This window comes from Oncorhynchus nerka, linkage group LG9b (assembly GCF_034236695.1).
Source record: "Oncorhynchus nerka isolate Pitt River linkage group LG9b, Oner_Uvic_2.0, whole genome shotgun sequence".
Classification (NCBI taxonomy): domain Eukaryota; kingdom Metazoa; phylum Chordata; class Actinopteri; order Salmoniformes; family Salmonidae; genus Oncorhynchus; species Oncorhynchus nerka.
Window position 1 is genome coordinate 9567442 of NC_088424.1, and position 108848 is coordinate 9676289.

The 108848-nt window shown below is 42.5% G+C and overlaps 2 protein-coding genes across 3 annotated transcripts; one reads left to right on the forward strand and one right to left on the reverse strand.

Moving 5' to 3' along the window:
• Positions 1-919: 919 nt before the first annotated feature.
• retreg1 (reticulophagy regulator 1) lies at positions 920-77200 on the reverse strand. Of its 2 annotated transcripts, XM_029641982.2 has the most exons (9): positions 76983-77200; positions 74209-74327; positions 65083-65113; positions 11051-11177; positions 10476-10560; positions 8130-8252; positions 7963-8033; positions 4959-5082; positions 920-4765 (listed from the first exon to the last, which is right to left on the reverse strand). In XM_029641982.2, exons 1-9 carry the CDS (start codon positions 77105-77107, stop codon positions 4239-4241), a joined length of 1332 nt encoding a protein of 443 aa, XP_029497842.1. In that variant the 5' UTR covers positions 77108-77200; the 3' UTR covers positions 920-4238. The 2 variants fall into 2 exon arrangements, with proteins under 2 accessions (XP_029497842.1, XP_029497843.1); XM_029641983.2 differs by lacking the exons at positions 65083-65113; positions 74209-74327; positions 76983-77200 and adding an exon at positions 32909-33126.
• A 17401-nt stretch (positions 77201-94601) lies between these two features.
• On the forward strand, positions 94602-96311 carry rnf182 (ring finger protein 182). The gene has a single exon (XM_029643313.1). It carries the CDS (start codon positions 94848-94850, stop codon positions 95703-95705), a length of 858 nt encoding a protein of 285 aa, XP_029499173.1. The 5' UTR covers positions 94602-94847; the 3' UTR covers positions 95706-96311.
• The last annotated feature ends 12537 nt before the right edge of the window (positions 96312-108848 follow it).

Here is a 108848-nt window from a genome sequence, read left to right on the forward strand (position 1 = left end):
ATCAGACCAAAGGACAGATTTCCACCAGTCTAATGTCCATTGCTCGTGTTTCTTGGCCCAAGCTTGTCTCTTCTTCTTAATGTTGTCCTTTAGTAGTGGTTTCTTTGCAGCAATTCGACAATGAAGGCCTGATTCACGCAGTCTCTTCTGAACAGTTGATATTGAGATGTGTCTGTTACTTGAACTCTGTGAAGCATTTATTTGGGCTGCAATCTGAGGTGCAGTTAACTCTTAATTAATTTATTCTTCAGCAAAGGTAACTCTGGGCCTTTCTTTGCAGTGGTGGTCCTCATGATAGCCAGTTTCATCATTGATGGTTTTTGCAACTGCACTTGAAAAAACTTGAAAAATTCTTAACATTTTCCAGATTGACTGACCTTCATGTCTTAAAGTAATAATGGACTGTCATTTCTCTTTGCTTATTTGAGCTGTTCTTGCCATAATATGCACTTGGTCTTTTACCAAATAAGGCTATATTCTGTATACTACCCCTACCTTGTCACAACATAACTGATTAGCTCAAACACATTAAGAAGGAAAGCAATTCCACAAATTAACAAGGCACACCTGGTAATTGAAATACATTCCAGGTGACTACCTCATGAAGTTAGTTGAGAGAATACCAAGAGTGTGCAAAGAGGTCATCAAGGCAAAGGGTGGCTACTTTGAAGAACCTAAAAAAATAAATATTTTAGAAACCCTGCAATGAGTAGGTATGTCCAAACTTTTGACTGGTACTGTATATATATATATATATATATATATATATTATAGTATTTTGATATTGACTACTGCATTGTTGTGAATGGCTTGCAAGCTAAGCATTTTAGTGTACTTGACAAAAAACACAAATACAAGTTTATAGAAATGTGTGGCTTGTTCTGAGGAGAATTCACACACACAGAGAAATCACAAGGTGTTACATTTTCACACTTTATTAATAATATTCTTGATCATTTACATACAACTACATTTTGCTTATGCTTCACTTCAGACAAATAACTAACAACTCACAAGTGTGTAAGATGATCTTTCTAATGTGAAGAAACTATTGAGCAGTTTAAAGAAGACACAGTTCAGTGGATTTGTCACTGTAAGGCAATCACATACTGCCATGATTTGACATGATAGCGAACAGAATGCATAATAACTCATGGCTATTGTTAATCAATAAATGGCTTGTTTAAACTCCTGATTATATGCTATATGTTCATATTCCGTGGTGTAAAATGCATATATTTGTCTTGACAGTCATAGCATATATTTAGAAAAAGGCAGGCTATAATGATGGAGAATCAAGAATGAATGGTTATTACACGTTGTCAATCTTGTTTTTAGCACAGGGGTTTATTATTGGCATATTCAATAATCAATTAAGTGTTGCGCAATATGAAATATATTTCCCCCCCCAGGATGTACCTCCTACTCTTGTCAATCATCGGAAACACAAGCCTGGTCTGATAATTTTTATTATTTTGTTTGGATAGTCCCAGTCGGTATTAGATAGAACGCAGCAGGCCCTGCCTGCCTGTTGGCAAAAAAAACTGTGGTTACCTAGGTTACCCCATTGGCTCACAGCAACAACTTGACCTTTCTCTTGTTGTCTGCTTGTTTTAGTCAATTACAAAACTACATTTAAGAAAAGTACATCTAAAGATTCATTTTTAACATTGCCTGCTCCCGAGCATTCTCACTACTTAGAAGGTCATATTATAGGAATTCCTTCATGCCCCTTTTCATTATGGTGCTAGCAGCCACGTGAGAGTGAGTGCTAGCTAGCTACGACCGAAACATTAAGCTAGCCAATACCAAAAACGCAAGCAAATGGACTATACAGCTACAAGTAGCTACAAACAGACTATACTAATCAAGTTAAATGTCTTTATCTGTCATTAAATGTTTTCCACACATATAGCTACGCGTAGCCTACTTTGACACCGGGTCCCCACAATTTCCCACTCTCCGATGCCGAATAGCCTGAAGCCAAAGGGCTCTTCTCCCAGGCTCTATTTTCCTACATGGGAGCATTGCGAACCGTAGGTCGGGATTTTTGACCTGGTTACAGCTTTTCGGCACAACAAAAAAATCTATGACGAAGTTGGCTCTTTTACAATGGGGGTCAATAGGAAATAATGTTTGTTTTCCCCAATTTGTGGGCCTGGTCAATTCCTTATGACATATTGAGCTCAGTTAGCCCTTCAACTTTACTCAAGAAGGCGAACATTAACTTCAAACAAATTACACAGTAACAATGGCAACTTGCAGGTGCATATCCCCATCTAAACATTTTGGGGTGAATTTTCTAAATGACCTGTTTGCGATCGACAGACAACCTCAATAATGTACCGTGCAAGTTGTTATGGTGAATGTTTCATGGCCAACGAAGGAGATCTTACATTCTGTTTGCATGAAGTTTAAAACTGTCACTACTAAGTGATTATGTCCAAAGTGCCTAGTTGCATTGTCAAATAATAAGGTACAAGTACAAATAAAATGTGGAGCAACACTTTGCTTGAAGTGTAGAGAGCTATAACAGCTTTATCATACTGCTACCTGACTGACATGGATTCTGTCACAACACTGACATAACACTAGTTTGTGACAACTGATGAAACATTCACAAGCAGAATGAATCAAGTGCTATTTCAGTTCAATTACTTTGTCCTGACAAAGTCACCAGACAAGGAAACATTGACAGGAAAAAAAGTCAGTGCCCGATGAACTTATAAATGGTGTGTCACAAAATTTTCAAAGATAAATTACAACATTCTTGTGTCAGTTATATGTCAGCATCCCAGACAATGAACTTTAAAAGGATGTTCCACTCAAAATATAAGGTTGTATGTTAGATTTGAGAGGAATATCTCTTTTAGAAAAGTGTTATTGAACATCCGTTAAAGGTCAAAAGATTACCATGCATAATATCCCTCACCTATATTATGGCTTCATGAACAATATACAAAATTAGAAAAACGAAGAAAAAAAAATACAAAATATAATTTTACTATTATCTGTCATCCCATCGTTGCATGTTCCAGTTAACTACAGGATTTGTTACCTTACTTGTGCTTCAGTAAGAACCAATATGCACAAACAGTATGGGTTTGAACAATTGGTTCCATTGTTAGCACAGATGATTGTCATCGTTGTCGTAGGTCTGGTCGAATTAAGCTGTACTGTAGATTAATGGGTGATGGAGTTGAATGGGCCCAATCGGCCAGTGTATGAATCTTGAAACTAAAGAAGGTTAAACCAAGGCCTCATACCTTTTATAGGGTTTCATTATGTTATGATAAATTGTAAGGTCCCTCTGTGTGTGTGTGTTAACACCTGTTTTGAGTGTTGTGCCCTTCAGACACTATCAGAAGGTGTCTACGTTCAGACTCCTCCTATCTGGTTTTCTGAGAACACAAGGCTGCCACAGACCTGATGAAACCAGTCCCTTCTCAGAAGATGCTTACACTCGTTCACATTGTTATGACTCTATACTTGTGATTTTGGTCAAATCCACTTCTGAGATTTTACTTGCTGATAAGATGGTTCCTGCTGTCAGAGGGGAGGTTAGATTTATTAAAATGTTGTTGCTAGGGAAAGTTATGTAAGGGGGATTGGGGAGGCTATGAGTTACAGGATTTCTTAGACACTTTGCAGAACTTGGGGAGAACTATCATATACTGTACTCTGCATCAATTTCTGCCTACAATTGTATTACTAAAATGAGTATTTTAATACTTAAACAAAAAGTCTGTGTTTCCTTTCCATTACTTATGCATGTTTGATAATTATATAGACCTGATCATCTGTTGAAGAAATTAACCAACAAAACACAAATCTTGTCCTTTTGGCAGCAAATCAGAAACACCACCACATTCCATTCCATTCCTACGCATAACTTTACTACAGATTGATGATGTGAAAATCGTTAAATAAAAGTCACAATCTCACCACACCAACACAGCCCCCTGACAACTCCACATCTCCAATCTCCATATAGCATCATGCTTGCTGAACACTCCCTTACTCTCGCTCTCGAACATATCGATCATGTAATGCAGGAGTTTTCATTATTAGTACAACTGGAAAAAGAATGCAACACCATATTGTTTCGCCAAACCCCCAGTCTCTGCACCCCTATCCTCCCCACCCCCCAAACAAGGCCTCTCTCTGTCTCCATGTGCCCTCTACCCTCTAACCCCATACTAGACCTGCACCACATCCTCCTGACACCCCTGCTCTAATCAATGGCGGCCCAGGAGTTTTGAAAAGAAGCCACTGGAAGAAGACAATGATTTTTTGGTCTCTTTGGCCGCCACTGCTGCGCTCGCCCCAAGGCCCAGCTCCCCTTCCAGCTGCTCCAGCTCAGACTGGTCCAGCAGCTCAAATTCCTCCACATCGCTGTCCGATGACGACTCCTCTGCCAGGTCCAGGGGCAGCAGTGTCGTGGGGTTGGGGAACAGCAGGGACCTGGGGTGGGGGTCTGTGGGTATGGTGCTACCGATGGCGGCCTCCAGCCTCTCCTGAATGACAGCGGTGGCGGCGGCTGCAATGACATTGCCTGCCATCTTGTGGACAAACTCCATGGCCTGGGTGGAAGGGTCCCCCTGGAGCGGGGGCACGGACCCCCCCTTGGCTCTGCTGTGCTGGGGTTGGGGAGGGGGTGTGGGTAGGCCGATGCTCAGGTCATCATCGTCCTCCCCATTGGTGCCGTTGTCCAAGGAGGGGAATTCCGGGAGGCCCCCTATGAATAGTTCTTCTCTGTCTAGGTCTACAGGAAAATAAAAACAACCATGTTGTTAATGTGAATTACAGTTACTTTGTATTATAGGGTGACATTTTGAGTTGACAAAAGCGATCACACAATTGAAAATACTTGTCACGGCACTTGATCCTAAATGTTTGGAATATTGCATATGTACTCACAATGGAATACACAGACACACACACACAGTAACACTCACCATCTGAGTTCTCAGTCTGGGGCGTATGTCCCTCAGACAGGTTAAACGTTCCGTTGTCTGTCCACGTTACATCAGAGGCCTCTGTATCCGATATCGACATCTCCTTACAAACTGTGGAGTCCAACTGTTGCAAGTAACAGTAACATTATTAGGACCCTACTTTTTTGTCTGGGTAATGTTCGTAGGACATTTGTTTTTGGAAACAGAAAGTTACTTCCTGAACAGTCAAATAAGAATACATACAGTACAGTGGTTTGTCCTTTAAAAGTTGCAGCATACTGCAGCACAGCTTGCGTGGTTCCGTAGAATTCTATGGCATGTTATTTAAGTTTAACCACTGGTACCATTAATGCTAGTTCGTGCTGGTTTGACCACCAGAGGGCATCTTTGAAAAGCATTTGGTAGCCTTCAATAGTGGCTGTACTAGAGAATTTAAAACCTTTTTTTGTAAGAACATAGTATATGGGACTGATTAAGACATTTTGCTTAATTCATTTTATTAATATTATGGTGTTTCTATTCCATTTAAAACGAAAAACCCTCTGGGTTTCCGTTAGGATGAAAATATGGTGCTGTACAACGTGATGGTCGGGAGTACTTGGCTATTTAGCTAAAGAGACCGGTTTTCAATTCCCCGATGGGGAGGAAGGAGTTGGCTGTCCTTGTAAATAAGAATTAGTCCTTAACGGACTTGCTTAGTTAAATAAAGGTTACACTAAGAGCATAACATTTCTACACCATAATTGTAGTCTAACCAATACCCAAAAGGAGATTCAGTCAAAATAAAAATCTCATTGATTTATCAAGACCAGTCCCAATGCTTGTCTCAGAGCAGCGTGAAACGGTGCTAAAATAGTTGAAGGCTATTGCTTCAAATCCTATTGCTTCTAACTTCAATATGCTTTTTAAATAAACAAGACCTACACCACTTTTAACAGCATGTTACGCAACACTAGTGAGACTCATGTTGCCTACGGTAGGTCTACAATATATAGAAAAATATTACGTGACTCTCCACCAATAATTACATATAGAGGATTGGAGGATTCTAATTTAAAACCAATCTGTAGAAACGCATTTTGCATTGCGATGCGGTGATTTAGACAGCTGCGCCACTGGGGAGGCCCCATGCACAAAGTATCAAAATACAGAGAGGTGTTGGTAAAGGTATATTGTCCTGCTAATAGCCCATTATGGGCTGTTATAATACTGTACATGGTGTCAAAGTAAGGATAACCAAAACATTTATTTATTAAAAACTATCAGAAAGAATGTTAGTACTTATTTATTTTGATCCAAAGCCATGAGAGTGAGCCACTCAGCTTTATGTAGATGTCGCTATATGACCGTGCCATCAACTTGATAATATATAACGATATTTGAGGTTATTTCATTTTAAAAAATGAAATTGAGCAATTGTAATCTGAATAAAGATTGCAACCAATCACGGCCAGTTGTGACACAGCCAATGTAACTGAAGAAATACATTTGACGATAGAATTCTCCCCCTACCCTCCTTCTAGAAAAGTATATTGTCCAGTTACCTGCTAATAGCCATAATGGCGCTGTACAACGTGACTGTGTGTACTTGAAAGAGTGTTTTCCAGTAAGAAACAATTTGCTTACCTTCATTAGCCAACTTTGTTCCAATATTTCTGTAATTCCGTGACATTTATTCCCATAGAAATTCGTTATTGATCCATAACTAAATAAACATTGGCATTTTGAAAGAGTATTTTTATCATTATTTTATTAACAAAAGCATAAAGATGCCATTATTAGTTACATTGTTTTCGTTTGAACGTGCAAACTGGCACGAAGAACAGCGGGAACGTTTCCCTAGTCAGCGCCATTATTAGTGCAATGGCCCACCCCGTGCCCTCGTGCCTTGAACCTCGCGCTTTCAGTGTGCCACTCGGGAGCCATTACCAATATGACCAATATATATTGTCCTGCTAATAACAGGGTTAATAATATATCTGTGAGAATATCCAACGGGCTTTTATATAATTCTAAATTAATAATAATAGCTATGTTTAAAAATATTTTGGAGATGATTCATTTTCAAATAATGTAAAATGAGCAAGAAAAAGGCCATTCTTGAACATGGGGTGAGACATTGTTACTAATTTGTAAATAAAGCCAGTTTGTTATTTAGATTTATTTTATTTCTGTTTTTAGAGGGAGAGAAACCAAAAACCTACAGTCATCTCATGGGTCTCCCAGTCAAGGTCAGCACGGGTATTGAACCAGCATCTGTAGAGTGTCTTAGACCGTTGCGCCACTCAGGCGCTGTACAACGTGACCGGTCGTGAGTGGGATACACTACTACAGTAAGAGCAAAATAGTCATAACAAAATCAAATAAAAAACCTAGTGTAACAACAGTTTTTGAAAGTAATACTGAAGTTGTGAACAATTATCAGTTTCTATTTAGGTTTATGTCGCCCATTCATTGTCAGTTAGAGACACAGTAGGACCCAAAAGCATAATCAGTGCTCTAACTCCCCCTTTTGCTGGACTGGAGCAATGGTGGTGACGCAGGGTACCGTACTAAACCACAAATTACATCTAAGTCCCGTGGTGTAAACAAATTACAATGTGCCGCAGCATAATCGCAAAACTTTTGGTGGAGCAACCACTGTATGTACTTTTCCTTTGTACAACATTTGCTACGATGTGCCCTTTTGAACCTGGCCTGGTAAAACTGTAGTCCCTTTTCCTTGTCAGGTCACATGGTCATAACTAGGGACCAGAGTTTTTTTGTGGCTAGATCATCTGGGTCATGATCAGTAGGGCACCCCATAGCCAAATGTTTTGACATTTGTGTTCTTATTGGACATGATCTGGTAGAACCTTCCCAGTTCAAAAATGGTTCCTTCCTTCTTCCTCCCTTTACAACTAACTAACCCCACTATTGCGAAACCCAGATATAGATCATGAGCATTGAATTTCAATGATTGTCAACAAATGTCTAATTAGATTACAGCAACGGATGAACCAACCTTGGGGAAAAGGGAGGACAGATCGGCTTCAATACTCTCCCGGTCAGCTTGTGCCAGAAGGAGTCTCTTTTCTGAAACAGAAAACACAGAATAAAACATCTGTGGACCTGTTATTATTGTGTGTGCATGTGTGTGTGGGTGTGAGCGATCTTGGAGTGGTTAGTCACCATGATTCTCTCTGATTTTCTGAAGGAATCTTTCCAGTCCGAAGTCCAGCTTCTGCAGAACTGGCTTCATCCACAACCCAAAGTCATGCGCTGTCATCAGTGGCCACAGGAAGACGCCCAGCACTAATAATTGAGGGAGACCGGGGGGGGGGGGGGGGGGGATATGGGGGCGACATAGTTAACAGATGGATGAGCTAGGGCTGTTACGGAGATCGGATTACCGCCACAACGGCAGTCACGAGTCATGGTGGCAATCAAATTCCACGTGACCGCTTTATCACTGTTATTAGGCTTCTACCAGCTCTGATGCTGCTGATGGTCATTAGTAGCCTACAAAACTTGCTAACTGCCTGGTACTCAGCACTCTATTGTCCCTCTAATCATTCTGACATCAATGCAAATGTATCACAAATCTAAACAAACACTTCATAAGAGCCCATGAGCTCATGCTGCACAACATTCCTGTAGGCTATGCAATTGCGTGAGAAAACAGAGTGATGGCCTCTATTAAAAAGGGGAGTATCCCATCAGCTATCTATAGGCTAGGCCTACTTTATTTATTTCTCAACTTTCCTAATATTAAACACATTGCTTGTCTTTACAACAGGAGTACAATATTAGCCTACCTGGCTGGCATGAAAATGAACCATGGAAAAGTGTCTTCCATTCGCTATTTAAGTGCATGATAATCGTCCATTCTAAATCAAAACTAATTTCACACATTTTATTTAGTATATCTAAAGGCAAGATTAAATCAAGGATAGTCTGATGGGTGACAATATTAGCCTTTCACTTGTGAATGATATATTATCACTTGTGAATGATGCCCAGCTGGTGTGCAGTAAGGCAAAAAAAACATATGCCTTTTTTAAAACAATTTTCTAAATTATAGTCGCACACCTCATGTAGCCTAGTCCACAGGCCTATATGTTTTTATAAGGTTTGTTTCACAACTAGAGTGGCCAAATAACATCTTAGAATTATGCACATTAATCAGCTTTACAACAGGTTTAGAGCCTAACTGGCATATATGTATTACATGGATTTATTAGACTTTTTAAAATGTAGGTGTTCCAAAGGTCTGCATCAGTGGCTTGTAGGCTATGCGAGGAAGACAGGAGATGGTAAATGCATTTATGTTAATTAACGATCAATTACCATGAGGCCGGCAGTTATTTGCTTGACAATCACCGGCTGATGAAATTTCATGACCGCCACAGCCCTAGTAGGAGCCATTTACATGCATATATGTCACACGTAGCAAGTGTGTGGAACTACTGACGGCGGGAATTAAACTGGCGCAATTGGAGGCGGCGTGAGACTGACGGAAGGACAGCATTTCCAGGGATCCACAATACCATGTCAATCCTGGAAAATTCTGAAACTGTAGGGGAAACTAGGATAGGAACCTCCTTACACAACCTCTTGGCGAGGCAATTTGGAATTACCATTAAATTCTTTGAAAGAGGCTAATGTGAAAGACAAATTACAAGATTATGTTATACTGTTTATGCATTGAATAGCTTTGATGAGTACTTTCTCGTCAAATGTCTTTGTGAACTGAGAGGATCCTAAAAACCTACAGCTGGCATTCCATAGATAAGATGTGGTGGGTGTAACCGAGACAGGGATAGCCTGGGGGAGTAGAACATAATTGATAGTGTCTAATCATTCTTGCATCTGGGAAACGGCACCGGGTGCAGATGACCACAGGATAAATCCAAAGTGGTTTATGGTGCCCCCCAATCTGCATGGGAGAGTTGGAACCAGCCATGACTAAGCATTCTTAGTGTATATAAGAAACAGCATTGTCTGTAAAGGTTAGACTCTAGGTCCAATACTCAAAGGTGCTGGGTCGACCAGCCTCATTATTGCAATATTTAATGAATATTGAAAAAATATGATTGTTTGAAGAAATTACAAAGTCTCTCTTACCTGATTAGAATATTCCACCACACTAGCGTGTATCCTCCGAGGTATTTAGAGAGCTGAATATTTCGTTTTTGGAGTCATTAGTAAGCCATTGGACAAAGCACTTCACTTGCATACTTCAAGTGAATGATAAATCAGCAGTAATAAATTCATCCTTTAAAATAGTGAATCAATATCATAGGATGAAGCAAAGATACTGCATGTCAAATGTTAACCACCATAGTTCAGCAGAATTGGAGGAGGACAATTTATTGAATGTCAATTTCTTCCTAAAGCTGGGTTCACAAGTTGTAACATTCCACTATAAAGACATTTCATAATCTCAAACATCAGTTTGAATCAACACATTCTCCAGATTATTTTGTGCCTTACATATTGGCTAGTTATCCAAAGATGGTGATCCCAACAACTTACCTAAAACATATAAGATGAGAACACCTGGAATGTAGCGTCCTAAGACAGCCAAAAAGGTGCACAAACTGCAGACCAGCAAGCAAAACTAAGATGGGGAAGAAGGAAAGAGAGCAACATTTATTAGGTTGCAACCAGGGCCGGCTTCAGCTTTTTGGGGGCCCTAAGCAAGATTTGGTAAGATCTGAGTAAGAAGGACTAACAAAATCAATGTGGGTCCCCTGGAGGTTGGGGCCCTTGGGCATGTGCCCTGAGTGCCAGGTCAGTATTTGGCCATGATTACTACAAGTTTAGCTAGCTCGCTAAAAATTGTTAGCTGACATGGCTAATTGAGTGACTGTCAGTGACTGATATAACAAGACAAAAACATTGCTGCAAGGATGAGGAAAGAAGGGACTCAAGTTTTATAATTGATTTAGAACTTGACATACAATGCAGGAGTCGGGCTGCATCTAAAATAATTAAGGTAAATTGAGTTTATCATACAATCATACTTTTCCATTTGGATTAAAGGCAAATACTGAATATCCAGTCATATAAAATAATGCATCAGGCATTACAAACCACATTTGCCTCACCTTGCCTGGATTCTGCTGCTTGAAGGAGGAGGTCTCCTGCAGAAAGAGCTTGAAGCTCGTCCAGGAGTCTGTGACCTGTAGCCCAGCTCCAGATCTGCTGTCCTGGCCCGCATCAATGATCTCCCAGCTAGAGTCGGAGAGAATTAGAATTATCCATCACTGGTGACCACAAGCACAGCCTATTTTCTCCTGCTAACAATGTTGTAAAAACCATCCTGTGACTTCCCTGGTTAAATAAAGGATGAGTAAAATAACATAAAAAAAGCCAAATCTGGTATCAGGAGTTTTGTAGCATGTCAGTACCATATATTATATTTGTTGTTGGCACAGTCATAGAAATGTATCAAACCAACATCACAGAGTTGAATCAGTAGCATGTGGGTCATATGAGCACCCCTTCTAGAAACAGTTGTAAAGGGAAGGTTAGCACCCCAACATGAGAACTGTATCATACTCCATTTGGGCTATCATTAGATCATCACATGCTCTAGTATATACTATAAGGTATGGGCGGCAAGTAACTTAGTGGTTAAGAGCATTGGGCCAGTAACAAAAAGGTCACTGGTTCGAATCCCCGAGCTGACGACGTGGGGGAAAAAACAGTCAATGTGCCCCTGAGCAAGGCACTTAACCCTAATTGCTACTGTAAGTCACTTTGGATAAGAGCGTCTGCTAAATGACTAAAATGTACATGTCATCAAAGGTGACTTTATAGGCCCTACAGTCACATGCTTTACTGCTACGACATGCTAGGATATGGAGCTGGGGGCCTTGGTATCTGTCAGAATGTAAATGGTAGACAGCGCGGACTCGCAGAAACAGACAGAAACTAGGGTAACCCCCATTGGTTCCAGCTCAACATAAATAGCAGGCCAATTTGTAATATGTTTCAGGGTATTTTACAAAGCAGCTAGCATGCTAATGGATCATTTCAGGTTACAACACTGGTAACAAATGACCCTTGAAGTCTGACAGAGACATTCTCATGGTGCATAAGAGCAAAGATTGAGTTTGGTCTTTGCTCTTTTGCACCATGAAAATGCCAACCTTACACTTCAAGGGTAATTTGCAGGGTCAGTTGTTACCGTGATTTGAAAACCAGCATTGTTATTGGAAATGAGCTGTTAGCGTGCTAGCTGCTTTGTAATTCACCATGAGATGTAGTCCAAATCGGCCTTTGCTGCTATATATGTTGTTGAGCTGTAACCCTTGTAACCCTAGTTCGACCTGAAGCCATAGTTCATGTCTGATTGTATTTTTGCACAGAGTCAGAAAAACAATCTCATTAAAAATCTGGGATTATGATTTCATTTGTAACTTTTCTTCAACAATGTGTGACTAGTAATGCATTGCTCAGTTTACTTAAAGTAGCAAATCAACAGTTGAAACAATAACAGTGTTTTCCCCGCTCCTGTTTCGGTAAAAAGCTGAGGGATTGAGCTTGAGAAATGTAACCACTCTCAAATTCATAGACAGAGCTATGGATGCAAGGACTGACCATCCATATAAAATGTATAGTTTTAATGTTGAGGCTATATAGTGTTTGTTTACATTTATTTAGTTAACAGAGTAAAACAAGCAAAAAACAATGTTCTGATGGGGTACGGCAGTTGAACTAAGCTCATGAGCTTAAAGAATCAATGTGTACATATCATACATTTTTAAGTCCAAAAATGGGCTGATTACCCCTTTAAACTTCAGTCAAATAATCACCACCTTAAAACACACATTGCTGAAGAATATACACAAATTGCTGTAGTTGTTACAGGAAATGAGCCATTAACATTCTAGCTGCTCTGTAAATTAGTTTGGTTCAGTGCCTAGAGGGTTGAATACATCAAATCAAATCAAATCAAATTTTATTTGTCACATACACATGGTTAGCAGATGTTAATGCGAGTGTAGCGAAATGCTTGTGCTTCTAGTTCCGACAATGCAGTGATAACCAACAAGTAATCTAACTAACAATTCTAAAACTACTGTCTTATACACAGTGTAAGGGGATAAAGAATATGTACATAAGGATATATGAGTGAGTGATGGTACAGAGCAGCATACAGTAGATGGTATCGAGTACAGTATATACATATGAGATGAGTATGTAGACAAAGTAAACAAAGTGGCATAGTTAAAGTGGCTAGTGATACATGTATTACATAAGGATGCAGTCGATGATGTAGAGTACAGTATATACGTATGCATATGAGATGAATAATGTAGGGTAAGTAACATTATATAAGGTAGCATTGTTTAAAGTGGCTAGTGATATATTTACATCATTTCCCATCAATTCCCATTATTAAAGTGGCTGGAGTTGGGTCAGTGTCAATGACAGTGTGTTGGCAGCAGCCACTCAATGGTGGCTGTTTAACAGTCTGATAGCCTTGAGATAGAAGCTGTTTTTCAGTCTCTCAGTCCCAGCTTTGATGCACCTGTACTGACCTCGCCTTCTGGATGATAGCGGGGTGAACAGGCAGTGGTTCGGGTGGTTGATGTCCTTGATGATCTTTATGGCCTTCCTGTAACATCGGGTGGTGTAGGTGTCCTGGAGGGCAGGTAGTTTGCCCCCGGTGATGCGTTGTGCAGACCTCACTACCCTCTGGAGAGCCTTACGGTTGAGGCGGAGCAGTTGCCGTACCAGGCGGTGATACAGCCCGCCAGGATGCTCTCGATTGTGCATCTGTAGAAGTTTGTGAGTGCTTTTGGTGACAAGCCGAATTTCTTCAGCCTCCTGAGGTTGAAGAGGCGCTGCTGCGCCTTCTTCACGACGCTGTCAGTGTGAGTGGACCAATTCAGTTTGTCTGTGATGTGTATGCCGAGGAACTTAAAACTTGCTACCCTCTCCACTACTGTTCCATCGATGTGGATGGGGGGTGTTCCCTCTGCTGTTTCCTGAAGTCCACAATCATCTCCTTAGTTTTGTTGACGTTGAGTGTGAGGTTATTTTCCTGACACCACACTCCGAGGGCCCTCACCTCCTCCCTGTAGGCCGTCTCGTCGTTGTTGGTAATCAAGCCTACCACTGTTGTGTCGTCCGCAAACTTGATGATTGAGTTGGAGGCGTGCGTGGCCACGCAGTCGTGGGTGAACAGGGAGTACAGGAGAGGGCTCAGAACGCACCCTTGTGGGGCCCCCGTGTTGAGGATCAGCGGGGAGGAGATGTTGTTGCCTACCCTCACCATCAGTGAAGGTAAAGGTGAGTTTCTTTGATGTGTAACAAAATGAATAATGCTTGAGTAGAGAGAGTTGGGGAAGGGGATCAGCAGTAGAGCAAACTTATCTGTTTGTTTTTGTCGCATAAAAACATAGGGAAGTAAGTAGGGCTGTTGTGGTGACCGTATTACCGCCACACCGGTATGAAGGCAGTCAATGAAGGCAATCAAATTCCACGGTAATTAGGCTTCTCCAAGCTCTGATGATGCTGATGGTCATTAGTAACCTACAAAACTTGCTACCTGCCTGGTACTCATCAATGCAAATGTAATCAAAAATCGAATCAAACACTTAATGAGAGCCCGTGAATTCATGTTGCACAACATTTCTACAGGCGTTGCAATTGCGGGAGAAAACGAGGATCCCATCAGCTTTCTATAGGCTTGGTCTGCTATATTTATTTCTCTCAACTTTCCTCATATTAAACAAATTGCTTCTCTTTACAACAGGAGTATAGCCTGCCTGGCTGGCATGAAAATGAGCCACGCGGAAAAGCATCCTCCATTTGCTATTTAAGTGCAGAGATGACATGTATTTCCCCCCTGGCCCTGTTTCCAGACAGGTGCATGATAATGGTCCATTCTAAATCAAAACAAATTTCATACATTTATTATTTAGTATATGTAAAGACAAGATAAATAAATAACAGTCTGATGGGTGACAATATTAGCTTATCACTTGTGAATTATATATTATCACTTGTGAATTATATATTATCACTTGTGAATGATGCCCAGCATAAGAAACAATGCCTTTTTTTTACGACTTTTTCAAATCATAGCACACCTCATGTAGCCTAGCCCATAGGCCTATATGTTTTAATAAAGTGGCCAAATAACTTCTTAAAATTAAGCACATTCATCCACTTTGCAAGGGGTATAGAGCCTAACTGGCAGTGTGTGAGTTTCAAGATTTCACCATAAAAATGCACCTTCATAATAAAAGCATGTGTGATGCCGGTGGTAAGCTAATATTGTCACCCATGAGGCTATTCTTTATTTAGCTTGTCTTTACATATACTAAATAATAAAGGATTGCATTTGCGGTCACTTTTGATAATGGTGTTTTCTGCTAATGGAACATTCGCGTTTATAGCATTTTACCATGTGTGCATTGCTGCACTTATAATGTGTAGAAATAACCTAATAGTTTATCAACATTTTAAGCTAAACGTTCTGATCTGTTGTGTCAGCCACATTGCATAAAAAAAAGTTTTTTGATGCTAGTGGTTGTATTAATTTGGATCTATCGCATCCCACAACTATCCCAGACTATATTTGGAATATTTATTTCTCGCACAGAATAGAATGGGTCGACTTTTGTACTATGGGGGATTGTAGATTGACATAGGCTAGTGGTTTCGTTGTTCGTTAGGTCTACTCGTCTTGTTGGTTGACGATGTGGAATGTGGAACGTTCTTCCAGTATCTTCAATATGCACCTCAGAATTGGATAAGGATGCGCGCAAATTGCGTCCCCGATGTGTCTGTCTTCACTTGTAGCCTGTGAGAAAGACCCGATCACATGATGGAGAGCCATGTGAGTGCGAAATGCTTCGGATTGCGGAGCACACTCAGGGAGAAGGGCACAAAGCAGCACTCTGGGCCTCAAAAGGCATGGATTTTTTTTAGGGTGCATTACGGCCACAAAGGGGATGCCGCCGTGAAATTCGAGGCATTATTAAGTGCTTGTCAAATTGTGAATGAGAGACTATTGGAGTGTGTACAGCTTATGCAAAAAAAATAAGCAGGGCTCATGTATTTCAAGTGACTTTTTTCAAATCATCATTAGAGTCTCATCATGCAGCCTTACAATGTATTACAAATCAAAACATATAGCCCAATGTTTGTAGAACAACTAAAGTTGCATGAATAACTAAATTAAGCATATAGGAGGACCTATATCTTTGTTAACCGCTCAACACATAATAGCAGCACGTGCACACTCCCTCAAATTGTGGAGAACATATTTATATTTTATTCAGCTTTGTTCAATTGTATTTTTCATACTATAAAATAATGCCACGGAATTATAAGCAAAATGAACTAGTGTAGCCCACAGCCATATGGCATAGCCACATCAGGACCTAACATCAGGACAACTCAGAGTATGCTATTTTAGTATGCTATCTAACTTGTGGGATAGTACATTTTGGCATGACACTGGTATTGGCATGCACCACTGACCCTGCACTGTACATAGTCAGTATACACACTGAAGGTACTCTCTGGTGATACCACCTGCTGGTGCATAAGGACAGTGACAAAGGGACTATATCTGTGGGTCAACTTTCAACGGGGTCATTGTTGGACAGCTAGAATTGGTGGGTGTCAGACAGGGGCTTGTCAGATTAAATAACAATGGCAAAATTTAAGTTTAAAGTGTTGGCGGAGGCCACATGTCTTGTGAAAGCAGCTGTCCTGGACACCGGCAGTGTGAAATGACTTACAGTCACCATCAAGATCTGGTTGCGCCCATGGCAGATTCTCTTTTGACAGGTCGTCATTGTAAATAAGAATTTGTTCTTAATGCACTTAAGTGTAGAAATAAAAGGTGATTTTTTAAAAATAAATCATCCTTGCCACTTAACACTGCTTTGAGGCTCCCGTCTTAATTTAAAAGTGGGTCGTCTTGAACCAGATAGGGCCATAAACATAGCAAAGAGGCAATAGTGGTGTAGAGCATCAAATGCAGATAGCTTAAAGGGAAACTTTAATTAGACACATTTTATAAACTGTAAGTCACATGAATAAATGTGTTATGATCCGTATCAGAAAGCATTCACACCCCTTGACCTTTTGCACATTTTGTTGTGTTAGTCTGAATTTAAAATGGATTAAATTGTGATTTTGTTGTGTGACTTGCCTACACACAATGCCCAATGATGTCAAAGTGGAATTATGTTTTTTGAAATGTTTACAAATGTATTAAAAAAGAAAATCTGAAATGTCTTCTTACAATAAGTATTAAAGTATGTGGACACCTGCTCGTTGAACATCCCATTCCAAAATCATGGGCATTAATATGGAGTTGGTTTCCTCTTTGCTGCTTTAACAAACTCTACTATTCTGGGAAGGCTTTCCACTAGATGTTGGAACATTGCTGCTGGGACATGCTTCCGTTCAGCCGCAAGAGCATTAGTATGGTCAGGCACTGATGTTGGGCGATTAGGCCTGGTTCGCAGTAGGCGTTCCAATTCATTCCAAAGGTGTTTGCTGGGGTTGTGGTCAAGGCTCTGTGCAGGCTAGTCAAATTCTTCCACACCGATCTCGACAAACCATTTCTGTATGGACCTCACTTTGTACACGGGAGTCTTGTCATGCTGAAACAGGAAACAGCCTTCCCCAAACTGTTGCCACAAAGTTGGAAGCACAGAAACAGTGGTTCCCAACCTTTTTTGGGTTCTGTACGCCTAAAACACTTTGACTTGCCTGAAGTACACCCTCATGCGTTTTGGGTTCTGTACTCCTAAAACACTTTGACTTGCCTGAAGTACACCCTCATGCGTTTTGGGTTCTGTACTCCTAAAACACTTTGACTTGCCTGAAGTACACCCTCATGCGTTTTGGGTTCTGTACTCCTAAAACACTTTGACTTGCCTGAAGTACACCCTCATGCGTTTTGGGTTCTGTACGCCTAAATCACTTTGACTTGCCTGAACCCTCATGCGTTTTGGGTTCTGTACGCCTAAAACACTTTGACTTGCCTGAAGTACACCCTCATGCGTTTTGGGTTCTGTACGCCTAAAACACTTTGACTTGCCTGAAGTACACCCTCATGCGTTTTGGGTTCTGTACGCCTAAAACACTTTGACTTTCCTGAACCTTCATGCGTTTTGGGTTCTGTACGCCTAAAACACTTTGACTTGCCTGAAACCTCATGCGTTTTGGGTTCTGTACGCCTAAAACACTTTGACTTGCCTGAACCCTCATGCGTTTTGGGTTCTGTACGCCTAAAACACTTTGACTTGCCTGAACCCTCATGCGTTTGCAACCGGCGTGATTCCTAGATTTGATGTAAATTTGATAAAAAGGTGGTTGACGCACCCAGTCAAGTTTGGCAGACTTGGTTTCAATGTCAGGGAATTTGGAGTTGAACTCACTGTTGAGTTTAGGTAAATGGGAGCTTACTATTTGCACTATTGTCAACATCACCTGTTAAAAGAGGTGTAAAGCTTCTGAAAACAACTTCCCCGTCTTCACATTTCCTCTCCCAGAGTTTGAACTTCTTCATGAATCAACACACTTTGTCAAACATTCTTAGGATGTGTGTGTCTACCTTGCAGATTTCGCTTAACACATCAGCAAGATTGGCAAGGCAGGATCTCCAGTCTATGTCCTCAAACACAGACACAAGGGGGTGTGACTGCTCAGACAGAAAATCACTTACTTCCCCACGCAGCTCGAAAAGCCGCTAGCACTTCCCTCTGGATAGCCAACGGACATCGGTGTGAAGCCGTAGCTGCTTGTGCTCAGTCCCGCTGTCATCACAGAGCCTTTCAAACAATCAGTGATTCAGAAGCCTGGACTTGATAAAGTGAATCACTTTCACTTTGTCCTTCAAAACATCATGTAACTCAGGACTCATTCTCTTGCTAGCCAATGCCTCTCTGTGAATGATAGAGTGGGATTTACCTTCTTTAGGTGGGCATTTCATAATTTCACTCTCCCAGGCATTGATACAGCACACAGGAAAACAGGATTTCCAATCCAGATAGTGCTCTGAGAAAAAGCTGTCAATAATGTGAAACACAACCTCACCTGTAGTTCTCCCCGTTAGCTTCTTGCAGAACAGAATGTGCTCATTCATTTCCGAAATGTCTTTGTATTGCACAAACACAATCAACTGGGCTTCCCCACTGACATCAGTCGATTCGTCAAACTGCAGAGAAAATGGGCCGGAATTATTATAGTTTTTTCACCAGTTGATAAATAATATCAACACCCATTGTCATCGTCCCTACGGCACAGTGTTATATGACAATGGTACAGACTTAAGTTCATCAGCATCATAGTTTCTGTGAGGATAACCACAGCAGGCACTCTAGTGCATGGAGCAAAGGATCACGTGCACTTGGCATGAGCAGAGGATCAAACATTGAGCCAACGGGCAGGCGATCACCCAGAGGCCAGATAGACAGAGCATTGCTCACACCCCAAAAGTAAAGTAAAAAAACTAGGCCTATAAAATAACTAGAGATTTCACACCAGTGACCTCAGTAAATGTTTTTCTGCCTATTCAAATTTAATTAAATTGAATATATTTTTTTGTGGGGTAATATTTTTCCTTCACATTTTTAAAAATCTTCCTACAAACCAACTGGGGACTGCCCACGTACCCCTAGGGGTACCCGTACCCCCGGTTGGGAAACACTGGTCTAGAATGTGATTGTATGCTGTAGCGTTAAGATTTCCCTTCACTGGAACTAAAGGGCCTAACCCAAACCATGAAAAACAGTCCCAGACCAATATTCCTCCTCCACCAAACTTTACAGTTGGCACTATGCATTGGGGCAGGCAGTGTTCTCCTGGCATCCGCCAAACCAAGATTTGCCTGTCAGAATGCCAGATGGTGTCAATTAGATGGCGCCAACTGAGATGGCGCCAACAGAGATGGTCGCCTCGCTTCGAGTCCTTAGGAAATCATGTATTTAGTTGTTTTTATGTATTATTTCTTACATTGTTAGCCCAGAAAATCTTAAGTGTTATTACATACAGCCGGGAAGAACTATTGGATGTAAGAGTGACGTCAACTTACATTACGACCAGGAATACGACTTTCCCGAAACGGATCCTTTGTTCAGACCACCACCCAGGATATTGGATCTAACCCCAGAGGCCAACCCAAAACAACGTCGCCGCAGAAGGGGTAGATGGAGTGGCCTCCTGGTCAGACTTCGGAGGCGTGCACACCACTCACCACTTCTATGTATATTACTCGCTAATGTCCAGTCTCTAAACAACAAGATGGACGAAATTAGGGCAAGGGCCTTCCAGAGAGACAGAGATTGTAATTCTGTTTCACGGAAACATGGCTCTCTCGGGATATGTTGTCAGAGTCGGTACAGCCACAGGCTTTCTTCATGCGTCGCACCGATAGAAATAAACATCCCTCTGGGAAGAAGAAGGGCGAGGGTGTATGCTTCACGATTAACGACTCATGGTGTAATCATAACAACATACAGGAACTCAAGTCTTTTATTCACCTGACCTAGAATTCCTTACAATGAAATGCACATCTCCCTAGAGAATTCTCTTCGATCATCATCACAGTCGAGTATATCCCCCCAAGCAGATACCACGACGGCCCTCAAGGAACTTCACTCTATGTAAACTGGAAACCATATACCCTGAGGCTGCATTTATTGTAGCTGGGGATTTTAACAAGGCTAATTTGAGAACAAGGCTACCTAAATTCGTTCAGCACATTGACTGTAGCATGAGCGCAGGAAATACACTGCTACTCTAACTTCTGCAATGCATAAAAGGGCCTCCCCCACTCTCCCTTCAGCAAATCCGATTACGACTCCATTTTGCTCCTACAGGCAGAAGCTCAAACAGGATGTACTCGTGACTAGAACCATTCAACACTGGTCTGACCAATCGGAATCCACGCTTCAAGATTGTTTTGATCATGCCGACTGGGAAATGTTCCGGGAAGCCTCAGAGAATAACATATGCTGACTAGATGAGTGAGTTTAAAAGGAAGTGGATTGGAGAAGTTGTACCCACTGTGACCATTAAAACCTACCCTGACCAGAAACCATGGATAGATGGCGGTATTCACACAACTGAAAACACGAAGCACCGCATTCAACCATGGAAAGATGACTTGGAATATAAACAGTATAGTTATTCCCTCCCAAGTCAATCAAACAAGCAAAATGTTGGTATAGGGACAAAGTGGGGTCGCAATTCAATGGCTCAGACACGAGACGTATGTGGCAGGGTCTACAGGCAATTACGGACTACAAAAGAAAAAACAGCCACGTCACGGACACCGACGTCTTGCTTCCAGACAAACTAAAACACATTCTTTGCCCACTTTGAGGATAATACATGGCCACCGACGCAGCCTGCTACCAAGGACTGCCGGCCCACCCCTCCTTCTCCGTGGCCGACGTGAGTAAGACATTTAAATGTGTTAACCCTTGCAAGGCTGCTGGCCCAGGCGGCATCCCTAGCCACGCCCTCAGAGCATGCGCATACCAGCTGGCTGGTGTGTTTACGGACCCACTTCAGTTTGCATACCACCCCAACAGGTCCACAGACGATGCAATCGCCACCACACTGCACAATCTCATCTGGACAAGAGGAATACCTATGTAAGAATGCTGTTCATTGACTACAGCTCAGCATTTAACACCATAGTAACCTCCAAACTCATCATTAAGTTAGGGTGTCAGGAAAACAACCTCATACTCAACATCAACAAAGGAGATGATCGTGGACTTCAGAAAACAGCAGAGGGAGCACCCCCCAATCCACATCACGGGACAGTAGTGGAGAAGGTGGAAAATTTCAAGTTCCTCGGCGTACACATCACGGACAAACTGAAATGGTTCACCCACACAGGAGGTTAAATAAATTTGGCTTGTCACCTAAAACCCTCAAACATTTACAGATGCACAATTGAGATCATCCTGTCAGGCTGTATCACCGCCTGGTATGGCAACTGCACCACCCTCAACCGCAAGGCTCTCCAGGGGGTGGTGCGGTCTGCACAACGCATCACCGGGGGCAAACTACCTGCCCTCCAGGACATATTACTGCACTGTCGGAACTAGAAGCTGAAGAATTTCGCTACACTTGCATTAACTAGTTGCTCCTACCCTCTACTTTTTTGAACATTTTGTTAAAAATCGCGCAACATTTCAGCGCCCTGCTACTCATGCCAGGAATATAGTACGTTCATATGGTTAGAATGTGTGGATAGGAAACCCTCGGACGTTTTTAAAACTGGTTAAATCACGACTGTGGCTATAACATAACGTGCGTTACATCGGAAAGCGCAGGAAAACCTGATCACAGAAAATGGAAATAAATATCCTTGCGCCACTTCCAGCAATTGTTAACAGTGAGCCGAATTAGATAAGACCGAGCATTCAACTCCCACAGCATCCCCATGTTGTCTAGAGTCTTGTGAATTGAATCATCTTCGATTCTTGGTTGAACTGAAACAGGGGCACCACTTACCTCCAGTCTCCGCCCAGATCATTCTGGAAGAGCTCTCTCGTGAAATTTTTTCCAAGACGACAGCTAATGATTTTTACATCGCCTACGGATGATTTTTATCGCTTATTAACGTTTACTAATACCTAAAGTAGCATTACAAACGTATTTCGAAGTGTTTTGTGAAAGTTTATCGTCTAGTTTTTGAATTTTAAAAAATGACGTTACGTTGTGAAATCGCTGTTTTTTTCGTTTATCACACAGTCTACATATAACGATATCTTGGCTTTATATGGCCCGATTTAATCGAAATAAAGACCCAATAGTGTTTATGGGACATCTAGGAGTGCCAACAAAGAAGATGGTGAAAGGTAATGACTGTTTTCTATTTTATTGTGCGGTTTGTGTAACGCCGAAATGCTAATTATTTTGTTTACGTCCCCTGCTGTGCTTTTGTGTTGTAGTGTATTGGTGCATGCTATCAGATAATAGCTTCTCATGCTGTCGCCGAAAAGCATTTTAAAAATCTGACTTGTTGCCTGGATTCACAACGAGTGTAGCTTTAATTTTATACCCTGCATGTGTATTTTAATGAACTTTTGAGTTTTAACTAATACTATTAGCATTTAGCGTAGCGCATTTGCATTTCCAGAGCTCTAGTTGGGACGCAAGCGTCCCAAGTAGAAGCAAGAGGTTAACATCTGCTAACCATGTGTATGTGACCAATAAAATTAGATTTGATTGCTGTAGTGTGATTCATCACTCCAGAGAATGCGTTTCGAATGGGGGCGAGCTCTACACCACTACAGCCAACGCTTGGCATTGCATCTGGTGGTCTTAGGCTTTTGTGCGGCTACTTCACCATGGAAACCCATTTCATGAAGCTCCCGAAGAACAGTTCTTGTGCTGACGTTGCTTCCAGAGGCAGTTTGGAACTCGGTAGTGAGTGTTGCAACTGAGGACAGAATTTTTACGCGTTGCGTGCTTTAGCACTCGGCAGTCCCGTTCTGTGAACTTGTGTGGCCTATTACTTCCCGGCTGAGCCGTTGTTGCTCCTAGACAATTCCACTTCAGAAAAACAGCACTTACAGTTGAACGGAGCAGCTCTAGCAGGGCAACAGGTGTGGCTGAAATAGCCAAATCCTCTAATTTGAAGGTGTCCACATACTTTTGTATATAGGTATATCTCTAGCTGTCATAATAAACTGAGGATGGATCAACTACACTGTAGTTACGCCAGAATAACCTAATTGACAGAGTGAAACAAAGCTTGTACAGAATAAAAATATTCCAAAACATGCATCCTGTTTGCAACAAAGTAATACTTCAAAAAATGTGTCAAAGCAATTCACTTTTTGTCCTGCATAGTGTGTCATGTTTGCAGCAAATACAATAACTGAGTACCACTACATATTTTCAAGCATAGTGGTGGCTGCATTATGTTATGGGCATGCTGATAATTGTTCAGGACTGGGGAGTTTTAAAGGATAAAAAAAAGAAACGGAGCTAAGCACAGGCAAAATCCTAGAGGGAAACCAGGACAATAACCCAAAGCACAGGGCCAAATCTACCCCTGGAGTTGCTTACCAAGAAGACAATGAATGTTCCTGAGTGGCCCAAGTAACAGTTTTGACTTAAATCTACAGTGCATTCGGAAAGTATTCAGACCCCTTTGATTTTTTATTTTGTAACTAATGCCGTATTCTAAAATGGATTAAATTGTTATTTTTTTTCTCATCAATACCCCATCACGACCAAGCAAAAACAGGTTTAGACATTTTTGCAAATCTAATTAAGATTTAAAAAATTGAAATATTACATTTATATACATTTTCAGATCAATTACTCAGTACTTTGTTGAAGCACCTTTAGCAGCGATTACAGCCTCAAATCTTCTTGGGTATGACGCTGCAAGCTTCACAAACCTGTGTTGGGGGAGTTTCTCCCAATCTTCTCTGCAGATCCTCTCAAGCGCAGGTTGGATGGGGAGCATTGCTGCACAGGTATTTTCAGGTCTCTCCGGAGATGTTCAAGTCCGGGCTCTGGCAGGGCCACTCAGGGACATTCAGAAACTTGTCCCCGAAGCCACTCCTGCATTGTCTTGGCTGTGTTCTTAGGGTCATTGTCTTGTTGGAAGGTGAACCATAGCCCCTGCCGGAGGTCCTGAGCACATTAGCATCAAGGATTTCACTGTACCTTTCCCTTGATCCTGACTTGTCTTCTAGTGCCAGCCACTGAAAAACAACCCAAGGGGATGATGCTTCCAACGCCATGCTTCACCGTAGAGATGGTGCCAGGTTTCCTCCAGAAGTGACGCTTGGAATTCAGGCTAAATAGACCTGACTTGGTTTCATCAGACCAGATAATCTTGTTTCTCATGGTCTGAGTTCTTCAGGTGCCTTTTGACAATCTCCAAGCGGGCTGAGGAGTGGCTTCCGTCTGGCCACTTTACCATAAAGGCCTGATTGGTGGTGTGCTGCAGAGTTGGTTGTCCTTCTGGAAGGTTCTCCCATCTCCACAGAGGAACTCCGGAGCTCAGAGTGACCAGGTTACCTCCTTGACCAAGACCCTTCTCCCCCCTGATTGCTCAGTTTGGCCGGGCGTTCAGCTCTAGGAGTCTTGGTGGTTCCAAACGTCTTCCACTTAAGAATGGTGGAGGCCACTGTGTTCTTGGGCAACACACTGCTGCAGAAATAGTTTAGTACCCTTCCCCAGATCTGTGACTCGACACAATCCTGTCTCTGCGCACTACCGACAATTCCTTCAATCTCATGGCTTGGTTTTTGCTCGGACATGCACGGTCAACTGTGGGACCTTATATAGACAGGTGTGTGCCTTTCCAAATCATGTCCAATCAATTGAATTTACCACAGGTGGACTCCAATCAAGTTGTAGAAACATCTCAAGGATGATCAATGGTAACAGGATGCACCTGAGCTCAATTTCGAGTCTCAAAGCAAAAGGACTGAATAATTATTGAAATAACGTATTTCGGTTTAGTTTTTTTTGCAAAAAAAAAAAAAATTGTTTTCGCCTTGTCATTACGGAGTATTGTGTGAAGATTGATTAGGCATAAAATGTATTTAATACATTTTACAATGAGGCTGTAACTTATCAAATGTGGAAAAAGGGAAGTACTTGAAAATCTATGGCAAGACCTGGAAATGGTTGTCTAGCAATTATCAACAGCTTGTAGAATTTTGAAAAGAATCATGAGCAAATGTTGCACAATCCAGTTGTGGAAAGCTCTTAGTGACATACCCAGAAAAATGCACAGCTGTAATTGCTGCCAAAGGTGGTTGATTCTATTATGTATTGACTCAGGGGGTTGGATACTTATGTAATGAAGATACTTTGGTATATATGGTGTATGTGGAGACCCCTTCAAATTAGTGGATTCAGCTATTTCAGCCACACCCATTGCTGACAGGTGTATAACATTTATCACACACAGTCACACAGTCATGCAATCTCCATAGACAAACATTGGCAGTAGAATGGCCTAACTGAAGAGCTCAGTAACTTTCAATGTGGCACCGTCATAGGATGCCACCTTTGCAACAAGTCAGATCTTTACATTTCTGCCCTGCTAGAGCTGCCCCGGTCAACTGTAAGTGCTGTTATTGTGAAGTGGAAACGTCTAGGAGCAACAACGGCTCAGCTGTGAAGTGGTAGGCCAAATAAGCGCACAGAACGGGACCGCCGAGTGCTGAAGCGTGTAATGCGTAAGAATATTCTGTCCTCGGTTCCAACACTCACTACCGAGTTCCAAACTGCCTCTGGAAGCAATGTCAGCACAATAACTGTCCGATGGAACCTTCAAGAAATGGGTTTCTATGGCTGAGCAGTTGCACACAAGCCTAAGATCCCCATGAACAATGCCAAGAATCAGCTAGAGTGGTGTAAAGCTCGCCACCATTGGACTCTGGAGCAGTGGAAACGCATTCTGCTGAGTGATAAATCACGCTTCACTATTTGGCGGTCCGAAGGAAGAATCTGGGTTTGGTGGATGCCAGGAGAACGCTACCTGCCCCAATGCATAGTGTCAACTGTAAAGTTTGGTGGAGGAGGAATAATGGTCTGGGGCTGTTTTCCATAGTTCGGGCTAGGCCCCTTAGTTCCAGTGAAGGGAAATCTTAACATGACAGCATACAACGCTCACCCAGAGGCGGCGCTCCTAGTAGGCGGGGACCTTGATGCAGGGAAACTTAAATTTGTTTTACCAAATTTCTATCAGCATGTTAAATGTGCAACCAGAGGAAAAAGAACTCTGGACCACCTATACTCCACACACAGAGACGCATACAAATCTCTCCCTCACCCTCCATTTGGCAAATCTGACCATAATTATATCCTCCTGATTCCTGCTTACAAGCAAAAATTAAAACAGGAAGCACCAGTGACTAGATCAATAAAAAGGTTGGTCAGATGAAGCAGATGCTAAGCTACAGGACTGTTTTGCTAGCACAGACTGGAATATGTTCCGGGATTCCTCAGATGGCATTGAGGAGTAAACCACATTAGTCATTGGCTTCATCAATAAGCGCATTGATGATGTCGTCCCCACAGTGACTGTACGTACATACCCCAATCAGAAGCCATGGAATACAGGCAGCATCCGCACTGAGCTAAAGCCTAGAGAGGGACCCTAAACCTGAAAGTTTATAAGAAATCCCGCTATGCCTTCCGACGAACCATCAAACAGGCAAAGCGTCAATACAGGACTAAGATTGAGTTGTACTACACTGGCTCTGACGCTCGTAGGATGTGGCAGGGCTTGCAAACCATTACAGACTACAAAGGGAAGCACAGCCGAGAGCTGCCCAGTGAAACGAGCCCACCAGATGAGCTAAACTACTTCTATGCACACTTCAAGGCAAGTAACACTTAAACATGCATGAGAGCTTCAGCTGTTCACACTCACGCTTTCCGTAGCTGATGTGAGTAAGACCTTTAAACAGGTTAACATTAACAAGGCCGCAGGGACAAACGGATTACCAGGATGTGCACTGCGAGTATGCGCTGACCAACTGGCAAGTGTCTTCACTGACTTTGTCAACCTCTTCCTTTCGGAGTCTGTAATACCAACATGTTTTAAGCAGTCCACCATAGTCTCTGTGTCCAAGAACATTAAGGTAACCTGCCTAAATGACTACCGACCCGTAGCACTCAAGTCTGTAGCCATAAAGTTCTTTGAAAGGCCCCAAGAGATCCATAGATGATGCTGCCCTTTCCCACCTGGATAAAAGAATGCTGTTCATTGACTACAGCTCAGTGTTCAAAACCTTAGTGCCCTCAAAGCTCATCAATAAGCTAAGGACCCTGGGACTAAACACCTCCCTCTGCAACTGGATCCAGGACTTCCTGACGGGCCTCCCCCAGGTGGTAAGGGAAGGAAACAAACACATCCGCCACGCTGATCCTCAACACGGGGGCCCCTCAGGGGTGCGTGCTCAGTCCCATCCTGTACTCCCTGTTCACTCATGACTGCATGGCCAGGCACGACTCCAACACCATCATTAAGTTTGCAGATGACACAACAGTGGTAGGCCTGATCACCAACAACGATGAGACAGCCTATAGGGAGGAGGTCAGAGACCTATCCATGTGGTACCAGGACAACAACCTCTCCCTCAATGTGATCAAGACAAAGGAGATGATTGTGGACTACAGGAGAAGGAGGATGCCCCCATTCTCATCGACAGGGCTGTAGTGGAGCAGGTTGAGACGTCAAGAAGTCGTGAAGAGGGCACGACAAAGCCTATTCCCCCTCAGGAGACATGGGTCCTCAGATCCTCAAAAAGTTGGACAGGTGAATCACTGCCTGGTATGGCAACTTCTCAGCCTTTGACCGCAAGGCACTACAGAGGGTAGTGGGTAAGGCCGAATACATCACCGGGGCCAAGCTTCCTGCCATCCAGGACCTCTATACCAGGTGGTGTCAGAGGAAGGCCTTAAAAATTGTCAGACTCCAGCCACCCTAGTCATAGACTGTTCTCTCTGCTACCGCACGGCAAGCGGTACCGGAGCACCAAGTCTAGGTCCAAAAGGCTTCTTAACAGCTTCTACCCCCAAGCCATAAGACACCTGAAAAGCTAGTTAAATGGCTAGCCAGACTATTTGCACCCCCTCGTTTATGCTGCTGCTACTCTCTGTATATTATCCATGCATTGTTAGTTTAACACTACCTACAAGTACATATTACCTCAACTAACCGGTGCCCCCGCACATTGACACTGTACTGGTACCCCCTGCCTCGCTATTGTGCTTTTTAATTATTATTTTTGACTTATCTATTTATTTTTCTTAAAACTTCATTGTTGTTTAAGGGCCTGTAAGTAAGCATTTCACTGTAAGGTCTACCTACACGTGTTTTATACCTGTTGTGTACGGCGCATGTGTATTTCTCTTCCACTTTGACATTATAGTATTTCGTGTAGATCGTTGACAAAAAAATGACAATGAAATCCTTTTTAGTCCCACTTTGTAACACAACCACATTTTGAAAAAGTCAAAGGGTGTGAATACTTTCTCAAGGCACTGTATATCTGTTTGGGTTTACCAGGATTTGCATGGTGTACTCTCATGAATGGTCTCTCCATCTCTCGAGGTGTCTTTGCTCAAGGAGTAGGATAGCGGATAGGCAATAGGTACTAAAGTGCTATGACCCCAAGAACCCTAACACCGTGGCCTTAAACACTAATCGCGTTGACAGATGCGGTTACCGAACACTACCTAACTCTTTACAAATCTCCACCCCTTTAATCTGTCATTTTCTAACGACAGGAAAGTAGGTCGAGCTCTACGAGCCGCTCGTAATGAAATCCCCCATGTGACCCTGGAAAGCCTGACAACTGTATCACACTTTATTCGCTTCAAGGCAATTCCAAGGCATAGAGCAGGTGAAAGATTATAGATAAAACTACATTACCCAGCATGCCGTTCAGAAAATCTCTGTTTATCGTGGGAGCGTTTGACAGATGTTGGAGAATTGGCATCGCTGGACCTCAGCTCTCAAGGAAAAGGCTTTCAAAGTCAGCGCAACACAGGATTCCTTGGCAGGCTGAGGACATCTATTAACTGAAGTTTATTTGAGCAGTGCCCTTTCCCAGCTCGTTACCCTCTCTCCCAAACCCACCTTCCACCCCCACACAGCTGTCCCTTTCTCATTTGTTTTGGTTGCAGAGATATTTCAAATATCCACCTTAATGCACCCCTTTGCCTGCTTCCCCCTTAAGCTCCATTCTAGGGCTGGGTGGTATACCGTATTTTACTATATACCGGTATTGATGCACGGACCGGTTTGAGTTTTTACATGACCTTTTATAACGGTATTTGAATGTTTGGATTGTTAAATGTTATACGCCGTGTGTAATAGTTTTATAGTTTACTCCGCTACTTGAGTCATCTCTCGCAGCTCTCTCCATGCCGCTTTCCACACAGACCTAGCCCCGCCCCCTGTCACTTACGGAGTACATTTGATGTTCCTCAACCATGACACACTTGCGTTCAATGTTGATGACAATGATGCTGTTTTCACTTTGCTTCTTCATATAAAACAACTAATGTTCTAGCGGTCTGTAATGACACTATTAGTTTGTGTTTCTTACATCTGAAAAAAAACAGCTAGTTTGTCTTTTCTTAGCAAGTTGGGCCTAAATCGTGTTAGCCGCTAATGCTAATTGCTGGTTAGCTGGCTAGCTAGCTAGCTAATAAATGTACTAGGTCAAAGCAAATGTAGCTAGCTATCCAGCCTGATAATACCAGTGATGGTGTAGACCTAAATCAGCATGATGTCTGTGCAACAGTATCTTCTAAATCAAAGAGAAATACGCGAAGCATCATTATGTTAGCAACATGAAGTAGCTAAGATAAAGAATATAGGGTCCACTAGGAAACACTTATTAACACTTTGGTTCCTACCCTGTCACAATAACTTCTCCTGGCATTTTCCTTCATTGTCATGGCAAACAGCACTGTATTCAAAGTGCCCACTATTATATTCTAAGTATAGAATTAGAATAATCCTTCTATTTCCATGATTCCAAGTGTTTTGCTCTAAATCACAATTGCAACATTTGGTAAAAAATAAGGCCTAGATTGTTTGACCATATCGTGCAGCCCTACGTGGCAGTGTGGAAATGACCTCAAATGAGTGGAGGAAATGCCGAAATTTTTAAAAAGTATAGTGATATTATATTTTGGCCATATCGCCCAGCCCTACTCCAGACCCCTCTCACTCATCAACCAGGAAAAGAGCAACAGGCCAGGGTAGGGTATCTCCTGAACTCCACCCCCAGCCCCCCACCAAATTTACACCATGTCTGACATATACCTCTGTCAAGAAAGGTCAGATTGCTATTCCCCTCTCACATTCCAGGCACGTGCTTCCCAGGGAGACAGGTTTCCAGGGAAACCGTAACGGGCGCACATGTGACAGCGTGACGGAACGCTTGTCTGTGAGGCAATGAATCCTGATAAAGGTTTCACCATTTCCTGTAAAACTGCCCTGCTCCTTAGAACTGCTTAAGTACAGTGCCCTAGTATGGGATGTGGTCTACTGGTAAACACTTTTGTCAAGCGTTCTGATACTGGGCAAATTCCTTTTGGGAAAACACTCCTAAGGGAAACCCAAGGGAGAAAGACTGGTTCCAAGTTAACACCCAGAAGACATTGTCAAAACATTGGTAAACTCAAAGGATACAATGCGCCGCTCACGAGGCAATACCCACTGTATTACAGTATCCAGCTTTTGTACTGTAATGCAGTGATCGTATCTTCCTTGGTAGACCAAAAGGGACAGACCAAACTAAACTTATGTGGGACAGTGGTATTGACTGTCATGGGTAAACCCCTTCAGGGGAAAGTCCTAGAAAATCCTGGCACTCCATTCAACGTGGAGCAAAACATTTAAAAGACACTGGCTCAACCCTGCGTGATCTATCTGAGCCTATAAAAGCCCTTAATGTCATGTCCTTGTACCTCAGTATCTTTTTCTCCACTGCTACTAAATGACATTCGATCTATCTACCTTTGTCTGCCTTTGGTATCCTACACTTTGGTATCCAACCCAGTGAATGATGACTGGAAGATTGTAACCCTGACTATGCTAATACTGCATTATTCTACGTGATTACTGCAATCTTAATCTTGAGTCTAACAACAGTATTTCCTGAGTTAATTGACATTATGCCACACATACTCCTGATATGAAATACCTTTTGTACTTCACTCAGGCTTCTGTAAAATGAGTCCTTTCCTATCTTTAACGGCATCCAAACCTAACAGACACATTGCTCTGTTATCCCCAACTCATCTGGGAAAACCACGGGGATCATTCCATGACAACAATCCTATTGAGAGACCAGGGGAGGGGCATCCAAAGCAGTTGTTAGGCAGACATGTCATTTCAACCTATTGGTGATCTCTAAAACAACATGGGGAGCTACATGTCTGAGCCTCTAATGAGTCCAGTGACGACGCCTTAAAAATTATATTTAACAAACGGCCAAACAATGTGAGGAATGGCGGCCAAAGAATCCAGAGCATCCACATATTTCCGAGGGATATACAGAGGGAGTAAATATGTTTACCAGTCTATGTGTGGGTACAAGAGAACACTCCAGATGCAACTTATACCTTTATGCCGAAGACCCTCCGCAAGAACTTAAAAATGAAATTGGCTGCTATTCAAAACCCCAAGGCAAAGTCTTGACCAGTTCACTTAAACCTCCATTTCAAAAGAGTCATCATGCACGTCTAAACCAGAGAGCTCAAGCCCAAATTAACATTTGAGTCTTTTAGCAGACACTCTTATCCAGAGCGACTTAAGAGTAGTGAGTGGATACATTTTTGTCATATTTAATAGGTGTCCCCCGTGGGAATCAAACCCACAACCCTGGCGCTGCAAGTGCCATGCGCTACCAACTGAGCCACACAGCACCCATGTGGCTCTGTTGATATCACTGATATCGTGACATTTTATGCAATGATGTTGACACCGTTCCAAGTGAACACAAGCTGTATTCTTCCTGTTACAGAGCTTAATTCTATTTGAAATCCCCCGTGAGAAGTTTATTTGCCTAGCCGTGTTGGGTTTTGAGCGGAGAAAACTAGAGTGAATTGTATACCTCTGACTCTTAGCAATATGGATACCATTATCCTGTCGCTTAAACTTGAGGGAAAACGTAAGGCATGGCACCCAATATAATCACAACCAATTACCTAACACGAGGAGTGTAGCACCTTATCTAGAAGACTGATTTTAAAAAAAAAATCACTGACATACAGTGCCTTCAGAAAGTAGTAATATCACAACAATATGTGGAATAAGTCAAGTGGTGTCTTTCTTAAGGAACTATGAACAGAAAGCTGTAACCTTATTCAAAGCTCCTTTTGTTAGACTGTCAGTGTCTCTCACTTTCTCTTATTACACACTCAAAAGAAGTCAAAACAAAAAAGACATAGTCATGTACCTCATTCCTGCCCCACGGTCTTCAGGAGACATCTTAGGAGCTCTAGTTTGGTTCTGTCACGATATTAAGGTAGTCCGAAGAAGACGTGGTTCTGGATATAAGTACTTGTCTGTCACAGCAAAGCTCTACAAAATCGTTCAGGTCAAGTCAAGACACAGTTGACGTGCCACACAGTGCGAGACCAGCTAGTGTTTATCTTCAATGAAGCCTGAGCTTGACTATTTCAACCAGGCCCATCTAAAAATAACACAGGTCACACAGCATTCCATCAGGCAACTATCAAGAGGACAGAGAGGTTGGGGGGGGGGGGGGGGGGGGGGGGTACGAATACACCAGTGACAGGGTGGGAGCTGCCCCTCTATGTCAGTGTCACTGCCCCCCTCTGTAAAGTTGGGGGGGCACAATCTGTTTATCAGATATCTTTGAGTGTGTGTGTGTTTTTTTTGTGAGTGTGTGTGTGTGTGTATGTGTGAGGGGGGTTTCAGAAGTAGAAAGCAAGCACATGTCATTGTTGTCTTTGTCGAATGTTGACGCCATATCCGGTGTAAACTACTCAGAAGTTGCGCAAATGCTAGCTCTCCCCTGCTAACAACAGTTCAGTTACAGTCTTTATTTAGCCGTAGTGGAGTAAACATTATGTTGCAAAGTTACGCAAACATGATAATGATTGTTTAGGTAGTTTTGGCCTTTTTTTAATCATGTTAAGGATATTTTAAGTTGAGGAGCATTGATGGGGCTGAGTTCTGTGACTAACTGTAATCAGTAACGTTACCAGCAAAAAAATTGAAATCAGATTACAGATACTTTTGAACAACTAGATGACTTCTAGGATTACTGTTCAATTCAGAAAGGATGTTTGCGAAACAATCATTGACACCTTTCTGTTTTCCCAATGACATTCAAATCAGCATTGAAAAAAGGTTTAAGTTTGTTCTGCCTGAGCTAGTCTGACCACAAGTCAGTGAGCACTTTAATGACACACCCATGACACACCCAAGTGCGTTTGATGGATCACGTAAAAACGGAAAAGAGCATGAATTGGCTTTTGTAGGCCACAGTCCAAGCAATGTCTTCAAATGGTGCGGCATCCAAAGATTATCCAACTTGAATAAACGCTAAAATGGAAAGCTGTTTTAACATGTATTTATTGAATTTTTTATATCAATAAGTGCACCACCCTGACCAAGGCCTTTCTCCCCCGATTGCTCAGTTTGGCCGGGCGGCCAGCTCTAGGAAGAGTCTAGTTGGTTCCAAACCATTTAAGAATGATGGAGGCCAATGTGTTCTTGGGAACTTTCAATGCTGCAGAAATGTTTTGGTACCCTTCCCCAGATCTGTGCCTTCGACATAATCCTGTCCTCCTCTCGACCTCATGGATTGGTTTTTGCTCTGACATACACTGTCAAACGAGGGACCTTATATAGACAGGTATGTGCCTTTCTAAATCATGTCCAATCAATTGAATTTACCACAAGTGAACTCCAATCAAGTTGTAGAAACATCTCAAGGATGATCAATGGAAGCAGGCTGCACCTGAGCTCAATTTTGATTTGAGCTCAGGGTCTGAATAGTTTTTTTTATAAATTTGCAAACATTTCTAAAAACCTGTTTTCGCTTTGTCATTATGGAGTGAGGAAAACATTTATTTATTACATTTACATTTACATTTAAGTCATTTAGCAGACGCTCTTATCCAGAGCGACTTACAAATTGGTGCTTTCACCTTATGACATCCAGTGGAACAGCCACTTTACAATAGTGCATCTAGGTCTTTTAAGGGGGGAGGGGAGAAGGATTACTTTATCCTATCCTAGGTATTCCTTAAAGAGGTGGGGTTTCAGGTGTCTCCGGAAGGTGGTGATTGACTCCGCTGTCCTGGCGTCGTGAGGGAGTTTGTTCCACCATTGGGGGGCCAGAGCAGCGAACAGTTTTGACTGGGCTGAGCGGGAACTGTACTTCCTCAGTGGTAGGGAGGCGAGCAGGCCAGAGGTGGATGAACGCAGTGCCCTTGTTTGGGTGTAGGGCCTGATCAGAGCCTGGAGGTAGTGAGGTGCCGTTCCCTCACAGCTCCGTAGGCAAGCACCATGGTCTTGTAGCGGATGCGAGCTTCAACTGGAAGCCAGTGGAGAGAGCGGAGGAGCGGGGTGACGTGAGAGAACTTGGGAAGGTTGAACACCAGACGGGCTGCGGCGTTCTGGATGAGTTGTAGGGTTTAATGGCACAAGCAGGGAGCCCAGCCAACAGCGAGTTGCAGTAATCCAGACGGGAGATGACAAGTGCCTGGATTAGGACCTGCGCCGCTTCCTGTGTGAGGCAGGGTCGTACTCTGCGGATGTTGTAGAGCATGAACCTACAGGAACGGGCCACCGCCTTGATGTTATTTGAGAACGACAGGGTGTTGTCCAGGATCACGCCAAGGTTCTTAGCGCTCTGGGACGAGGACACAATGGAGTTGTCAACCGTGATGGCGAGATCATGGAACGGGCAGTCCTTCCCCGGGAGGAAGAGCAGCTCCGTCTTGCCGAGGTTCAGCTTGAGGTGATGATCCGTCATCCACACTGATATGTCTGCCAGACATGCAGAGATGCGATTCGCCACCTGGTCGTCAGAAGGGGGAAAGGAGAAGATTAATTGTGTGTCGTCTGCATAGCAATGATAGGAGAGACCATGTGAGGTTATGACAGAGCCAAGTGACTTGGTGTATAGCGAGAATAGGAGAGGGCCTAGAACAGAGCCCTGGGGGACACCAGTGGTGAGAGCACGTGGTGAGGAGACGGATTCTCGCCACGCCACCTGGTAGGAGCGACCTGTCAGGTAGGACGCAATCAAGCGTGGGCCGCGCCGGAGATGCCCAACTCGGAGAGGGTGGAGAGGAGGATCTGATGGTTCACAGTATCGAAGGCAGCCGATAGGTCTAGAAGGATGAGAGCAGAGGAGAGAGAGTTAGCTTTAGCAGTGCGGAGCGCCTCCGTGATACAGAGAAGAGCAGTCTCAGTTGAATGACTAGTCTTGAAACCTGACTGATTTGGATCAAGAAGGTCATTCTGAGAGAGATAGCGGGAGAGCTGGCCAAGGACGGCACGTTCAAGGGTTTTGGAGAGAAAAGAAAGAAGGGATACTGGTCTGTAGTTGTTGACATCGGAGGGATCGAGTGTAGGTTTTTTCAGAAGGGGTGCAACTCTCGCTCTCTTGAAGACGGGAGGGACGTAGCCAGCGGTCAGGGATGAGTTGATGAGCGAGGTGAGGTAAGGGAGAAGGTCACCGGAGATGGTCTGGAGAAGAGAGGAGGGGATAGGGTCAAGCGGGCAGGTTGTTGGGCGGCCGGCCGTCACAAGACGCGAGATGTCATCTGGAGAGAGAGGGGAGAAAGAGGTCAGAGCACAGGGTAGGGCAGTGTGAGCAGAACCAGCGGTGTCGTTTGACTTAGCAAACGAGGATCGGATGTCGTCGACCTTCTTTTCAAAATGGTTGACGAAGTCATCTGCAGAGAGGGAGGAGGGGGAGGGGGAGGAGGATTCAAGAGGGAGGAGAAGGTGGCAAAGAGCTTCCTAGGGTTAGAGGCAGATGCTTGGAATTTAGAGTGGTAGAAAGTGGCTTTAGCAGCAGAGACAGAGGAGGAAAATGTAGAGAGGAGGGAGTGAAAGGATGCCAGGTCTGCAGGGAGGCGAGTTTTCCTCCATTTCCGCTCGGCTGCCCGGAGCCCTGTTCTGTGAGCTCGCAATGAGTCGTCGAGCCACGGAGCGGGAGGGGAGGACCGAGCCGGCCTGGAGGATAGGGGACATAGAGAGTCAAAGGATGCAGAAAGGGAGGAGAGGAGGGTTGAGGAGGCAGAATCAGGAGATAGGTTGGAGAAGGTTTGAGCAGAGGGAAGAGATGATAGGATGGAAGAGGAGAGAGTAGCGGGGGAGAGAGAGCGAAGGTTGGGACGGCGCGATACCATCCGAGTAGGGGCAGTGTGGGAAGTGTTGGATGAGAGCGAGAGGGAAAAGGATACAAGGTAGTGGTCGGAGACTTGGAGGGGAGTTGCAATGAGGTTAGAATAATGCAACAAAATGTGTAAAAAGTCAATGGGTCTGAGTACTTTCCCAATGCACTGTTTATTTCCCTAAGACTTGTGTCGGTAGAAAATTATTCAAAATTATTCACAACTGTAATTGTTGAGAGAAGTTGTGGAGTATGTTGTGTAGATCGGTAGGGAAGAAATCCAATGTAATCCCTTTTTAGATAAAATTTTAAGGCAGCAAAATGTGAAGACTGTGCAAGGTGTGTGTTCCGTTCCCACTGACAGGAAGACGTGATACTTCTTTGACATTCAATGCACTTGAAGCTGATAGGTTTTCAGTGTTAATAATGATAAATATATGCTAATATATCCAGAATTAGAACTATTGACATAAAAAAAGTACATTATCGATATCAAAAATTATAATTCATGATATAGAAATTGAATTAGCTAAAGATAAATCGATAAAATATTTATTTATTAGTATTTATCTATATCAATTATTCACATGTTGATATCAAGGACTACTTTTGATATTGGAATTATTGATAACAATAATGTTTTTTTAATGTAAAGATGTGAAATATAGGGCCTCCCGGGTGGCGCAGTGGTTAAGGGTGCTGTACTGCAGCGCCAGACCGGCCGCGACCGGGAGGTCCGTGGGGCGATGCACAATTGGCCTAGCGTTGTCTGGGTTAGGGAGGGCTTGGCCGGTAGGGATATCCTTGTCTCATCGCGCACCAGCGACTCCTGTGGCGGGCTGGGCACAGTGCGCGCTAACCAAGGTTGCCAGGTGCACGGTGTTTCCTCCGTGCGGCTGGCTTCCGGGTTGGATGCGCGCTGTGTTAAGAAGCAGTGCGGCTTGATTGGGTTGTGTATCGGAGTTGTGACTTTCAACCTTCGTCTCTCCTGAGCCCGTACGGGAGTTGTAGCGATGAGACAAGATAGTAGCTACTAAAACAATTGGATACTACGAAATTGGGGAGAAAAAGGGGTAAAATAAAATAAATAAAACATGTTAATTATTCATATCGATAATGAATTGCTTTATATAAAAAATGAATTATTGATATCAATAATTCTAATATTTGATATAAAAAGAGTCCATGATATCAAAATTTGAAGAATTGATATTTGATATCCACACTTTGATATCTGCATAGCAACAGTTATTTTATTTTTATATAGTACATTGAATTATCGATGTAAAAAATGTGCTTCTCCATTTAATTCTATGGGGAATTATTGATATAAAAATGCAATGATCAAATATCAAAATATCCACTATAGAAAGCCGTTTCCATAGTGGATAACATATTTTCATATAATTTTTAATATCGATAAATACTTTTGGGATATAAAAATGTGAATGATTGATAACGAAAATGTAATTATTGATGTAAAACATTTAATTACTAATATATAAATCAAGTGTAGCCTACGGGTGGGAATCTAATTTATTATTGATATCTACATAGGTCATTGAGGTGAATCACACTGCTGCTCTCTCATTTAGCTATTTGCGCCTACAATAGATGTCATTCTATTGGTCATATAAATGTTTGTATTCTTCTAATGCCGCTTAAGGTGAAAGTAATCTAAAAGTAACTGAACGTAATCAATTTACTGAGTTTGGGTAATTCAAAAGTTACATTACTGATTACAATTTTGGACAGGTAACTAGTAACTGTTAATGGATTACATTTATATAGTAACCTACCCAACCCTGATTGTGTTGTATTGTATTTATGCCACAATTTATGCTACATTTCACCATGTTTTAACTACGAAATAAAATATATTAGACAAACATGGTAACAAAAACAATGTATAGTTTCATCCAAAGCACTTTAAGAACGTCAACAATTTATTATAGATTTTTATATCCAAATGACTTATGCAAATCCTTTGACTGTGACGAAACACTCATGACGAGTATTTTTGGTCCAATGACAGGTTTCCTTCAGAAGCACACCCCCTGCTAGTCTTCTGACCTGACTGGCTGCTTGTAGGGTTCAAAGTAACTGCTGTCATAGGATCAGTTCCTGTAACACAGAATCAAACAAACTCTCTGTTTCTCCCTCTCTCTGTCACACACACACACACTGCATGCCATATCAGATTTCACAACCATCACAGTTGTCGTGGGAACAAACAACACGTGTGTCCTATCTCAAAGCAGATTTATGATCGAAACACGAAGCGTAACAGGTGTTATGATTCAAACACATAATACTACACATCCAAGTCATATTCCTTGACAGCAACAGCTCGCTATAGATAACTTCTCATTATGACTCCGATACAGTTTTACATGTTGATTTGAATTGAAGATTTGAATTGTTGACGTAAATGGGTGATTTGAAATGTTGTGTATACACACAAAGACTGACAAAAATAGGTGTTGAGAAATGTTGCGTAAACACTATTCAATGGGTGATTTCAAATACTTGTGTGTGCAGAGAAAATTATGTATATAGGACCATTAAGAAAAATCAAATCAAATGTTATTTGTCACGTGCTTCGTAAAAAACAGGTGTAGACTCACAAAGAAATGCTTGTTTGTGTTTGTCTAAGGTAAAGCTGTGAAAGCGTGGGTATTTCTGGGAGTGGAGGTATTTTTGTCTATTTCCTCAGCACGTGCAGCCCATGGATCAGGGTATTTCTGGGAGTGGAGGTATTTCCTCAGCACGTGCAGCCCAGGGATCAGGGTATTTCTGGGAGTGGAGGTATTTCCTCAGCACGTGCAGCCCATGGACCAGGGTATTTCTGGGAGTGGAGGTATTTCCTCAGCACGTGCAGCCCATGGATCAGGGTATTTCTGGGAGTGGAGGTATTTCCTCAGCACGTGCAGCCCATGGATCAGGGTATTTCTGGGAGTGGAGGTATTTCCTCAGCACGTGCAGCCCATGGATCAGGGTATTTCTGGGAGTGGAGGTATTTCCTCAGCACGTGCAGCCCATGGATCAGGGTATTTCTGGGAGTGGAGGTATTTCCTCAGCACGTGCAGCCCATGGATCAGGGTATTTCTGGGAGTGGAGGTATTTCCTCAGCACGTGATGTGAGGTACTGGACTGGCGTGATTACACGTGGTCTGCTCGTCTGAGGCCGATTGGACTTACTGCCAAATTCTCGAAAATGCTGTTGGCTTATGGTAGAGAAATTAACATTAAATTCTTTGGCAACAGCTCTGGTGGACATTCCTGCAGTCAACATGTCAATTGCTTGCTCCCTCAAAACATGAGACATCTGTGGCATTGTGTTGTGTGATAAAATTGCACATTTTAGAGTGGCCTTTTATTGTCCCCAGCACAAGGTGCACCTGTATAATGATCATGCTGTTTAATAAGCTTCTTGATATGCCACACCTGCCAGGTGGATCGATTATCTTGGCAAATGAGAAATGCTCACTAAGAGGGATGTAACACATTTTTTTGCTGATGTTTTGGTCACTTTTGAATGCTGGCGGTGCTTTCACTCTAGTGGTAGCATGAGACGGAGTCTACAACCCACACAAGTGGCTCAGGTAGTGCAGCTCATCCAGGATGGCACATCAATGCAAGTTGTGGCAAGAAGGTTTGCTGTGTCTGTCAGCGTAGTGTCCAGAGCATGGAGGCGCTACCAGGAGACAGGCCAGTACATCAGGAGACGTGGAGGAGGCCGTAGGAGGGCAACAACCCAGCAGCAGGACCGCTACCTCCACCTTTGTGCAAGGAGAAGCAGGAGGAGCACTGCCAGAGCCCTGCAAAATGACATCCAGCAGGCCACAAATGTGCATGTGTCTGCTCAAACGGTCAGAAACAGACTCCATGAGGGTGGTATGAGGGCCCGACGTCAACAGGTGGGGGTTGTGCTTACAGCCCAATACCGTGCAGGACGTTTGGCATTGCCAGAGAACACCAAGATTGGCAAATTCGCCACTGGCGCCCTGTGCTCTTCACAGATGAAAGCAGGTTCATACTGAGCACATGTGACAGACGTGACAGAGTCTGGAGACGCCGTGGAGAACGTTCTGCTGCCTGCAACATCCTCCAGTATGACTGCTTTGGCGGTGGGTCAGTCATGGTGTGGGGTGGCATTTCTTTGGGGGGCCGCACAGCCCTCCATGTGCTCGCCAGAGGTAGCCTGACTGCCATTAGGTACCGAGATGAGATCCTCAGACCCCTTGTGAGACCATATGCTGGTGCGGTTGGCCCTGGGTTCCTCCTAATGCAATACAATGCTAGACCTCATGTGGCTGGAGTGTGTCGGCAGTTCCTGCAAGAGGAAGGCATTGAGGCTATGGACCGCCCGTTCCCCAGACCTGAATCCAATTGAGCACATCTGGGACATCATGTCTCACTCCATCCACCAACGCCACGTTGCACGACAGACTGTCCAGGAGTTGGCGGATGCTTTAATCCAGGTCTGGGAGGAGATCCCTCAGGAGACCATCCGCCACCTCATCAGGAGCATGCCCAGGCGTTGTAGGGAGGTCATACAGGCACGTGGATGCCACACACACTACTGAGCCTCATTTTGACTTGTTTTAAGGACATTACATCAAAGTTGGATCAGCCTGTAGTGTGGTTTTCCACTTTAATTTTTAGTGTGACTCCAAATCCAGACCTCCATGGGTTGATAAATTTGATTTCCATTGATAATTTTTGTGTGATTTTGTTGTCAGCACATTCAACTATGTAAAGAAAAAAGTATTTAATACGAATATTTCATTCATTCAGATCTAGGATGTGTTATTTTATTGTTCCCTTTATTTTTTTGAGCAGTGTATTTTTTTCAGTATACTGTAAGTAGTTTCCAATACATAGGGAAAAAGCATACAACACACACACACACATACCCCTCTTAATTGTCCATGTTTCCTATCCATGTAAATTCCATCAATTCAATTCAAATTCCATGTCAATGTTGTAATTCAGAGTTAATTAAATTCTTCTCAATTCCTATGTTAGTTCACTTTTTTTTTTTCATGTGGATAATTCAATATTATCCCTAACAATTCCACAAATTCCAATTCCCATTTTCAATTCGTTATGGCTATCGGGCTGATCATATGAGTGTTCAGACAGCCCAGCTATACATAACTTCAAGTTGAAATGACTTACAACAAATCCTGAAGTTTATTTTGATACTAAACCCATTATGATATGAATTGAATTGAATTCCAAATATATGTATTTTTTTACAATTCCAATATTAATTCCAGTTCAATAACTAGAAGATTGTTGCAAATCGAATTGAATTCCACGTAAAATATGCACTTCATAAGTGAATTCAAGAATTTTGTTTGAATTTAGGGTTGTGAACAAGTGTTGCTCAATTGGTAGAGAACAGTGCTTGCAACGCTAGGGTTGTCGATTCAATTCCCATGGGAGACCAATATGAAAACATATGCACTCACTACTGTATGTCGCTCTGGATAGTGTCTACAAAATGATTGGAATTGATTCCAACCCTGATTGTCATTTAACACTTTTTTTTATTTTTTATTTTCATTTAACTAGGCAAGTCAGTTAAGAACAAATTCTGATTTACAATGACGGCCTACCAAGATGCAAAAGGCCTACTGCTGGGTGGACGGGGGCTGGGATAAAACGGCCTACCAAGATGCAAAAGGCCTACTGCTGGGTGGACGGGGGCTGGGATAAAACGTTTAAATGTAGGACAAAACACACATTAATTAACATTCTATGAGTATTATGTAACTTTGATAGATACTGTATCAGTTGAAAAAAGTATAAATATGACTGTTTTGGGTTCATGGCTGCTGTGCATGCCGGTGTGTTGAGGAATGCTGTCGTTCTGAAGTCAGGGCAGCTGTCAAAATGACGACACAGGCCAGAGATTACGCAACCCTGAGATTACGCAACCCTGAGATTACGCAACCCTGATGCATGGGCTGCACGCGCTGAGGAAATACCTCCACTCCCAGAAATACCCTGGTCCATGGGCTGCACGTGCTGAGGAAATACCTCCACTCCCAGAAATACCCTGATCCCTGGGCTGCACGTGCTGAGGAAATACCTCCACTCCCAGAAATACCCTGATCCCTGGGCTGCACGTGCTGAGGAAATACCTCCACTCCCAGAAATACCCTGATCCCTGGGCTGCACGTGCTGAGGAAATACCTCCACTCCCAGAAATACCCTGGTCCATGGGCTGCACGTGCTGAGGAAATACCTCCACTCCCAGAAATACCCTGATCCCTGGGCTGCACGTGCTGAGGAAATACCTCCACTCCCAGAAATACCCTGATCCCTGGGCTGCACGGCTTCTTCACCTGCTGAGAAGAGCCACCCGGACAGCTGATGAAACTGTGAGTGTACACAACCAAATAATTTCTGCACAAACTGTCAGTAACTGTGTCAGGGAAGCTCATCTGCATTCTCGTCGTCCTCACCAGGATCTTGACCTGACTGCAGTTCGGCATTGTAACCGACTTCAGTGGGCAAATTATCACCTTCAATGGCCATTGGCACGCTGGAGAAGTGTGTTCTTCACAGATTAATCCCAGTTTCAACGGTACTGGACAGATGGCCGACAGCATGTATGGCTTCGTATGGGCGAGCGGCTTGCTGATGTCAATGTTGTGAACAGAGTTCCCATGGTGGCGGTGGGGTTATCGTATTGGCAGGCATAAGCTATGGACACGAACACAATTGCATTTTATCGATGGCAATTTGAATGCACAGACAAACTGTGCCGAGATCCTAAGACCCATTGTAGTGCCATTCATCCACCGCCATCACCTTATGTGTCAGCATGATAATGCATGGCCCAATGTCGTAAGGGTCTGTACACAATTCTGGAAGGTGAAAAAGTCCCAGTTCTTCCATGGCCTGCATACCCAGACATGTCATCCATTGATCATATTTGGGATGTTCTGGATCGACGTATACCACAGCGTGTTCCAGTTCCCACCAATGTTCAGCAACTTTGCACAGCCATTGAAGAGCAGTGGGATAACATTCCACACGCCACAATCAACAGCCTGGTCAACTCTATGCAAAGGAGATGTGTTGCACTGCATGAGGCAAATGATGGTCACACCAGATACTGACTGGCTTTCTAATCCACGCCACTACCTTTAAAAAAGATATATTTTATTTGATATGTGACCAACAGATGTGTATTCCCCGTCATGGGAAATCCATAGATTAAGGCCTAATGAATTTATTTCAATTGACTGATTTCCTTATATGAACAGTAACTCTGTAAAATCTTTCAAATGGTTGCATGTTGCGTTTATATTTCTGTTCACTGAACATAGAATTACTATTGTATTTTAGTGAGCCCATTTGGATGAGACATACAAAAAAAATGATAGGAACCTATCATTCTATGAAGTACTATGGGCTATTTTAGTGCCTTTTTCCCATGCTCCCTCAAGTCTCCAATATCTTAGTACCTGGAAGTCCTTGAGCATAGAGTCTTGTGATCAATATAGATAAAGCTGATTGGCAGCAACTATTTGGATGGAGGAGGGAAGTAAGCGGGGCTACTGATAAACAGCACCTTGCTACAAAGTAGTTGGTGGTGTAAAAACGTGTAATAAGAGCTGCCCCAGAACCAGTATTGTGTTCTGTGTCCTACTGGTTGATGTTAGGTACAGCTGATTCTAGAGGAAACCTTAAGAGACTACTTGGACCACTTTAGTAGAAGTTTTAAATTAGGAGATGAAGAGGGTTAAACCAAGGCCTCATACCATTTAAAGGGTTAATCAATTGTGTTATGATAAACTGTAAGGTCTCCTCTCAGGAGACCTGTGTGTGTGTGTGTGGTAACACCTGTTTTGAGTGTTGTCCCCTTCAGACACTATCAGAAGGATGAAACCGCCTAAGCTCATACTCCTCCTGTCTGGGCCCCAATGTGAATAAGACTGTTTCCCTGAGAACACAAGGCTGCCGCAGGCCTGATGAAAACAGCCACCTGTCAGAAAATGCTTAGACTCGTTCACCTTATGACTATACTGATGAAAGGTCAAGTTTCGGTCAAACCCACTTCTGAGCTTTTAATCGCTGATAAGATGGTTGATGCTGTCAGGAGGAAGTTAGATTTATTAAAATGTTGTTACCAGGAAAGCTCACTCAAGGAGGACTGGGAGAGGCTATATGAGTTACAGGATGTCTTAGACATTTTGCAGAACCTGGGGAGAGCTATTATATAACTTCTGCCTACAATTGATTTACTAAAGGAGTATTTTAATACTTAAACAAATAATCTGTGTTTCCTTTCCATTACCAATGTATGTTTGATAATTATATAGACCTGATCATCTGTTGAAGAAATTGACCAACAGAGATTTAGTCATAGGGGTCTAAACAGTATTGCTTCCATCCCTGGTCTTGAACCAAGAACTTTCTGAACACATTAACACATGTCACCTATGAAGAAGCATTAGCAGTCACGTCACAAAATATGCAACCTTTGCACAGCAAGGGAAACAACTACTTCAAGGTCTCAGAGCACGTGACGTCACTGAAATGTCAATTCTTGTTGCGAAATAGGAAGTCAATTCTAGATTTAATTTTGGATTGGAGATGTTTAATGTGACTCTGGAAGGAGAGTTTACAGTCTAACCAGACACCTAGGTATTTGTAATTGTCCACATATTCTAAGTCAGAACCGTCCAGTGTAGTGATGCTGGACGGGCGGGCAGGTGCGGGCAGCGATCGGTTGAAGAGCATGCATTTAGTTTTACTTGCATTTAAGAGCAGTTGGAGGCCACGGAAGGAGAGTTGTTTGGCATTGAAGCTCATCTGGAGGTTAGTTAACACAGTGTCCAACGAAGGGCCAGTGGTATACAGAATGGTGTCGTCTGCGTAGAGGTGGATCAAAGAATCACCAGCAGCGAGTGCGACATCATTGTTATATACAGAGAAAAGAATCGGCCTGAGAATTTAACCCTGTGGCACCCCAATAGAGACTGCCAGAGGTCAGGACAACAGGCCCTCCGATTTGACATACTGAACTCTATCAGAGAAGTAGTTGGTGAACCAAGTGTGGCAATCATTTGAGAAACCAAGGCTGTCGAGTCTGCCAATAAGAATGTTGTGATTGACAGAGTCGAAAGCCTTAGCCAGGTCGATGAATACGGCTGCACAGTAGTCTCTTATCGATGGCGGTTATGATATCGTTTAGGACCTTGAGCGTGGCTGATGTGCACCCATGACCAGGTCTGAAACCAGATTGCATAGCGGAGAAGGTACGGTGAGATTCGAAATGGCCGGTAATCTGTTTGTTAACTTGGCTTTCAAAGACCTTAGAACGGCAGGGTAGGATAGATTTAGGTCTGTAGCAGTTTGCGTCTAGAGTGTCTCTCCCTTTGAAGAGGGGGATGACTGCAGCAGCTTTCCAATCTATGGGAATCTCAGATGATACGAAAGAGAGGTTGAACAGGCTAGTAATAGGGGTTGCAATAATTTCGGCAGATAATTTTAGAAAGAGAGGGTCCAGATTGTCTAGCCCGGCTGATTTGTAGGGGTCCAGATTTTGCAGCTCTTTCAGAACATCAGCTATCTGGATTTGGGTGAAGGAGAAGGGGGGGGGGACGATTGGGCGAGTTGCTGTGGGGAGCGCAGGGCTGTTGTCCGGGGTAGGGGTAGCCAGGTGGAAAGCATGGCCAGCCGTAGAAAAATGCTTATTGAAATTTGCAATTATTGTGGATTTATCGGTAGTGCCAGTGTTTCCTAGCCTCAGTGCAGTGGGCAGCTGGGAGAAGGTGCTCTTATTCTCCATGGACTTTACAGTGTCCCAGAACATTTTTGAGTTTGTGCTACAGGATGCAAATTGCTGTTTGAAAAAGCTTGCCTTAGTTTTCCTAACTGTCTGGGTATATTGGTTCCTAACTTCCCTGAAAAGTTGCATATCACGGTGGCAATTCGATGCTAATGCAGAACGCCACAGGATGTGTTTGTGCTGGTCAAGGGCAGACAGGTCTGGAGTGAACCAAGGGCTATATCTATTCCTGTTTCTAAATGTTTTGAATGAAGCATGCCTATTTAAGATGGTGAGGAAGGCACTTTTAAAGAATAACCAGGCATCCTCTACTGACGGGATGAGGTCATTGTCATTCCAGGATACGCCAGCCAGGTCGATTAGAAAGGCCTGTTCGCTGAAGTGTTTTTTTTCACCAGAGGAACAGAGGAGAAGGAGGATAAAGGTACGGCTAAAGACTATAAGAACTGGCCGTGTAGCAATTTCCGAAACAGAGAGTAAAGGGAGCAGGTTTCTGGGCACGATAGCATAGATTCAAGGCATAATGTACAGACAAAGGTATGGTAGGAAGAGAGTACATTGGAGGTAAACCTAGGCATTGAGTAATGATGAGAGAGATATAGTCTCTAGAAACGTTTAAACCAGGTGATGTCATCGCATATGTGGGAGGTGGAACAACATGTTTGGTTAAGGCATATTGAGCATGGCTAGAGGCTCTACAGTGAAATAAGACAGTAATCACTTTTGCTTTGGCAAAGTGGGTGGGGTTATATCCTTCCTGTTTGGCCCTGTCCAGGGGTGTCCTCGGATGGGGCCACAGTGTCTCCTGACCCCTCCTGTCTCAGCCTCTAGTATTTATGCTGCAGTAGTTTATGTGTCGGGGGGCTAGGATCAGTTTGTTATATCTGGAGTACTTCTGTGTGAATTTAAGTGTGCTCTCTCTAATTCTCTCTTTCTCTCTTTCTTTCTCTCTCTCCGAGGACCTGAGCCCTAGGACCATGCCTCAGGACTACCTGACATGATGACTCCTTGCTGTCCCCAGTCCACCTGGCCGTGCTGCTGCTCCAGTTTCAACTGTTCTGCCTTATTATTATTGGACTGGTCATTTATGAACATTTGAACATTTTGGCCATGTTCTGTTATAATCTCCACCCGGCACAGCCAGAAGAGGACTGGCCACCCCACATAGCCTGGTTCCTCTCTAGGTTTCTTCCTAGGTTTTGGCCTTTCTAGGGAGTTTTTCCTAGCCACCGTGCTTCTACACCTGCATTGCTTGCTGTTTGGGGTTTTAGGCTGGGTTTCTATACAGCATTTTGAGATATCAGCTGATGTACGAAGGGCTATGTAAATACATTTGATTTGATTTGATTTAATCACTAACCAAGACAGTAATAGACAAGGCATATGGATATTAGGGAGAGGCATGCGTAGCCAAGTGATCGTATGGATCCAGTGAGTGGTTGGGCTGGCTGGGGACACGGCGATTCAGACAGTTAGCAGGCCGGGACTAGCAAACTAGCATAAGGGCCTTCGAGAGGATGTAGCGATGGGGAAAAGTCTGTTTTACCTATTACTTACCTATTGCAGATTCAGTCTTCCCAGCCTGGTGCAGGTCTACAATTTTGTTTCTGGTGTCCTTTGACAGCTCTTTGGTCTTGGCCATAGTGGAGTTTGGAGTGTGACTGTTTGAGGTTGTGGACAGGTGTCTTTTATACTGAGTTTTTTTTTATACTGAGGTAACGAGTGGAGGACAGAGGAGCCTCTTAAAGAAGAAGTTACAGGTCTGTGAGAGCCAGACATCTTGCTTATTTGTAGGTGACCAAATACTTATTTTCCACCATAATTTGCAAATAAATTCATTAAAAATCTTACAATGTGATTTTCTGGATTTTCTTTCTCATTTTGTCTGTCATAGTTGAAGTGTACCTATGATGAAAATTACAGGCCTCTCTCATCTTTTTAAATGGGAGAACTTGCACAATTGGTGGCTGACTAAATACTTTTTTGCCCCACTGTATGTGTGTGTATGTATATATATATATGTGTATGTGTGTATATATGTGTGTGTATAAATATATATGTGTGTGTGTGTATATATATATGTGTGTGTGTGTATATATATATGTGTGTGTGTGTATATATATATATATGTATATATATATATATACACATATGCATGTGTGTATATATATATATGTGTGTGTGTGTATATACATATATATATATATATATATATATATATATATACACACACGCATATATATATATATATATACACACATGCATATATATATATATATATATATATATATATATATATACACACACACACACACACACACACACACACACACACACACACACACACACACATATATATATAAATACACATGCATATATATATACACACACGCATATATATATACACCCATAATAATATGTGTGTGAATGTATTTTGTGGCATACGGCAGGTCAGCCACGAGGGGGAGACTCGTCGAGGACTGGTGACAGACGGAGTATACATCACGAGGCGATGGCTCCATCTGCTGGACGTGCCAGGTCTTGACGGACTCTCCGGCCAGGACTAATTGGGGCTGATTGGGAGTTTGTGAGTAATCAATGGCTGATTGCTCACTAGCTGTACAAGTCCCATTCTGGCAGCACACAGGGGAGAGAGTTGGGGAAGAAAAGACTCCCGTATAGTTGGGGACGGTTGCAGAGGTAACAGGAGTGAGTTCAGTTTTGATCCCCACAGGATACAGCAAGACCCGGAGCCAAGAAGACTAGTTGAGTATCTGGGGGCATCAGCATTTGTCGGTTCGATTACAGGCTCAAAATGGCCATCTGTTTCCCTGGATAGAGCTCTACCGTGGTGACTTGACCCACTACTACTATCCTGTAGTGCCTTTAAAAAATACATTTCAACTCACATTGATGTGTTTTTACAGATCAACTGCACCCCTGATGTGTCTCACTCTACTGTGTGGGATTCGTTAAAAGCATATCTAAGGGGCCAAAATATTTCATACACAGCCTATGACAACAAACAGTGCACCAAACACTTATCAGAGATGTGGACAACAGATATGCCTCTTCTCCGACTCCTGAACTCTAGAAAGAGAGACTGCTTCACCAATCGGAATTTGACCATTTTTCTCCAAACAAACAGAGCATCTCTCTTGATGCTGAAAAGGCTTTCGACCGGGTTGAGTGGGAATATCTATTTACAGTACTAGAGAGATTTGGGTTTAGTCATTCCTTTCCTGGATAAAGATTTTGTACTCTTCCCAAGTGGCTTCTGTTTGCACCAACAATGTTACCTCCAGCTACTTCCCTCTCCACAGGGGGGTCAGGCAGGGTTGCTGTTTATCCCCTTTAATATGGCTATTGAACCTCTTGCTATCGCCCTGCGGGTGGAGGAGAGTATATTAAGGGGCAACATAACTCACAAGGTGTCCTTATATGCAGACAGTCCTCTTTTATACATCTCTAACCCTGTGGAGTCTACACCCTATCTCTTGGACTTGCTACAAGGTTTTGGGACATTCTCTGGTTATAAGTTAATTAAACAAAACAAAAAGTGTCCTTCACATTTCCACTTGAGCCTACTAAGTGTCCTCCAGTCGAGAGGTGCTTAGATCTTAACCCTTATCTGAAGGGCACAACCTCCAGATTATACGACATAATACAGAACATTAATCCGCCTTCCTTTGCAAATACAAAATCTGCATGGGAGCAAGACATGGGTGTTGAGCTACCCGATGACATATGGCAACAAAGCGTATCCACTGTTGGATTCGGGGTTAAACTTGGAACATTGTTATACTCAGAGGTATAGGAACATTAGTTGCAAAAGGGACATGAGGGGTGGCATAATGAAGCTTGGGTGCAGGGAACACAATTGCATGTGACAGTACTGATAAGGGGAGAAACCGTTGAAGGCTCATATCACTTAGTTCCCTGCAAGAATGATGCAATGTTTAGCGATAAGGAGGAGACTCCACCCAAAGTGGGGTATGAATACCACCACGGGGGAAGCCATGTCTGTGTCTGAATTACAGCTGTATCGACCCTTTGGGAAGAATTCAACTTGGTTCAGCTACTCTAGTGCCTGTGAGTTATTTACTCAAAATTAGAACCTAATAGGCTGACCACGCCGCTCGTGTGCGCGAGCGTTGCAAAATAAATGTAGAAATCTATGTTATTCAATTATTGCGCCAACGAGCGTTTGCATTGCCAAGGGCTAAAATAGAAATCAATTCTATTTCTGATGCAGATCGCGCTGCAAGTCCTGCCTCTCCCAGCTCCTCATTGGTTTATAGAAGCAGATACCCACGTTCCATCTCCTCATTGGTTATACCCACGTGGGTGACAAAGACAAACAAGGTCAGTGGCGGTAATGCACCTAATTTGTGAAAGTTGCCAATAGCAATATAAAATCGAGAAGAAAAAGCCTGGAAGGAAGAGAGATGACTAAACGATTTGGTTGACTGTTTTATGTGTGGATTAATTGGCAGAGTAGAGGACCTTGTGCATTTCAGGTAAAAGCAACAGCAAGCTAGCTAAATAGGACAAATTAGCTAGCAAGTGCAAGGTAACTAGCTACATTGCCACAAATGTTTAATGCTTTTTGACCAGTCCCCAAATTAATATAATTGGTTCAGTTTGTTTTGAAATTTTAACCTGCGTGTCGTGATCGCGTATGGTGTGGGGGGACAAAATAAATGTATGCACAATGGCACAAAATGGCGCACGCGCGCAGCCGGTTTGTATTCCATGTAACACCACACATCAACATTTTGCATAAGGCATGGGTTTTTTCAGTTTAAGGTTTTGCACCATCCTCATTACTCAAATGACAGATTGGCAAAAATATACCCAAATGTTGACCCCAAGTGTTTGAGATGCCACCAGAGTCCAGCGACTGTGGGACACATGTTTTGGTCATGCCAATCTTTGAGTGGCCTCTGGGACCCCATTTTCGAGGCATTCTCACATATGTGTAATACAACTGTTAGCCCCAACCCGGTCACTGCCATTTTTGGAGTACTTCCCCTAGACGAGAATGCTACCATGCATCAGGAAAATGCTAAATAATTTTTATTGAACTTTTTTTTTCTCCATTGTTTTTGTTTCTATGACTGTGTTTTTGTTTGTTTCTTTCGTAGGGGTGGGTGGTTTGGAGGGAGGGTGGGAGGGAGGGAGGGAGGGACAGAGAGAGGGAGGAAATGGACAGATGGATGGGTGGGTGGGAGAATGAGGGGTTGGGGGTTGTACTGTTTTTTTTACATCTGAAAATCTAAAATAGCGTTTTTTTTAAACCCTCTAATGATCATTCTTGAAATGGACTTTTTAAATCAAGACTAGGGCAAATCTGAGACTATTTTAAACCATGTCTGAGAAATGCCATTTCAGTTAGTCAAATTCAATAGTGCAATTAAGAATAGGATTAGGCGTAATCTGTGTCTGTGAAACCACCCCTCAGTGTATATCATACTAAATGAAGGGAGCAGATTTAGGAACCAAATCCTATGAATTGCCTTGAGACCAGGTTGATCACACAGACAACAATATTATTTTCCTCCTTCTCTTCCTACTCCTCTCCATCCCAGCCCACAGCTGTCAGCGGCCATTCTGACCTGGCTAATCTCCAACTAAACCCCGCCACACCCGGAGCTCGCTTTACAATTACCCACAAGGCACCTTTGTCTGACGGACAGCGGCAGATGACACCAACACAATAGCTAAATGTCAGACAGGAGATAGAGACAAGAGCCTTGGCGGCCCAGTAGCCCGCCATTATGAAGCGATTCTGGAATACTAACAAAGCAAAGCATCATGGGTATCTATTATGATATCTGGCTTTCCCATTCACTGCAATTGAGGTCTTCGGTCTCTAAATGCGTCTTTGTGCAAATTTACGTGATGCTGCAGGCCAAGTTGTCTCGTTTATTTATATAGCCAATGCACAACCGTCTAGTTCGGCGGTTAGGGACAACCAATTTTTGAACATTTATTTAAATGTATTTTTACCCCCTTTTTTCTCCACAATTTCATGATTATGATCTTGTCTCATCGCTGCAACTCCCCAACGGGCTCGGGAGAGGTGAAGATCGAGTCATGCATCCTTCGAAATATGACCCGCCAAACTGTGCTTCTTAACACCCGCTCGCTTAACCCGGGAGCCAGCTGCACCAATGTGTCAGAGGAAACATTGTTCAACTGACCAACGAAGTCATCCTGCATCGCCCGGCCCGCCACAAGGAATCTCTAGAGCAAGATGAGCCAAGAGTGGGGATATACAACCGTGGGAATTTTTGATAAGCCGCAACCTACATTTAAAAGGACTGGCAGGGTTGGGAAGACTGAGATACGAGACTACCTATAGCAGGGTGCTCCAACTGGCAAGGTATTTAGCCCCCGAAGTTTAGATTATTAAAAAATATATATAAATCTTAATTGTTGGGCATAAAATACTAAAAAACCCAGCAAATCAGCTACAAGTGATAAACATGTTGGAAATCTGAAATCTGTCCAACTCATCCAAACCATCTCAATTGGGTTGAGGTCGGGTGATTGTGGAGGCCAGGTCATCTGATGCAGCACTCCACTCTCCTTCTTGGTCAAATAGCATTTACACAGCCTGGAGGTGTGTTGGGTCATTTTCCTGTTGAAAAACAAATGATAGTCCCACTAAGCGCAAACCAGATTGGATGGCGTATCCCTGCAGAATGCTGTGGTAGCCACATGAAGACATGAAGACATGCAGTCTCCTCTGAACAGTTGATGTTGAGATGTGTCTGTTACGTGAACTCTGTAGCATTTATTTGGGCTGCAATCTGAGGTACAGTTAACTCTAATGAACTTATCCTCTGCAGCAGAGGTAAATCTGGGTCTTTTCTGTGGCGGTCCTCATGAGAGCCAGTTTCATAGTGCTTGATGGTTTTTGCGATTGCACTTGAAGAAACTTTCAGAGTTCTTACATTTTCCATATTGACTGACCTTAATGTCTTAAAGTAATGATGGATTGTCGTTTCTCTTGGCTTATTTGAGCTGTTCTTGCCATAATATTGACTTGGTCTTTTACCAAATAGGGCTATCTCCTGTATACCACCCCTGATTAGCTCAAAAACATTAAGAAGGAAAGAAATTCCACAAATGAACTTTTAACCAAGGCAACCTGTTAATTGAAATGCATTCCAAGTCAGACTACCTCATGAAGCTGATTGAGAGAATGCCAAGAGTGTGCAAAGCTGTCATCAAGGCAAAGTGTGGCTATTTGAAGAATCTCAAATAGAAAATATATTTTGAATTGTTTAACACTTTTTTGGTTATTACATGATTCCATATGTGTAATTTCATAGTTTTGATGTCTTCACTACTATTCTACAATGTAGAAAATAGTAAAAAAATAAATAAAAACCCTGGAATTAGTAGGTGTGCCCAACCTTTTGACTGGTACTGTATGTCTTTCTATCCTGTAGGACCTATATGGTTGACTGAGATATCAAGAAAGAAAGCAAGGATCATGGACAGACCTCTTCCCATTTTAGTAAACATTGAGTCTATAAGTTTTGACTATGATAGCTTGCTATCTATGGTGACACCCAGCAGTTTAGTCTCTTCAACTTGCTCAATAGCCACATTATTTAATAATAGATCCAGATGAGGTTTACGGTTGAGCAAGTTATTTGTCCCAAAAATGATGCTTTTAGTTTGCGATATTTAACACCACCTGCTAGTTACTCGTTCTAAAACTACCTAGAGCTCTATATTAATGATGTCAGTTATTTATTTTACTGTTTCAGCCAATGTGCATACTGTTGAGTCGTCAGAGTACATGCACACACAGGCTTTAGTCAAGGTCATTGGACAGTCAATAGTAAACACAGAAAACAAAAATGGTCCAACTACACTCAACTGAATTTGCATTAGAGAGGCTTCCATTAAGGAAACCCCTCTGTGTTCTATTGGATAGGAACAGTGCCTTGTAAAAGTATTCATCCCGTTTGGAGTTTTTCCTATTTTGTTGCATTACAACCTATAATTGAAATGGATTTTTATTTGGACTTCATGTAATGGACATACATAAAATAGTCAAAAGTGGATGAAGTGAAATGAAAAAAATAATTTGTTTCAAAAAAATAAAAAAATAAAAAAACGGAAAAGTGGTGTGTGAATATGTATTCACACTCGTTGCTATGAAGCTCCTAAATAAGATCTGGTGCAACCAATTACCCTCAGAAGTCACATAATTAGTTAAATAAAGTCTACATGTGTGCAATCTAAGTGTCACATGATCTCAGTATATATACACACACCTGTTCTGCAAGGCTCCAGAGTCTGCAACATGACTAAGCAAGGGGCACCACCAAACAAGCGGCACCATGAAGACCAAGGAGCTCTCCAAACATGTGAGGGACAAAGTTGTGGAGAAATACAGATCAGGGTTGGGTTGTAAAAAATATCAGAAGCTTTGAACTTCCCACGGAGCACCATTAAATCCATAATTACAAAATGGAAAGAATATGGCACCACAACAAACCTGCCAAGGGAGGGCCGCCCACCAAAACTCACGGACAAGGAAAGGAGGGCATAAATCAGACAGGTCTACAGCTGAGATTGGAGAATCTGTCCATAGGAACCCTTTAAGCCGTACACTCCACAGAGCTGGGCTTTATGGAAGAGTGGCCAGATAAAACCATTGCTTAGAGAAAAAAATAAGCAAACACATTTGGTGTTTGCCAAAAGACATGTGGGAGACTCCCCAAACATATGGAGGAAGGTAGTCTGGTAAGATGAGACTAAAATGTAGCTTTTTTGGCTATCAAGGAAAACGCTACGTCTGGCGCAAACCCAACACCTCTCATCACCCCGAGAACATCCCCACAGTGAAGCATGGTGGTGGCAGCATTATGCTGTGGGAATATTTTTCATCGGCAGGGACTGGGAAACTGGCCAGAATTGAAGGAATGATGTATGGTGCTTAATACAGGGAAATTCTTGAGGGAAACCGGTTTCAGTCCTCCAGAGATTTGAGACTAGGACGGAGGTTCACCTTCCAGCAGGATAATGACCCTAAGCATACTGCTAAAGCAACACTCAAGTGGTTTAAGGGGAAACATTTAAATGTCTTGGAATGGCCTAGTCAAAGCCCAGACCTCAATCCAATTGAGAATCTGTGGTATGACTTAAAGATTGCTGTAGACCAGCCGAACCAATCCAACTTGAAGGAGCTGGAGCAGTTTTGCCTTGAAGAATGGGCAAAAATCCCAGTGGCTTGATGTGCCAAGCTTAGAGAGACATACCCCAAGAGACTTGCAGCTGTAATTTCTACAAAAGAATGCTCTACAAAGTATTGACTTTGGGGGTGAATAGTTATGCACTCTCAAGTTCTGTTTTTTTTTGGTCTTATTTCTTGTTTGTTTCACAGTAAAAAAAAAATGTTGCACCTTCAGAGTGGTGGGCATGTTGTGTAAATCAAATGATACAAACCCCCCCAAAATCTATTTTAAATCCAGGTTGTAAGGCAACAAAATAGGAAAAATGCCAAGGGGGGTGAATACTTTCACAAGCCACTGTATATCACGTTTCAGGTAAGACCCAAATGCAGACTGTGTTGAAGAAACAACAGGGGCAGGCAAATGACAGGTCAAGGCAGGCAGGGGTTGATAATCCAGAGTAGTGGGGCAAAGGTACAGGATGTCAGGCAGGCTCAGGGTGGGCAGAAAAGGTCAAAACAGTAAGAATCAATAGACAGGAACTGAGGGGAAAAACGCTGGTAAGGCTTGACGAAACAAAACCAACTGGCAACAGACAAACACAAGTATAAATCCACAGGGGATAATGTGGAAAATGTGTGACACCTGGAGGGAGGCGGAGACAATCACAAAGACAGGTGAAACAGAACAGGGCGTGACAAGGTAACTGTCCATTCGTTTGTATTTGTAATTATTAAGGATCCCCAATTTCAGCAATATGTTATGATCAATGATATCAAAGGCTGCACTGAAGTCTAACAAAACAGCTTGTAACTTCTTATTATCAATTTCTTTCAGACATTTGTGTCAGTGCTGAGCATGTTGCATGCCCTTCCCTATAAGCATGCACATGTTCATTTGTTTTCTGTAAAATAACATTGTATTTGGTCTAATGTGATATTTTCCAAAAGATTGCTAACAGGCTGATTGGTCTGCTGTTTGAACTATTAAAGGGTGCTTTGCTATTTTTGAGCAGCAGAATGACCTTTGCCTCCCTCCAGGCCTGAGGGCACACTGAGGGCACACGTCTTCTAGGCTTAGATTGAAGATGTGGCAAATAGGAGTCGCAATGTATTCCACTACCAACCTCAGTAATTTACCATCCAGGTTATCGGTTCCGGGTGATTTGTTCCCATTCATAGATCAATAATTTTTCACCTCTCCACACTAACTTTGCAGAATTCAAATCTACTGTGCTTGTCTTTCATTATTTGGTCCATTATGCATGAATACGAAGGCTCAGCATTTGTTGTTTGCATGTCATGCATAATTTTGCTAATCTTGTCAACAATTTTTTTAAGTGATTGGCAATATCAAAGGGTTCTGTTTTGAATGAGCCATCAACCTCAATGAAGGATGGAGAGGAATTAGCTCATTTAAGGTACTCCAGAGCATTTTACCATCATTCTTTATATAATTTATCTTTGTTCCATAGTATAGTTTCTTCTTTTTGTTCAGTTACATGATTTTGTTTGCCAATCTGCTGTGTTGCCAGACTTATTGTCTGTTGCAAAGAAAAAGCCATATGGGCAAAAGAACACTGCCACTGGACAGAGGAACTCTGCCTTGAAGGCCAGCATCCAGGAGTCGCCTGTTCACTGTTGACGCTGAGACTGGTGTTTTGCGGGTATCATTTAATGAAGCTGCCAGTTGAGGACTTGTGAGGTGTCTGTTTCTCAAACTAGACACTCTAATGTACTTGCCCTCTTGCTCAGTTGTTGTCGTTCTATTCTGGTTAGAGCCAGTTTGCGCTGTTCTGTGAAGGGAGTAGTTCACAGTGTTGTACCAGATCTTCAGTTTCTTGGCAATTTCTCACATGGAATAGCCTTCATTTCTCAGAACAAGAATAGACTGATGAGATTCAGAAGAAACTTCTTTGTTTCTGGCCATTTTGAGACTGTAATCGAACCCACAAATGCTGATGCCCCAGATACCTCAACTAGTCTAAAGAAGCCCAGTTTAATTGATGCTTTAATCAATACAACAGTTTTCAGCTGTGCTAACATAATTCTAAAAGGGTTTTCTAATGATCAATTAGCCTTTTAAAATGATAAACTTGATTAGCTAACACAACGTGCCATTGGAACACAGGAGTGATGGTTGCTGATAATGGGCTGTATGCCTATGTAGATATTCCATAATAAATCGTCCGTTTCCAGCTACAATAGTCATTTACAACATTAGCAATGTCTACACTGTATTTCTGATCAATTTGATGTTTTTTTAATGGACAAAAAATTTGCTTTTCTTTCAAAAACAAGGACATTTCTAAGTGACCCCAAACTTTTGGATGTCATGTCCAAGGCCTGGTGATTGGATATTAGTCCTCTGATCAGATTATCTGACAGTAAACTCCATGTTACAGTGATATCACATGATGGATGCCAGGAATCTAATACAGAGAAAACTGTTCGTAACAACTAACCAGCTCAGAGAGACAAAAATGAGTAAAAGTACAGAAAACCTCAATCTCCAAGTTTCTCCTCCTGTTCTCTAGAGAATTGTGAGACTGGCTTTAGAATACTTCACTGTCAATTTTGTGAGAAACACAAAGTGCCCAGTTTGCTGCCTAATGAACATGACCCATGTGGTAAGGGAGTCACCATTGAGACCAGTGTCTCTACCTCCATATTCAATTTGATAAAAACATACAAAATAAAATACAATATTAAACAAATAAAATACAGCACAACACATATTGCACAGACAAACATAAATTTACACAAAACACAGTCAACTAAAACAAACATATTCTCCATTACAAAAATCATCTTTCCCCTGCCTGAACTGCCCTAGATACACTAACGCATCTATTCTAAATGTATTTTGGAGATGATTCCAAACAACAAAACTAAAGGCTAACATACCTAACTCTGTAGACACCAAAGCAGAGTTAACCAACCCTGTGAACAGGTTTAATGACTTGTCATTTTAAATCTTAACCGTGACGGTAGGTTTGTGGAAGCTTGTGGTGCAGGGCTTTGTAAACAAAAATGATGTGGTTTAATGATGTGGTTTACGTGACTTCAAAGAGGTCCAGCCAACCTTTTGGTAAAGAATACAGTGATGAGTAATAAAACTAAGGGAGGTATGAAAAACGGCATCCAAGGTTTTAAGAGTAGAGACAGCTGCACTTTGACAAATAGTATCACCATATTCAAGAACAGACTAGAGCGAGACAAGCTCATTTGTATGTTTTTTAAACAATATATCATTGACACTCCAAATACCAAGGTATTTGTATGCAGGGATACGTTTGATTATAGAACCATCCGATGAGTGAATATGTAATTTTTTTTTTTTTTCACCTTTATTTAACCAGGTAGGCTAGTTGAGAACAAGTTCTCATTTGCAACTGCGACCTGGCCAAGATAAAGCATAGCAGTGTGAACAGACAACACAGAGTTACACATGGAGTACACAATTAACAGGTCAATAACACATTAGAAAAAAAAGGGGAGTCTATATACAATGTGTGCAAAAGGCATGAGGTAGTGTAGAGAAATGCTATTTTTTATACAGGTGACCAACCTATTGCTAATACATGGCTACAACTCACAGTAAAGCCTGTGGGGTCCCCTACAGGATAGCTCCCACATTACACACTAACTGCCAAACCAGCGCACACACATAATCTCCCTTCTAGCCGAACATTGTGTGCCCGAAGAGGATTCTACGATGACGGACAGACAACTGAGCCAATGGCGGAAGACTACAGACTACACCCAGCCTGAACCAATCAAAAGATCCGATCTTCTAGAATCAACCTACTTTCTGTGCCATATATTAGGGCTGTGCTGATTGTTAACGGCCTCTTTTCCTGCTGTTCTGTGCGAGCTAACGGGAGAGCCGTAATTACGCTGTACTAGATATCTTCACTCTGAATAAACTGTCGCTTGTCATACAATTTACCACTTTGTCTGAATCGATCCTTGACCGGCTCACCCCTCTAAATATCTAATCACTAACAGTAGGCAAATAATTACAATATTGCAGATTAACACTGGAATGATAAATGATCAGATGATCATGTACAGGTAGAGATATTGGTGTGCAAAAGAGCAGAAAAGTAAATAAATAAAAACTGTGGGGATGAGGTAGGTGAAAATGGGTGGGCTGTTTACCAATAGATTATGTACAGCTGCAGCGATCGGTTAGCTGCTCAGATAGCAAATGTTTGAAGTTGGTGAGGGAGATAAAAGTCTCCAACTTCAGCGATTTTTGCAATTCGTTCCAGTCACAGGCAGCAGAGTACTGGAACGAAAGGCGGCCGATTGAGGTGTTGGCTTTAGGGATGATCAGTGAGATACACCTGCTGGAGCGCGTGCTACGGATGGGTGTTGCCATCGTGACCAGTGAACTGAGATAAGGCGGAGCTTTACCTAGCATGGCCTTGTAGATGACCTGGAGCCAGTGGGTCTGGCGACGAATATGTAGCGAGGGCCAGCCGACTAGAGCATACAAGTCGCAGTGGTGGGTAGTATAAGGTGCTTTAGTGACAAAACGGATGGCACTGTGATAAACTGCATCCAGTTTGCTGAGTAGAGTGTTGGAAGCAATTTTGTAGATGACAATGCCGAAGTCGAGGATCGGTAGGATAGTCAGTTTTACTAGGGTAAGCTTGGCAGCGTGAGTGAAGGAGGCTTTGTTGCGGAATAGAAAGCCGACTCTTGATTTGATTTTCGATTGGAGATGTTTGATATGGGTCTGGAAGGAGAGTTTGCAGTCTAGCCAGACACCTAGGTACTTATAGGTGTCCACATATTCAAGGTCGGAACCATCCAGTGTGGTGATGCTAGTCGGGCATGCGGGTGCAGGCAGCGATCGGTTGAAAAGCATGCATTTGGTTTTACTAGCGTTTAAGAGCAGTTGGAGGCCACGGAAGGAGTGTTGTATGGCATTGAAGCTCGTTTGGAGGTTAGATAGCACAGTGTCCAATGACGGGCCGAAAGTATATAGAATGGTGTCGTCTGCGTAGAGGTGGATCAGGGAATCGCCCGCAGCAAGAGCAACATCATTGATATATACAGAGAAAAGAGTCGGCCCGAGAATTGAACCCTGTGGCACCCCCATAGAGACTGCCAGAGGACCGGACAGCATGCCCTCCGATTTGACACACTGAACTCTGTCTGCAAAGTAATTGGTGAACCAGGCAAGGCAGTCATCCGAAAAACCGAGGCTACTGAGTCTGCCGATAAGAATATGGTGATTGACAGAGTCGAAAGCCTTGGCAAGGTCGATGAAGACGGCTGCACAGTACTGTCTTTTATCGATGGCGGTTATGATGTCGTTTAGTACCTTGAGTGTGGCTGAGGTGCACCCGTGACCGGCTCGGAAACCAGATTGCATAGCGGAGAAGGTACGGTGGGATTCGAGATGGTCAGTGACCTGTTTGTTGACTTGGCTTTCGAAGACCTTAGATAGGCAGGGCAGAATGGATATAGGTCTGTAACAGTTTGGGTCCAGGGTGTCTCCCCCTTTGAAGAGGGGGATGACTGCGACAGCTTTCAATCCTTGGGGATCTCAGACGATATGAAAGAGAGGTTGAACAGGCTGGTAATAGGGGTTGCGACAATGGCGGCGGATAGTTTCAGAAATAGAGGGTCCAGATTGTCAAGCCCAGCTGATTTATACAGGTCCAGGTTTTGCAGCTCTTTCAGAACATCTGCTATCTGGATTTGGGTAAAGGAGAACCTGGAGAGGCTTGGGCGAGGAGCTGCGGGGGGCCGGAGCTGTTGGCCGAGGTAGGAGTAGCCAGGCGGAAGGCATGGCCAGCCGTTGAGAAATGCTTGTTGAAGTTTTCGATAATCATGGATTTGTCGGTGGTGACCGTGTTCCCTAGCCTCAGTGCAGTGGGCAGCTGGGAGGAGGTGCTCTTGTTCTCCATGGACTTCACAGTGTCCCAGAACTTTTTGGAGTTGGAGCTACAGGATGCAAACTTCTGCCTGAAGAAGCTGGCCTTAGCTTTCCTGACTGACTGCGTGTATTGGTTCCTGACATCCCTGAACAGTTGCATATCAAAATTTGAACTGGTGTTTTATAACATTGGATAAAAGTAGAGACTCAGAGCTACAAAATGGTAAATCATACACTGCATTTTGAAGGACAATGGGAAAGTAATTCTGCTTTGAAAGTTGATAAACTTGTGAACTCACTTTTTAGAAAATGGCCATTAAATGTTTTGGTATCTAGTGAAGAGCTCTTCTTTGTCTACACCCAATCAGCATCGTTCACACCCTCTTAAGCTTTAGCCCCACCCATCTCGTTTCGCTCTCGAAGCGTTCAGAGCGCACACTTGACCAATGATTTGTTTACCTCTGGATAACATGAAAACAGCCTAACCAGCTCTGCTTTTTTGCCAATGTTGAGTGACAGTACACTTTAGAGTAAGACATGTAGCTAGCTAACTAGGTAAACAATGAACCTAGCTAGGTAAACAATGTGTAATATCACACACATCACGTAACATTAGCTAACGAGCCAGCCAGCTAACGTTACCTAGTTAAACAACAATGAACATAGTGCCAAATCATGTCATTACTACCCTGCATGAATCTACTGGAAGCCTACCAACCAGGTTCAACATTAGCTAGCTAACATTAGGCTGTAACTAGCAAAGCAAAGGGTTCAGGGATATGAATAATAATGTCATGCACTTAACATTAGCTAGGGAGCCAGCCAGCTAACATTAGGCTGTAACTAGCAAAGTAAACGATTCTGGGATATGAAAAATAACGTCATACACATAACGTTTGCTAGGGAGCCAGCCAGCTAACGTTTGATAGCTAGCTAGCTAACAGTACGCTTTAGCTTGAAATTAAACCATTTTGTCAAAATAATAAACATTTAATATTTGAAAATGTAGCTAGCTAACGCTAGACTATCTTAGCTGTATACATCATCATGCATGGTGGACACGTCTCCCTGTCATGGATGCCATGCCACAGTTTCCCTTAGTTTGAAGATGTAATCCGGAGACAGGTGTTTTCTCCATGCCTTTAGCTATCATACTCTAATTCCACTGATTTCATAACTCGATCCTCCAGAAAGCAGAGAGCAACACTTATGCAGCTCCACTACACATTTTTTTTTGCGACATACGCCTAGTTTTCTGAAACGGGTCACATTTAAAATGTTTAACAGATTGACCAATAGCATTTATATAAATAGTGAAAATAGGTCCTAACTATCGACCCCTGCAGAACACCTTTATGTACTTCAAGAAATTCAGACTTAACCCCATCAATCACGATTGCTTAAGTTCTGTCACTAATGTAACCGATGTGAAATGGCTAGCTAGTTAGCGGGGTGCGCGCTAATAGCGTTTCAATCGGTGACGTCACTCTCTCTGAGACTTTGAAGTAGTTGTTCCCCTTGCTCTGCAAGGGCTGCGGCTTTTGTGGAGCGATGGGTAACGATGCTTCGTGGGAGGCAGTTGTCGATGTGTGCAGAGGGTCTCTGGTTCGAGCCCAGGTAGGGGCGAGGAGAGGGACGGAAGCTAAGCTGTTAACAGTCTTCCGTCCCTCTCCTCACCCATTCCTTGTCCGTCCTTCTCCTCGCCCCTACCTGGCCCTCGAACCAGGGACCCTCTGCACATAAACAACTGCCTCCCACAAAGCATTAACAGTTTAGCTTCTGTCCCTCTCCTCGCCCCTACCTGGGCTCAAACCAGGGACCCTCTGCACACATTAACAACTGCCAAATAGCATGATCAGCAGTATCGAACGCTGTGGACAGGTCCACAAAGAAGGCAGCACAATTATGCTAAAGCATTGACAATATCATTAACAACTAATGTGGTTGCTGTAATAGTGTTGTGCCCTGGCCTAAACCCAGATTGATTTATATTCAAAATACCATGCTCAGATAAAAAAGAGCAAAGTTGCTTATTTACCAAAGATTCGAGAATCTTGGCTAGACATGGAAGCCTCATAATTATCAGCTCCCATTCAGTCAGCGCATAAAATTGCTTTGCCAAGCAAAATATCCACACTCCTTTCATGATACATTACCATTGCCTATTAAAAGCTGAGCTTCCTACTTTACTCATAACATTACTGTACTTTACTTTAGTTTCAAAACAGCTAAAAAACTTGATTCGCTAGTCTGAATTTCCTTGCTCAGCTAGTGCAGGTTGGCATTTATTGGGATGACACATGTACAAGAGGCAGCTCTGCAGGGTACTCACTAGCTGGTACAGCTACACAGTCAAAATGTTTAAGCTAACCATAACCTTAACCCTAACCTTGACCACACTGCTAACCTTATGCCTTATTCTAACCTTAACCCTAACCTTAAATTAAGACCAAGCAAATATTTGTTTTCATACATTTTTACTATATAGACAATTTTGACTTTGCCGCTGGCCCATCTAGTGGAAATCGCTCAGCTCTGCCTCCAGGAAAAGCTTCATCTCAATAAACATCAACCTGCTCCATGCAGCTAGTAGGAAAGAGTGGGGAAAGTTGCTATTAGTAAGGACAGACTGAGGAAGTTGTTACATATTTTGTATTTTTATCTATTATTTAGAGACCAGTTTGGGTTAGTAATAATGTTTTCAGCATTCTGAACGTCTAAAGAATCTATATGTTCTTCTGAAATATGAACACAGAAATACTGGACATTTTGATCTCTTATTATGGTGGTGATATGAAACAATTACAATCATGGTCTTGAACTGGACTAGCTTTAGATGGTCTCGAACACAACACTGTCAGGTGCCTTGTCTCACAGCTGAGCAAATATAACGGGATGCGGACACACACAGGGAACATTAAAAGGAATACTTCAGGATTTTGGCAATGAGGCCCTTCATCTACTTCCCCAGAGTCAGATGAACTTGTGGATACCATGTTTATGTCTCTGTGTCCAGTATGAAGGAAGTAGTTTTGTGAGCCAATGCTAACTAGTGTCAGCTCATTTAATGGAAGCCCATAGACTTCCTGTCATTGCACTAACGCTAGTTAGCAATTGCACTAGTGCTGGTTAGCAATTTCCTTCAAACCGCAGACATAAAAATGGTATCCATGAGTTCATCTGACTCTGGGGAAGTAGATCAAGTGTCCCTTTACGGGGAGTATTCAATACAAGCCATATTGTGAGCTCTCTCTCTCTCTCTCACACACAGACACACACACACACACACACACACATTACACAGAAACAATGTGTTGATAATGCAACAGAGCTCCTACCTTACAGTCATACTGCTCCATAAGTGGGCCCCTATAAGTGAGAGAACAGACATTTTTATTGGTCAACATGTTCTGTCCAATAGGCTGTTTATCAGCTACCTGTTCGAGCCGTCTACAGTAGAACGCTCAGCTGTGAAAAAGGTTTAATACCCATATTGCTTCTATCTTTTCTGACCTTTTCAGAACTACAGGATTGGCTAGGGACTATGGTTAAGGGGTCCATTTGGGATTCAGATTGCAAAGCAGCCCAGAGTGAGACAGTCACTTCCATTTCTTGGTGGCAGTATTTCTATTAATGAAGGATCCCCATCACTCTTCCTGGGGTCCAGCAACATTAAGGCAGTTATATACAATTTAAAATATTACATGACATTATATTTCATAACACTTTTCGCAACACATTAAGTGTTTTCCCTCTACTCCCACATATCTACAATACAAAATCCATGTGTACGTGTGTGTAGAGTGTGTGTCTGTGCCTGTGTGTGTCTCATCATAGTCCCGCTTTTCCATAAGGAAAAATCTGATTTTACTGCTTGCATCAGTTCCCTGATGTGGAGCTCCATGTAGCACTGTGCGCCTCTCATACTCTGCTCTGGACTTGGGGATTGTGAAGAGACCTCTGGTGACATGTCTTGTGGGGTTTGTCCGAGCTGTGTGCTAGTAGTTTAAAAACAGACAGCTCGGTGCATTCAGCATGTCAATTCTTCTTACAAAAACAAGTAGTGATGAATTTAATCTCTCCTCCACTTTGAGCCATGACAGATTGACATGCATATTATTAATGTTAGCTCTCGAGTGTACATTTAAGGGCCATCCGTGTTGCCCTGTTCTGAGACAAATGTAAATTTTTTCCTCTTTGCACCTGACCACATGACTGGACAGTAGTGTGACAAAACTAGGGCCTGTAGGACCTGCCTTGTTTATAATGTTGTTAAGGCAGAGTAGCGCTTTATAATGGACAGACTTTCCACATCTTAGCTAATAGTTGCATCAACATGTTTTGACCATGACAGTTTACAATCTAGGGTTACTCCAAGCAGTTTAGTCACTTTAACTTGCTCAATTTCTACATTATTCATTACAATATTTAGTTGAGGTTTGGGGATTAGTGAATGATTTGTCGCAAATACAAGGCATTTAGTTTTATAAATATTTGGGACTAACTTATTCCTTGCCACCCATTCTGAAACTGACTGCTGCTCATGTTAAGTGTTGCAGTAATTTCACTCACTTTAGAAATTGACATGTATAGTGTTGAGTCACCCGCATACATAGACACTTTACTCAAAGCCAGTGGCATAACATTAGTAAAAATGGAACACAGTAAGGGGCCTAGACAGCTGCCCTGGGGATTTCCTGATTCTACCTGGATTATGTTGGAGAGGATTCCATTAAAGAACATCCTCTGTGTTCTGTTAGACAGGTAACTCTTTATCCACAATATAGCAGGGGTATAAATCTATAACAAACGTTTTTCCAGCAGCAGACTATGATCGATAATGTCAAAAGCCATAATGAAGTCCAATAAAACAGCTCCCACAATATTTTTTATGATGCATCACTCTCAGCCAATCATCAGTCATTTGTGTAAGTGCCGTGCATGTTGAATGTCCTTCCCTATAAGCGTGCTGAAAGTCTGTTGTCAATTTGTTTACTGTAAAATAGCTTTTTTTTTTTACTAAGGGTTGGTAACAGGCTGATTGGTTAGCTATTTGAGCCAGTAAAGGAATTCCTGGAATTCAGGATTACAGCCAGAAATTCAAAATGATAATGCTTGTCTTTCATAATTTGGTCAGTTATACTTGGATGTGTAGTGTCGGCATTTGTTGATGACATATCACGCCTAAATTTGCTAATATTGCAGATTTAAAAAATGATTAAAGTAGTTGGTAATATCAGTGGGGTTTGTGATAAATGAGCCATCTGATTCAATCAATTATGGAGCGGAGTTTAGTTTAGTATAGTTTCTTCTTTTTATTCAGTTCAGTCACATGATTTCTCAATTTGCAATATGTTTCCCAATTGGTTGTGCAGCCAGACTTATTTGCCATTCCTTTTGCCTCATCCTTCTCAACCATACAGTATTTTAGTACCTCCTCAATCCACAGGGATTTAACAGTTTTTACAGTAATTTCCTTAATTGGTGCATGCTTATTAGTACCTGGAATAAGTGTGTCAAATGCAGCATCTGGTTGCTCCTCATTACACACCACAGACAAGCAAATATTGTTTACATTATCAACATATGAATCACTACACAACGTATTGTATGACCTCTTATACACTATATTAGGCCCAGCTTTTGGAACTCTGGTTTTCCTAGATATGGCCATTATAATGGTTACTATATTGTGATCACTACAGCCAATGGATTGAGACACTGCATTAAAGCAGATTTCTGCAGCATTAGTAAAGATGTTATCAATACATGAGTGGTGCAGCGGTCTAAGGCACTGTATCTCAGTGATAGAGGCTTCACTACAGACCCTGGTTCGATTCCAGGCTGTATCACAACAGGCCGTGATTGGGCGGCGCACAATTGGTCCAGCATAGTCTAGGTTAGGGTTTGGCAGGAGTAGGCTGTCATTATAAATAAGAATTTGTTCTTAACTGACTTGCCTAGTTAAATAAAGGTTAAATAAAACATTCAAAAAATGTGATGACTTCATTCCTGTGTGTAACTACCCTGATATGTTAACTGAGAACATGAACCAGGTTGCAGGCACTGGTTGTTTGTAACTTTCTCTTGAGTGGGCAGCTTGATGAAAGCCAGTCAATTTTAAGGTCACCCAGAAAATATATCACATACATTATGAACCATTTCACACACATTATCCAGATACTGACTGTTAACACTTGGTGGTCTATAGCAGCTTCCCACCAGAATGGGCTATAGGTGAGGCAGGTGAACATGCAACCATATTAATTCAACAGTATTTAAAATTAGATCCGCTCTAAGCTTTACAGGAATGTGGCTCTGAATATAGACCGCTTCACTGCCCCCATGGGCATTTCTGTCATTTCTGTAGATGTTATAACCATTTATTGTACTGGGCTTATAGGTAGTCAATCGGGAAATATAATTCAAGAACGTGGTGTAACAAGGGGCTTGTTTTGGACAAGGGGCTTACAGTGTAGGGTGAAGTTGCCCCTAGATGCTGATCTTCTGCCAGTTTAGCATTTTTCCAACTAATGATTAAGGTTAGGATTGGGGCAGAGGAAACTAATCCAAGATCTGTACCTAGGGGAAACTTCACCCTGGAGCAGGGGCTTATTGCTTTTGTTATTATTCCCAGCTGAACTGGGGTTTTGCAACTTAAAACAACAGGCAGCTTGAAACAAAGCACGGTGATGTTCATTATGCACCCAAACAGCAAAAACTGACAAACAGAGATGACATGGGCAAAAAAACGTTTTTTTAAAACGTTTCAATTGTGTGCCCCAATGAACACAGCCCAGAACTACCATTTCATTACTTGGATTTGGATTGATATACATACAGTAACAGTCAAAAGTTGACACACCTACTCATTCAAGGGTTTTTCTTTATTTTTACTATTTTGTACATTGTAGAATAATAGTGAAGACATAAAAACTATGAAATAACATATGGAATGATGTAGTGACAAAATAAGGGTTAAAATACAGTTGAAGTCGGAAGTTTACATACACTTAGGTTGGAGTCATTAAAACTCAATTTTCAACGACTCCACACATTTCTTGTTAACAAACTATAGTTTTGGCAAGTCGGTTAGGACATCTACTTTGTGCATGACACAAGTCATTTTTCTAACAATTGTTTACAGACAGATTACTTGATTATTTGACAGATTATTTGATACTCACTGTATCACAATTCCAGTGGGTCAGAAGATACACTAAGTACATACACTAAGTTGACTGTGCCTTTAAACAACTTGGAAAATTCCAGAAAACGATGTCATGGCTTTAGAAGCTTCTAATAGGCTAATTGACATAATTTGAGTCAATTGTAGGTGTACCTGTGGATGTATTTCAAGGCCTACCTTCAAACTCAGTGCCTCTTTGCTTGACATCATGGGAAAATCAAAAGAAATCAGCCAAGACCTCATCCTTGGGAGCAATTTCTAAACGCCTGAAGGTACCACGTTCATCTGTACAAACAATAGTACGCAAGTATAAACACCATGGGAACACGCAGCCGTCCTACCGCTCAGGAAGGAGACGTGTTCTGTCTCCTAGAGATGAACGTACTTTGGTGCGAAAAGTGCAAATCAATCCCAGAACAGCAAAGGATCTTGTGAAGATGCTGGAGGAAACAGGTACAAAAGTATCTATAGCCACAGTAAAACGAGTCCTATATCAACCTAACCTGAAATCCCGCTCAGCCAGGAAGAAACCACTGCTCCAAAACCGCCATAAAAAATACAGACTACGGTTTGCAACTGCACATGGGGACAAAGATCATACTTTTTGGAGAAATGTCCTCTGGTCTGATGAAACAAAAATAGAACTGTTTAGCCATAATGACCATCACTAAGTTTGGAGGAAAAATGGTTAGGCTTGCAAGCCAAAGAACATCATCCCAACCGTGAAGCACGGGGGTGCAGGAGAGACTGGTGCACTTCACAAAATAGATGGCATCATGAGGATTGAAAATTATGTGGATATATTGAAGCAACATCTCAAGACATCAGTCAGGAAGTTAAAGCTTGGTCACAAATGGGTCTTCCAAATGAACAATGACCCCAAGCATACTTCCAAAGTGGTGGTAAAATGGCTTAAGGACAAGAAAGTCAAGGTATTGGAGTGGCCATCACAAAGCCCTGACCTCAGTCCTATAGAAAATTTGTGGGCAGAATTGAAAAAGTGTGTGCAAACAAGGAGGCCTACAAACCTGGCTCGCTTACACCAGCTCTGTCAGGAGGAATGGGCCACAATTAACCCAACTTATTGTGGGAAGGTTGTGGAAGGCTACCCGAAACATTTGACCCAAGGCTACCAAATACTAATTGAGTGTATATGTAAACTTCTGCCAAACTGGGAATGTGATGAAAGAAATAAAAGCTCAAATAAATCATTCTCTCTACTATTATTCTGACATTTCATTCTTAAAATAAAGTGTTGATCCTAACTGACCTAATACAGGGAATTTTTACTAGGTTTAAATGTCAGGAATTGTGAAAACTGAGTTTAAATGTAGTTGGCTAAGGTGTATGTACATTTCCGACTTCAACTGTATATTGTATATTTGAGATTCTTCAAAGTAGCCACCCTTGGCATTCTCTAAATAAGCTTCATGAGGTTGTCACCTGGAATGCATTTAAATTAACATGTGTGCTTTGTTAAGTTATTTTTTTAAATTCTTTCCTTCTTCATGCTTTTGAGCCAATCAGTTGGGTTGTGACAAGGTAGGTGTGGTATACAGAAGCTAGCCCTATTTGGTAAAATACCAAGTCCATATTATGGCAAGAACAGCTCAAATAAGCAAAGAGAAACGACAGTCCGTCATTACATAAAGACATGAAGGTCAGTCAATCCGGAACATTTCAAGAACTTGATGAAAATGCCTCTCATGAAAAGGAAGACCCAGAGTTACCTCTGCTGCAGAGGATAAGTTCATTAGAGTTAACTGCACCTTAGATTGCAGCCCAAATAAACGCTACAGAGTTCAAGTAACAGACACATCTCAACATCAACTGTTCAGAGGAGACTGCGTGAATCATGCCTTCATGTCTTCATGTGGCTACTACAGCATTCTGCAGGGATACGCCATCCAATCTGGTTTGCACTTAGTGGGACTATCATTTGTTTTTTAACAGGACATTGACCCAAAACACACCTCCAGGCTGTGTAAGGGTTATTTGACCAAGAAGGAGCGTGATGGAGCTGCATCAAATAACCTGGCCTCCACAATCACCCGACCTCAACCCAATTGTGATGGTTTGGGATGAGTTGGACCGCAGAGTGAAGGAAAAGCAGCCAACAAGTGCTCAGCATGTGTGGGAACTCCTTCCAGACGGTTGAAAAGCATTCCAGGTGAAGCTGGTTGAGAGAATGCCAAGAGTGTGCAAAGCTGTCATCAAGGCAAAGGATGGCTACTTTGAATAATATAAAGTACTTTTTGGTTATTACATGATTCCATGTGTGATATTTCATAGGGTTGATGTCTTCACTATTATTCTACAATGTAGAAAATAGTAAAACATTTTTTTTAAACCCTGAATGTATAATGAACACGAGAGGAGACAGAGCACTGGTTTCAAGCGCAGGGCGCAGCAGGTGTTTATTGAAAAGGACCACAGGAGGAGGCAGGTAGCTGGCTCAAGGGGCAGACAGGTCATGCACAGGGGGTCCATAAGGGAAACAGTACAGGCAGGGGAAAGGCTAGTAACGTAGTCCGGGACATCAGGCAACAGATAGGTAACAGGAAATCCAATAGGCTAAAGTACAGGCAGGGAATAGGCTAAAGGTGTCGTTAGTGAGGCAGGCAAAAACTATCGTACACGGGAGGAGTAACTCACGGGAAACCCAGAGCTCTGAGTGTCACAAAACAAACAATACCTCACAGTGATGGGGTGCAAAAAAACTGAACTAAATAGTGTGTGCTAATGACATACAGGTGTGTGAACAGGTGATTCGAATTCAGGTGATTGGAATCTGGAGAGTGAACTGCATTCAGGGGATCTAGGTGTTTGAGGGTGTGAGTTAGAAGCAGACGTTACAGAATGAGTAGCTGTGTCCAAATTTTGACTGGTACTGTATATACAATGTCTTAGGAAGGTATTTGGACCCATTGACTTTTTCCACATTTTGGTATGTTACAACCTTAATCTAAAACAGTTTACATTTTTTAAAAGTATTCAAACCCTTTGCTATGAGACTCGAAATTGAGCTCAGGTGCATCCTGTTTCCATTGATCTTCCTTGAGATGTTTTTACAACTTGATTGGAGTCCACCTGTGGTAAATTCCAGTGATTGGACATGATTTGGAAAGGCACACACCTGTCTATATAAGGTCCCACAGTTGACCGTGCATGTCAGAGCAGAAACCAAGCCATGAGGTCGAAGGAATTGTAAAATGGATTCTTAAATGGAACAAGTTTGTAACCACCAAGACTCTTCCTACAGCTGGCCGCCTGGCCAAACTGAGCAATTTGAGGAGAAGGGCCTTGGTCAGGGAGGTGACCAAGAACCAGATGGTCACCCTGACAGAGCTCTAGAGTTCCTCTGTGGAGATGGGAGAACCCTCCAGAAGGACAACCATCTCTGCAGCACTCCACCAATCAAGCCTTTATGGGAGAGTGACACTCCTCAGTGATCTTTTTGGCCTTCCTGTGACATCGGGTACTGTAGGTGTCCTGGAGGGCAGGTAGTTTGCCTCCAGTGATGCGTTAGGCAGACCACACCAACCTCTGGAGAGCCCTGCGGTTGCGGGCGGCGCAGTTGCCATACCAGGTAGTGATACAGCCCTACAGGATGCTCTCAATTGTGCATCTGTAAAAGTTTCTGAGGGTTTTAGGTGCCAAGTCAAATTTCTTTAGCTTCTTGAGGCTGAAGAGGCGCTGTTACGCCTTCTTCATTACACTGTTTGTGTGGGTGGACCATTTCAGTTTGTCAGTGATGTGTACGCCGAGGAACATGAAACTTTCCACCTGCTCCCTCTGCTGTTTCCTGAAGTCCACGATCAGCTCCTTTGTGTTGTTGACATTGAGTGAGAGATTGTTTTCCTGGCACCACACTCACAGAGCCCTCACCTCCTCCCTGTAGGCTGTCTTATCATTGTTGGTAATCAAACTACTACTGTCGTGTCGTCTGTACAGGAGGGGGCTGTGTTCACACCAATGTGGGGCTCCAGTGTTGAGGATCAGTGAAATGGAGGTGTTGTTTCCTACCTGGCTGGTTTTCCCTTTGTAGTCTGTGATTGTCTGTAGACCCTGTCACATACGTTTTGTGTCTGAGACGTAGAATTGCGACTCCACTTTGCCTCTGTGCTGACGTTTTGCCTGTTTGATTGCCTTACGGAAGGAATAACTACACTGTTTGTATTCGGCCATATTCCCAATCCCAGTCACCGTGATTAAATGCGGTGGTTCGCGCTTTCAGTTTGCGCGAATGCTGCCATCTATCCACGGTTTCTGGTTAGGGTAGGTTTAAATAGTCACAGTGGGTACATCCTGATAAACTCAGTCACCGTATCAGTGAATTCGTCAATGTTAATTTGTCAATGCTACCCGGAATATATCTCAGTCTGCGTGATCAAAACAATATTGAAGCGTGGATCTGTTGCAGTCATGACGCAAGTTTCGCTATGCTGTCAAATCCTCCCACGTTTGTAGTTTGACCAGCTGTTCTCAGCAACTGACATTTTTTAATTAGCTTGCTTGGTAGCAAAAAAATATTTACCTAGCTTCTAGTCTAGTGTTTGATATTCAACGCGATTTCCTCGTAATGAACAGTGTCGAGTGTCCTGACGAAAAGGCAAACTTTTCTACCTATACCAGGCAAAATCGGGAAATATTAGCTCATTTTTATGGATGTATCCAAGTAAATGTAAATAGACTACAGCTACTTTGCTTTTATTTTGGCTGCAGAGGTCGTGACTGTGTTAGCCGTAGCTAAGCAAGGGATGAACGACTGGGTCGCATCCATAAATCTCGAACTAATCGAATGAACGACTGGGTCGTGTCTCTAACAACCAAAAGATGAGAAAGCATGAATTTGCTTCTAAAAAAGAAAATATAAATGGAAAAAAAGTATTTATATCACTAAATGTGTGCTTTCATATATTTTTTTGGGCAGCTGTGGTATAAGAGGGATAAACGCCTCAGTTCTGTATAATACCAGCAGGTAACCTAGCAGTTAATAGCATTGGGCCAGTAACTGAAAGGTTGCTGGTTTGAATCCGAGCCGACAAGGTGAAAAATCTATCAATATGCCTGTGAACAAGGCACTTAACCCTAATTGCTCCTGTAAGTCGCTCTGGATAAATGACTAAACATTTAAACAAACAAACGCCGATGTTCTATACATTACCTTGGAAAAATTAACTCTGCAAAGGGATTCTGCGCTGTCCATTATTTCCAAGGTAATGTACAGAACATCGGTGTTTATCCCTTAAATATTGAGCGATGCACTACATACCTTTAGAGAAAGAGACACATCTGGAGAGAGCCACATCTTTAACAAGCAGCACTGTCCCCATCAGAGCCAAGGAAAGGGCAAGAAGACAGTACACTCTATAGGAACTGAGGGCCACAAACCTAGAGGATCAGAAATAAACAATGTCACCATGGGTCATTATCTGTCTTTTATCTCTCATCCTGATGCCATGTTGTGAGCTTGCACTGTACATGGAGAAGAATTAAACAAATCATTAAGGATTGCAGCTAACTAACCAAATAACCAAGTCACAAAATGAAACAGACAAACATATTTTTCAAGGTGTTACTGCTAACCTACAAAGCATTACATGGGCTTGCTCCTACCTACCTCTCTGATTTGGTCCTGCTGTACATACGTACGTTACGGTCACAAGACGCAGGCCTCCTTACTGTCCCTAGAATTTCTAAGCAAACAGCTGGAGGCAGGGCTTTCTCCTATAGAGATCAATTTTTATGGAATGGTCTGCCTACCCTCGGTCTCAACCTTTAAGTCTTTACTGAAGACTCATCTCTTCAGTGGGTCATATGATTGAGTGTAGTCTGGCCCAGGAGTGTGAAGGTGAATGGAGAGGCTCTGGAGCAACGAACCGCCCTTGCTGTCTCTGCCTGGCCGGTTCCCCTCTCTCCACTGGAATTCTCTGCCTTGAACCCTTTTACAGGGGCTGAGTCACTGGCTTACTGGTGCTCTTTCATGCCGTCCCTAGGAGGGGTGCGCCACTTGAGTGGGTTGAGTCACTGACGTGATCTTCCTGTCTGGGTTGGCGCCCCCCCTTGGGTTATGCCGTGGCGGAGATCTTTGTGGGCTATACTCGGCCTTGTCTCAGGATGGTAAGTTGGTGGTTGAAGATACCCCTCTAGTGGTGTTGGGGCTATGCTTTGGCAAAGTGTGTGGGGTTATATCCTTCCTGTTTGGCCCTGTCTGGGGGTATCATCGGATGGGGCCACAGTGTCTCCTGTCTCAGACTCCAGTATTTATGCTGCAGTAGTTTGTGTCGGGGGGCTAGGGTCAGTTTGTTATATCTGGAGTACTTCTGTCTTATCCGGTGTCCTGTGTGAATTTAAGTGTGCTCTCTCTAATTCTCTCTTTTCTCTCTCTGAGGTCCTGAGCCCTAGGACCATGCCTCAGGACTACCTGGTATGATGACTCCTTGCTGTCCCCAGTCCACCTAGCCGTGCTGCTGCTCCAGTTTCAACTGTTCTGCCTGCGACTATGGAACCCTGACCTGCTACCTGTCCCAGACCTGCTGTTTTCAACTCTCTAGAGACAGCAGGAGCGGTAGAGATACTCTTAATGATCGGCTATGAAAAGCCAACTGACATTTACTCCTGAGGTGCTGACTTGCTGCACCCTCGACAACTACTGTGATTATTATTATTTGACCATGCTGGTCATTTATGAACATTTGAACATCTTGGCCATGTTCTGTTATAATCTCCACCCGGCACAGCCAGAAGAGGACTGGCCACCCCTCATAGCCTGGTTCCGCTCTAGGTTTCTTCCTAGGTTTTGGCCTTTCTAGAGAGTTTTTCCTAGCCGCCATGCTTCTACACCTGCATTGCTTGCTGTTTGGGGTTTTAGGCTGGGTTTCTGTACAGCACTTTGAGATATCAGCTGATGTAAGAAGGGCTTGATAAATACATTTAATTTGATGATTAGATATTGAGAAGTGATTAATTGTCTAAACCTGATGTTGGGCTGAGTGAGAGAAATGCATTACACGTGATCATCACCCTTCTGAAAAAAGATTGCAGTATAACTGCAGTACATTGCAGTTATTCTGCAATTACTGCATCCAAAATACCACAGTCGACTGCAGTTATTGCACTTTTACTGCAGTTTCAAAACTGCAATCTTTTTTTGTAAGGGCAATATGCATTCAATACCACTCAATACCCTTCACTGTAAAACCATGACTATGGAAACCTCTCTTTAACTTTCTCTCTTCTGTTCCCATTTTCTAGTCATAACATGCCTTGTTTTTGTGTTGTTGAAGTTGAGTTAAACTTGCTTGGCCAAGGTAATAGCACAGCTATAATCTTTACACGTTCATAATCCTTGCAACAGCCTACTGTGAGGAACAAAACAGGACTTGAGAATTTGCATTATTGCATAAAATGTCCTGCAGACATAATTCATTTCAGAATCATTTATAAGTGGGAAAGGACAGTTGCTTATTCAATGCATAACACTATAGGCACGCACGTGCACACGCACACACACAGAGTCGATCTTGTTGTTGTTCCCACTCCCTATCCAACACAAATGATTAATTTGTCATTATACACAGCCAGGTCATTTTTTATTTAACCTTTATTTAACTACTCAAGTCAGTTAAGAACAAATTCGTATTTACACTGACGGGCTACCGATGGCCAAACCCTAACGACGCTGGGCCAATTGTGCGCCGCCCAATGGGACTCCCAATCACGGCCGGTTGTGATACAGCCTGGAATTGAACCAGGGTCTGTAGTGACGCATCTAGCACGGATATGCAGTGCCGTAGACCGCTGCGCCACTCGGGAGTCATGATATTGCATCATATTGCAATTGCATTCAATATGCACTCATTCCAAATCAAATATCTTATTTGTTAATCATGATACCGTAGGCTATAATATACACTACATTTCACCAGAATTCTAATTTTATAGATATGCTATAATAATAGAGGAGAACCATTTGTAAAAGCACTCAATGGTTTCAATAAGTCGTTTTCAACGACGGACACATCATTTCCACCACGTCATGCTTACCAGTAGACAGCAGTGGTGGCAGCAAAGAGTGTCATGGTCCTAAAAGGTTTATTCCAGTTGATCACGTTTGAAATGCGACAGTCCGCTATAACAGCCTGCTCTTCCTCGTGCCCAGCCGCCGCCATCGCCCCACCTGAGTGTCTAGCCCTGGCCAGACTCACCGCTGCAGCCTCCGGCCCCGCCACTACGGCAGCATCCTCGTGTCGATTCTGACGTGGGAGAGAGGCTATATGGACTCGCCTGGTGCCCAAATGGATGACGTATGTCGCGCATCTGAGTCAAGTGTGGAGACTAATGTATTCGGTTCAGTCAAGTCGTTCAGATAAACCCTTCCCATATAGTTTATGATGGTTAGCTGACAACAACAACAGCATAGTGCTACCAAAAATAAAGTGATGTTCATTTCGATGGAAGTAACTGTATTAGTCACCATCTGGATTTGGACAACATCTCTAGTTTGTACCATCTGACGTTATTTTTTATTTCCAGTAGGAAAGTAGCCTACATGATACATACCTTCTAATATTGGTAGTAACCATCTGGATGTTAGCTAGCCCAAGATGTACTCAAAAGGAGGCGGACGTTACTCCCTAAGGTCCAAGGACCGTATATGTTATTTTCAGAGGTAGACTGGATCTGGCAGCCAAAACGGCCAAATACTCCATCTTTACGTGAATCGATTCTTAATTGCGATATGGTTCTAGAAACATAAAGCACTTTACTTTCAAATCACATCAAAATAATTTCACAAATGCAAAATATACACTTACTGTACACAGTAGCAGTGCGTGGGTAAAATCACTGGGGAAGACAAAACCAGAAAAAATGCCAAATTACAAGCTACTGTATGTGTTATAATAAATGTGTTGTTTGCTCTATAAATCCTGTTAGTACATATGCCTTGCCACCTTGATATGTAGGACTAAGGCAGAGACTAAGGCATAAGAAGACACAGTGGAAGAATAAATTCAACCACGCCTTTATTTCATCACAAAACCAGAGAGCAACCTCTGTCTGGTGATGTCCACAAAGCATACTGCATGTAACAAACAGTTACATGACCTACAGCATGGTCAAGCAAGTTCATGTTTTCAACATTTTCGGACTACTAAATAACTATTGATTTAGAACCACAGGGTTAGCGCACGTCTCAAAGAAAACAGGAGCTGCCTCCACTATTCCGGCACCATTTCAACTTACCTATGCTTAGTCTAATACAGTGACAACTAAAAGAAACCAAAAACAATTTAGTCCAATCAACATAAGCTAAAAATGATTTGGCTGTCCATGGTTCTGATTTGTGTGTGTGTGTGTGTGTGTGTGTGCAAATTGAAAAAAAAAACATGCTGACTCACCCTAGAGCAACTCCAATGCCATTCTTCTCTCTTTCATGTTGCTGAAACAGTCTGACTCAATACATGCTTTTAGTCTTTGTTGTCCTAGGCTACCTGGCTAAAATGCTTGCCCGCTTTCATGAGCAAAGATGATCTAGCTAGCTAGTTAACATTAGCTTACTAGCTACATCTAGCTACATATTGAACTTCCATCCTCTCAGGCCAGGGGCACAAATCTCTAACTCCATCCATGTCTAATTTAGGAAAGGGACAATTTTAGCTAGCTAGCCAACAGAGGACAACAACACAACGAGATGCAACGATTCACATATTTTTTCACCAATGACGTTTTGCTTTTGATGTGATGTGATTGGTGTGAAGCCAAATCCAAACTGGCTTCCCTTGACACCATTTTTTGGTCTGCCAGGACCATTCACAGTTGAGCTCACTCAGTTATCTCAACGCTATTATTGTATTATTTTTTATTATTAAGGGAGGCTCACTTGGATGCTTTCTCCAGTGAGATCAATTCACAAGAGGCTGAATCTAAGGAAAATTATTAAACACAGAGACAAAGATAAATTATTTGATATGTTTTAACTTTTTTTCTTAGTCAATTATTTGGGGGAAGCCATCCATGAATACACAGCTTTATCACAGTTGCAGCCGACAGTATTTTTCAGTGACAACAGGTTTCTGGAGGCCTTCTTACATTACACACAGGTGTTCGGAGCATGCTAGATAGCTAATTGGCACAGGTGGACCATATGTCTTCCGTCTGTCTTCTGTAAACATGCCTGTAACAATGGAGATATGGCCATGTGGAAACACTAACCAACCCTAAACCTCCTCATGCTTCCAAAACGGTACCCCAACCAATGCGTGTTAATGATCAGATCGAGTGATCGAGTGTCAGGGCTCTTAACAAAACTCCCCTGTACAGGAGATGCCTTTGTCCAATGACTTTTATGTGTAATGTAATGTAATGGAACTGTGACATAGTCTACACTGCTAAATGGGGAGAGTTTGCACTAGAAATCGACAGCTGTCATGTCTACTCCCGCTCCCCCTCTCCGGCACTCAATGTTGGCGGTTTGGTCTACTAAAACCGGTCTTGGTAACCCATCTTTACACACACCTGCGTCTCATCAGTCACACCAGGACTTCATTACTCCCTGATTACTTACCCTTTATTTAGCCCTCTTTTGTTTTCAGTTATCATGTAGTATTGGTTATGTTTCCTTGTCTGATATTTCTCTTGTTTTGTATCGTTCTGTGTCCATTATTATTAAACTCACTAACTGCACCTGCTTCCTGACTCACTGCATTGATGTTACAGAATACTACCTCAACAAATGGAAGCAGCAGTTTATTAGGACATCTCCCAGATGGTCAGCGAACAGGGACACCTAATTCGCCAATGCCACGACCAGCTAGCACAACTGGGGATGCCTATGGATGAAAGTCTTCGTGTTCTTCAACGTATCGACATTCCCAGAGGGGCGTTGCCTCCAACAAGAGGAGGATTCTCTACCGCAAGTCGAGTCAGCACTCCAGCCCATCCCCCAATAGTCAGCCCAGGTCAGCGATGCCCGTTTGTCCCTCCCGGACAAATATGACAAGTCTCCATCCAAATGCCATGGCTTCCTACTCCAGTGCTCCCTCTATTTCACTCATCAGATGGGAGCCCCCACCACCAAGAGGTCCAATGTTGCCACGGTTATTTCCCTGCTGGCCAGACGAGCGTTGGAGTGGGCTATGGCTGCCTGGGAGAGAGGAGAGGAGGAGCTGGGTTCCTATGAGGGGTTCATGGCTCTGTTCAGGAGGGCCGTTGACCATCAAATCAAATCAAATCAAATCAAATTTATTTATATAGCCCTTCGTACATCAGCTGATATCTCAAAGTGCTGTACAGAAACCCAGCCTAAAACCCCAAACAGCAAACAATGCAGGTGTAAAAGCACGGTGGCTAGGAAAAACTCCCTAGAAAGGCCAAAACCTAGGAAGAAACCTAGAGAGGAACCAGGCTATGTGGGGTGGCCAGTCCCCTTCTGGCTGTGCCGGGTAGAGATTATAACAGAACATGACCAAGATGTTCAAATGTTCATAAATGACCAGCATGGTCGAATAATAATAAGGCAGAACAGTTGAAACTGGAGCAGCAGCACAGTCAGGTGGACTGGGGACAGCAAGGAGTCATCATGTCAGGTAGTCCTGGGGCACGGTCCTAGGGCTCAGGTCCTCCGAGAGAGAGAGAAAGAAAGAGAGAATTAGAGAGAGCATATGTGGGGTGGCCAGTCCTCTTCTGGCTGTGCCGGGTGGAGATTATAACAGAACGTGGCCAAGATGTTCAAATGTTCATAAATGACCAGCATGGTTGAATAATAATAATAATAATCCACCGGAGGGCAGAGAGGTGGGTGAACGCCTCCAACTACGGCAGTATGGCCAGACCACTGCGGACAGTAGCAGCATCCAGCGGATGGAATGAGCCGGTGCTCTGCACCCTATTCAGAAGAGGATTTTGCGAAGAGGTCCAGACGGAGTTGGCGTGCCGAGACGACAATCTAACCTTGGACACACTAATTGCGATCGCCATCCGTCTGGATAACCTTCCTTGCCATCTGGCTGGATGACCTTCCTTGCCATCCGGCTGGATGACCTTCCTTGGGAGCATCGGCAGCCCCATCGCCTCTCTCCCTCCTGAGTCAGAGCCTGAACCCATGGAGGTAGGGGCCACACACCTCCCCGCGGTTGAGCAATGCCGTTGGAGACAGTTGGGGCTCTGTCCCTTTTGTGGCCAGGAGGTGCACTAGCTTCAAATGTGTCCGGTACGTCCCAACCCGAAATCCACGAGAGCAGAGGAACGGCACCTTGATCATCCGCCTCTTGGGTTAGGTGTGAGTAATCCATCATCACTTTCCGCCAAACCTTTTTTAGTAACGATTTCACAAGCTGGCAGTCCCTTGTCTATTGTTTCTACAGCTCTAGTGAATTCCAACTTTTGAAAAAGTTGTAGATATATTCCAATGAATGTTTTTTTAAAATATACAAGTAGGAAAGCCTTAAGATAAATAATCCACTTGTTTAGAGAGAAATTTAGATAATTGTTTTAGTTAAGTAGTAATATGTTGGAGTGTGTTGGTATGGTTATGAATGTGTTTCTACCTGTCATTAAGACAATAAGTAGCTAGTTAGCATAAGCTGCTAGCAACCTTACAACCAGATCGTAAAAATACAGGTAAAAATACATTAAAAAGATAACGTAACTGAATTGCAGTTGTAAATGTTTCAACTATTGACTGATAGCTTTACAGTTCATGTTACTTTATAGCCGTTTAGATATTTTACACAGCATTATATGTCATACTGCTGGATAGCTAGCTACGTTTGTAAGGGGGAGCTTTTCAATTGGCCTCTCTCCCCCGGTTTTTAGTCACACGTGGGGACTGGATTAGGTGTGAGCAGTGCTGGAGGTGGGCTCATGAGTTTACTGGGGATAGCTTTATTTTTGACCTATGTACAAATTAGAATTGTTTAATGGCAGAGAATAAGAGAGTTGCCACATCAATGTTACACTAAGCTAGTTAGTTAAGTTATTGTTATTAAATGTTATATTCCAATGTTATTAGTTAAATTATATTCTAATTAATACTTTTTTTAATGAAATAAAAACAACTATTGAAAACCTTTTGCTGGAATTTAAAATATTGCATTATTCAAGAAATATTTAGTGCAATTGTACATAATGGATTATATAAAAAAGGAACAAAAAATCTAATTAATGTGAAGATGATTTAAAAAGAGGGAGTTTACATCAAATCTCCTCACAGTGCGGATATTAATGGTGACGTGTAATACCATTATTACCCATATTTCATTTAAATAATTAAAATAAGACAACTACACTTAGCTTTCAAGTATTACTTACTAAAGAATTTCTAAATAAAAATGATTGAATGGATTTTAAGAAACGTGTGAAACCTTATACCATAATCTCCTACCAGAGTAACTGGCACGCCCGGGGGCCAGTTATCCTAAGGGGGAGCAGTTACACCGGTACCTTTTCTAAAAAATAAAAATAACATTTCATGAAATAACCAAAAACATTTTTACCTTAGCCATTTATTTCCCTTTATAGTTTAGTTTCCTAAGCAGTTACCCCCTAGTACCCTACTACCAGTAGGCCTTCGTACTTGCCTTTAAAGCCCGTATCAAATCATTACAGCTCTGAAGTTCACAAGCAATGTTATTCAAAGTGTTGGCTAGATATTTCAACTCTATATATAGCAAGCGTGAATGTCTGACTGAAAACGTTTGAGGCTGCTTTGAGACACAGCTTGTTCTAGCTACGTTAACAATCGAATCATATCATCACATCATTGTTTTTGCGAGACAGCATGGTATCAATAATCTTCACAACCAAGTGAAGAATCTTCTAAAGTGTGACACACCCCACTGCGTTGGCAAGACAGGATACACGGTTGTTTAATGTGAGAGGTTGTTTAATGTGAGAGGCTCAGTGACGTGTAGTGTAAATCTACACCCGGCACAAGGCCAGGGTGACAGCTAAATCATATTTATTGTCGTGATTGTCAGCGATAAAAATGTGGGTATAACTTAATGTCTAACATTACATTGTGGTTAAAAAAAGATGAACAATTACTCCGATAAAATCTGGATGATTCTGAACACTCCCAACGTCGGCAGACAAGTTTTAAATTCTTGCTGGCGTTTCTAGCCACAAGCGTAAATTAGCTAGCTAGGAAGGGCTCATCAGGATGACTGACTGAACTGAACTGATTGAACCAAATCCGTTGTATCCAGTCAACTCTCACTGCATGACAAATGTCCTCAATTTGGCTACCAGGTGTGCCCGCATTGCCTCTTCTGACTTGGCTCGCCATGGAACATGAACGCTTGTGTTGTTGTTCTGATGTCACCGATAGCCTGCCAGCGGCGCTGAGTGGGGCTACTATGGTCTATTGGTCTAAAGTGACTGGGACAAAAGTCAAATATACCCAACAAAAATATAAACGATTTTACTGAGTTACAGTTCATATAAACAAATCAGTCAATTTAAATCAATTCATTAGGCGCTAATCTATGGATTTCACATGACTGGGCAAGGGCGCAGCCATAGGCCACCCACTTGGGAGCCACGCCCAGCCAATCAGAATGAGTTTTTCCCTACAACAGGGCTTTAATACAGACAGAAACAGTTTAATTAGCTGTCCAGGTGGCTGGTCTCATGTGATCACGCAGGTGAAGATGCCGGACTTTGTAGCGGGGCAGGGGAAAAAGAGGGAGGAGCATCAGGTGGGAGATGAGGAAATGTTGGACGGGCAAGGAGGCATGGCTGAGTCAAATAGGAATCTTGACTGAATGAAGTGGTGATTAAAGAGCTCAGCCATGTGCTTCTTGTCAGTAACAACCATATCCTTAACATTAAGGGACATGGGCAGCTGTGAGGAGGAGGGTTTATTCTCCAGGTCTTTAACCATTTTCCAGAACTTCTTGGGGTTAGAGAGAGAGAGAGAGAGAGAACTGCTCCTTAAAGTAACTAACTTTGGCCTTCTCATTTCCCTGAACGAGAGCTAGTCAGTCTGAGTATGCGTGTGCCGAGCCTTTCGCCAAATGCAATTCTTGAGATGGAGTAACTCTGCAAGATCATGGTCGAACCAGGGGCTGAACCTGTTATTAATTCTCATTTTCTTTATGGAGGAGTGTTTGTTAACAATACCATTGAAAATATCAAAAAAGAAGGTCCAAGCGTCTTCAACAGAGGGGCTCAAGCTGATTCTATTCCAATTTACAGAGGCCAGGTCATGAAGGAAGGCTTGCTCATTCAAGTTTTTTAGCAAGCGTCTATGACAAATCAGGACAGGTCGTTTCACTGAGCAGCCATTACGAACACAGGCTGTAAAACAGTGATCACTAAGGTCATTACAGAAAACACCAGACTGATACCTATCAGGATTATTTTTGAGGATAACATAGAGGAGAGTAGCCTTCTCTCTGTGTTTGGAGTCATACCTTGTTAATAATCTAAGAAAGATTTAGGGAGTCCCATTGCTTAGGACTTGGTCAGGTGGTTTAAGCATGTCCCAGTTTGGGTCACTTAGCAGGACGAATTCAAACTTAGTGTAAGGGGCCAGGAGAGCGCTTAGGGCAGGTAGGGTACAGGCCGGTGCAGATGGAGGACGATAGTACCCAGCAACAGTCAACAAAGAGATTTTGAAAGTTTATTTCTTATTTATTTGAAAGTTTAATTCTTAAAACCAGCAATTCAAATTGCTTGGGGACATACCTGGTGGAGACAACCAAGCACTGAAGGTGATCCTTGGTAAAGATTGCCACTCCCCAAACTTTGGAAGATCTGTCTTGCCGAAAAAGGTTATAACCAGAAAGGTTAACATCATTATTCAAAACACTCTTCCTTAACCACATCTCAGTAAAACACACATCTGAATTGGAGCTGTGAACCCACACTTTCAATTGATCCATTTTAGGTAATCCGCTTCTAGTGTTAACATTCAGAAAACCCAGGCTTTTACAAGAGCAGAAATCAGTGAAGCAGATATCAAAGCACAAGTCAGAATTGGGGCTAGTAACAGTAGATGGGCCAGGGTGTACATGCACATTTCCAGATATCATCAACAGTAATACAATCAAGGTACGGCAGAGGAAAGGGAAAGCTCTGCAGTGTTGATTTATGACATTTGAATGTGCATTAGATGGCAACAAGATCATATTGTACAGCAATTTCATCAGGTAACATGAATACAAAGCCGGCAAGAGGTGGCTAGAATTGGATGGGAGGCCAAGAGTCTGTGTAACCAATAGAGAGTCAGAGTCCCGAGTGTGGGGACTTACATGGTCTGTCTCACGGTTGGATAAACAAGAAAGTTCATAGTCCACAAAGCATGCAGGAGTCATGAGGCAAATAGCCAAATGTGACCTGTTTCAGGTAACTAGGCATATGTTGCAATTCACGACTTCAAAGGAGAGCCGTTTCAACGTAAAACTTTTCTTTTTAAATCAAAATGCTTTTTTTGGCAGAAATGCCTTCTTGGACATGTGAACTTTCATGTGCCTTAATAACAAACTTTTATGCCATTTGTAAATACGGATTAAGTTGTGAAATTACCAGCCTAGTTGGTTTAGCCAAAGAAAAAGTCAGAAACCTTCCCGCTAGCCATGATTAGCTGAGATAATGAGTAGGCTGGACATTCTGAGAGATGATTCAGATTGGTCTGCGGTGTAGCACCTTGTATCCATAAAGTGACCTGCTTGTTACTCGTAGATAATCCTTTCTACTGCAGTTTGTTTGAAAGATATAGCGTTAGCCATGGAGAACTGACTGCTCTCAATAACATTGCTGCCCTGAATTTCTCAGACGCTATCAAATAAGGTCAGTGGGAAAAAGTTGTGATGGACTATCTAGAGGACAATCGTGGCATGCTGACTCTCTCTGACTCTGAAAATGAATCAGATTATGAGGAAATCCCTGATTTAGGTAAAGACATTGTAGAGTCTTCTGATGACAGTGATGGGGAAGAAACAGTGATCAACAGTGTTGCTGTCATGGAAGAAGTTGGAATCAGTGGAATGTCTGGTAGAAGCAGAGTATGATAAGGAGATTAATAGAATTCTGGCATTTGATTGTAAATGCATATGGAGTCGAAAAGAGAACACTGAAGTCTGTTGCATACAACACGTCTCCGGATTACATCTTCAAACTAAGAGCAACCACGGCATCCATGACAGAGAGGGAGAAAGATGTGATGATTCTTATGTCATTGCACACGGTCAGTGTGAACCAGTGACTTGACACAACAGACCAAGCAAGTTGTGCAAACTAAACGGAAACAACACAGGACCTCTTATTTATTGAAAGGGGTTGCAGTCTGCCATGAAGCTTTCATCCATGTATACAGGTAAGAGTCAAGCAACAGTTTAATATATTATACATTTCTTATTTTGTCCGAAAGTTGTTTTCATTGCAAGTTACAGCTTGCTGTTAGCTAGCCAGCTGACGTCCGATGGCTGGCTTGCTTGCTAACATTGAACCTATTTGGTTAACTTGAGCTAGCTATGACGATCGGTATGTTTTGCTAGTGGTCTATGGATTGGGATTATAGTTAATTGTTTAGCTAGCCAGCTAACATTAACGTTACATGTTTAAACGAAAGACCCCAGGTTAAAGCTTGCTGTTAGCTAGATAACGTTTGCTGAGGCTAGATTGCTGGCTTGCTAGCTAACACTAATTTATGTGTATGAACAGTGTTTAATGTTAGTGATGGTTTCTTGGAATGCCATTTCACCTTGCTAGTTATAGCCTAATGTTGGCTAGCTAACTAGCTAACATTGAACCTATTTGGTTAACTTTAGCAAGCTATGACAATTGCTTTGTATTGTTAGTAATCTATGGATTGGGATTATAATTCATTGTTTAGCTGGCTAGCTAGCTAGCTACATGTCTAAACAAAAGACCCCAAGTCAAAGCTTGTTGTTAGCTAGCTAATGTTAGCTAACATTCGATAGCTGGCTAGCTAGCTAACATTACGTGTATGAAATGTGTGTAGTGATGTTATCTCAGAATGCCATTTCGCATCTATTGTATAATAATACTAAAATATGTGTATTTGGAATTTGTCTTTCAGCATCAGCACAACACGCCTGACTCTCCTCCACCAGTCACAGGGAGAATGGTATAATGCCTCCCTTTAAAAGGAGAGCTGGCCCAAGCAAGCACAGGTTACACCTGAAGCATGAGGGCTTGCAGCGAGTGGTGAACTTCATCAATAACTACGCAGAGGATAATGCAATAGTGTTACCAGGACGCCACCCAGGACACAAACACTTTCGTGGAAAGCTGCTGCCATCCCATATGACAAAAGGAGCAGTATGGCATTTCTACAAGGAATCGATGACAACACTTGGTATGTAAAGCATTAACATGTTTTGATTATTTAATTGACCTCTAACATGATTGGCACTACTTTTATTGATCTCACATTTTTTCTGTATTTTCCAGAGGTAGGTGTAGTCAGGCTGTCTTCCTTCAGGAATTTGTGGAGAAAATTGCTGCCCCACATCTCAAGCACTAAGCTCAGGACAGACCTGTGCTGGCAGTGCCAGAAGAACAATTATCAGGTCTTCAGATCTGCCAATCTGACAGAAGTTGTTAAATCAGCCAAACTGAAGAAGCAAGAACAGAATCTCCTGCTTGTTCAGAGTGAGCTGTCTGTCTACCAGAAGATGTTTGCTGACTGCAAGACCACCTGACAAGACCTGCAGTTGTCTCTGGGGGCCCTTACTGAACCAGCAAGCAAGACATCAGGATGGATTACCATTTTGATTTTGCTCAACAAGTAAGCAACATTTCCTCCTTTACACTGATTAAGGACATAGATGGATAGATATACACTCAAATATAAATAAATATATATATATAACTCAGCAAAAAAGTAAATGTCCTTTCACTCTCAACTGCGTTTATTTTTAGCAAACTGAACATGGTAAATATTTATATGAACATAACAAGATTCAACAACTGAGACATAACACAGACATGTGACTAACAGAAATGGAATAATGTGTCCCTGAACAAATGGGGGGTCAAAATCAAAAGTAACAGTCAGTATCTGGTGTGGCCACCAGCTGCATTAAGTACTGCAGTGCATCTCCTCCTCATGGACTGCACCAAGTTTTCCAGTTCTTGCTGTGAGATGTTACCTCACTCTTCCACAAAGGCACCTGCAAGTTCCCGGACATTTCTGGGGGGAATGGCCCTAGCCCTCACCCTACGATCTAACAGGTCCCAGACGTGCTCAATGGGATTGAGATCCAGGCTCTTCACTTGCCATGGTAGGACACTGACATACCTGTCTTGCATGAAATCACACACAAAACGAGCAGTATGGCTAGTGGCATTGTCATGTCAGGATGAGCCTGCAGGAAGGGTACCACATGAGGGAGGAGGATGTCTTCCTGTAACGCACAGCATTGAGATTGCCAGCAATGACAACAAGCTCAGTCCGATGATGCTGTGACACACCGCCCCAGACCATGACGGACCCTCCACCTCTAAATCGATCCCGCTCCAGAGTACAGGCCTTGGTGTAGCACTCATTCCTTCGACGATAAACTCAAATCTGACCATCACCCCTGGTGAGACAAAGCCGTGACTCGTCAGTGAAGATCACTTTTTTCCCCTTTTTTTTCAGTCCTGTCTGGTCCAGCGACAGTGGGATTGTGCCCATAGGCGACTTGATGTCTGGTGAAGAACTGCCTTACAACAGGCCTACAAGCCCTCAGTCCAGCCTCTCCCAGCCTATTGCAGACAGTCTAAGCACTGATGGAGGGATTGTGCATTCCTGGTGTAACTCGGGCAGTTCTTGTTGCCATCCTGTACCTGTCCCGCAGGTGTGATGGTCGGATGTACTGATCCTGTGCAGGTATTGTTACACGTGGTCTGCCACTGCGAGGACGATCAGCTGTCCGTCCTGTCTCACTGTAGTGCTGTCCTAGGCATCTCACAGTACGGTCATTGCAATTTATTGCCCTGGTCACATCTGCAGTCCTCATGCCTCCTTGCAGCATGCCTAAGGCATGATGAGCAGGGACCATGGGCGTGCGTCTTTCTTTTGACATGTTTCATTGTCAGTAGAAAGGCCTCTTTAGTGTCCTAAGTTTTATAACTGTGACCTTAATTGCCTACCGTCTGTAAGCTGTTGGTGTCTTAACGACCGTTCCACAGGTGCATCTTCATTAATTGTTTATCGTTCATTGAACAAGCATGGGAAGCATAAACCCTTTACAATGAAGATCTGTGAAGTTATTTGGATTTTTACGAATTATCTTTGAAAGACAGGGTTCTGAAAAAGGGAGCGTTTCTTTTTTTGCTGAGTTCATATAGAAGGCAGGTAAATACCTTTCACTGAGCTGTGTAAAGACTGACAACGGTGAGACAGTTAATTGTAATTTATCTTAATGTTATTTTGTTGTTTGCAGGTGCACTATCCTGACCTTATGCAGCAATGTCTCATCTACTTTTTAACTCCACTCAAGTGTGTCTTGTTTGGTGTCTGCTGGGAAGGAATACCACAACAAAAGGTTCTACAGCTGCAACATCGAGAGTATCCTGACTGGTTGCATCACTGCCTGGTACGGCAATTGCTCGGCCATCAACCGCATTTGGGGAAACACGTGTGGACCTGAATTGTGATAACTGCAGTGGCCAAAACAAGGCCCTTTTCTCAAAAGTGAGTTTACAAGCATATCAACTTTCAACTCTCTGCATACTCTCATATTGCAGAGTATGATATACAATTTTGTAGCTCTGAGTCTCTACTTTTATCCAATGTAAAAAACACAATTTCAGATTTTGCTACATAAGACCGATTTGAGCCGGTTGGTCACAAGTAGCAAAATGCACAAGAAAAAAATCTATAACGGCTTGCGGCTATTTCAGAGTCACTCGCCCCAACAATGCATATGTGCTGGAGGTGAGCGAAAGCTTGGGAGAGAGGGGGGAGTATGGTGGGGGTACCTGTACCAGACAAGGGGAGACAGACCAGGGCAGATGGTGAACAGATCGCCAGGTGGAATCCAAGCAGCAGTGCAGCAGGCAATGGAAGTAGGTGTCACACCCACTTGGGAGAAGCTTATATTTCTGGAGGCAGATTTCTTGTATGAAATGCCAGTGAATGATCTTTGAACAGCGAGAGAGGGCTTCAAAGGCTTCTGGATTTGTTTGGGGTAGGCTGTGAGAGACTCTTGCCATTTGTTGGGCTCAAAGTCTTCGACACCTCTCACTTCACACCTCCGTACTAATTGAAGTTGTATCTGGTCTGTCTCAGTTCCAGGTTGGACGATGTCCTCAGGTCTCTGCTATTTGCTTGCCAGAGCACCCTCTGTATAGCTTGTGGATGATCCTACAAAATGTTGCCAGGAGAAATGGCAGCGGTTTTACGGGCGCCCAACCAATGGTGCTATTATGTGGGGGTTTTTCACGTTTTTAAAAAACTTATTTTGTACATAATGTTTCTGCAACCGTATCTTACGGCAAAACAAAGCATCTGGATATCAGGACAGCGATCACTCACCTTGGATTAGACAAAGGTTTTTTTCTACAACAAGCAAGACACACAAGACATTCTCCAAACACCCGACAGGGCCGACATCCCCGTTATTTGCAAGAGGAAGCGATGCAGGTACAGAGGACAAAGACCCGGATGCCTGATCAGGACCCGGAAAAGGTTAAGATTCAATACTAGACGAGGTACGATCACGAATATCCTACCAATGGGACATCAAAAACTGTAATATCCAATGTTTCACGGAATCGTGGCTGAATGACAACATGGATATTCAGCTAGCGGAATACATGCTGCACCGGCAGGATAGAACAGCACACTCCGGTAAGACAATGAGGGACGGTCTGTGCATATTTGTAAACAACAGCTGGTGCATGAAATCTAAGGAGGTCTCTCGATTTTGCTCGCCTGAAGTAGAGTATATTGTGATTAATTGCAGGCCACAGTACTTGCCTAGAGAGTTTTCAGCTATACTTTTCCTGGCTGTTTATTTACCACCACAGACAGATGCTGGCACTAAGACCGCACTCAGTCAGCTGTATAAGGAAATAAGCAAACAGGGAAAGTTAAAGTTTGGTCACAAATGAGTCTTCCAAATGGACAATGACCCCAAGCATACTTCCAAAGTTGTGGCAAAATGGTTTTAGGACAACATTGGAGTGGCCATCACAAAGCCCTGACCTCAATCCTATAGAAAATGTGTGGGCAGAACTGAAAAAGCGTGTGCGAGCAAGGAGGCCTACAAACCTGACTCAGTTACACAAGCTCTGTCAGGAGGAATGGGCCAAAATTCACTCAACTTATTGTGGAAGGCTACCCGAAATGTTTGACCCAAGTTAAACAATTTAAAGGTAATGCTACCAAATACTAATTGAGTGTATATACACTGTGATGAAAGAAATAAAAGCTTAAATAAATCATTATCTCTACTATTATTCTGACATTTCACATTCTTAAAATAAAGTGGTGATCCTAACTGACCCAAGACAGGGAATTTTTACTAGGATTAAATGTCAGGAATTGTGAAAACTGAGTTTAAATGTATTTCACAAAGGTGTATGTAAACTGACTTCAACTGTATATATATATTTATATAGTCTTGTTATTTTCTTGTTACTTTTTATCATTTTCTTTACTTTATTTAGTAAATATTTTCTTAACTCTATTTCTTGAACTGCATTGTTGGTAAGTAAACATTTCATGGTAACCTTTTTTTGACAGGGAGTAAATGCTGAGACAAAGGTCTCTTTTCCAGATGAGCCCTGTATAGCACCACAATACAAAATCAAAATACAACAAACACATTCAAATACACATTCATATACACATTCAAATACACATTGTGCACAACAAGACACAAAAAGCTAAACACAATCGTAAAAAACAGACAATTCTCCAGTAAAAACGTCCCCTGACAACCGTCTGAAATCGCTTAGAGGCACCAATTCCTCCAATTTGAAGGTGTATTGTAGATCATTCCACTGTTAAAGGTGCACGGACATTACAGGCTGATTTACGGGTTTGATAACTTTTCATTTAAAATCTTAACAGTGTACTCAGCAAGTCGGGAGTTTGCGAAGCAGGATTTACTTGACGTGATGTGATCTACTTGACTTCAAAGAGGTTCAGCCAATATTTTGGTAAATAATACAGTGATGAGTAATCAAACAAAGGGAGGTATGAAAAACGGCATCCAAGGGTTTAAGAGTAGAGACAGCTGCACTTTGACAAATAGTATCACCATATTCAAGAACAGGTAGAAAGGTTGACTGCACAATTTGCTCCCTGCTGACTAGAGAGAGACAATATATGTTTATATGTTTTCTTAAAAAGTAAAAGCTCAGTCATGTTTTAAGAACAATAAATCATTGTCAATCCAAATACCTAGGCATTTTTATGCAAGAACCATCCAATAAGTTAAGATGTAATCCATCTTAGACAATCTTACGAGAACTTGGAAACAACATCTATTATACCCGTATTAAGTATGAGTTTTAAATCAGTAAGGACTTCCTGTACAACTGCAAAATCGGACTTCCTGTACAACGACCGTACTGAATGTAGTCTTGTCACAGCCAAGCGGTGGGGGCAATTGTGTGCATAATAGTATCATCCGCATATAGAAGAAATGTAAAAATTGAAACAGATTGACCAATAGCATTTATATTGTCACGCTCTGATCTGTTCCACCCCCTCCAGGTGTCGCCCATCTTCCCCATTATCCCCTGGGTACTTATACCTGTGTTCTCTGTCTATTGCCAGTTTGTTTTGTCTGTTCAAGTCAACCAGCATCTTGTCTCAGCTCCTGCTTTCCCCAGTCTCACTTTTTCTCTTCCTCTTGGTTTTGACCCTTGCCTGTCCTGACTCTGAGCCTGCCTGGTGTCCTGTGCCTTTGCCTCTACTCTGGATTACTGACCTCTGCCTGACCTGACCCTGGCCTGCCTGATGTCCTGTACCTTTGCCCCACAACTCTGGATTATCAACCCCTGCCTGCCTTGACCTGTCATTTGCCTGCCTGTGTTGTTGCAATAAACATTGTTACTTCAACAGTCTGCACATGGGTCTTTCCTGAAATCTGATATTTATAAATATTAAAAAGAACATGTCCGAGTATCGACCCCTGCAGAACACCTTTATGTACTTCCAGAAATGCGGACTTAACCCCATCAATCACTATGGCCTGAGTTCTGTCACTAAGATAATCATGAAACCATGAACAGGCGCCAGAGCTCACGCCTATCGAGGACAACTTATTCAAAAGAAAATATTTGTATTTCACCTTTATTTAACCAGGTAGGCCAGTTGAGAACAAGTTCTCATTTACAACTGTGACCTGGCCAACATAAAGCAAAGCAGTGCGACAAAAACAACACAGAGTTACACATGGAGTAAAACAAACATACAGTCAATAACAATAGAAAGTCTGTATACAGTGTGTGCAAATGAAGTACGGAGGTAAGGCAATAAATAGGCCATAGTGGCGAAGTAATTACAATATAGCAATTGACACTGGAGTGATAGATGTGCAGATGAAGATGTGCAAGTAGAAATACTGGTGTGCAAAAGAGCAGAAATAAACAAACAAAAAACAAATATGGGGATGAGGTAGGTAGTTGGTTGGATGGGCTATTTACAATAGTACTATATTAATAGTACTATTCCCAGGTCTAAACCCTTATGGGTTTACATTCAAAATACATTTCTCAGATAAAAATGTTGTGCATTTACCAAGGATTCAAAAATCTGAGCAAGACAAAAAAGCCTCGAATGGGGGCAATATCCCTACTACCCCCTCCCTTATGGAGCTGATTTCTATATTTTTGGAATATTTCCTGATAACAATGTTAGATAAAAAAAAAAAGAGTGGGTTCTTGAGCCAACAATGCTAGGTGCTGCACACTTAAGCAGACCAGGATCCAATTGGTTTGCCCCCTGTAGATTTATTGTTGTCTACTGCTAGAAAAGCATCCATGACTTATTTTTTTGTAAATAACCGAAAAGAACATCTTTGACTGTCTTTTCTCTTATCATTCAGCAAGTTTCCCCTTTCAGCATCCGGACCAACATCATTGTTAGCACAAGAGCACAGTTTACTGCCAAATCACTGTCCCCAACAATGACATGCTCCATTTTCCCTCCCAATCACAGAAGTCTTTACTGGCCCATAAATCTTCACCTCCTCCATGTTATCTTCACTTCAAGAAAAATGATCATCAACATTGAGTTGATCAGTACATCCTGTCATCTCCTTCAGACCGAAAACTCTTTGGAAGATTCTTCATGACACACACAGACACACACAGAGACCATTAACAGACACAGTACCAGAAAACGAAAGAGAACCCACCACTAATTGGACTGAATTTAAACTGGCAACAAAAGGCTGGGCTCGAAAATTCCAGTCCTGGTTTGTACAGGCCCTGCTTTGTTGTTCATTGCCCCTGTTTTTTCTGTTCTAATGCTGTGTTAACACAAATCTTTTTTTTCAATGATGGCCTCTCCCCTCCATCTCTCTCTCGCTCTCTTTCTCTCTCTCTGTGGTGCATGAAAGGCTTTTGGCCCCGCATGACGCGTAGTTAGGCCTACCCCAAACTGAGCCGAGGCGCGTACCCCGGAGGCTAGAACGCGCTAGGCTTCCCATACACACACCCACACCCACACATACACACACCACAGGAGCTGCACAGACAACCAGGATGACCCTGAAACCTCCTCCGGAGAGGAGCGTTGCTACTGTCGTCGCCATCAGAAGGCTGCTGCTGCCTCTCGTCATGTCTTCCAACGCTGAATTTCCCCAAAAGCTTTGGACTGTCATCTTCTTCCGTTGATCCTGTGGGGAGCTGAGACAGACAGAGACAGACAGAAAGAAAGAAAGAAAGAAAGAAAGAAAGAAAGAAAGAAAGAAAGAGAGAGAGAGAGAGAGAGAGATGATGGGGAAGTTACGGAATATGGAGGAAGGGGGGATAGTGGAGGGCTTCAGCACGGAGGAGCTGGAGTGCATGATCTGTTACTGCCCATATAGCCTGGGCAGCCGGCGCCCTAAGGTTCTCGAGTGCTGTCACCGCCTGTGTGCCAAGTGCCTGGCCAAGATCTTAGACTTGGGCGAGTCGCCACCCAATGCTGTGGTGTGCCCGTTTTGCCGGTTCGTCACTAGTTTCCCGGGCGAGGCGGTGGGTAACCTGCCAGATGACTGCAACTTGGTGGCCGCGCTGACCCTCCAGACCCGGAACCAGAGGAACTTGCACTACCCCAATGAGGGCCCCACCGAGCTACTGCTCAGCCCCAGGCACCTAAGCTCACTCATGGGCAACCCTCCCAGCGGCTCCCCATCCTCCTCCACTACCACTACCACCACCCACACCTACTCCTCCATCCGCGGCTCACCCAACTACATGGTCATCACCATCATGGAACCGCCTCCATCCCCTCAGGACCACCACCCCTACCAACTTCACTCCCACCCCCCTGGAGTGGGCACCATCCAGGGTAGGGATTACCACTCCTCCAGTCTGGACTCCATGGCCTCCATCACCCAGAGGTGGGCGGTGTGGAACTGCGCCGCCCGGGCGCTGGTGTGGGTGTTGGGGCTCCTCTACTTCAGCTCCTTGCCCATGGGAGTCTACCTGCTCATCATGCAGAAGACCACCCTGGGGGTCCTTCTGGTAAGCCTGGTCCCGGCAAGCCTCGTCATGATCATGGTCTATGGCTTCTGCCAGTGCCTCTGTCACGAGTTCTGGGACCTTATGCCCCATAGCAGCCAAAGAACGATCATCCGAGGAGGTTAAGAACGGGTTGCAGAAATTTTACATTTTTCCGAAGGAGATCGTTACTACTGACAATGGAAATTGGCATCCTGGATACCATAGAATATTTCTTTTTTTAAATGTTATTTTAATTTTTACTCAGGCTCAAATGACTTGGTGGATTGTATATGGGAAGAGAGCAGGTACAAGAGATGTACAGTTTAGATCAATGTTAAGTTTGGGCATTTTCAGTTCTAGTCATTCATTTAGATTATGTCATTTGTGTACTGTGTAAACAAAACGGTCCACCAAATATCCAACTATACTTAAATAAGAAGTCGCAGTAAGTATCGGGTAAATTATGAAGCATTCTTTTTTCATTTAGAGGTCCTAACAATATAACTATCTGGCCATAATTGGCAGTAGAAATGTATACATTTAGTATTGAAAGCACTTAGAGGGAGGAACAATGGTCTAATGCTAAGCTTTGGCAAGTCAGTGTAAATAATCATTTGTTATAAAGGATGTGAATAATGTGGAGGACACCAAGAATATGAGTTAGTCATAATATAACCGTCACCATAAACGTATCATCAAACTATCATCATCATTCTGGTGTATGTGACAATAAAACATCATTAAAAAGTGTTTTAATGAAAATTGTTTCTCAAATGTGTAGTTAATTTTGACTTATGCATATCACCTTCAGAATGTTTACGGGATAATCCACAATCCACACAGGAGAGTAAATGGATGCTTCTCATTCAGAATTGGGTGCAGAAATGCAAATGACGAATGGACCACGGCAGTCAAGGGTTGTGATCATTACAGCACACAACAGATTTTTTTTTAAATTGAACACAACAGGTCTTATTCATTAGGGCACACCAGGAGCAAAAATGTTTTGCAACAGGAACACAAAAACAAGTGTTCATTATTGGACAAGTCCAGAAAGTTCCTTCTTGTTTCCGTCAGTTTTCTTCCAGTTGGGGCCTAATGAACACAGCCCAGGTGTTATGAATAACCCCTTTGTTTTAATAATAATATTCAATATCTTAATGAGATGTTTGCAAATATCTAAGGACAAGTGCAAAATGGAGATGTGGATTAGCTATGCTATTAACAAAACTAGGTTCACATAGATATATTTTTTGGAATGATTTTGGAACAGGAAATACTATCTGTGCCCAGCAATAAATGTTACTGATGTTGTTGCATTTTCTCAAATAGCATAACAAATGTAATACTTTATACACATTACATTGCCAGGCTTTCTTCTTTTGTAGTCCTAACATACAGTTGGGGGAATTCAAAAGTTAACCTGTAGGGGAGTGGGACATTGAGACATTTACATTTACATTCAGCATAATTCCTTCAAGGGAAGTATAGTATTCTTTCTAACAAAGATATCTACATAAATTGAACTAAAATATGAACGCAACATGTAAAGTGTTGGTCCCTTGTTTCATGAGCTAAAATAAAAGATTACAGAAATCACAAAAAGCTTATTTCTCTCTAATTTTGCCACAACTTGGTTTACATCCCTGTTATTGAGCATTTCCCCTTTGCCAAGATAATCCATCCACCTGACAGATGTGGCATATCAAGAAGCTGATTAAACAGCATGATCATTACACAGGTGCATCTTGTGCTGGGGACACTAAAAGGCCACTCTAAATTGTGCCATTTTGTCACACAACACATTGCCACAGATGTCTTAAGTGTTGAGGGATCGTACAAATCAAATCAAATGTATTTATATAACCCTTCTTACATCTGCTGATATATCAAAGTGCTGTACAGAAACCCAGCCTAAAACCCCAAACAGCAAGCAATGCAGGTGTAGAAGCACCTGCCGATTGACATGCTTACTGCAGGGATGTCCACCAGAACTGTTGCCAGAGAATGTTATGTTAATTTCCCTACCATAAGCTGCCTCCAACGTCGTTTTAGAGAATTTGGCAGTACATCCAACCGGCCTCACAATCACAGACCACATGTAACCACGCCAGCCCAGGACTTCCACATTCGGCTTCTTCAGCACCTCCCGTCGGGGGCAGAGGGTGCTGAAACTGTTGCATGTTGCATTCGTATTTTTGTTCAGTATGTATTTCAAGATGTTGTGTATCTCTGGGAATAATTAGAATTCATTTCAACACTACAGATTTGAATACATAGCATCCAAAAAAGTGGTCTCAGCACTACCTACAAATTTCTGTACTGAATGAAATATTACTACTACCTTTAAAAAAAACGTATATATATATATTTATTTCCCAAACACAATTTAACACAATACCATTTTTTGTCTGAATCATCTTCAAGAATGATCTGAAATCAATAATGGGCATATACTCTTAGAATCTCCACCAGGCACAGCCAAAATAGGACTGGATACCCCTCAGAGCTAGGTTCCTCTCTAGGTTTCTTCCTAAGTTCCTGCCTTTCTAGGGAGTTTTTCCTAGCCACCGTGCTTCTGCATCCGCATTGCTTGCTCTTTGGCGTTTAAGGCTGGGTTTCTGTATAAGCACTTTGTGACATCTGCTGATGTAAAAAGGGCTTTCTAAATACATGACACATCTTTAAACACAGATGTAAAACCTAACAAACACTTTGTACTTTGTTAAACATATTTAACATAGGCCCTGTTGTTACCTTATATCCTGGTGATAATTCCTTGCATTACGCCTGGGAAGAGAATACTTACATTTTCTCAACTTACAATTTGCTCAACCACTGGCTCAACTTACCCCAAGGCAAACATTTTGACAATATTAGTCCACACAGCTACAAGGATCTTCAACGGTTGTGCGAAGTTGCTGGATAATGTCGGGAACTGGAACACGCTGTCTTAAACGTCGATCCAAATTATCAATGGATGACATGTCTGTTGAGTGTGCAGGCCATGGAACATTTTTGACATTTTCAGCTTCCAGGAATTGTGTACAAATCGTTACTGAAGACAGAGTCATGAATGATATTTCAAAAGAGGAAGTTAATTATTTTAGGCAGATGTTCTCTTTTTCATCTCATCCTCTCCCACTGAATGAAGATTACGGTAAGGAATTCTTCCCAAATAATATAAAAATGGAAAATTAACAAATGTACAGAAAGATCAGTGCGAAGGCCAAATTACAGAGGAAGAACTTTTTGAGGCTATTAAATCCTTTCAGTCTGGAAAAACCCCAGGGCTTGATGGCATACCGGTAGAGGTATATCAAGTATTTTTCAATATACCAAAAGCTCCATTGTTAGATTGTTTTAACTACTCCTATAGAAATGGTAGTCTGTCAGGTACTGAGCAGGAAGGTCTGATTTCTCTATTACTAAAAAACTGGATGCCCCTCACACTTCAATGTTGTGATGCAAAAAATTCTAGCAGAATGCATAGCACTCAGAATTAAAAGGGTTTTACCAGGTATTGTTCATCCTGACCAGACAGGTTTTTTACATGGACGATACATTGGAGATAATATACAACAACTACTAGAAATAATAGAACATCATGAAACATCTAAGAAGCCAGGAATGGCATTTATAGCGGATTTTGAAAAGGCATTTGATAAAGTAAGACTGGATTTTATTTATAAAAGCCTGGATTTTTTTCAATTTCGGTAATTCTCTTATAAAATGGGTAAAAAACAATGTAATAATATGTAATAATGTAATAATAATGTAATAATGTATAGCAACCCCAGCTGTAAAATAGTAAACAACAGCTACTTCTCAGAGAGTTTAGAATTGTCAAGAGGAGTTAAACACGGGTGTCCACTGTCACCATATCTATTCATTATGACCATCGAAATGTTAGCTATTAAAATCAGATCCAATAACAACATTAGAGGATTAGAAATCCAAGGCTTAAAAACAAAGGTGTCCATGTATGATGATGACTCAAGTTTTATATTAAGTCCGCAAGCTAGATCCCTGCAATGTCTCATTAAAGATCCCTGCAATGTCTCCTTGAAGATCTAGATAACTTTTCTGGACTCTCTGGACTAAAACCTAATTATGATAAGTGTACAATATTATGTATTGGATCCTTAAAAAATACAACTTTTACATTACCTTGCAGTTTACCTATAAAATGGGCTGATGGTGAAGTTGACATACTCGGTATTCATGTCACAAAATATATAAATAAGCTCTCCACAATGAATTTCAATAGAAAACTTGTAAAAATAGACAATATCCTGCAACCATGGAGAAGTAAATACCTTTATGGAAAAAATTGCCCTGATTAACTCGTTAGTCATATCTCAGTTTATCTGGGACGCTAAACCAGACAAAATAAAGCGTGCCTATCTATATAATGAATATGAATTGGGTGGGTTGAGATGATTAAATATAAAAGCACTAAAACTCTCTCTAAAAGCTTCACTTATTCAAAAGTTTTATTTGAAGCCTAAATGGTTCTCAATTAGATTACTAAGAAAAGCTCATCCATTGTTTAAAAATGGCCTTTTTGCCTTTGTGCAGATTGCCATGTCTCATTTTCGATTAATTGAAAATTATACTTTTTTCAAAGTATCTGTCTTTTTCAAACAGGCATTGCAGAGCTGGCTACAATTTCAATTTCATCCCCCTGAAAAGATAGAACAAATATTACAACAAATATTATGGCTGAACTCAAATGTGCTGGTTGATAAAATACCTGTATTTATGGGAAAGATGTTTGAAAAGGGTATTTTGTTCTTAAATTATATTATAAATTGTAATGGTAGAGTTATGTCCTTCATGGAGTTATCAGAATTGTACGGACTCAATCCAAGGTGGGTGGCAGCAGGAGGAGGTAGGGAACTGGTCTGTCTGCCCAATATAAAGGATCACAACTGGAGGAGGAATAAAAATAGCATAAATAGGAAAGTATACCAGTTTCATTTGAGGACCAGGATGTTGACAACTGTGCCATACAGATTGCAAAATAGTTGGGAAGTGATTTTTGATGTACCGATTCCATGGGACAGGGTGTATGAGTTGATATATAAAACAACGCAAGATTCAAGACTTTGTGCTTTTCAGCTAAAATTATTATATAGAATTCTTGCCACCAACAAAATGTTGAATATTTGGGACATAAAATCATCAAAGCTCTGCAGATTTTGTTGTGAGGATACAGAATCAATAGACCATTTATTTTGGTATTGCCCTCAGGTAGCCTGTTTCTGGTCTCAGGTTCAGGAATGGCTGAAAATGCATAGTATTAATCTAAAATTGACCCTAAAAATAGTACTGTTAGATCTGGAGAGACCGGGTCAGTCAATTACTAATATACTAATACTCTTAGTAAAAGTATTTATCTTCAACACGCAATCTGTAGATTCTATTCGGTTAGATAGATTGAAATTGTACGTTAAACATCACAGCATAGTTGAAAGATATGTGCTGCGTAGAAACACAAAGTGGGTGGTCAGCAGAGATGGATGGGATGGGCTGAGGGAAGCTGAGGGTTGGTATGTGGAATTGGAGACAAGTGGGAGTGGAGTGGCTGTGTGAGAGAGAGAATGATGGTCAAAAGGTAAAGGGGGAAAAAGTCGAAATAAAACATAATAAAAGTACATTTGAATGACACTAAGTGGCAGTGTTTTTACAACTAATGCCGGTTTGTCTGAGGCTGATGCCGTACAGGTGTTTGTACACATGCATATACACACACTCTCATTCAAATAAACACATACAAGAACACACACATACATGTAATAGTGCCAGACATGCACACATATACAGTAGGCATTGCTGTTATGATTTCAGTTGTCCTTGATGTCCTTTGTTTTAAATCTATTATTTTGTTTTATTATTTTTGCATTGTTGTTTGCTGTTTTCTACTGTCTTTCCCTTTTTTCTCTTTAGTTTCTTCTCTTGGTTGTTGGTGCATTGGGGGTTCTTGGGGCTGGGGAATGGAATTAAAAATAAAAATAAATCCGTGGGGGGGGGCTGTGGGAGGGGTCTCGAATGGTTGAGGGATAGCTATTGGGGAACTGTGGGGGGATCTTGGAGGGTTCGGGTTTCACAAGATTGTGATCATGAAAAAGTAAACTATGACATATATTTTATATCACTATCATGCACACGCACTCTCACACATAAGGATGGCTCTGTTGCAGGAAGACTGATACATGTTTGATAGTGTCTTGATGCTGTAGTGTTTGTCCTTCATGCTCTAATACTTTAATGTTAACCCGTCCTTGTGTTTTTTTGTAATAAATAATAAAACATGTAAAAGATTGTGTCCGAATCCTTTTGATATGGGGCTATGCATTATCATGCTGAAACATGAGGTGAAGGCGCCGGATGAAAAGCACGATAATGGGCATCAGGATCTCGCCATGGTATCTCTGTTCATTCAAATTGCCATCGATAAAATGCAACTGTGTAGTCCGTAGTTTCTGCCTGCCCATACCTTAACCCCACCATCACCATGGGGCACTCTGTTCACAACGTTGACAACAGCAAACCGCTTGCCCACACGATGCCATACACAGTCTGCCATCTGCCCGGTACAGTTGAAACTAATTAATTCGTGAAGAGAATTCTCTCAAATGATGTTGGAGGCGGGTATGGTAAAGAAATTAACATTAAATTCTCTGTCAACAGCTCTGGTGGATATTCCTGCAGTCAGCATGCCAATTGCACACTGTCTGGTGGATGGATTATCTTGCCAAGGAGAAATGCTCACTAACAGGGATGTAAACAAATGTATGCAATTTGTTTTAGAAGTAATCTTTTTGTGCGTATGGAAAATTTCTGGGCTCTTTTATTTCAGCTCATGAAACATGGGACCAACACTTTACAAGTTGCGTAAATATTTTTGTTCAGTGTACATTTGAAATGTATTTAAACACTTAGGTTAGAAAATCTACATCTTCTCATATTTCGTCTCAGGAAAGCTCATCTGCATGCTCGTCATCCTCACCCAGGTTCTTGACCTGACTGCAGTTTCTCATCGTAACCAGCTTCAGCGGGCAAGTGCTCACCTTCGATGGCCATTGGCACACTGGAGAAGTGTGCTCTTCACAGATGAATCCTGGTTTCAACTGTACCGGGCAGATGTCAGACAGCGTTTAGTGGGCAAGCAGTCAGCTGATGTCAACGTTGTGAACAGAGTGCCCCATGGTAGCGGTGGGGTTATGGTATGGGCAGGCAGAAACTACGGACAATGCATACTCAGACCTGTCACCCATTGAGCATGTTTGGGATGCTCTGGATCACCGTGCACGACAGCGTGTTTCAATTCCTGACAATATCCAGCAACTAAGCATAGCCATTGAAGAGGAATGGGATAACATTCCACAGACCACAATCAACAGCCTGAACAACTATGTGAAGGAGACGTATCGTGCTGCATGAATCAAATGCTGGTCACACCAGATACTGACTGGTTTTCAAATCCACGTCCATACCTATGTAAACATGTTTCATTTGTGACCAACAGATGCATATCTGTATTCCAAGTCATGTAAAATATATAGATATGGGCCTAATTAATTTATTGTAATTGACAGATTTCCTTCTATGAATTGTGACTCATTGAAATCTTGTTGCATGTTGTGTTCATATTTTTGTTCAGTGTAGTAACAGGTCTAAGTAGAATAAACCATTTTCATCTCCAGTTGATACAGATACTCTGCCTATCAACATTTTGTCTGGTGGTAATGGGATTACTTTGGCAAACATGTCAGAGTGGTCATTCCTTCCTATCAGGTTTCAGGTAAGACCCAAGTGCAGACTGTGTAGAAGTAATAATATTTATTGTAACAACAGGGGCAGGAAAACGACAGGTCAAGGCAGGCAGGGGTTGATAATCCAGAGTAGTGGGGCAAAGTTACAGGATGGCAGGCAGGCCCAGGGTCAGGTCAGGCAAAGAGGTCAGTAATCCAGAGTAGGTGCAAAGGTACAGGACGGCAGGCAGGCTCAAGGGCAGGCAGAGTGGTCAGGCAGGCGGGCTCGGCGTCAGGACAGGCAAGGGTCAAAACCAGGAGGGCGAGAAAAGAGAGACTGGAAAAAGCAGGCACTAAGACACAAATCACTGGTAGGCTTGAACAAACAAGATAAACTGGCACAGACAGAAAACACAGGTATAAATACCCAGGGGATAATGGGGAAGATGGGCGACACCTGGAGGGGGGTGGAGACAAGCACAGGTGAAACAGGTCAGGGCGTGACACGTCCAGCCTGATGTTCCGTATACAACAGGAGTTCCCTGCTCCAACCTGATGGCTGCATTCACCTTTCTATTTCACTTTAAATATCATGGTATGTGAAGTGAAACTGAATGATAAACACAGCAATCAGGCAAACCTACTAGTTTATCAAACTGGCAAACTGTTTTGTACAACTTTTCACATAACCCACATTACCATTTTCTATGAAGCCGTCTGTGTCATCAGGGCAGGAACTCGGGTCACTATGAGAGGCCTCATGATGACGTATCCTTTTGAGAGTAGTCAATGGAAATTCTGGCAACAACTGAGGAGGATTCACAAGGGTATATGTGTCACATGATGTACCTTTATTCTGAGGTCTTACACGTGGCCCTGTTTAGCTCAGTTGGTAGAGCATGGTGCTGGCAACGCCAGGGGTGTGGATTCGATTCCCGCAGGGGACCAGTATGAAATAAAGTACGAAAAGTTGTCCTGTTATCAACTGATTTCAGCCAGTTTATGGCTGTGGGTTGATTGCATTATTTAAATGGACTGATGGCAGTTAATGACAAAATAATTATGGAATCATTCCTCCAAAACTGTCTGGCTAGTTAGGTAACAAACATACAGTGCAGATAAATTGTTAAAATTACTTATTTTACACAATATCTTATCACAGCGCTGGCAAACCATGGTTGACCCTCTCCCTGACCAAAATGGCAGACCTTTAACCCATCATAAGAAGGTTCATATCCATTCTAGTATTCTAATTCGAAATTCTATGGCTAGTGCACTGTTGTAGTCAGACATGAGTTAGCTAATACCACCATAGCTGCATCCAATATGAATGTGTGCCCGAGACATGGGTCGGACCTCGGAGGCTAATGTGACTGTTTAGTCTAAATTACACTAACTTACAGTGCTATGGAAATGCGATCACATTGTTAAAGTAGGCAAATCATTTGTAGTAAACAACTTAATATGAGGTCGACAAATTCACTTTAGAAAGTTGGCAATGTTGTCATTACTGTTACTAGCAAAGTTTGTCAAAAATAGTTAGCAATGCTAATGTTAGCTAGCTAAAAAAAATATATATATATATATTTCACCTTTATTTAACCGGGTAGGTAGATAGATGGGCTGTTTACAGATGGGCTATGAACAGGTGCAATGATCTGAAAGCTGCTCTGACAGCTGGTGCTTAAAGCTAGTGAGGGAGATATGAGTCTCCAGCTTCAGAGATTTGTGCAGTTCGTTCCAGTCATTGGCAGCAGAGAACTAGAAGGAAAGACGACCAAAGGAGGAATTGGCTTTGGGGGTGACCAGTGAGATATACCTGCTGGAGCGCGTGCTACGACTGGGTGCTTCTATGGTGACCAGTGAGCTGAGATAAGGTGGGGCTTTACCTAGCAGAGACCACTGTTTAATTTATGTTACAAGCCGTGTTTCGTTTAAAGGCTGTGTAAAGTTCATTTGTTTCAATGTACCGGTAGGCACCTGCGGCTTATAGACATGTGCGGCTTATTTATGTACAAAATACATATTTTTTAATAATTCAGTGGGTGCGGTTTATATTCAGGTGCGCTTAATAGTCCAGCAATTACGGTACATGATTAATCAGTCTAATCGCGTAATACTAATTACAGAGAATCTTTGATAAAACTAAGTCTTCAATTTAATGATAGTAAAGACGCAACATTTATGGTGCCCCCTGTGAGGAATCCAAGAGAGAATTAGACTTTGCTGTGTAATTCTGTATATCAATTGTACAAACAGACTGATTTGTATACATTCAAATTGGTTGTGTGTGTTCCCATTTGAAGAGGCTACAGAGCGCCTCCGGTAGTGGTTGTTAGCGTCAGAGCAATGAGTGATAAATTCCAGATTTAGTCTGTTAGGCCAAACGGTACTATTTCTGTCGGTCAATATTAACTTCTAGAGCAAATAAGGTTCGGAATTAGAGGATAGATCTTCGGTGCTCGAGCAGAAATATTTAGCTGCCTACCACACTACACCAGTGTGGACTGACTACAGGCATATCTGTATTATGTACAGTGTCGCTCCGGTCAACATAACGCTAGCAAAGTATGCCGAATGGTTCATGTGAGACGTCACTAGTAAACCCACCCTTTCCATGGTGAGAGGACCCTATTTTGTGCTTAGAACGTGATATTTCTAAACAACGTAGGATTGGCTTGCACGAGATGTTAAGCTAACAGAGAGGGAACGTTTTTCACTTCCTGTGTTCCGTTTAAATTCCTCCGCCTTGTGCGACGTAAGTCCAGCCCTTTGTACTTACGTTTGATTTCAGCATTCTGCATCACTGGTGGTGAAGAATCGCAAGTACAGTGGGGAGAACAAGTATTTGATACACTGCCGATTTTGCAGATTTTACTTACAAAGCATGTAGAGGTCTGTCATTTTTATCATAGGTACACTTCAACTGTGAGAGATGGAATCTAAAACAAAAATCCAGAAAATCACATTGCATGATATTTAAGTAATTAATTAGCATTTTATTGCATGACATACGTATTTGATACATCAGAAAAGCAGAACTTAATATTTGGTACAGAAACCTTTGTTTGCAATTACAGAGATCATACGTTTCCTGCAGTTCTTGACCAGGTTTGCACACTGCAGCAGGGATTTTGGCCCACTCCTCCATACAGACCTTCTCCAGATCCTTCAGGTTTCGGGGCTGTCGCTGGGCAATACAGACTTTCAGCTCCCTCCAAAGATTTTCTATTGGGTTCAGGTCTGGAGACTGGCTAGGCCACTCCATGACCTTGAGATGCTTCTTACGGAGCCACTCCTTAGTTGCCCTTGCTGTGTGTTTTGGGTCGTTGTCATGCTGGAAGACCCAGCCACCACCCATCGTCAATGCTCTTACTGAGGGAAGGAGGTTGTTGGCCAAGATCTCGCGATACATGGCCCCATCCATCCTCCCCTCAATACGGTGCAGTCGTCCTGTCCCCTTTGAAGAAAAGCATCCCCAAAGAATGATGTTTCCACCTACAATCAAAATCAACATCAAACCAAACACGGCGAGTGCAGTTTACACCAAAAAGCTCTATTTCTGTCTCATCAGACCACATGACCTTCTCCCATTCCTCCTCTGGATCATCCAGATGGTCATTGGCAAACTTCAGACGGGCCTGGACATGCGCTGGCTTGAGCAGGGGGACCTTGCGTGCGCTGCAGGATTTTAATCCATGACGGCGTAGTGTGTTACTAATGGTTACTAATGGTTTTCTTTGAGACTCTTCAGGTCATTGACCAGGTCCTGCCGTGTAGTTCTGGGCTGATCCCTCACCTTCTTCATGATCATTGATGGGCGAGGTGAGATCTTGCATGGAGCCCCAGACCGAGGATGATTGACCGTCATCTTGGACTTCTTCCATTTTCTAATAACTGCCCCAAATGTTGTTGCCTTCTCACCAAGCTGCTTGCCTATTGTCCTGTAGCCCATCCCAGCCTTGTGCAGGTCTACAATTTTATCCCTGATGTCCTTACATAGCTCTCTGGTCTTGGCCATTGTGGAGAGTCTTTGATTGAGTGTGTGGGCAGGTGTCTTTTATACAGGTAACAAGTTCAGACAGGTGCAGTTAATACAGGTAATGAGTGGAGAACAGGAGGGCTTCTTAAAGAAAAACGAACAGGTCTGTGAGAACCGGAATTCTTACTGGTTGGTAGGTGATCAAATACTTATGTCATGCAATAAAATGCAAAGTAATTACTAAAAAATCATACATTGTGATTTTCTGGATTTTTGTTTTAGATTCCGTCTCTCACAGTTGAAGTGTACCTATGATAAAAATTACAGACCTCTACATGCTTTGTAAGTAGGACAAGTAGCAAATACTTGTTCTCCCCTGTGTACATATCTTAAAAGAAGTGTTGGAAATCCAAACGTGGATCACGTTAAAATAATCCAGCAATCTCAATTGCTTGGGTCTCATTCAATTCATTTATTTAAATTGTTGGACATACCTTTCTAGGTTCTTCTAAGCTTAACATCCTTATCATTTATCGCCCTCCAGGTTCCCTCTGAGAGTTCATCAATGAGCTTGATGCCTTGATAAGCTCCTTTCCTGAGGATGGCTCACCTCTCACAGTTCTGGGCGACTTTAACCTCCCCACGTCTACCTTTGACTCATTCCTCTCTGCCTCCTTCTTTCCACTCCTCTCCTCTTTTGACCTCACCCTCTCACCTTCCCCCTCTACTCACAAGGCAGGCAATACGCTCGACCTCATCTTTACTAGATGCTGTTCTTCCACTAACCTCACTGCAACTCCCCTCCAAGTCTCCGACCACTACCTTGTATCCTTTTCCCTCTTGCTCTCATCCAACACTTCCCACACTGCCCCTACTCGGATGGTATCGCGCCGTCCCAATCTTCGCTCTCTCTCCCCCGCTACTCTCTCCTCTTCCATCCTATCATCTCTTCCCTCTGCTCAAACCTTCTCCAACCTATCTCCTGATTCTGCCTCCTCAACCCTCCTCTCCTCCCCTTTCTGCATCCCTTGATTCTCTATGTCCCCTATCCTCCAGGCCGGCTCGGTCCTCCCCTCCTGCTCCGTGGCTCGACGACTCATTGCGAGCTCACAGAACAGGGCTCCGGGCAGCCGGCGGAAATGGAGGAAACTCGCCTCCCTGCGGACCTGGCATCCTTTCACTCCCTCCTCTCTACATTTTCCTCTTCTGTCTCTGCTGCTAAAGCCACTTTCTACCACTCTAAAGTCCAAGCATCTGCCTCTAACCCTAGGAAGCTCTTTGCCACCTTCTCCTCCCTCCTGAATCCTCCTCCCCCTCCTCCCACTCTGCAGATGACTTCGTCAACCATTTTGAAAAGAAGGTTGACGACATCCGATCCTCGTTTGCTAAGTCAAACGACACCGCTGGTTCTGCTCACACTGCCCTACCCTGTGCTCTGGACCTCTTTCTCCCCTCTCTCTCCAGATGAAATCTCGCGCGTCTTGTGACGGCCGGCCGCCCAACAACCTGCCCCGCTTGACCCTATTCCTCCTCCAGACCATTTCC

What these genes read in the sequence shown, in the direction of transcription:
- retreg1 (XM_029641982.2), bottom strand. Translation starts at nt 77,107, where the DNA reads ATGGCGGCGGCTGGGCACGAGGAAGAGCAGGCTGTTATAGCGGACTGT. An exon ending in ATGTGTCTCTTTCTCTAAAG is followed by an intron (nt 65,114 to 74,208) that starts GTATGTAGTGCA and finishes TCTCACTTATAG; the next exon opens with GGGCCCACTTATGGAGCAGT. An exon ending in GAAAATCAGAGAGAATCATG is followed by an intron (nt 8,034 to 8,129) that starts GTGACTAACCAC and finishes TTTCTGTTTCAG; the next exon opens with AAAAGAGACTCCTTCTGGCA.
- rnf182 (XM_029643313.1), top strand. Translation starts at nt 94,848, where the DNA reads ATGATGGGGAAGTTACGGAATATGGAGGAAGGGGGGATAGTGGAGGGC.